Below are 129,551 nucleotides of genomic sequence, written 5' to 3'. Positions count from 1 at the left end.
CCAACGTTATTGGATGGGAAAGTCTGACAGTGTGATAGGATCTGTGAAGCTCTCAGCCGTAACAAGATGCATTTGCAAATAAAACTAGCCCTCTAGTGCACTGCTGTTCAGATAAAATAAAACCAAGGGCCTCCCTCGTGTGTGTTAGTGGGCTGTATCACCCCCACCTCCAAAGAAAAAAATGAATTAGTCTTGTAAATAACAATAATTATAATTTGCGTTCATTAAAAATTGTTCTAATTTTGCTGGTATTGACATAAAAAGAGTAGAGGAATTGTAAAGAATTGGTTACTACAGAAAGGGGAAATCTGTTAACACATTAGAGTCCACTGCTTATGACTGGTTTATATCACAGAATACTTGTTTTTTTTAAATTTTATTTTATGATTTTCAATTTTTTTAATACCTTGAATGATGCATAAAGTACTATCTGATAAAAAAAACTTCAGAGTTTACATTTTTAAATAATATTTAAATTATAATTTTATTGTTTTATTTACAGATGAGTGAATTTTAATAATAAAAAAGTTTTACGTAGATAAAAAAAAATTCCATTCACACTTGATACTATTTGATGTAATGAAACTTTTTATTCAGTTCAGTTATTTATCACACATTTCCAGTTATTCACTTCATTATAAGATACAAATACTTGCGATGGCAGACAGATGTGTACTGACAACGTGGTTGCCAATGGAAGTGCATGCTTTTATCCCCGCTTTGAAAGCTGCACTCTCAGGGAGTCACTCCCAAAGCAGTGCTGAGGTGGAGCAGTGGCTGTGTGACAATTCCTTGCATTGCAGGGCACCAAGTTTTACCAGAGTGGTTCCTTCAAACTGATTGCACGCTGCGACAATGTCTCAATGTCAGTGGCGACTATGTCGAAAAATAGTGCAAGGTGAATAGTTCACGATGCAATGGTTTATTTTTTTGGCAATGACTTTCAGTGTAAAAAAAATTACAAAACTTTCTTAGAACGTCCCTAGTATTTTTAATTAAGAGGTTAAAGAAAAATAGGTATAGAAATATAAAAGTATACGTGTCACAAAAAGGTTTCCTCCCATTTCTGTTTGCTCATAAGCACCTATATCAGCACTTTGACCATGTGCCATTGAACCTAGTGCTATTGACAACACTGCGATAAAATAGTTTATATTTGTCTGCTGCAATAATGAAATGATTTACAGTAGAATCTCATTGCTAAGTACATACTTACACAGACCTCAAGTTTTTGTACTTAGTCCTGAATAAATATAGTTTAAAAAACTAAAGAAACATGCTTTTAAAGATTATCAAACTAAAAAGTAAAAAATAATTTTAAAATTTAATTTATGACAATAGTATATAAGCAATACTAGTATAAATGAGAAAAAAGCTTGAGGCGCTTTGTGCCATATTTTTTGTATATTAAGCGCCCCATGTTTTTTTCTCATTTATACTAGTATTGCTTATATACTATTGTCATAAATTAAATTTTAAAATTATTTTTTACTTTTTAGTTTGATAATCTTTAAAAGCATGTTTCTTTAGTTTTTTAAACTATATTTATTTTTAACTTTTTAGTTTGATATTCTTTAAAAGCATTTTTTTTTAGTTTTTTAAACTATATTTATTTTTAACTTTTTAGTTTGATATTCTTTAAAAGCATGTTTTTTTTTAGTTTTTAAACTATATTTATGTATAATTATCATAGGGAAATGAGTTATCGACACTACCTATTACCATCTGAGATAACTATTTGGAGTTGCAACGTCACAAAGAAATGGTAAAGTCTCTCCGAATCATTTACAGTTAGATGTATGGATATAATCTTAGAATTTACCGAAAAAAAAAAAGTTTTCGGCGTGGCCGGAGGTAGAACCCACGATCGCTGAATCCGAAAGCTGACGTCACAGAAGTCGCGCGCCTTAGACCACTCGGCTAACGAACGTAATGAAATTAGTGGGACATTTTACAGTGATGAGCCACTCACTCTTAGTCGTAAGAGTTACAGACGGACAGACAAACATACAGGTGAAGCTAATATAAAGCATGTAAAAATACATATCATGATTACAAAGAGAATAATCATAAAATAAATAAAAAATTTAATTTTAAGGTACATAATTTGGCAAACATCCGACATCACTTTAGATATTGTTTCTGTATAACTTAAGTAGGGATGGGCGTGTCGATTCTTCGGTGCTTCGATTCCACCAAGTTTCAAAGAATCTTATTGTATTTAGTATGGTACTAAGCACTCTTAATAATTTAGAAGAAAAAAAGTTTTTTCCTGAATTAAAGCGATTCCTGCTATAAAAAAAATACCATATTTTTCGGCCAGAATATTGTCACAATATTAACGTAACTCGCCTTGCACTTCGATTTCAAAATTCGGAAAATTTTGTAATAGTTATCTTATATCACGTTTATATTGGTTGCAGTTTCAGCTTATACAATTACATTATAAAAGTCGTTAGGATCAAATGAAATATTTGTTTTCCAAACTCTAGAATGATAACCATGTTTTAACTTATTTCGTGTTGAATACACAATACGTAAAGAAAGGAAAAGAAACAAATTACGATTACATCATCTCATCTAGCCGAGTCCGCCATACTTTAACGTTGTAAACAGCTAACAGAGCGTAATTTCTTTTGTTTGGAGTTTTAAAATGGTTAAAATTGGGTTAAAACGCATAATATCTCACGGTATTTTTTTTAAATATAATAATATATTTAACTAGTATGTCTGATTAATTAACTTTTTTCATTTGCTTCGCACCTAGATGGTACATTTTGACGTGGCTGAGCACTTACTGCATGAGATGAAACACGAAAGCCTCCATATTATCAAATACTTTATGTTGTAACCTCACTTTTGTTTCTATTTAAAACACACATGGTTTCAATTACTATTTTTCCAGAGATCAGGTCAGTTTATTTCTACTATAGTATAGTACACGTATTTCTGTGATGTATATAACTCGTTTTTGCAGAAACACACGTGAAACGGTGTATTAGAAATAAAAAATCATGTCTGAAGTGTGGAAACATTTTACAATCTACCCGTTGGATGACAAATTTGCAGTATACAATTATTGTAACACGAAAATATCTCGAGGGCCAACAAAGACCACAACCAACCTATTAAAACATTTTTGGACTCAACATAAGTATCTTGCTTTGGGGGACTCCAGTGAAATTCATAATGTACCATAAGATTCTATTTTTGATTTATATACTGTTTTAATATTTCAGTTTGTTTTGTAAATACACCTGAATTCTCATTTCTAGAAATTGATGAAATTATAACCTTGTATTGCTTATGAATTAATTAGCATAATACAAGCAGCTGAGCTCTCATTAGAATTGCATTAAAAACATTGTCTTGATATAGAAGTTTGTTTGGAATCATGGTATATTGTATTTTTCCTTCTTTAAGTTATATAATGATTAGGTACATGGCAATTTTTTTTGGTGGAATCAGAATCTGAACCGAACCTGGAATCAAAGCATTTTTAGAATCGGAATCGAGAAAATATGGAATCGATCCATCTCTAAACTTAAGTATATTTACTTTTAAAAATATCTTATGTAATTTTGTTTATGAGTTAGATCATTTTGTTCAACACAGCATCATTCAATGACATAGAAAGATTTCCTGCCTGATCTCTTCTGGAACCTTTTCATGCTTATAAGATGAATTTGTTCAGTTTTTCTAAGCTTGGAAAGCTGTAGCTGTCACAGGCGGCTCCTCAGTCAGAATCATCATCCGATTCAGCTTTTGATGACTGATCGAATGACTTCACTAATGATGTCACTGTCAATCAACACTGGTGGTGTTTCTATTTCATTATCCACAGAGACATAGTCTGTGAATGAAACAGCATCACACTGCATGGAGGTTGACACTTCTTGCCTACTTCAGGGTCAATGTCATTTCTTTCACATGTTTGTGCAGTAGTGTGGCTTGCATCCTGGTGTGTGATGAAGTTGCAGTAAGTTCGTCAGCATTACAGTTTACAATGCCAGACTTTCTCCAGCAGTTGGCAATAGTTTCTTGTTGAACATTCCACCATCCACCTGTGATCATCTCAATTGCCTGACGAACATTGATGTTGGTGGGCACTTTCAACCTAATGTTGATGAGCAAGCTCTCAACAAGGCTTTTTCGAAAATGTTCCTTAGCATTCTGAATAATGCCTTGATTAAGGGCCTGCAACCGAGATGTGCAGTTCGGTGGCAGAAACATTAGTTTGATATTTTTTAGACGAACATCAACACTGTGTGCTGTGCAGTTGTCTATTAACATAAGAATTTTTCTTCCTTCATTTTTCATATCCTTATTGGTATTCACCAGCCAGTTTGAGAAGAGTTCTTTCGTCATCCATGCACGAGTGTTACTAGCATAATCCGCAGGAAGACAAGAAACTCTCTTGAAGCACCTGGGAGTCTTGTGTTTACCAATGATTAATGGCCTTAATTTTCTTTTTGTTCCTGTGGCATTGCAACAAAATAACACAGACCACCCTTCCTTTGCTTTGCTTTTTTTTTTTCCCCTTCAGTGCATTTTTTGCCTTTGTCTATCATTGTCCTATTTGGCAGAAGCTTGTAAAAAAAAAGGCAGTTTCATCAGCATTAAAATATTGTCTAATAAGTACGACTTAAAAATACTCTCCATCTTTTCTATCTTCCACTGGCTTGCTGCCTCTGTGATTGCATCTTTATCCTCCCCACACACAACCTTCCATGATACACCATGTCGTTCCCGGGAGGGGTGCAATCACCCTGAACTGACTTGGAAGTCTTTGATGTCCATAAGCAATGCAAACTGTTTTGCTTTAGCTTGTAACATTGGGCCAGTTACTGGAACATTTTCTGATCGTACTTCTTTCAACTATTTGTTAAAGGATCTTCCAGACCTTGGTGATCTCCGGAACAAAGCCTTTTGCGTTTTGCGGTTACAACCAAACAGATTCTTCATACATTTTTTCACAGTCTTTAACAATCGTACTTACAGTCTACGCCGCAATGCCAGGTGTCTTCGCAACTGCGACCTCCTTTTTCCCTTTGTCCAGTTCTCCGAGCATTTCCACTTTTTCCTTAAAAAGAACTAAAGCAATTCATGCTTATCTCCAGGATCACTCATTTTTGTAGCGCAAAGACAACAACATGTCTAAAAAACTTAACTTGAAAATAAATTCAAAAACAAAAACAATATCAATAACGGCACGGACTTAAAACAATACATTAGCGTGACACTTTCCTCTGAATAAATACACTTTTCTCTCCAACTTCAGTGTTTCGAAGCATCGAATTTTTTCAAGTCGCGTATTAAGTACGTTAATTAGTGATGGGTGGAACGTTCGAATTTCGAACCGAACCCGAACTTTAGGGTTAGGTTAGGTTCGGATAAAATTTCATAAGAAATGTTCAGTTCGAGTTCAGTTCGAAATACTGACAAAGAGTTCGTATTCGGTTCGAAATTGAACGTAATTAACGAACTTTAAAGCGAACCCACACAAAAAATATCTTGCATCCACAACTCGTATTTGTTTGGTAAAACAGAAGGTGAACTACTGTTGCCAACATCGGTCACATAATGATTACGGTTAAAATCAATTTTTTATCGACAGCTGTAAGCAGGAAAAAAAAAGGCGTCGTCTGTCGCCCTTGCATGCAAAGATTTCATGCGGATGTCATAAGATTCTTTAACACAGCTTGTGTAGTTATTTAGTTGTAATCGTCGGAACATACGTACATTATCTTTCGTTCATCAGTTTCTTTAACTTCGTTGTTTGTTTTGCGTTTTGCTCATGGTTGGTGCATGGTAAATGCTGGAATTAGGAAATCGCTTTGTAAAAGGACTCCGTTTATTTATTGTTCTCAACAGTCCGACATTGAAAACTGTGTTATTTATTTTTTTATTTCCTTAGAAAAATATTGTGTTGTTAAGTTTTCATTGTGTACCTACCGGTAAGTGCATTTTTAAGTGGCTTCCCACTGTAAAATTGTGTTTCTTTATATTAACTAGAGCTGTGCCGATCCGGATCAGCAGGTACCGTAAAACGGGGTGAATTGCAACAGGAGTGTGAATTGCAACAAAACATCGGAGTGTAATAATATCCTTCATGACGAAAAAACATATATCTTATGTGGTTTCTCGAATTCATTTTCATAATATACATAAAACAGGGTACCTAAAAAAATAATTTCCAATATGGCACCCGAATATTCCTTGGCGTGGCATTAACAGAATAAATAAGTAAAAATATATTACTTTTCAAAGAGGAAATAACTTTATCTAGAAAAATATTTTCCTCGTGTTAAGTTATATATTCAATGGTAAAAAATTATTCTTAGTGGTATCTTGTCATGATATTTAACTTAGGGAAACAACGTTGGAGGCTATTTAAATAGTTGAGAATTTTTTTCTGTAAAGTTAATCAAGCTGTCTAAAAGTGGGGTGAATTGCAACAGCTGTTTGTTGTGTGTGTTTGGCTAGAGGTTATGTCACAGGGTATACAATGTTAGTAATTTGATGTGTATTGACATCATAACAATAGTAAATCAGTGTAACTCGTTTCTCTAGTGTAATTATTGTTAAAATGCCGCGCGTTTATATTCGTGATTCATGCAGCAGACAATATAGAAAACATTCACAGGAAGTGTTGCAATGTGCAATGAGTGACATTGAAAAAGGCCTAGTATGCAGTGTCAGGAAAGCTGCTTTGAAATACAACCTTGACCATACAGTGCTTTCGCGATTCATAAAAAAGAAGAAAAAAGGTGAGACTACGACAGATTGGAGGACAACAGGTTTTACCTCCTGAAGTGGAGACCCTTATTGTCGACAGGTTAGTACAGGTGAGCGAGTGGGGTTATCCAATGGATGGCTATGATTTACGAATGATAGTAAAACATTATTTAGACAAAAGTGGTCGTCGTGTGAGCAAGTTTGCAAACAACATGCCTGGGAAAGAATTTGCTAGGTTATTTTTGAAACGACATAAGGGTAGACTTTCAGAGCGCATGTGTCAGAACATCAAACGCAGCAGGGCAGGCGTTTCCTATGATGAATTGAAGCTGTATTTTTCCCATCTTGATATATCACTATGTGATGTTCCACCATCCCACATCATAAATTATGATGAATCTAACCTACAAGATGACCCTGGTAGAAAGAAAATCATCGCAAAACGAGGAATTAAATATCCAGAACGTGTTGTCAATCACAGCAAATCTGCAACATCTGTCATGTTTGCAGCAGCAGGTAATGGTGATGGCCTACCACCCTATGTTGTTTACAAGGCACAACATTTATATGAGTCTTGGACAGTAGGTGGACCAAAAGGAGCACGTTACAACAGAACCATCTCTGGCTGGTTTGATGCCTCTTGCTTTGAGGATTGGGTGTCGGAAATTGCAATAAAATATTGTAACAAATTAGGACCTGGGAAAAAAGTCCTAATAGGGGACAATTTGTCATCACATCTCTCTCTTGACACCATTCAGAAATGTACCGAACATGATATTTCATTTGTCTTTCTTCCAGCCAATTCAACTCACTTGACACAACCTTTAGATGTGGCATGTTTTAGACCACTGAAGATGGCTTGGCGTACAATACTAACAGAATGGAAAAAAGGTCCAGGTAGGAAGGAATCATCAGTTCCAAAAACCACTTTTCCACATCTGTTGAAAACACTGATGTCCAAGATCGAACCTAACCAGAAGAAGAATGTAGTATCAGGCTTCAGGAAATGTGGAATTATTCCGATAGATGCTGAGGCAGTTCTTTCTCGTTTGCCTAACCACAGTCTACATTCTAGAGAAACCAATGGTGCTGTTGTTGATGACGTTGTAGTAAACATATTGCAGTCAATGCGGTACAATGACCTACCAAAACAACGTCAACAAAGGAAAAAAGTTCAAGTCGTGCCAGGTCGAAGTGTCAAAGGAATGGATTTTTGTGGTGATTCGGAAGAAACTGATGATCCCGAGGAGTGTGTTGTGCGTGATATATCAGAACCAATCACTGATAGAATAGAAGAGTTGATATCGGAGTCACCATCCACATCCCTAGAGACATTGGCACAACCTCACGTGATGCGAAATGGCAAGACATTTAAAAATGTTTCTAGTGTACAGATTGATTGTGTGAAAGAAGGAGACTGGTTGCTAGTACAATTTCTTAGCCAGTTTTATATTGGTGTGGTGCAAAAATCACCAGAACAAAAAGATGGCATGTTTCAGGGGAGTTTTTTGAGAGAGAAAAAAGTTCATTCTAAAGATCTCATTGGTGGTGGTCTTTTTGTGTACCCTCTAGTCTTAGATATTTGTGCATTTTCTTTTTCTCAAATTATAGGCAGAGTGAAACCTCCTTCTGTCTTAAGAAGAGGAGTGTTGAAATTTTCAACATCATCAGAAAAGTGGAATCAATAAGATGTGGCTTGAAATCTGTGTTAATTTAGATCACAAAATTTGCAGCTATATATAAATGTAAACAAGTGCAATGCGCATTTATTTTGAAATAATATGTTAACTTGTGTAAATTAGGCCCTAATGTTTTGCTTTTTTTTTTTAATTCTCTTAAGTTTTAATGATGGTAATGACTTGAAAATAATTTAATAAAAATCTATTCATGAATGTACTGTTGCATTTCACCCTTCCAGATGTCTTACTAGCAACATTCATAACAAAAACACTGTTGTTGCAATTCACCCCATTCGGGAGGTGAATTGCAACAGCAAAAAATTTATTAATTTATAATACTAATAATTTTAATTGCCGCATATACATTATAGATTTAGAAACTACCACCCAAGATAAGACTATAAAAATATATATGTTGGCAACATCATTATATACGAATGAACTTTGAGATTACAAAGTTTAAAATTGTTGCTATTCACCCCGTTTTACGGTACCTATATTGCTGATATTTTTGTGTATCTGATCGTATTCAGGATCCACCAAAACGAGAAAAATAATTGCTGATACTGTATTTTTTTGTCCAGATGGTATTTACCACATTTCCATGTCAGGTTTAAAACGTTTCAGGTATCTAATTTAGTTTGTGTACAATACTCGTTTCCATGCAATATTTCGATCCAATTGAAAACGACTTTGATTGGCTTGATATATTTGCATGTTACGAGGGTCGCGACATTGAAATTTATGTTGGCTCACGTAAAATAAATAAATACGTAAGTAAATAAACACAAACAGGTGATTTGTCATTCTGCTCCATTCGGAAATACTTCCCCTACGAAAATAGAATGGATAAGCGAAAAGTCTTGATATTTCTTGGTTGCATGGCAATTATTGTTGGGTGTATTTCATTTATTAGGAAAGTGGGTGCAATAAAGAGCTGCACGACAAAGGGAGCGCAACATTTTCGTACATCAATTATGTGTGCAAAACTTGCATTATTTCAACATAAGGTAAGTATATATGTAGTTGAACGGCCGGTCAGAAAGAAAAGTCTAATAATTCCGAAAATAACTTCATTCTATTCTCTAAAACGTCCTGAATTAAATAAAAATACCGGAGATAAAAAAATTCCAAATAGTTTACAAGAAATCCCAGTTTTCATTTTCCATCACAGTACCTGTGCATTCATGCTATGATAGACATTTTGTGGTTTCAATACAGTGCCAGTAATTTAAGGATGAGTATCTTACGATGCCAAATGTAGTGGAAGCACATGAAATAACCAAAGTTTTCGAAAATATGTTTGGAATACCTAACATAATGGGTGCAATTAGATGGGACACTCATCCCAATTCTACCACCATGTGATGGGTACCATGATAGTGCAAACACCTGAAATAAATCATGGTTTTTTTTTGTGCAGGATGAGACAATGTACTGGATGCACAGAAGAATTTGAAGGATCTACATTAATGGTTTTCCAGGGGAGCAAAAATTCTCACGTAGCCTACTGAAAGACGGACAAGGGAAAGAAATGAACCCAAGCACTTCTTATTTTGATGTTCCAGCTTGCAGTAGTCAAACTGGTGGAAGTAATCAAACACCAATCTGGAATTTTTTCAAAAAGCATGTAATATTGGAAAACATTTCTTGCAATATCTGCAACCAAGTTTTGCAAACTCCAGGCTCAACAACATCAACACTAATATGTCATCTCAGTACAAAACACCCCAGGCATTATGAGAAATACAAGGTAGAAAAAAATAAAGTTAATAATGAAAAGAGTTCTCAGAAAGCAAAGAAAGGAAAAACAGATAAATTCCAAACTAGACTTCAGGATGTTTTCAAAAGTACATTGCCTTCCGACAGTACATGTGCAACAACAATTACTCAAACAATGGCAAAATGATTGCACTTGACTTTCAACCATACTCTATAGTTGAGGATCAAGGATTTCGGTCTTCGCTTTCGGTGTTGGAACTGAAATAAACCCCACCAAAACGAAAGCAGTTTTCAAGTAAGGTTATTCCCGAGATTTACAATACAGTGAGGGACAAGACACTGACGAAACTTTCAGAAGAAAAAAAAAACAACTACTTTGATTTGTTTGACAATTGACCTCTGGACTTCAAAAGCACAAGAATCCTGTCATTGACAATTATTAATGTGCCGAACACATTCACTTTGTGCAACCATACATTGGAATGTGTATATTTTCCTGGAGAGCACACAGGAAAAGCCATTTATGAAAAAGTGAAGTCAGTATGTTCTACTTGGGATATAGACATTGAAATTACCAGTTTTCAGAAAGTTTTCATTGTAACAGACAATGCTAGGAACATTGCAGCTGCATTCAATGGAAAACTGGTGAAACACCTCACGTATTGCTCATACGTTGCATGCAGCTTGTAATAAACGATCCAATTAAAGAGGGTAATATGGAACCTGTGCTCAAAAAATGCAGAGTGCTAGTGGGCCACTACAAACACAGCACAGTTGCACTACAAAGATTGCAAGCATGTCAAGAAAGACTGAAGCTTCCAAAGCATAAATTGAAGCAAATGATTGAAACTCGATGGAACAGTGTGTATCTAATGCTGGAAAGACTACTTGATCCGAAAGATGCCATCTGTATAGACTTTCCCCAGTGTGGGAAAGATGAGATAACTGTCAGAGACTGGCAGGTGATTGAAACTTATGTGGACAGTTTAAAATCCTTTTTATCAGGCAACTACTGAACTTAGTCGAGAATCCGTGCCTACACTTTCAATGGTTTTGCCAATTGTTTTTGGAATAGAGTTCAAGCTGAGAGAAAATTTGGAAACCTCAAGCAAGTGTGACAAATCTTTCACCAAGAGTCTCTTGAATTCCCTGAAGGCAAGATTTCATGCTTTACAAGAAGACTCTGCATACTTGCTGGCCATGATTTTGGATCCCAGGTTTAAAGGTGTTATTTTAGAGGATCATGAACTCGCATACGCTCAAATACTTCTGCAGAAGGAAACTGAACTACTTAAGAGAGGCAGGGAAGAGGTAACAGATGTTCTAGAAGAACCGAAGGCCCAAGACAACTTTGAAGAACCTCAAAAAGGAGTAGTCTGGGAAGCTTTGAGACACGCGTGTCTCAAAAAAAAAAGTTTGAAGACACTTTAAAGAAAGAGGTATGTGTTGTATTTTATCTTCTTTTTTTTCCCAATTGATGTACATGTATGCTTGAAATAATTAGTAATTTCCTACTGCTTCATACAAATTACTTCCTTATTTTCAGATTTCTGAATACCTTGATGAGCCAATCATTGCACCAAATGATGATACAATGTTATGGTGGAGGAAAAACAGCCGTAGGTACTCCAACCTTGCTCCAGTAGCTCAAATGTTCTTGGCAATTTCAGCTACATCTGTCAGCAGTGAGATACTATTGTCCAAGGCTGGGAAAATAGTTACAAATCGCAGTCAGAGCCTTGGACCACGTACAGTTGAAAAGTTTACATTCTTACATGACAACCTGAAAACCAGTGCCAAAAAATAACTCCTCATTCAAGTTTTCTTTGCCATGAGTTGTGGTCATGTGTGGCTGATAAGAGGTATTTTATTTTAGTATTGAAAAAGTGAATGATCAAATGTGCTTGAAGACATATTTTCAACGCTAATGCCTAGTTATTTTTACTGAATGCTGTTGAAAATGATACTTTATGTAGAGTTACTAAATATGTTATTGTTGTTTTTGTGATTATAGTGTTTTGCTTTAGACAAGGATATTGTAATATTTATTATCTATGATATTATGATATTCAGTTGTTTACAGTTTTACTGGATGCTGCTGAAAATGACGGTGCATGCAAGGTTTTTAAATATAGTATTTTGCTTGAGACAACACAGTATTGATGACTTTTATGGAACAAAGTTTGCAGTAATGAATGTTTAAATGTTTAGAAATAGTGTTTTAAACCAAAATAATAAACACATGTATGAAAATTGAAAAGTTTGAATTTTTTTCTTACAGTATTATAAAAGTTGGACATAATTTAATATAATTTCAGTTAGGTTCAGGTTTTTACTAAAAACGTGCAAATACAAACATAAATTTTTGTCCTTTTCACGCTTCTAATATTCCCAGAAAATTATGCACAAAAACCCTGTGTATGAGCACAAAAAAAATAGGAAAAAAAATTATTTCCAAAATTAGTAAAAAGGCAAACTTTTAACTGTGTGAAAATATTAATAGATAGTCTAAATGACTTGTACAATTTAAAAATCGTATTGATCATTTGTAGGCTACTTCTTTGTTTACTTAGTCATTTTCTAGCTTGAATGGTTTTTAATATTTTGTTCATTTTTATTTGAACACCTCCATAACCAACCAACTACTGTATTTCAGAGTTCGGTTCGAGTTCGATGAATTGGACTACAGTCAAACCTATATCATTTTTCAGGAGACCAACAAAAAAATTCAGTAGATGCGGACATTCAATAGATGTGGACTTCACTTTAGATTTTGAAAAAAATATTTCAACCTCAAAATTAGTGTCAGAAATATATCAGTTACTTGTCATTAAAGTTTAATCAATTGAAAAAATAAATAAAAATGGAAGCATATTAATTAATTCAATTTACACTTAAAAAAAACATAGCCTATGCACAATAGACCTACAATTAAATTTCAATTTCAATTTCTTCAATAATCCTAATTCGTTTATCAAGTGTTCTCACCTGTTTACTATGCCGAGACATTTTAATTGCTCTAAAACGTTAACCTCACTTTTGCACTTTTTATTAAGTCAACATTCACGCACATGTAAAGGAAACACCGATCAGAATCAGGAAGTAACATGTGCCATAGATTAGGATAGCATGCCCGAACAATGAAATACCGGCCTACAAAAATGCATTCACGATGCTGCACAGGAATCAAATTTTCAACACCACAGCGGACGCCATATTGGTTTCTTTGTACCTTATAAACAAGACGTCTCAATTCTGAGTCATAATATGGGACATGTTTATTCTTGAAGTGATTTTATATACGTACGGTATAAAATGTTTTGTTTTTTACGTTACCATTTTAGCCGACATGAAAAAGTTTCGTACATACCGTGTTTTCTCGCATAATCGTCACAGATTTAATTCTACAAGTTTGAAAAGTAGAGGTGCAACCATTGTGCGGAAAATTTTTTTTTGTTAGGTAAAGTTATTCATAAAAACAAAACACGTTCATGGAAAGTACGTTTATTTAAAAAAGGCGCAGTATACAAGAGCATGCCAAACAATCTATATTAATAATTCCTTAAACAAAAACCTTTCTTCAACATTAAAAACTCTAACACGAACGCAAGCCACTAGAATCTGACGTGAACTAACGTGTCGTATTACACACTTGCCACGAAAGAATGCGGGCTATCAAATGTAGTTAAATCGGCACCGGACAGAGAGCGCGCGTTGTATACACTCGGCGAGATATCGATATTTGACTACGTGCGCGGGCTCTATACGGGAAGCAACATAACCAAACATGAATGATGCGCTGGCTACATTTTTATAAGCAGAACGCCGCTGTAACGCAGACAATCAGATAAAGGAAATACCGTTTAAAAACGTCTTTAAAAGAAAATTTACACGTCAGACAACTTTATATTTCCGTTTATTAAATAAATAAGTGGTAATGACCGAAATTAAATTTTAGATTACACCTACACTGCGGCGACGCAGACAATCAGATAAAGGAAATAACTTTTAAAAACGTCTTTATAAGAAAATTTACACGCCAAACAACGTCGTATTTTTCCGTTAATTTATTAAGTAAGTGGTATTGACCGAATAAATATTAGATTTCTACTTTAAAATACATCATTTTATACAGAAAAGATACCTACACAAAGCATTTGACATCTACTAGCGAGACCAAAAACAGCATGCGACGTTTACGCGAGAAGTTTTTTTTATCCCAATTTTGACAGCCTAAAATATGGTTGCGGCGATTACGCGCGTGCGACGATTCTGCGATAAAACACGGTAAATACAAGTTGATAGTGTGGCAACGTTTTGTGAAGTCAATTTCACAGAAAAATGGCACCAATGTTAGCCATCTACTGTTTGTTGACCGTTTACTCGTTGCTATTATAAAATGGCTGCAGATTTAAGGTGATTTTTACTACTCCTGTATACTATCGTTACTGTTTTTATGATGGTTTCTTTCTCAGAAATGGTTATTTCTGCTAAACTTTATGGTCAAACGATCATCTATTATAATTTATAGTGACGGGACCACATATTTTGTACGATCAATGTGGACAAAACTATAATTCGAACATCGGTACAAGAGGACTTTTTTAACCTTAGTTGTATGGCAATTTAGCCGCGACCATAGAAAGTATACGATAGACACGGACAATCGATACATGCGAGTTCGATAGATACAGGTTTGACTGTAGTGTTCGGTTCGAATTCAGTTTGTGATGAATGTTAAAGGTTCGGTTCAAGTTCGGATTTGGAGAAACTGTTATTCAATATGTTAGAGTTCGGTTCGAGAGATTAAATTGGGTTCGACCCAGCACTAACGTTAATTTATGGTAGAGCGCAAACGTTTGTTTTGAGGTGTTAGAGGTTATAAATTACGTTGCAGCAGTATGATTAATGTTATAGAACAAAGAGAAATCAATCATTTAGTCGGAAATTTATTTATCCGTTATCATCATTATACTTTATGATACTTAACTGTAACCATTTTGCATTGAAAATATATTATTTTTGGCTGGGATTTAAAAAAAATACCTTAAAGTGAAAACTATCTTAGCGAGGTACATTGTACCGGTATTCTACTGTATGCTTTATTTTTGATAGTTATATGAAACTAAATAATATCTGTGTACAGGAAATATTTCATCACAGGTTTGCCAGCCAGCTTGATTTTGATATTACAATACATAACTACATTGCTTATGATTTCATTAGTTTTTAACACACACAGATGTGTTTATAACTATACATATTGTGATAGTTTTCATGGAAAATCTTTTATATTTAATTTATCTGCAATTAGTTTTGTTGTAAGCTTGAATATATGGAATTTTATTACTTTAAATTTCACTATGAAAACAATACCTTTCAAAAATATTTTACAATATTTTACTATAAAAAGTTGCAAATATATATATATATTTTTTTTTTTTTTTTAGGTTGCAATGACTCCACTGCAAAAGAATTCACTTCAGTATTCATGACTACGTGATTAAATTATATGAACCAACATTTTAAGTTGGTTAATGCAAGTAGAAACAGTTCTCTTCCAAAATTTAAATTGTGCAACAACATACCGTATAAACCCACGTACCACCCTCCCCCGGGTAAGACCCGCACCCTTATTTTTAGAATGCCATGGTGGGAAAAAATGTTTTTATTGCAAATCTGCATGGAAAAAAAAATAATTTAGTCGTGATTTCTTTTCCTTTCAAACAGTAACAAATCGTAAAGAATTACCAAAAAAGTACTATGCTACTTATTACAGCCTCGGCATTTGTGTTAAAAGTGTATAGAAGGCAGGCAACTGCAATGTGGCAACATCGCGCGAGTAGAACGTGGCATCGCCGCGCGCGATCGAGAAAACACGCCGTGTGTGCGCGTGACCTTGCCCAGCTCCCAGCTGTTTACAGTTACAATCTTCCGCGTCCATTATCGTGCGCTGGGCAATGACCTCGTTCAAACAAATAAACGATAAAGCACGAGAGTCCTAGCCAAGCATAATAAAAACTATTTTTATTACAGGCATAATAAAAAACCTTGTGCCTAAATGTGGCATATTCTACAGCTTCCGCAGCTTTAACACATGCCTCTGAAATTCTATTAATTTCTCATCGTAGCTTGTTGGTAAACGCTGGCAGATAGTAGTACGCCGCCTCACAGACAAACCCTTTCTTACCATGAACCTGCGCATCCAGTTCCTACTTGCTTTAAAGTCTTCACCCACACCAAGTTCACAAGCAATTTGCAGCGCCTTTAGCGAACACATTTCCATGCTTACAGCGCACCCGAATTGCCATCTGTCCTGTATGTAGTCGTAGAGTTTTTCCTCTATCTCCGGAAACTTTGCTACCACACCACGGAACGCACGTCTATCGCCACTGGCCAAAAGCAGTTAGTCTTTACTTTTCCTCCAATCCCTCACACATGATTCGTCAACATCATATATTCGCCCAGCAGCACGGTTACAGATTTCTTCCGTTTCACTGATAACGTATTTTTATTTTTTCCACAACTATGAAAGAACACAACTTTTTACGATTCATTACAATACTTGCAGCCAACACACGTGTAAAACCACTGGGTACTTTGCAAATGAGGATAGGACAGTGCGTGGGAGCGCGCGTTTGTAACCGGCGAAGCTGCAGTGTGACAACGCTGTGAGGAGTGTGACCTTGACTGTCTGCCACTTCCTTCCCATCCTTTTACCCCTCCCCCTCTTGTCTGTCGCAGCAACCTCCAGTCGCGCCGGCATTATTTCATCACCGTGCAAAAATGGCCCAAGACCCACGTAACACCCGCACCCTACTTTTTCAAACCTGATTTTTTTTAAAAAGGTGCGGGTGGTACGTGGGTTTATACGGTAATTTGTGTTGTAGTTATGGGAAAATTAGCCTTAAAATCACAAATTGGTGTCATATCTCACAAGACAGCAGTTGAAAAACTTGCTACATGTAATATTATAGATTTTGTTAAGCGCCAGCAATCTGAGTGTAGTTTACCATCTTTAGAAAAACTTTGGACCATAATATCATGCATGAATGCTTTGAATTATTTTAATTTATTTTGTTTTGTTTACTGGACTTCAAACACAATTTTTTGCAAATTCTGAAAATGGCCTTGAATTTCTAAATCAAAAGTTTTCCCACCACCATGAAATTGTGAAAATATTACAAATGTTAAAATATCTGTCAGTCAATGAACTTACAATATTTAATACAATTTGCTAGAGATGGACGAGTTGAGGTTTTTTGGCTTCGAGTCGAGTCGAGCCGAGTTTAGCAATTCATATTTCGAGTCGAGTCGAGTTCGAGTCACAAAATTTTTGAAGAGGTCGAGTCAGTTCGAGTTTCATAATTTTATAATTTTTTGCATCGAATATGATAAATAAAATATTACTACACCCATTAATATAAAAATTGTGTATCCAAGATGCATCTGCATTATTTAAATATTTTAAATGATTAATTAGCAAATCATTATGTTATTTAAATATTTTAAATGATTAATTCAAATCATTGTTATTTAAATATAAAAAACTAAGCTTTATTTCAACTAGATTTCACAGTATCTTTAATGTAGCTATCCTAACCATATCAACCGTCCACAATGTTTTTTTTAAGTATTTATAATGTAGCCTAATTGACCATAGTTATCATGAGTTGTCCAAAATAAACATTCACGGACACACTGCAAACGAAAAATATGGCGGCGTACAAATAAATACCGTTGCCTTGTTTATGATATTTCCTTTTATCAACACCGCCATTTTTATTTACAATGAACAAAAAGAAAACGAAGATGTACGATCGGGAGTTTGGCTCTTTCTTCTGTGAAAATAAGGCTTCCCGAGTTACGTAACTTTTTTTTTCCGATCCACCGGCAGATCCCCACACGAACAAACAGCTCAGGGGATATAGGCCTTGTCACATTGTCACATTCTCAATGTAAATACACTTTCCGCGGCAAGATTATTCGCCCGGAACTTGTTACAACTACAAGAATATCAATATGTTTTTAAATAAATATTTCATGCATTTGATTTGGCGATCAGTAACTGATTGCCAAATAAAAATGCATGAGCGTTGTTATTATTATATTTTATTCAAACAAAAAGAAAGTAATTTTATCCTAAACGTTATTGACACGCAGCGCTGCGTAGCGGAGCACAGCTAAATTTAGTTCCAAAATGCAAGGCTGGCTGGCCTAACACGCAGCCATTTTCACGCATCACGGCTTGGTGTTATTTACTAAATATTACAATATAATTATTTTTTATTTTTAGGTTACGGAAATCTCTTGTTTATACGAGTTATTATAAACAGGCCACGATAAACGTGATGATTATTAATATATGTGCGTTTTGCAACAAATTTTTCTTCAGTGAAAATCCATTGACGTATTTTGTAAACAAATGCGGTACCGTATTTGAAGTAAACACGGGATGAAAAACAAAATGAAAACAGTGCACGCTGTTTTCCAAGCTTTTTTTTAACATAAAATGGTCATGTGACATAATTTTGTCCTATAAACTGTCGCCACTATCGACAAAATTACGTTACGACGTCACGTTCATAAATGAAGGTAGGCCTAGGTTTGGTTGCACTTGTACCTATTATAGCGCCGTAGCACGGTAGCGGGCAAGGTTAGGTTTGCACGGGATTTGTTTTGTTTAAAGGTCATTATCATTTCTTACTGTATTAATGACTAAGCGAAAACGTTAAGACAACCTATAATAAAGTGCTATAATGTCACGATGCTGGTACTTAACTCGAAACGTGTTTCGAGTCTCGAACTTGATAAAATATGTGACTCTGTTTTCGAGTCGAGTCAATCTGACCCAACTCGGCTCGGCTCGACTCGATAAACCAAGACTCGACCCATCTCTACAATTTGCCCAACTAACTTTGCCTTAAAATAAATTTCTTAGGGGTATTTTTATTACTATTAAATTTCCTTATCTCAAACCTCTATCCGAATAGTCGTAACCATTTTACACAATTTCCAATGTACCCAAACATTCATTTAAGTTGCAGGTAATAAAATAGTTATAAAACATTTTATTAGTCACTATTTTTTTCTCTTCTTGATGATAAGGTTTTCAGTAGCACGCACACGCACACTTACCTTAGGAGCTTTGAAACATATTGATGTAAGTCAAGTATTTTACATATTTGAGTTTGCCATACTACGTAACGTTACAGAGGTGATAATGTAGCTAATTCAAAGCCACAAATTTTTGTCTTGCACCACTATGTTCCGCAGCTCCTCACATACTAATAAAGCTAAATCATTTAATTAAAATGCATGTGGATTAACAGTATTTAACATCTAAGAGGACTTCTTTGTAATAGTTGAGACATAAAAATACTTTAGATAAACAAAATATATTTTGATTAATTGAAAACTACATTGTAATACAATATCCATAACGACATACATAATCTCTAATTTAATAACTAACAGTCTTCCATTTCCGTTTGGTTATAAGTTTACAACAACATGTATGCCCAGCATACTTCAAAATACTAGGTTTATGCCCTTTACACACATCTTTTAGTCAAGTGGCATGGTGTACATTCAGTGTGTATGTCAGTGTTCGGAAGTATAGATATCTGGGAATTGGAAGCAGGAAACTTACTTTATTTAAACTTTCTGTTCCAATCCTTTGAAATATATGACGTATGCAATGTTATTCAATGACTTTGAGAGAGGTTCGACCAAGGAGAGGGAGGGAAATTTTAAACAAAAAATAATAATTTGTGAGGAGGGGGAATTGCACACCTGCGAGATACAACAATCATATAATTTTCAGATAAATAAGTAAAAATAAAATCTTTAAAATCATGACAGTTGGAACTAACCCTGCAATATGAATTAAAACTTAAGGAACACGGAAATAAACACTACGAAGGCATGCTGTGTATGATTGAAATGCTGTACAAATACTCAGGACTTCTTGCATTCAGCACACACTTCACAGAAAATGTACAACAAACACATATGTATACAATAATATATATGCATCCTACATAAGGCAAGTAAAGCACTTCAAAGGAATAAGATGTATCTACAGACCCGTATAATACTGTGTTGTATTTGGCCAGCTACTAGCATAAGGACAGCTTTCCCTGCCATGTTACATTTTAAGTTTTTCTTTTTTGCCGATTCCAAGGTTTTTCCAAAATTAAGACACAAGAAGTACGTTTTTAGGCATTTTTCAGCTGTAGAACAACAAAAAAATTCACCTCTAGCAAATGATAACACACAATTAATCAAACAAAATCTTTTAATCAGAAATACTCGCCTGAATCTTAGCAAACTGCAGTTAATGTGTATTGTCTGCCTTGTGTATCTAGTCTGAAAATTAGCACCAGAGGTCTGTCTACATTTACTTCAGTAACCATCACACTGTCAGCAATTTTAGTGAATAACTTAATTTTGTTGTTAGTTTAATAAACAACCAATATGTGATCCGTTACACGTAGGGACAATATTATATGGTAAATTGTGATAAAAGCATGTCAAAACACAACACCAAAATGTAAGTTATATCCTGGAATTAAGTAGCATTTAACCAAAACTTAATTTAAATTATTAAAAAAATAGTAATCTTTTAATGTGTAAATTCATGGAATGTTATTTCAGACAAAAAATTGTACCCATATTAATGGTCTATAAGAAAAATTTAATTTGTTTTATTGAACATCTCTTCCTGAATCGCTTTTAAACCCAATTGCTTGCTTATTTATTTTTATTGTTCTGAATGTATCAGTTTTAGACCAATATATTACAAATTATTTTATCGTAAAATTGCAGCACATAAATTTTACCATTATTTTGGTGGAGTTAAGTTTCACAAAAAATATTTTATAAAAATAAAAACCATAACAATGAAATCCTCCTCTTAAAAACATAAATTGGATCAAAAATAAAACCATATAAACAACAAGTAACAATTGGGAAATGACTACCGCTGGTACCACTTTTCAGACTAGTTACACAAGACATACTATACATTCTGACAATATTTGCAATAAAACACAAAATGCTATGCTTATACAATGGAACATCCACAGAACCTGTCCTATAAAAAATAATGGCCTGAAAATGTGCTAAACCTATGGCTGGTGAGATAACTTCAGATCTTGGCCTTGCCTGGCGTATTATTTTATTTTATGATTTACATTATTAATGTCTTAAGGTAATGCCTAAAGATATTTCACTACAGAGGCTGTGCTATTTAATTTGCTTTCTTTGGCTTGTCACATTTTGCTATCTGGCATGATTTGAGCGCTCTCATGCAGATTTTTTGAGTGGATTTGGGCATTTGTACACTGTTGCGTGATATAAGAAATTTACTCCAAACTGTTACTCTCTGGTGTATTTATCCTTGCCAGAGAGCAGCTTGATAAAACTTGTTCTGAACATCATTGTACTCTATATTAATTTTTGTTATAACTATGAGACAAATCAATTTAGCTCAGAAACTGTTTGTTTAATCAATACGAAACTTTCAAAAGTTTAAGTTGGCATCCTTGTAATGGCTTCTGATCAGCTGTTCGATAAGATTTTGTAAACATAACCTATAAATCAGACCAAGATGTCAAGTCCGATTGTGTATTGAACTGCGGAAGGAGATGGCATGCTGTGATTAGTTTTAGTTGCAGAAAATGTAAAGGTGATGATATCCATGCAAGGATGACAAAAGTGTATGGGAACAATTGTTTAAACCGTTCAAATGTTTAGAAGAGGGTAGAACAATTTAAAAGTGGCCGTGAAAGTATCGATATGAGCAGCTAAGTGACGGACCAGTCGAAGTTTCCACTTCTTCCCTTGAATCTCGCATTGATGTGATGATTCGAGACAACAGACAAATCACCAATGAAATTATAGCTAGAAAAGTGTTGGAACTGTGTTTAACATTATTCAAAATAAACTGTAATACAATAAAAGCAGTGCGATATGGGTGCAGAGACAACTTATGGACACCCACAAAGAAACTATGCTTTAAATCAATAAACAGTTGAAAACTAAATGTTCCACTGAGAAAGAATTTAGAATTGTAACGTGCAATGAGACCTGGATTCAAGACTCTGCCATCTGCTGGTAAGTGATGCTTACACTTCTCTGGGACTCACAAGGCTTTATTTTATGTGATTTTCTTTCTTTAAGACCAACGAACAATCAACAGTCAATATTACACTGATATGCTGGAAAACAAAGTAGAGCTTGCATTTTTCACTAAACATCTGGACTTTTGAAAAAAGGTGCGATTTTGCTTTACAATGCACAGCGCCGTATGCATTCAAAAACTGGGCTGGGAGATTCTTCTACATGCTCCTTACAGTCAATTTTATGCCAAGGGCATAAGCAACTTAACGGAACAAAGAAAAAAAGTGTATATGAGTTTGGGGGGGGGGGGGGGGGGATTGTTGAATAATAGCCAACATTTTGTTTGGATTAAATAAACAGGTTTTTGAGCTACATCAGTTAGACTTATTACTTATTGAATGACCCTCTAATATTGACATTAGCTAAACCAGCATGGCCACGATATATATACCTAGTAAATCAATTTCAGGATATTTTTTTAAAACTTTTAAAAACAATTTCTTAAGTTTTTTTTAATCAAAATGTGATTTTTAAATTTAGATACATAATCATGGGCGTACGCAATACAAAATTTTCTCCACTTTGTGGGGACGTATAAATTTTTAAGTTGGAAAGCTAAAAAACATTTCCAGAGAAGGTATCCATGTGTGACCATTAGGTGAGACATCAAAACACATATTGCAAGTTAGCAAAAGGCTGCTGGTAATTATATACAGTATTCATAACATCCAGCACTACTGCTTCTTTCATGACCAGTTCTTCAGTTACATTACTTTTTTTGTGAATGTTACCGGATGAACAATGCATATAATGCATTTGTTTTTGCTTCTTTTTTTTTTAAACCAGAAACATATGCACGTTGTCTGCTATTGCAAAAAGTAAGTCAGGCTCGTATTCACACTACACCTTTTAATATTAACTAAGCATTTGTATTAGAATCACTCACCAGAGGTTCATTTAAACAGTTTCCTTATCCGATTGGTTTATTACAACTTTGCCTCTATTGTACCAGTTTTAAATACTTCTTCAATAAAATATAGATGGAGAAAAATACAAAACATCAAAAAATGGAAGGCGATGTGGAGACTTTACATTTTCAGGATAACATGTGTGTGGTAAGAACCCAGTTTTTTATGAAAAATTCAACATGGTGTGCGAAACGAGCCTCAAACTCATACAGGACTGTAGGCGCTAGCTTGCTGGTCAGACACGACACGGGACGCCGGGGTCCACAGACGACATTGAGGGCGTCACTCCGGGCTCGTCTTGGCGAGCTGGTAGTCGCTGCGACTACGCTGGAACCTCCGCCGGGCCATCAGGAACACGGTGGCGACAATGCCCACGAGCGCCACCGTCACGCAGCCAATCAGGATGCCCGAGCCTATGCCGGACGCACGCCGGTCGGCCTCCGAGACCCAATCGGTCGCGTTCCCGTCCGGGAGGTTGGCGACGGTGCCGGCCATCCCGCGGTTCCCCGGCCGCGTGGCAGCGTCCTCCCGGGCGTCCAGGTAGTTCTCCAGGGGCTTGAAGTAGCGCAGTAGCGCGGCCGCGTCCACTCGGTCGATGCCGAGGTCCGCTCTCAGGAGCTGAGGCCACTCTGCCGACAGCCCGTCCTTCAGCAGCTGCCTGCAAGCCACGAGCAGCAGTCCGGTGCAGCCTGCCAATCCCTTGCACTCTTCATACATTTCAACACATTTTATTATGCAAGTTATCATTTTTTTAACCATCCCTGGGTTTTACATTTTTGATAACTTTTTTTAGTACATAATACAACTAATTTTCTTTTTTCTTTCAGTATTAATTAATGGCTATGTATACAATTAATATGCAACACAAAGTTTTTATATAGGTTTGATTTTTATGCATAGTATTTTATCATCAGGGTAAATCCATATGAAACTACCCAATGAAAAATCTTATTGCTAACATTATTTTTTATTATAAATTAACAACTGTTTCCATCTATGTATCTAGGAGTACAATTTTGTTTTGCAAATTTGTATCTACCATTTTTGTTACTAAAATAATCCCTTCGACACGGCCTACAGGCAAAGGTAGATTTAGAAGTATCTATTTCTTCTAGAAATATTTTGGAAACATCTATAACTCCTGGAACATTCTAAGAACTTACTGTAGCATACATAACATCCTATATGTTTTCCAATATTAAAAAAAGATCAATTTTACATTTTATATTCCATGCAGCAAAAAAATTTTGAATGTTATTTAACTTATGAATCCAGCATTGAATTTCTTAATGAATTTCATATTATGCCTACTAAGGTAGTTATGCAATTATTTTTTATCTTCAAACACTATTTTTCATCCCTTGTACACCTATCCCTCACTTAGCACGGCTTCAGATTGTGCGAATTCATTCAGCGCGATTTTAATTTTACTGCCCCAGTCTCAAATAGCACGTCTGTAAAATTCAGTTAGCACGAAATTTCGGCAGGCAAAAAAAAAAGTAGACCACGATGCCACGAAGTCTGTTTCAACTTCTGTGAACATGTGCTGTGGGATACATTTAGCCAAACAAGGGGGAAGAGATGCGCGCGCAGATCTGTCTACGCTATTGGCTGTTGTACAAACATCAGCTGTGGCATGTCAAATTTCGGCTATGGAGTGTAAACGACCAAATGTTTTTTTTACGTCCACGCGTATGCCGCCGTTCCGTACCGTGGTCACCTGGCCACAAACCGGGCCGTGAACTCAGTCTAGCCAGTGGCAGGGAATTCACTAAAAAAAATGCAACGTCTGCCCATTCAGCTGCCGGTAACTGTACGTGGTTGATCACTCATAATGCATCGTGTTCAAGTATTTGAGACAAAACTAGAAGTATTACGGTGCGCAGATTGTCATGAAGGCCACGCTTATGTTGGTCGCACTTTAGTTTTAAGCAAGTCAACTGTGCGACAATCGTACGAAATAAGGACTCTTACCAAAAGTTTATATACATAAGTCTGATGCTGTTGGTTGTACTAGCGGGAATATATTTGACATTAGATACAGGAACATAAATGAACAGATGATTCACGTGGAAAAGGTTGTTAAATAAATGTTGCAAAGACAAAAAAATTGGCTTGACAGGATTGGTATGAACCAGGTGGTGATACGCGAATAAGCACTTTAATTTGTGAAAAATTAAATTATAATCATCCGGACAGTAATATCGGCTTCACTGTCAGTAAAGGATAGTTTGGAATTGTACGCGACGTGAGTTGAAGGGCACGCCCGGGCGGGCAGGTCAGCCAGCCGACACGATAAAGTACATAACCACGTATCTCCCATTACGCGGTATCGTATTTGCCATACAAAGTGCGATGGGAGGCATATAAAGATAAATGGTGTGACATATTTATAGTTGAGTGTTATTCAACGCATTTATATTACGTAAAGTATATTCCTGCACAATTTTGGAACACATTAAATAAATTAGCCTTGCTATTTATCATGGAAACTAATACTTCAGAATACGCGATTTCGAATAACACGAGCATTTCTAGGAACAAATTAGTCGTGCTAAGTGAGGGATAGGTGTACTAATTAAGGTAACATAAAGATGGTTATTAATAAATTCTGATGAATTTGATACTAAGGAAGTTATACATTTTTTAAAATTACAATCTCATATTTTATTGTAATAGTTTCATCAAAAATTGAGCCAAAAGATTCAGTTAGTTTAAGAGTTAAAAAATAAATTATAATTGTTTTGATAGTATATTAATTAAAATAGTGAAAATATTTTGTCTTTCTACCCTCATTATTTACACCCCTTGTAATAATGGTTTGTATTATCAAAAATTGTTTAAAACAAAAGTTTTAAATAAAAATTATAATACTTCTTCGTAACCGTCCGTCCACGCAGCATGATTCAGCAAGTTCGCCCGCTTGGTCAAGTGTCGGTACAAAATTTGTGCCAATTCAATTTTGTGCCTACGAAGGGAGTTACGATTTTGTTTGTCCTACAACCCTTGTGGTTTCAACCCCTTGAAGTTATGGTTGGTCATATCAAAAACTTATTCAGACAAAAGATTTTGGTATTACTCGTAAGAGTTATAAAAAGTTTAAACGAATGTCATATTTTCCATATTATGGGAGTTACAGCGGTTTTTCTGTTTTTCAAAAAACTGTCCCCATTTCTGCCATTTTGATCGGATATTGCACATTAATTAACTCAACTCGGATTTTCCACTACTAGATTTAATGTATCAGTTTGGAAGTGATTTGTGAACAATTGAGACAGTTACTGTATCCACAAGATTGTGATACATGTTTATGTATGTATATATGCATACTTTCGAGTTGACAATGATATTGGTTCTATGGACCATGAAACTAAAAACTATTCAAAAATTTCCCAAAGTCGCACCATGGTAACGTCTACAGAAGGTAGTATTTCTTTGCAATCTACTTAATTGTTATGTTTTAAAGAAACAACCTAAAATTTAATTCAAAATGTGTTTTGATTAAATTTTTTTAATGATTTCAAAGCCATTTTTATAGAAGGGATAAAAACACAACTGAAATATTTTTTTCCACCTGTTATAAAGGATTAGTGGAGCCTATAGTTCTGGCAACCATTTTTCAGATGTGAGATGTGACTGCTGCCAAGATGGCCAGAGTCCCAAGTGCAAGGGGGAAAAAAGTAGGTACCAGCCTTGTAAAATACATTACCGAATTTACAGAAGGCATTACATCAATCAACAACACAAAATGACAATAAAATGGAAAAAAAAAAGAATGTTTACCAATCTACCCAGCACAACTACTAAGAAAATAGGTATAGATTTCCAACAATTAAACAGTTGACATTTTGGGTACCGGTACTGCAATCTGTTCTGTCATCAGGTACATTTATTTAAATAGGCCATTGGAGTCTTCCATCTGCGAACTATGGGTTAACGGTAATATGTAAAACACACACAAAATATAACTATTTAAGTGTCACGGGAAAATTATTTAAATAAACCATTTTGAAATTTCAGTGTTCCCGCACTTTTGCTTCAGACTAGTGGTGCACTGATGCGGATACCGATTAATCGTAATCGGCGATTAAGGGTACTTTCCGATTAATCGTCATCTGCGATTATCTTAACGATTACTTTGCCGATTATCTACGTGTTTGATTTAATCTTAAGTGTTAACTAAAAAGGATATTATGTTACCATTTTTTGCGATTCAGATAAATTATGTGGAATGAAGTGAAACGTTTTTAATAATACATACCACATTTCTACAAAGTGTTAAATAAACTCAGCCTGGCGTAATTAATTAGGTTTTTACCGTGTAATGTTTTGTTAGACATTTTAGGACGAAATACGGTAATATTTGTATATATTACAAAATTCATATAACTCCGTCAGATCATGATTATAGATACTTCGTTAAGTTTAATAATTCTCATTGCCTCGAACAATAAAAAATACATTTTTTCCTACACGTTTGTTTACGTTTCGTCTTTAGTTTTGTCTCTTGTTTAGTGGCCTTATACATTACCTACAGCCAGACGTAAAATAGGTTGCACGCAATCGAAATACCACAAGCAATAACAGTGGATTCTATGACAATCAATCTTTTCGAGTAGTAGTAGCGGTTCATAATCGCGGTCCAGATACCTTCTAGAGTTTATCACTGCGTTTTACCAACTTATGCGTATCTTTGGCAACATTATCAGTTGTGTTATTTGTGTGTGATGTGAAAAGTGAAAAAGTATTTATAATTTGATATACGTATTCAGTCAACATAAATAAATTCACATGTGCTAGAATTGGTTTTGTGTCATTTATATATGTAATATTATAGTAAGATGGAGAGTAGGAAGAAAAAAAGTGAAGAGTGGAAACATTTTTCTATAAACCTAAATGAACAAAATAAAAAACATGTTTACATTGTAAAATGGTAATTTCTCGTGGTGGTTGTAGTAGAATGACCAATCAGCAGTGATATACTACTATTAACCTATGGAACCACATCAAGTGAATGCATCCTGATAAATTAGTGGAGAAGTGTACTAATGTAACCACAGATGATTGTGATACAGATGGGGTTCCAAGAAAAGTAATGAAATTGGCTCAGACAAAAACAACACATCATGGAAAAGAAAATACTGTATGATGTGAATGACCCAAGAGCATTAGAACTGACACAGTTAATAGCTGAAATGCTTTGTGAAGATATGCAACCTTATGCAATAGTCGATAATAATGTTAGTTCTTCTCAAAAAAAACTTACCCATTGTAAATTACAGTTATTAGACTGTAGTTCAAGTTGTTTACAATAACAAATATAAATAGAAGTTAATTTAATTTACACTTTCCAATGACTTAATAGTGTATTTTATATATTTTTATACTGTTATTATAACTGTATTCTTGGTTTTACCTAATCTTGTTATTAAATTCACATGGGAATAAAAAATTGTGTGTGCATTATTACACTTAAAAAAAATTGTTCATTATAATTGGTAACTGAATCGGTATCTGCCGATTATTGCTCTCATAATCGGTAATCGAATCGGTAATCGGTAAAGTCATATCGGTGCACCACTACTTCAGACAATTTCTTTTACTTTTTCCTGTTTATCCTGTTCCATATAACTTTTCCCCCCATTATCAGTCTATCCAGCAAGATAACTGATAGAGTGATAGATTAAAGTGCACATTTTGCACCTTTTAAAATTTTTTTATGCTACCAACACAGCCATTCTAAAAATAAAACAAATATATTTATATCTTAGTGTTCAAAATTAATACATGTTTATTTCTTACACTTAATTTATGTTACTGATAAAAGATTTTTAATGGGATAATGGCTCATTATTTTATGAATAAAATAGGTAAAATTACTGATTCTGTTTGCAACCAAGGTACCAAAGATGACAATTCATTCCATGTTTTTTTTTTCTTGTAGCTTTATACATTGTCTTCATGAATAAAAGTAGTCTATATTAAAAAAAATATGACAAAAATATTTCTTAATACTTATTTCACCAATAAGTCTCAGACTGACACATTAACATATTATGTTCTTTTACAATAAATCTTAAGTAATAAGTATATCTAGAACATAAATACTCAGGAATATAAAAATAAAATGCAAATTTTTGTGTGTTTGAAAAAACGGCCAAGGATGTTAATGAAAAAATTTGTTACAAGAGATGCAACGTCAAAAAATGAACTATTATTTTTTTCTATTCATTTAGTTTGTAAATTTTAGTACATAATTTGAGTTAAGTTCTGTCAAATTGCTAATTGATTTCATGTTTTTAGTTTTTTTCAGTGGGTGTCATTGCATGTGGGTGTTATATGTTGTGTTCACATGCTTAGTGATGTTACTTCAGTTTCATCACTGTTCACCAAATAATCTTGCCCCTACTCACCACCCCTCATCATCCCGAACGACCTGTCATCGGGCCATTAAGCTATGATTCATTTGTTCTACGATGTTTTACTTGCTGTCTGATTACTGGTATGATTAATTAATAGAATCCATTGAAACTAGCACAACCTTTAGCTTTATTCGGAAATGGGTACACTCTTCATAAACAGAACACACATTTATTTACTTACTTCAGCTGGTCGCCTTCCTGAATGACCTTCACTAGTGTGGAGCCGTTCACAGTCTTGTTTTCAAACAGCTCCAGCATTTGGAACTGAAGAAACGTGCCAGCAAATTTCCTGCACAATAACAAAATCCACAGGTTACAACTGGATGGGTCAAGGTTTAATTTGCTGAAATGGAAATTATACCTCCCAAGGGTTCTCAAATAAACAGCATAACCTCGTTAAGTCCATTTCACATCCTTCAGCTCATTTAATATGACATGAGGTTGAATAAGGATACATGGTGTAATATCACAGTATTACAGAATACTGAAACTTTGCTGATAAAGTTTGTTTACGTTTTGCATTACCGTCACCTAGCGACATCATAAATGCTCTATTTACACTCTCAGATGTTTGTGTTTTGTTTTTAAACCGTATTTAATGACTCTTGAGAGACGTTAACACAACAAATTTTATTTCAATTATTATTTTACAAACATTTACAGTCGTTAAATTCAGTTTCTTTTTGATTTCTCGGACGGTGCTTTGTGATTGGCTGAGGCTTGCCGGCACATGTAAAAAGCACCTGGCGCCAAGGATGATGGGAAATGGAACGTTTCTGCCTCTTGGTCCAGGGAGACTGCCCGTCAGGAGTTCCTGCCGGCAGGGATAATTTAAAGTGCTATTCGCGTGTGCAGGCACAACTGCGGTATTGTGTTGAACCACGACACTTCCACAAATATCATGTGGTAAAAATTATAGCAAAATCCTATCGCAAACGCCTACAGTGAACTAACCTGTAACTGGTCCAGAGACAGCACCAGATAGGTCATGTTCGAAAGATCCATTGTTGCAAATCCTTGTGATGCCAATGCATTTTAGGCCCTATTGCACTACAGTAACAGTGTGATTTTATTTTCATTACACAGCCATTAATGCAACGTATTAAGTGTAAACTTTGTTTTATGTCCCGTGGCTTTATTATTAATAATATCAACATATATACAAATGCAGACAAATCTGAACATCCAAGACCAGTAGTCCAAAGTGTACTGTTTTGTGTAAAGATTTTGAACTAGTCTAAAGTTATGAAGATACCCTGAAATACGTATTTATTCGAAAACTGCGAGATTTAATGTAAATCAAACGTTTGGTAGCTAACTGTGCCCACCTATTAAGATATTTTTAGATTTTTGCCTATTTTTATTTGTCTTGACCATTTTATTTTCTGAGAGAAATAACATATTCGTCTTGGCATGAGTGAGTGCTTATTACTTTTGAATTAACAGTAATTAAATTCTTATAAATATTTTCCAATAAAATTTTTGGTGTTATTGTGTTCAACACCATTACACAGTCGTAATGTTTTTGTTTTACTATACACAATTTATTGTATTTTTCTTATTACATATCATTATTATTATTATTATTATTATTATTATTATTATTATTATTATTATTATTATTATTATTATTATTATTGTGTTTTTAGATTGATGAAAAGAGGCCATGTTAAAGCCACACATATATAGCAGCCTCCTTTTCAATGGACCCGGCCAAGTCTTTTACTCAGGGCCGTGACATGGCTGTTGTGGCACTAAGCTCAATTTTCCCCACAAGTACAGGATGTCCATAAAAGAATACCCCAGTTTCATTGGTATATTGTAACAGTTTAATTTAGACTATCTACAACAAATTATACATTAAAATGAAGTTTAATTAACCTTGTTTTATTTCCAAGTGTTCATATGTGCACCTTTAGTTATACGACACCCATCCAACCTAAAGTATAAATTCTTCCCACACTTTGGTTAACAAGTCCGGAGTAATGAAAGCAATAGCCTCTTCCATTCTGTGTCAACTCTGGCAAATCATTATGTAGCGGCAGAACGTACACACAATCTTTTACAAAGCCTCAAAGAAAAAAATCACATGGCATTATGTCAGGTGAACATGGAGGCCAGCGAAAAAGATCTGTCATCTCAACCTTTACGACCAATACAATGGTCAGGGACTTCAAGTTCAACCTCTCTCGTTCAAAAAGATTCCAATGGGGAGGGATCCATCCTGTTGCCAAATAAAGTTTACAGGTTCACCCTCTACTAATTGGGATAAGAGCCATTCTTTCAACATAGGTGGTGCTGCCAGCGAGAAAAAGCAGTAATCGCACATGTGCTTATCTTTTATTGTGATCTTAAATGTGTTCCAAAAATTCCCTCGTATTACCATTTCAAAAACATATTGCTTCAATTTAAATTTACTTTGTTTCTCCTAAATATTTGTCGTATTTAAACTTTTCCCTTCTAAGGCTCACTCCCATTTAAACTTTGCCAAGCTGCTGGCAGTCCTTTCCAAGGCTCCCTCAGCACAGGATAACTGTGTCCAGCCGACTCTGCTGCACCTGGTTTTCGTTCCCACAGTCCAGAACATGCTCTGGCGTGTTATCTAGTACCTCCTGATTCGTTCTGTCACGAACTCGCGTTTTGTTCTGTGCTTCGTCAAGCTTCTCAGGGTCGGCTTCCGACCTGAGACTCAGCTGCGGTAGGTGAGTTAGGTCAGGCCTCTCGGCCCAAGTTACACCCCGGCCTGCCACATAGCCTCGGGCCGGAGCCCCGCTTTCCCACTGACTGTGCATTACCCCCCCCCCCCCCCTACACCACCATCCCTGTTCCCAGAAGTGCTCCTACCAAGGTCTTCCTTTTCACAACTATACCGCAAACGGTACCTCTCGGTGGTATCGTGAACTAAAGTTTAAATCTCAATTCCTTCTTTACCCGCCTGAGCGCGGCACATTCACACTTTTTGTGACCTACGTTTCGACCACAAGCCAGTCTACTTCCCCAGCTTCTCGTCTCGGAGCGCCAGTGTCGCCCCTTTGGGCCCCCTTCCCCCGGTTGATGTCTAGGCCCTTAACTGACGGGGTACCAACCAATCAGAGCTCTGGATCCCCCCCCTCTTCTTTACCCCCAGGCACCTTTCAGCATTTTAATGTACTGCGCTTCCCATGATGAGGGAAATCATCCTTCTGTCTCGACCGAACCCAGATCGTGTCCTGGAACTTTGTCTGCAAATTATTTCGCTAGTTAGATTTTGTTTCCAGTGATCTCTCCAGTTGGCTACTTAGTATGTAGTCGCTTTTGACCCGGGAGTGTTCCCGAAATATTGTATTTTCATTGATGATTTTAAGCAGTATTCGGTAGTGCCAGAAGTGCATAGTAGTTTTGCTCGACACCCGCGGTCGTGTCACATTTCCTGCATGGATTAATCTGAGAGTTAAAACCCACGATGGTGAGTAATAATTTACGCCTCATTCCAGTATAGTTAGTCTGACGTTCCCCTTTTGTTTTTATATAGTTGAAAACTTCCAATATCCTAATTTTACACTTCTTCTGTGCAGTGGGTTTAAGTACCACCCTGGTGTCTCGCGAGTACCAAATTCAACTACCGATGCAACCCTTTCTACCAGCAACCCTGCAGCGGGCTTCCTTTTCTTCTCGACCACCATTGTTCACCTTCTTGTCGACATGCGCCAGCCAACAGGACTATGAAATTAGTCTGTAATTATTGTTAAGGAAATTATAGTTTACAACAAAAATTGTAAATGACAGCAGTATCAAAATTGATCTTGTTTAGCATGATTAAATAATCATGTAATTTCAGAAGTAATTTAATATAAGGGTACAAGTGGAGTTGGTATGGTTAAAATTCGAAATTGTATCCTACTTTTGATAGTGTATGTTAACTTCCGTTAGATCCCCGGCCTGGCTAGGATAAGTTGCAACATTTGGTAACTTAACGAGAGAGTAACTTCGTAATCACACGATGTCACTTATGTTCAAATGATGTATAAACAAGTTTAAAGTAAGACTGCATTGTAATAATGGAAATTTCTGTGTAACAAAAAAAAAGGGAGAAATAATTTGATCTAATATATAATCCCATGTCAACAATAAAATGAATATGCTTATAAACTACCACATTAGTCTTTAATATTATTTTTTGCCTTGTCGATCCTCAAACACTCAACCTGTTCTCCAGTGAGTGCTCAAATTCATCTTGTTTCCGTTCCTGTCATCTCTGGGAGATGATATGGTATTAGGGCTCGCTCCCAACTTTTGCTCAGTGCTTCCAAGCTTTTGCATTTAAGTACACATAGAAACATATAAGACATGAGTTGGTCTCAAACCAACATTACAAAGCTTACAGTTGATGGTTGATATGTACTATTATAATTTATACATGGGACATTCTTTTATGAACCTACTGTACAGCTAATCAAGCCTATTGTGTATACACATTCCACATGCCTCAGTCTCGCAGTCCCAGTTTAGTGTGAATATTCTGGTACAAGGATTTTTATTGAGCGCACCTCTTTACAATAAAACCCATATAAAAAATATTTAAATGGCTAAAAAAAAAAAAAAGCCAACTGCATGTAATCAGTACATGGTGTGGACCAAGCCACCTTGTGTGTTGGTCTAGAATTAAGAGTTAAGAGTTCGCCTAAAACAGTGTCAAAATCCATAAAGGAATCAAAATATTAGGTTGCAGGTCCACCCTAGTAGCAGGCTTCAAAGCAATGAATTAAAGTGATGAGGTGCAACAATTGCTTCCAACTCCTAGAGGCCATGACGAAGGACAGACTAAGAAGAGGTGTGTCATGGCCGCAAAGGGAAGCTACCCCCCTCCCCCCTTCTGACTGACAGGTCGTATTAGAATCTGAGCCGAAGGTTAAACAAATTTTACACTTTAAAACATTCACGTAATTTTGAAAAATACACTGGAACCATTTTAACTTTGACTTAATTTATGGTAGTATTTATGAAGTTCTAACAGTATTCCTCTGAACTTAGTATTTGTTTAACCTACGAATACGACCTATTTGAGATACGGGCTAAAACTGAACGTACAATACTACAGGAGATGTGGCACTGACTAACTATGCCTCTCGTATGTGTGTGGAAGTCCGCCACTGCATGGCGGGAGGTTATAAATACGTGGTGGGCCATAGAGGGTGCTGGTGAGAGGAGATGGGGTCATGAAGCGGGGCCAGGCATATCGGGCTTAAAGGAGGGCGTAGCCTCAGTCAACATCAAGTATGTCCATGAAACCTTTTCAAGTACATAATAATATTTTCTTGAAATTAAAATAAACACAAATTTTAACAAAAAAAAACCAACTTCTAAAAAAACTATTTCATAACAAATTAATATGCACTAAAAAGTAAAAAAATAATTAAGTATTCTTCTAAAACTTAATAATCAACTTACTTTTTCTACTCGTCAATTATTACGATAATATAATGTAGTTCCAATTATTTATATTTTTGGACTCGGTATCAGCCCAGGTAGGTACATAGTTATAGGTGAGATGTGCTTGTGTGGCATGCGCGACTTGACGAGGCGAGAGGCGAGAGCGGGCCGCGGCGGGAGGGGAGCTGTCAGGTGGACACGCCAGGCACGTGCCGCGCCAGTCAAGAGAAAGAAGTGATACGTGTCACTTGATTACGAACAGTTTTAGATTCTTTTCTCATTCTATATCTACATCATCCTTCTTACAGTAATTCCTTGTGTTTACTATAGTCTATATTTTCGTATCACCGTTGGCTACAGGGTCAATCCATATGAAGTGGTCCAAAAAAAAAATTATTGGAAGCTTCATCAATTTTAAAAAAATTGATATTTTGAGCCTTGTTAACATTATGTATTGACAATTTAAAACTGACACAGTTAAATTTTATTCTCACTAGTTTGATTATGGCAGCCATTTTTTTGTCATGGGGCGCGACAATTTTTACATTTACAAGGGTTCAGCTACATTGCTATATCTTGGCTCTGGTAGGCCATATCATGATGAAACAAAATCTGAGGGGTTAAGCACATTTTAAGCTACAATTCTGATGACAAACCATTTTTTTAAAATCAATCAATCTTGCCAACTTTAAAGGTTGAACTTGTGCCTTAGAATTGCAAAAATTTGCATTTTCATAAATTTTTTTTAAGAGTGAAGGCAGTATCTGTTGGGCTTCAAAATATTTATGGATGTGCTTATGTAATAGTAGAGTAAATACAAATTATTTGGAGTGTGAGACTTCAATACTTTTTTTTTTACAATTTTGTAAAAACCAGTTTTTTCAGATTTTTGCTTACTTTACGGCTTAATATCTCTGGTGGGCAGTTATCTAAAAATCTTAAATTTACACACAATTAAGTACTCAATGGTACATAACTCCTGCAAAAATTTAGACTTTGAGATTGAACTGGTTCGGAAGTTACAGCCTTGCCAAACTCGTAATTTTTTTTATTTATTTGCATAAATAAAAGCAACCCTAGTAATTTTATATACGTTCTTAATTATTTTATATATATGCTGTAAGTGCTGTACTAAGTCATAAAAAGTATTACACTAAAGTTTGTTGCCAAAACACATGTATACTATGCACAAAAATATTAATTATAAGTCATTCTATATCACATTTTTAAACAGACAAATGATTTACGATTTTAATTTGTACCTTATTTCTTATGTTTGTTAAACAGCATTGAAATTTCTTCAGATAATGATGCTGAAATGTTGTGTGAACGTCCAGTTGCTGTGGATAGCTCTGATGGACTGAGCTTCCTCAACACATTCTTAAGCGGCACCCACACTCTGTCTGCACATGACATCTTAAATGATGTTCTAGGTCCAGCTGGGTTGTAAAATTTTACGTAAATATCATTGTTCACAAAATTAACTTCTTCAATGACTCCTAGCCACCACTGTTCGTCATACACACAGGCGATAATGTCATTGTTCCGAAGATTCATGGGGATGGACTTGGTTGAAACTGGAAGATCCTCATACTCTTCTGATTTGGACGTTGCATAGCATCTCATTATAATCTCGGTGAGAGGAACAAAGCGGTGAAATTTTCGTGTTCCAGGGAGCCGTTGGCAGTTGTCGAACCTAGGTTTCAACTCTTCTTGTCGAGCGGTAATTTCCTCTTCTTTAACATATATATATTTGATACCTTTAATAGTCTGTGTACAGTACATATACATATCTTCAGGGGAAAGAATGTGATCCTTGACTGTTCTTTGAAGACTTGCCTTTGTTACTTCCCTTTTTGTTGTTCCTCCAACACCATCACATGCATTTTTTCCATGTGATGTTGCGAAGAAATTCCACTCAGCACTAAGACCGAAATCATTCTTGTGGTGACAGACATTAATTAAATTTTTCTTATTTTTGTACTGACTTGATGATCCATCTGAGAAGTAAATTATATGTTGAACCGAAGGAACAGTGTCTTTTAAGTGTTTCATAAGATGAGATTGAAATGTATGCACTGTTGTTGTGTTATGGTCCAAATGATCACTGATTACACAAACACATTGGGTTAGAAGTTTATCGTTTTCTTTGTAATAATACACAAAAGGATGAACAGTTGCTTGGCGATTTACCCAGTGGTAGCTCTGAATCTCGTCTTGGATAACAAATGTAAAGTTTTCTGCGAAGTCTGCAAGAACAATGCACTCTGTTTCGTTAAGTTTCTCCTTCTTCTCTCTCAAATGCTGACTTTGAATCTTTGCTATAAAATGATGAGTTTTAAGTGAATCAAGTTTTTCAATAAGGGACAGAAAGAATTCTTCTTTTGGCTGAATAACAGTTATCATTTCAGCTCTATCTGTTGTGGTTCATTGTTGAAAAATTATGTTGTCTGGGATGGCATCACTTTCTTCAAATTCATCAAACAGAGATACTAGGGCTTCACTTCCTGGACATTTAACACATTTGCCCATCATACACTCGTAACTACTCATATCACAAACGAGTATAGCAAGTAGGTCTTTGTAATCTTTCATAAGCTTTGCACCGTCAACCATTAGCTTAACATTCTGATGATAAGTACAAACACAAACATTGTGTGTTCCCGATGATCCGGCTGTGACACACCACTTAGGTCTGAGTTCAATGAATTTTGATCTTCCAATTCTACAGTCTGGATGTTTAGATTTAAATTCCACAAACAATTCATTCAAATTGCAAAGCACCAGCCTCTTCTGCTTTTGACATTTCATGTTATTTATTTTTACAGATAAACAGTCTTTTTTTCCGGGACAAAGACGACTGTATTCATCACTTTCATAGAATTCACGGACTGTAGTAACCACCTCTGATTGAATGCCAAAACCCTTTTTCTTTCCCAACTCTGGTAGAATGCCCTGATCTTTCACTAGGTCTCTTGTCAGTTTTACCAAACGATCAGATACATTGAACTCTTGAGCTATTCTTAGTCGACTCCATGAATTTGGAAGTAAACTAATTATTTTCACTTTCATTTCTTTTCCTGCAACAGCACATTTATCCTTCAGTTTCTTGATTAATTCGTCAAACTCTTCTACAGACTCTTCACTTGCTTCTCTGTTTTCCATCACTTCATCAAAAGATTCCTCAAGATTTATTTTCAAAACATTTGAAACTTTACTGATCTTGTCAGCTATTGCTTGTGGTCTTTTATCTAAACCCAATTTCCTTATTTTAGATGCTGGCGAAACCCCTAATTGAGTACATACATTGTCTACTTTTCCCAACTTTTCAATCTCTGTAATAAAGTCTGAATCACATGTGTCCCCTGTTCCATCATTTGCTGTCACAAATATTTTTTTGTAGCATGTAGGACACAAGGACTTACCAGGGACAAGCAGTAAATTGTAGTTTGTTTTTTTATACATGTGTTCAGGAAGTATTTCCCTAAGTCCTTTTGTGATTGCCTTTTTATGTATTTGTAAAGGATCACTGCAATACCGGCCAAATATATGGTGATATTTAATAAGATACTTAATCTCATGGTACTTACATACAGACTTAACATCACTAGAAACTCTGGTAAATATTAGCTGTTGCTGTTCTAAACTAAACACACAGATTTTCTTCAATTCCTGTTGCACTGAACCATAAACACATTTGTGGCATTGTTCATTTGTTAAATGTCCTATTGATTGAACACTCTTTCTCCATACCGAAAAACAAAAAACCTTCATGGAAACACAAACCACCTTTCCTATACCAGAGCTGCTGGCAGACTAACAGGATGGAACAAATACCAGACCATACTAGAGCAAGTCCGTGCCTGTTAAGACCTGCACACTCCAAACAGTGGTAAACATCTCAGGCATATTTTTTTAATGTTCTTAGTCGGAGAACTCTTTTCAATTGCATAGTAAATGCCAATTTTAGGGTATTAAGATTTTTAAAAATATAATTAGAATTTATTATAGTTTCATTGTTGCAAAAAAAAATGCAATTTTACACAAGTTTGGCAAGGCTGTAACTACCGAACCAGTTGAATCTCAAAGTCTAAATTTTTACAGGAGTTATGTACTATGGAGTACTTAATTGTGTGTAAATTTAAGATTTTTAGATAACTGCCCACCAGAGATATTAAGCCGTAAAGTAAGCAAAAATCTGAAAAAACTGGTTTTTACAAAATTGTAAAAAAAAAAGTATTGAAGTCTCACACTCCAAATAATTTGTATTTACTCTACTATTACATAAGCACATCCATAAATATTTTGAAGCCCAACAGATACTGCCTTCACTCTTAAAAAAATTTATGAAAATGCAAATTTTTGCAATTCTAAGGCACAAGTTCAACCTTTAAAGTTGGCAAGATTGATTGATTTTAAAAAAATGGTTTGTCATCAGAATTGTAGCTTAAAATGTGCTTAACCCCTCAGATTTTGTTTCATCATGATATGGCCTACCAGAGCCAAGATATAGCAATGTAGCTGAACCCTTGTAAATGTAAAAATTGTCGCGCCCCATGACAAAAAAATGGCTGCCATAATCAAACTAGTGAGAATAAAAATTTAACTGTGTCAGTTTTAAACTGTCAATACATAATGTTAACAAGGCTCAAATTATGAATTTTTTTAAAAATAGTCGAGCAACCAGAGCTGGACCACTTGATATGGACTGACCCTACATTATGTCTCAGCATAGTGTCATATTAAAGTTCGTTTGTTGGTTTAATTGGGTATTTTATTTATGTCGTTTCAAGGTCACAGTATATATTGTCGTATAAAAGTAAATTTGTAAATGGGTTTAATTATGTATTGACATTCTGTCACAGTACTCACAGTATATTGTCGTTCGTATAAAAGTTAATTCATAAAAAAAATATTTCTTAAAGTATTCTCATATTATTATTGCTAGGTATATTGTAGTGTTTCCTTGGCTGACACCGACTCCAAAAATAGCAATAATTGTAACTACAATATATTATCGTAATAATTGATGAGTAGAAAAAGTCTGTTGATTATTAAGTTGTAGAAGAATATGCAATTATTTTTTTTTTTTTTACTTTTAAGTGCATATTAATTTGTAATGAAGTAGTTTTTTTTTTTTTTTTTTTAAGTCATTTTTTTTTGTTAGCGTTCCTTCCCCTCCTTTCCCCTCCCCTCTCCTCCTTTCCCCTTCCTCTCCGACTTCCTCTTTCCTACCCCCATCTTCCTCCCTTCCCCGCCGCGCCACCAGCGCACTCTGCCGTGTATTGTTCCCGGCCTATATAACCTCGGCACCCGGGCTATTTGCCGCAGTCTTCCGGTCATTTGACACGAGGACTGTCACTTGGGGTTGGCGTCGCGTTGGTATGTACTCGGCTGTGAAACTTAACGTCTGTAATTTTCAGTAATTAGTATGATTTCTTGTTCTTGCTTGCGCGTCGTGGCCGCGCTTTCTCATTTTCATTTTTGCCATGTTTAGTAATGTTTGTAATTTCTCTTGGACCCTTCAGGTCAGTGCTTAACTGGATTCTTTGCCTTAGTTTCTCTTGCTCACGCCGAGTACTACCTGCCTTAGTTTCTCTTGCTCACGCCGAGTACTACCGGTAGCTTATGTAACAGTGTTTTTCTGCGGCTGTATATGGGCATGCCATGATGGCTTTGGACACTTCTTGTCAAGCCGCGTCGTAACCGTAATCGTAATTTTATGTAATTGTAAATGTAAACTCTTTCTTTCTTTCTCGTTGTTGCCTAGCGGCCAATATGATTGTGCTACGTTAAACGCGTCGTCAGCTTGCCCCATTTATCGCACCATTGTTTTAACCTGTATTCCCGCAGGAATCGAATTGTTATATGCATATTACATGCATTGTATGCATTGTGATTAATAAATTGGATTGCTTGTTATTTCGTATTTTTTGACTTTCTTGTAGCACAGCGAATTTCTGCCGTTGGTCGTACTGGAACGACCCTTTGTTGTTTATGTTGTTTTCAGTTGTAGGTGCGGCTACAGATTTTTTTTTTTTTTTTTTTTTTTTTTTGTAAATCTAAAGTACACTAACTAATTTGTCTGAATATGGGTAGACCTACTAAACTTGCTCCTCATATGAGAAAGTGCCGTTTTTAAATGAAACAAATGACGCCAGGGATAAACGCCTATCTCAACAGAGGAAATCTACCTCGAGGATAATTTCAAAAGAGACTTGTGAAGAGCGCAAAAATAGACTTTCGAAAATGCGGCTTTACATGAAAAAAGTTTTGAACAGGGAAAATATCGAAAAACGTTGTCACCGTCTCGGCTTGATCAACGATCGTCTATCGAATGAGACGGAGGAGCAACCTGCCTACCGACTCAGCGTGATACACAATCGTCTATCCAAAGACACAGAAGAGCAACATGCAAACTGTCTTAGCTTGATCCACGTTACGGTAGGCGACTCAAATATCCGGATAGCCCATAAAAGATTCGGCTGAGTATAGTTAATTTGCTCCTAAGAATTGAAGAGTTCCGTTACTTTGTCATGGCTCCCCTAATCAGAACCTAACCAAACTCTCATCAAAGTACCCTTGAAGTACATCCTTTACAATAAAAAAAAATCATCGAAATCGGTTGGTGTGATATTAAGTTATTTGTCCATTTTTCACGCACATACTTAATGCAAATTTAAGACTTATATGGTTTTCTCATGAATGCCATTGTCAGAACTGGACCAAATTGAAATGGGACCACACGGGAAGCACCAGCTTTCAAATAAAAAGAGAATCATCAAATTCGGTTCACCCAGTCGAAAGTTCTGAGGTAACAAACATAAAAAAAAATACAGGCGAATTGAGAACCTCCTCCTTTTTTGAAGTCGGTTAAACATATAAATGTACTGCTTACTTTTGCGAGCTAACACTGTGTGTTTAATATGCGGTGCTTCTGCATACGTATAATGGCCATTGTGTGCATTAATACATGGTGCAAATAGTTCCAGGCTTGACTTCTTCTACGAAGCAGTGTAACTCAAGATGGCACCTCTGCGAGTTTTTGTTTCGGTGACCCCCTACTGGTCTTTCGATATAATTTCTCGAAACAATGTGTTTAAGATAGATTGTCACTTTTTTGACAAGTGTTTCAATGAATATTTTGACTTGTACAGCTAAATATTCTCATGAAGATAAACAATATAATTATCGATACATGATAAGCTAGTCTGATGTTAAATGGATCAGAGTTCATTTTTAGTTTATTATATCACAATATTTAGCTCTTGAAGTCTTAATTTGGCTGAAAAGCACATAAATTCCACCTAATATGTAACAGCACATACTGTCCAATTTGATAACTCAAAATAAACGACACTAATGGTGTGTAGAGGTCATAAAATCTCCAAACTATAAATAACAGCAGCCTTTTACTAATTTGCAATTCAATATTTGCCACCTCACTTCAGCTTATAATCGTACATTAAATTTTAAATATATAGCAGGAGAACGTCCACTTAGATAAGATAAACAGTATCTCTGAAAAGGTTTTTTTAGCTCTCTTAATTAAACATCTATGTTCTTGAAAATAGAAGATTAATTTGTATTTTATATATAATACATAAACAATGACTCGTGATATAAAAAGTAATATTATTTAATTAACAGTCCAAGAAAACATCCTGAAACTGGTTCAACAGGCATTTATTAAAAATACATTTCAAAGCCAAAGTCAGATATTAAAAGTATTTTGACTTTTTTTCTTCCATTTTTAAAAACAGAAAAAAAAAAACACTAACCCTCATCTACAACAGTTCTGTTTGATTTGAGGAGACGTAACAAAGAGCGCCATAAAAATATTGCATGTAAGAACCTATCTCAGATCTTGTGTAGGGTCAGAAAGAAAATTAAGAAATGGTTTCAAAACACTTGTGTGGGAAAGTTGCCTCCAAGGAGTAATAAAAATAAAATAAACATGAAAAACCTAAATTCTCATTTTACATATTCTGGTTTTGCACACTGTAGTAAAAGTATATAGAAATTGACATAATTTAACCTTTTTACTGTTAATTTTTAAACATAATATTAATTATTGTAAACTGACGTTCACCAGGGATACTCCCTCCCTTAAGCCCGATGTGCCTTTCCCTGGAAACACACACTGCCCGCTAGCAGTGTGTGTGTTTCACTGTGCCGCCACAAGAGGTGTGTGTAGTGCATACCACATAAAACCAGATTAATGTAATTGTTATATCTACTTTAAATTTTAAGCCCCAAGTTTATGCGTTTCAGGTTATTACAATAAGGACAGAGCAGCACCATGCGTCAACATTTCGGAAAGCATTCTCATTTGGAGGGAATAGTTTTCTAACTAAAATACTAAACGTGCGAAGACATAAGTAATATTAATACATTTTAAAAAATCATAATTTAATGAAAGATAGTATAGAGTTTGCTATGTTTCTATCAGCACGTAATTAATCATGACCTAACGGTAATTCGAAAGATTTCTGCGTCCATGACACATCGACCCCTGCCCAGTCTCTTGACCACAGCCCGTAGTAGGAAAGCAAGCACCGCACCTCGAGGACATCAACATTTGTAATTCATAATCTGACAGCATCCGTCCTTTGTAATAAAACTATAAACTTTTTTTTCTTAAATGCCTACTGCGGGTGGCATTATTTAAGTCCGGTTAAGGTATTTTGATGCAAAACAACACTTGTTACTTTCGAGGCCAGTACACGTGGTGACCCGGTCTGCATCTAAGCCAATTAATTGCTGATGGCGTTTTTACCGTTATAATTAGTGGTGCACCGATATGACTTTACCGATTACCGATTCGATTACCGATTATGAGAGCAATAATCGGCAGATACCGATTCAGTTACTGATTATAATGAACAAATTTTTTTTAAGTGTAATAATGCACGCAAAAAATTTTATTCCCATGTGAATTTAATAACAAGATTAGGTAAAATTCAGAATACAGTTATAATAACAGTATAAAAATATATAAAATACACTATTAAGTCATTGCAAAGTGTAAATTAAATTAACTTCTATTTATATTTGTTATTGTAAACAACTTGAACTAGTCTAATAATTGTAATATACAATGAGTAAGTTTTTGTTGCGGAAAACTAGCATTATATCGACTATCACATAAGGTTGCACCAAGAAATTACCGTTTAACAATGTAAACATGTTGCTTTATTTTGTTCACTTGAGTTCATAGAAAAATGTATCCACAATTCACTTTTTTTCTCCCTACTCGCCATCTCACTATAATTATATTAAAAGAACTCAAAACCAATTCTGGCACATGTGATTTTATTTATGTTGACTGAATATATAAAATTATAAATACTTTTTCACTTTTCCACGTCACATACAAATAACACAACAACGGATAATATTACCAAAGACGCCCATAACGAGTTTGTAAAACGCAGTGATAAACTCTAGAAGGTATCGGGACCACGATTTTGAACAGCTACGACTCGAAGAGATCGATTGTCATAGAATCCACTGCAACTGCTTGTGGTATTTTGATTGCGTGCCATCTATTTTACGTCTCTGGCTATAGGTAATGTACAAGGCCACTAAACAAAAGACAGAACAAAAGATGAAACGTAAATAAACGTGTAGGAAAAATGTATTTTTTATTGTTCGAGGCAATGAGATTTATTAAACTTAACGAAATATCTGTAACTATGATATGACGGAGTTAGATGAATTTTGTAATATATACAAATATTACGGTATTTCGTCCTAAAATGTGTAACAAAATATTACACGGTAAAAACCTACTTAATTACGCCGGGACATAGATAATCGGCAAAGTAATCGTTAAGATAATCGCCGATTATTATTAATCGGTAAGTACCCATAATCGCCGATTACGATTCATCGGTATCCGCATCGGTGCACCACTAGTTATAATTGTTTCCGATTTCATTTACCTTGTGTAAATTACATGGTAGTAAAAACCTTCTTTCCACATGCTCGTGAGCACTCCGTCCGCTCGACCACGAGTGTACCTGTCCAGGGACCGAAGCACGTGGGACGCCTAAAGAGCCCACTTGCGACCATCGGCCAGTAATAGTGATGGCGTGCCTGCCGCTCAGAGCGAAGGAGTACTGTGTGTAGTGGGGACACAGGGGAAACCCAGCCCAGCACCCTCTCGGGCCACGTCACGGCCCCGTGGTGGAGTATCTGGCCAGTTCCACATCCACGCGTGGCGCCCAAGTAAGGACGAATATTCGCCCTCGTTGAAGACGTGTATCTCCCGAGACATCAACACGACTAATGTTATCATTATTTTAAAGGCAAAAATTTTTTTGATACAGAAATTTTGAAAGGTGATCATCTGTGAGGTGATTAACACAATAAAACTTGTTGCCAAAAATTCTGTAATTCCATTTCTAAAAAAAAATGGAATACTAATGAAGTTATTATTTATTAATCTAACTTTATTTAACTATACAATAAATAAAAAACCATGATGTAGTCTTTTGCTCATAGAATTTTAAGTACTACTAAAAAATAAACATAAAATTTTCAATATGTCTATTTCTTTAAAATGTTAGCATGATGTGCAACCTGAAGATGACTAAGGTTTTTACAGCATTTTTCCCATTTTTATAGGGGGAAACTTTCCTTCACTATTGCGGTTGAAAAAAAATTTAAATATTTTAAACCCACCCTGATGAGATCTCCGGATGGACAGGATCATTAAGCTAGAGAGAGAATGTGAAACTCACGCTAGATATGGTCTGTTGGTTGTTGTCAGCTCGTCCAGTTCCAAATCCCACTCCGAGTGGTTCTTCGGTGCTCCTACACGGGAGAAGTTCTGCCTGTAAATTATAATACACCATGTTTGATGTGTGAGTGTTCCATGTAGCACAGTCATACACAGGGGCTTAAGAATTTGTCTTGCACATGGTTGTTTGAGTTCCTTGTCACTACCATTATTGACAGATATTCCTGTAAGTTTACCACCACAGCTCTTTGCATATTATGTTTGGTCATAAATTTTCCCACCAGATATTTACAAAACGTTATTTACAAGCTGTTATCATGCAAGTAATCGTAATCGTGAGCACTATGACCTTTTACAGATGTTAATAACAATTTTTTAAAAACTGGTGACAAAAATTGATAGTAAAAATAGATTCAAAACACCTATTGTGATAAAATTTACTAAAATAAATCTAGTAACGACACAAAAATTAAATATCCAGAAAGGTTTAAGTGACAAAAGCCTCAACGTGACTGACAACCAAGATTCAGATGGGCTTCAAACCACTTGGGTACCACTCATGTCAAATGGACATCTAAACCTGCCATACTTTGGTTATACTGGAAGAATCAACATGCATTTCCTGGCATACTGCAGCTAGTAAGGCAGTCATGACTACTTCAACTATTGACAAGTCTGAACGGTTTTTCAGTATGGCTAGTAGGCAAGTACGAATATTCAAATTTTCGAATATGAATAATAAAATATTCATATTTGATTCAACCTCGAATACTAACACTTTGAAATAACGAATATTTGTTTCCATACCTCATGAGTGTCATATACCAATGTTCACTGTTGAGGTAAAGTCATTTGTGCAATATAAATACCCTTTCTGATGTTTTAATGGAACTACATATTCAAAAACATGAATACGCAAAGTTTTAAATATGCAACAAGTATTCAAAGATTTTTCCACTACTGTCTAACTAAATAGTAATGGAAAAATCCCATGAATGAATAAAAAGAAGTCATATTTGCCATTTAAAACTTTTAAACAATATTTTATTTGTATTCATACCGTCCAGAGATTAGGATTTCGTTACACCAAAAAGAAGTAGACTTGATCTCAATAGTTGGGGATTTGTTTTAGTATCAAAATTTGTAAACTATTTTTATTTTATTTTTATGTACACAACCTATTAGTTGTGTAAGCAATCGATAATAATTTTAAATTAAGTTTAAGTAGATAATTATTTTCAGCAACATAACAATTGTATGAATACTAATGACTAGAGTCACGATTATATGGTAATGCGCGATAAAACGAAATAACACCGAAAACCGCTTGAAAACACGAAATAAAACGAAATTGTGCGAAATCCGCGATATGTCACGAAATATCGTCTATCCTGATTATTTACGTTTTTTTTTTTTTTTCCATTCTGTAAGGACAATTCACTATCTTCAGCACAATCAAATATTTCTGACAGTAACTAGCAGCCATATGTATTATATGCGACGGTGATTTATTATAGATTTTAAAATGAATTCTCGGAATTAACGTAATATTTTCTTTAAACGGTAATCTTGTGTACCATAATAATGTAAGATGTTGATAACTATGATACAATGGCCGCCGTTCACTTTCTGTAAATAAAAAAATAACAAACGTCCAAAATATGATTATCTAAGATTACGTTTTTAATCATTAAAATATTACACACTAAAGCGCATTGCTTTTACTGTTTATTTAAAATAAAGTACGTAGGGTACGAAAATAAAATTAATCCTGCTTAACGTAACGATTGTAAATAATAAATAGTACATGTTTATGTCGGTATTAATTTTCACGTGCGTATGTTGGTACTCGGTATGCGTTTGTATTCGCATCTATTCTCCATTGTTTTGATCTTTCCAGCACGGCAAGTTTTTGCGTATTAAGAGGTTAAATTCTTCCTATGTGATTAAAAATTTTTGATAATGCCTAAAACGAAGGTTTTTTGCCAGTGACCGATCGAAAGAATTTTCCAGCGAAGGATTTTATTTCAGTGATAAAATTTTAATGTGCAAATTCTGTAACTGCAGGCTAGACTACGAGAGACGCGATACGCTTGTGAAAAATGTCGCGAGTGAGAAACATAAGCGTTTGAGGTTAAGCGTTAAACGACATCCTTGTCTAAGAGTCTTTAATGCCATTAATTTGCTGTTCAACCCAAGAAATGTGAGTAGGGTTAGCATAGAAGATGCAAACCTACAGAAGTCTCTGCATAACTTGCCTTCTGTTTCCATTCTTCCCATTGATACATTCATACATGGCTATGTTGCTTTCAAAAAAATAATTGAGGATGAACTTTCATTGCCAGAAACAAGCCAAATTGATGTTGCAAAGGTACTTTGCTCCCTTAAAGGGGACTACAGTGAATTTGCTCAAGCCAGTTTAAGGGCAATCTGGTTCCCAACATCAAATGTTGATGCAGAACGTTCATTTTCCAGGTACTCACTGGTAGTTACTGACAGAAGACAACGTCTCACTCCAGAAAATGCGGAAAATTTAACTATGATAGCATTTCAATAAAACAGTCTTAATAGTTACTTTGGAAGTGCTTAATTTTGTAGTGTATGTGATTGTAATTAAGTCGTGAAATTTTTAGTAGTTATTTAAAAGTTTGAATTTATGAATTTGCAAATGAACTTAATTATCTATGAATTTGCAAATGAACTTAATTGTAATTAGATCATGAGGTTTTAGTGTTTACTAATATTTGTTTTAATAAATTTGCATGTCGTACAGAAAAGCAAGAAAATTTTGCCGTGGGTATTTTGAGCAAAAAAATAAAACCGTATAACACCGAAATCTGTATTTCTTTACACCGAAATTTGTCTTAAAATAACACCACAAAATCTTGACTCTACTAATGACTGCACAAGGAGTATATCGATGGTACCACCCTGACCTGTACCGCCCCCAGAGCCCCGCCGCCTCCTGGACCGTGGCGTTGTCCCCGGAGGATAGGAGCTCTAGCCGCCACAGGTCCGCGGCGAGGTGCGCGGGCAGCCGCGGCAGGATGCGCAATGCGACCAGCAGCCTCAGGGGGACCAGGTCGCCCTCCCCCGCGGGCAGGAGCCCCGTCCTCTGGAGGCTGGCGGGCGTGGCCGCAACGAGAGGCAGCAGTCCCACCACCGCCTCGTGGGCCGCTGTGAAATGGAACAAGCCCCGCATCTTAGGCCTAAACACCAATTTTTTAAACTGAGAACACGAAACTGTCACCTTGAAAGCATTATTTTTGTCTAGTAGATAAGTTTAAGAATAATGTGTTATAATTCTATAAAGCAATCCTACTACAAATGAAGAAACCTGAAAATAAAGTTATAACAAATTGAAAAATTGCTCTCCTGATAAGTTACAATTTTTTGACGTGGTGTTCTAAATCTCTGGTATCAATTGGTATCAATCTACAGCTTACAGTAAAACTTTCATTTGACATTTCAACAAAAAAAAATTAACTTACAAGTTGTACTTACCCGACTGATGATTTGGATTCATGAAGGTGTACTGCTGCTGAATGATCACCTGGCGACGGACGGCTCTCATGACGATCTCGTGAGCCTCCATGTACTGTGCCCAAGCTGTGCGGTTGCACGTGATGACTCTGCAAAAATTAAATTTTTTTTGTACTTGCACATGCAGCTGTGTTTGTTAACAAACTATCTCAGAGCTCCCATTCGAATGGCAAAAGCTTGTTACAGTTGGGATAAAATGGAACCAGAACACATTTGGAATCATGCAAGTGTGAATAAACCAAAAAATTTGAGAACAATCAACCTGATGCAACATACTTGCAGAACATGGCCTTTACATTAAACTAAACACTTGTGAATCATACGTAACTTGTTGACTGTCTTGGCCAAATACTACAGACCGCAAGCACAGGTTGGGGATAGAAAAGTTTTGAGTCAATCATTGAACAGCTTATCTGACAAGTGTTTTACCTATTTAACTTTTTTTTGTAAAATTAATAAAATGCTACTATTTTCCCATTTCGTTAATCATCATCTCATCAAGCTACGTTCAGTCCACCGTGAAGTATTTGAACAAAACTTAATCATTTTCCAATACAATTCCCAATAAAGGGTAGTTGTCCCTTTCTTCTCGATGGTTGGTTTCTAAGACGTTAAGACAAGACGGTGCAGGCTGCGATTGCTGGAACTCTACCTGGTCCTGCCCGACGAACAGAACTCCACGGCCCGGGAGTGGCATGTCGCGTTGAACCGGGACTCCTCCCAAAATCCTTTGCCCAGCTCCTCGAAGCCCATGCTCTGGACCAGCTTGTCCGCCAGCTCGTACGACTTCCTCCCGCCCACGTCCTGCAACGCCACCAGAGGCGACCAGTCCATCACTAAGCTCAGAAAAACTCCATAGTTAGGGGCAGAGGTGTAGCCAGGGAGGGAGGGGGGTTTAGGGGTTTAGGGGTTTAGGGGTTTAGGGGTTAACCCCCCCCCCCCCCCAGCACCAAATCTTTAATTAATTTCTTATTCATCACTCAAACAAATTTCATATTAAAATTAATAAAATTTTTACCATTACAATATTTAAATTTAAGTACCAAAAACTGCTAAAAAAAAGCACTATTTCACACCTTAAAATCCAAATTTTTCCGGGGGAGGACCCCCGGACCCCCCGCTTTAATACGGGGGGGGGGGGGGGGGGGGATGCTTCTTAACACCCCCCATACACAAATCCTGGCTACGCCACTGATTAGGAGCAAGATTGTATGTGAACTGCAACGAAGCCAAAATAGCACCGAAAATCATGTCAATACAGCATAAAGCACCAAAATGCCACAAAAAAATAATGAAATCAATCGGCATATTATTCTAAACACAACTCAGATTATAGAAATGTAATATTTTAATATATTAAATTCAATAACTGTAAATCATTCAGCATGGTGTTGGTACCAAAATAGACTGCAATATTTTTTTTTATATCGCAACTGTTATTAGTAACAAATTTTTACTGTATGACATGGAACATTTTACAAACACACATATAATTCCTGATTTTTTTTTTTTTTTCCAAAAAGTTAGAAATGCTTATTACAAATCATTATATTGTAAAAGTGCATCATGTATCAGTCAAAATTACACTGTTTTGGTAAAGTAAGTATTAATGAACAAGTAAATATTTAATGGGTTCAAAATTGTGCTATCTTTATGAATAAACAAAGTTCATAAAAAATAAAAACAATAATACCAAAATATCTTGTTTTCAAAAAGAAACTGGCCAAAAAATAAAATGATAAAATCATGTCTATCTGTAGTTTATGTAAGCCCACATACTGTAAATGAAGACAATAGTGAGATTAGATTGAATAAATTGTTTAGCTCAGTTGTGACCAACTGGCGTGAACAACATTGTTTCATACAGCCCACTGAAACCACCTTTCAACAAGAAATATTATTAGGAATACATACTGTCTTGAATTATTTGCCTTTGCCTTTAGGTACAATACATTTGTCAGCAGACAGTGTTCAGAAGCCTCAATATCCTCAAAGAAACAATGAAAAATAATATTTAAATTTATTTTTTAAAGATCTATCAATTGTTTTGTGCATTTTTTTCCTTAGACTTATAGGTTTTATTTATATTTTGTAAATACAGTTTTTGTAAGAGATTTTTTTTTTTTGCTTGGTCACATTCCACATAATATATTCATTGATTATTTAGCAGAATAATGAAACATTACAACCCTTTCATAAAAAAATGTAATAATCACTCACATGTGTAGGATAACACTCAGATGTGTTTCAAATGATATCTGGCTCTCAAGAAGAGTGAATATGGGCAACACTGGGCTACATAATACATAATTTTAATATCCTATGGTTTAATATTTTTAAAAATTATGTTAGTTTTTCCATAACGAACATCTTACTTGTTCTTTCAAATTTTTCTGCAGGGTGCCATAGACTGCAAAGTCTTCACCCAGCACAACTTCAGCAACGTTGGTCCAGTCGGAGGCGCCCAGCGAGCCTGAAATGTCAAAAAATAAATTATTGCAGAACAATTTGGTTGTTTTAAGTTGCCTTTCAAAGATCACTGAAATAGACCACTGAAATCCAATAAGTCATTTTGTGCCAGGCTGGACATAAAATCTGTGGCTCTTCATCGTGACACCGCAAGTTCGACACTCCATGGGGAAATATAAAGGGATAGTTAACAACTGTGCTGGGTCATTTTCTGCATCATTAAAAGAAGGAGTTTGATGGTTTGTCTGTCTGTATTTCTCGTAGCAAGGAGACGAAAAAGCCTAGATCCATGACATTTGGTATGTAGATTATTCAGGCGCTGTCTGTTTACACCTCAAAGCGATATTTTCAAAATCTGTAATATTTTTTAATTTTATTTTTTGAACAATTTAAGATCAAATTTTCTCAATGATCTCCAAGCACAACAGCTATTACATTGTTAATGCTTTCTTCATTTCCTGACAACAGCTATTGCATTGTTGATGGGGTTTTTTCGCCTTCTGGCAAGGCTTTTGCATTAAAGCTTTCTTCATCTCCAGGCAATTGCTATTATATTGTTGATGCCTCATTCACTTTTGGATCTTAATCAAGTATTTCTGTAACCATATTTGTCACTATACTGATACAGTATTTAAATAAAAGTGAATTTGAAGACTTTAAAAAAAACTGTTGAATCCAAGATGATTTTTTTTTGTTTCTTATATTTATTTTCAAGATTGGATTCACTTTGATTTTGTTCACGCGCAGTATTGCCACCTGGTGAATGAAAAAAATTTATTTTTGCCGGACATTTGTTTGTGTTAACAGTTTATATGTAATGTTTTTGTTAGCTTTTTTAAATTTTTGCATGTTCTAAGTTGATCAATTAAAAAAATCAACAACAATAATAATAAACATCTAAATAAATGTGGACGGCAGCTGGCTGGAGCAGCTATAAACTAGTGTCTTATTTTCTAAAGGGAGCACGACAAACCTTCTGAGGCCACAAGGATGCATGCAAGAACCTGAGCAACTTGTCCTTCCACGACAGGCTGCATCTGTGATTCTAAAACAATCTTTGCAACTACTCACAATGTCATGAAGAATGGCATACATCCTTTAAGATGCACTTTTAAAGTATCCTTTTAGGCTAAAGTGTCGTTTAAGAAAGTATTCTGAAAACGCCATTAAGTTTTCCTTCGTTGAAAAAAATAACGTGTGCAACAGAACTACTACTTTGGTTAAGAATGTGCCTGATGTATCGGCAAGAGATTGGAAGCGGCCAATATTGAATTGGGAACTTGTCTAGAATCCAAAATTTTGCCAATTTTTTTTCATATTTTTATTTTTTTTTTACAGTAACTTACAGTAATCCTCGTCGACAGCAAAGTACATGCTTTTCTTTTACACTGAGTTTCATCTGTTACTTCCAGAAATATGCATTTAATAGAATATTGGTGCACGAAGTGATAATAATGAATTTGACGGCATCACAGGGCAATATATCACATCAAATTTTGAACTTTCATGTGTTGTATGAATTGCTGTATTAACAAAGACTTAGTTGAATTCCTACCATTTTCAGCTCAATTTTGTATGTAACAGGTGGAGAGTGGAGAAGCTCCTAAGATATGAAGTGTGGAGATGTGGTGGACGTCGCTCAGTCGTCGGTGATGTCCTTGACGGGAGCCAGGCGTCTCGAAGAGCAGCCTCCTAGAGAGGCGGGGTGTTGCCGTTAGCTCCTGTGACCAATGAGAGATACCAGTAGCAGGAAACTGGCAGTTTTGACTAGTTGGTCCACGTGTCCTGAGCCCGTAGACACGCGCCTACGCACGTCTCCCGCACGCACGTGGAAAGAATGGCTGATCACGATCATCGTAATATACTACTCTCAGCTCGATAGCGATGTGACCGGTCCTCAACGGTGCCGCTACAACACACTACACACAGCAACAATACATGGAGGAATGTCCAACATACGTGGCACTTGCCTGTAGTCCGAAAGGTAGAGGGTTCGGCCCGCGTCTGTGTCCGATAACGCAACTAAAAATACCCGGAGCCGGTCGCCCTGCACACAGGAAGCCTGCCCACGGGCGCGACAAGTACTGCACAGAGGGGATCAGGTCGCCCGCTCAAAGGTCCCGTCGAGGCACGTTGGGAGCTCTCAAAGAAAAGGTACTTTTAAAAAATGTAACTATTGCCGTTTCATATCAGTGAGTAACCACAGCCTCTGGAGCTCCATGTGACAGCATCAGCCTCCGACGGTGGCCCGAGCTGTGCTGCACGCAAGAAGGGCGGAAGTTACGTCACGAACACAACTGACTTTGAAAAAAAATAGTTTGTTTTAAACATATGCGAAAAAACACATACGCGATTTACACTGTAATATCATCTCCGTCCTCTCTTCCACTTAAAGTGGTTTCGAACAACACGAATACAAATAATACTTGGGGCGTCCACTGACCACAGCATTCTGATGCGGCTTGCCCAGCTTCGATTACTGCGCGGGACAGTGCCACGTCAGAGGTGACTCGTATACTCCAAGGGTCCAGATGTGTGTATCGTCTTCCTGGTTTTGGATTTCCAAGGTTTCTCGAGACTACCTCAGGCAAGTGCTGGGATGGTGCCCTATTTACTGCCCAGTATCTCTGGTATGTGTTGTGGTTTGAAGTCTCCAATGTCGCTGTCCACGAAACAACCGATCAAATGGATGTCAATGTTAAATGTTCAGCAAATAATCAAAGGCAGAATCAAAACAGGTTAACTTTCTGGATCAGCAGTTGGGAATTTATTTACGAACACACGGGTGTTATATGAGTAGCTTACAAGCTTACAACTCACCCAGCAGGTAGGGCGGTATGGCAGAGCTGTTGCCCATGGCGTCTCGGCCGTAGCGCTCCTCCAGCTTGGCGCGCACGTAGCGCTGGAGCTTCAGGTACAGCGGCTCCACCTGCCTCCACAGCGCCCGGGCGTCGTCGTACGAGCCCGGGTACTCGGCGAGCGCCAGCCAGTAGCCCTCCACTCCCGGCGTCTCTGAAAGCGGCCGGTACGTCCATACATCGCTCGCGATACCTCAATGCATGGGTCACGATACCTCAATGCATGGGTCACGATACCTCAATGCATGGGTCACGATACCTCAATACATCGGTCACGATACTTCAATACATCGGTCACGATACTTCAATACATCAGTCACGATACCTCAATACATCAGTCACGATACCTCAATACATCAGTCACGATACGACAATGCATACATCACGATAAGCAGATATTTAGGTCACAATATCTCAATACATCGGTAACGATACGCAGATATTTAGGTCACAATATATCAATACATCGGTAACGATACGCAGATATATTGGTTTAGTATACATAGGTTATGGTTCAACATTCCAAAAAATCGGAAATGTAATATGGTGGGAATATGTTAATCGATTAATAGCAAATTCGGATGATTGTTCCGTAGCATGAATCCAAGTTTATCCCTTGATCCTGATGTTTGATCTTGTATACAATGATTCTATTGTACATCCAAGTTTATCCCTTGATCCTGATGTTTGATCTTGTATACAATGATTCTATTGTACATGAATCTCGCTGTTTTAATTTAGTATGACGAAAAATTTTGGAGGACATAACAAAAATTTCAGACTACAAACAAATTATGTCAGGTATTTGTGGAGTCTTTTTTGTGTTAAACTTACGGTCGTAATTTACTATATATGATACGTTTTTACTATGTCCGGGATCTTTCGACATACCTACTAAATTAAAACAGCTAGCATTATGAACCACAGTATGAATATGTATATACAAGATCATGCCATCAAGATCAAAGGATTAACTGAGATACGTGATACGGAACATTTACCCCAAATCGTGATTTTAACGTGAAAAGGTTTTTAAAAAGGCTTCCATACTACGGTCCCGCCAGAGTTGGCGATGTAACGCTTTTGTTGTCGCCAAAAAATTTAATATATCTCGTGACTCAAGGGTCGTACCTTCTTACTAAGGCCCGTTCTCCAATAACATAGACATGGAGACAGATCACGTAAGCAGAGACTGACCTCCTGGAACATTTCACTATCGCGTCTGCTGCTTCCACAATACAAGGTAACCTAACAAATGACAACCAATGAGATTGCATTTCAAGGTTACGAAACAATAAATAAAAATAAATAAATATTATGCTTCGTGATACTTGCAGAATTTACATACATAATAAAAATAAACGACGAAGTGATAATAGAACACTAGATATTCTTGTACGTGAAACAATTTTTAACGTATTTAGAACAAAAAACCAAAATGGCTACCACCGCAGCCAAATACTCGGCTTCTATTGGTCGCACGGAGCAACGTGAACGGAAGAGCTCAGCATTGCCGAGCTAATCCTGACGGGTCCTTCTCCGTCTGCGTGCTGTTGTAGACACACTGTTCCGTGGGATCCGTTTCCGTGTCATTGTAGAACAAGCCTAACTAAAGTTAGTTATCGAAAAAGCAAACAAGTTTCAAATTATTCCATAATCAAACAAAACACTTAATATAATAGTGTTAAAGTGGTAAAAAAACACGAATACAACAACAATTCATACTGTAAAAAAGGCGAACACTTCCACCTCGCATTGTGCTCCGAAATACGCCGTCACAGAAATATTTAAAGCATATTTAATTTAAGTATAAGCTATTTAATTTTCACCAAATGTTACAGCATGCACACGCATATGTGTTCCGATTGATTCAAAACCACGTCGCTGCCTGTGAACACACACAGCACCAGCGCATTGTTGCGGGCCTCGGTGAGGGCGTGGCGCGGCCTGGCGAATGCTGCACCTCCTAGCCTACTCCTGGATGCACGGGAAGGCGCCTCACCGTTCTCGGTGGCGATGTCTGCCGCGAGCCCGAGCACGGACAGGAAGTCCTGGTGCAGCGGCGCGAACAGCCCGTGCCAGTCCCGCCACAGCTGCGCCAGCTCGCCGGGGTCCCGGTGCTCCGCCAGCCTCGCCTCCACGCCTGCCGGCACACTGCCCTGCTGCACCGACCACGCCAACTGCCTCGTGCACTTTTATTTATATTTTTTTAAAAAATGTTACATGCTTTCGATAAATGCATGTCGGTTTTGAGAACCTTAAAATAAAAAATATATATTTAAATACCAGCATAAATTAAATGCATGAAAATCATGGTTGGTAGTATGCTGTTTTCAATTTCGTAATACTCTTTATTTTTAGTTGATCATCCATAGATCAATAAATATATGGTTCTCCTGAAAACTCTGGCTTCTATGATATCGCAAGAAAAAAAAACTTATTTTTCTCGATTTACGAATTGTAAATTAAAAATAAAGGTTTTTACTGAAAATAATACATACGAACGGTTAATTCAAAACCGAATACCTAACGATTACGAATTCTACTTCATGAATATTTCAGTTACAGACCACGAAAACTCGACCACGGTCATATAGACAGGTCTGGCAACTTCCTATCATTTGTCTCGGCGTATCCCGTCGGCTTAGTGAAGCTCGCGGCGGCCTGAGAACTAACGGCGCTAGTAGTAGTGGAACCCATCATCATTGTATTAAATGAGTTTCGTATAAAATATGATTAAATATATTTCACATATTACTATTTATTTATTCTTTTGAGTGCTTTGTAAATGCCTGATCTGTACCAGCGGATTAAAAAATTTTCCGCATTTGTTAGTTAAGTTGAAGTGGTGAGAGAGAACGCCTCGCTCTTGTATTGCACCTGTTTGTACAGCTTAAAACTGTCAAATTAATTTCGTTTTAATACGTACCTGACGACCCGGTTAAAATAAAATAAAAAGTAAGCTGCAATAACAGGAAGATTTAGAGTTGCAATCTTACTAAGGGGAGGGTAGGAGTCGGGGCTAACCGATTTGGCTTAAACTGTACGAGTAGATGCATGTGGGTGGCCCTTTCAACTCCTAATATATCTTGCCTGAGTGGGCCCTGGGACGCGAGAAAAAACTAGTCACATTTTTTGACGGATAGTTTATCACAATGTCGGCGTGGTGCACTGGTCAGACACATGGCCTGGTAGCCTGCCGGCTCGCGTTCGATACCCACTGAATCACTTTATTTTATTTTTTATTTTTTTTTATTTCTCGCAATATTAAACCATTTATTACATAAATTAAATATGTTTAAACAGTTAAATGTATATATTTAAAATTAATAGATTAAATTTAGTAAAGTTTACTGTAATCTAGTTAATGTATTTTATATTAATGTATTTAAACAGGAATTGTTTAAAATTATACATTTTTCAATTGTATCTACTGTAAAGCATGGTTTGTGATTTTAACTTTTGTCGTTCAATAGCAACATTTAGCAACGTTTTGTTGTTACCGACCCATATTATTCTTTTTTTTTTTTGTTATCTTTCGTGCGTTCAGAGTACATGGCCCATGCAGCTGTTTCAAATCCCCTATACCATTACTATACTTTTTTTTTTCCCTTATAGTTTATAACAGTCTCTACAGTTGTAAACAGCATCTCACCACGTTTTTGCAGTGTCAATTTTTTTTTTAAAAGAAAAATTTAATTTTTCTTCTGATAATAAATAAAAAGCAGAGTACATAATTACTAGAATTTTCGTAAATGTTAATTGGGTGAGGTTTTGAACAAAAGTATGTAATTTAACTGTTTAAAACATATTTAAATTATGTAACCAATAGTTTAATATAGTGAAAAATAAAAAATAAATAATAAAAATGGCACCAGTGGATATGGACCCCAAACAGATTATCAGGCCTTGCGATGACCACTACACGACAGCGCTGACTCGACAAATTATGAAGAGAAAAAAATCTGTCAAACGCTACTTCAAAATATTTAAAATAACTTTTTCACGCTTCCTAGGGCCCACTCAGGCGAGATATTTAAGGAGTTGAAAAGGGCTTCTACTCGCACAGTTTAAGGCCAATTGGTGAGCCCCGACTCAGACCCTCCCCTTGTTAGTTTAAAAAGAATTACTGGATTAAAAATCATGTTTGAAAGAATGACACATGCTTGAATATTAAAATGTACAGCAAACTAATATTCTTGATTTAAATACGGACTTTAACGTTCAAGTTTCTTTGGGATCCGCTTTCTCAATTTTTAACTGACAATTGCGGCGAAATTACAAGTTATTGATATGAATTATATCCCTACAAAGCTCCCAAATAAAATAAATACTAAACTTTTACCCAACGTTTAAAACGAAACAATTAAAAAATACCCACTTTTATAAGAAACTACTACCACTACTATTACACTACCACTACACCACCACTAACACACTACCACCACCACCATCACCACTATTACTACTACTACTACTAACGCCGTTAGTTCGCGGGCCGCCGCGAGCTTCACTAAGCCGACGGAGAATTAAGGTAAGTTGCCAGACCTATCTATATGACCCTACCACGGTTTTTTTTTTTTTTTTTTTCATTCATTCAGTGTTTCACGCTGACTCAGCCACGTTTTCCATTTTCCCTCCTCACAATTTTTTCTCTCGTCCCATCTTCTTGCAAGATAACAGATTCGTTACAATACAAATTGCTTTTTAAGACAATCTGTCGGCCATGTATACGGAGTAGTCATTTCATCTAAGTTAAGTTGCAAAACTGCAAACCTCAAAGCGATTCACAACAATTTCTTCCTCTACACTTTAATAATGTGAATTTAGAAATAAGCAATTACTCATTGCCTTTCCGTGATGGTAACACAACGTACATAATAAACCCTATAAAATGTTTTCCTGTACAATATAAAATTGCACTGTTATTTTCATCCACGTTATGTAAGTAACTCTGCCATTGTCAAAAAAACGCATTTATTTATTTAAACTTTAAAATGATACATTATCGATTGTGGTCATGTAAAAGACTGTAGATATTTTATTGCATTTCAAATAAATACAGTTTTTTGTATATCTTACGTTGAACTAATGATAGTAAAAGTCGTATATGGATTATTAACAGCACACAAATTTTATGATCTAAATACTTACCAGTTATAAGACATTAAGATAATACATAGTATTAAAACTTACTGAACTATCTATTAAAATATTGTCAATTTCCCCGTGATTTCCTTTTTCAATTCCTGGAGTATTCTGCAGGAACCGAGTATATCCGTACACAGTTCAGTTTATCTACACATTTTCAAGAGCGTGACTGCAGTGAACATAGAGGAATATATCACGAAGCACACACACCTGCCAGGTCTAAGGAGCAGTTTTCATTGCAGCTTACTCGGCCGGTCCTCGTGACCTCTTCAACTTGCACTGTCAAGTTGACGATCTGCAAAGAGAAATGAACGATCACCATTCACCATGTCCTCTGCTCGTGCGTCGTGGGTTCGAGTCCAACACCTGGCATCATACCAAGTCAGCTTCCAAGAGGTTGAAAGCCTACGTTACTATTGGTCGGCCCCTAGCCATCTTATAACTTTAAATATTTTGATGCCGCTTCCAACAAAACTTCCGTTTTTTGTTTGCCATTGCATATGAATAAGCTTTGGCTACTTGTTTAACTCAGCACTTGTGAACTGGTGTGGTTATGATAGTGTTAGTCGCCCACATGATATAATACGTAATTTCCTCGCGGCACTTACAGATTAGAACCTGTTAGTAAATATGTGGTTGTAAAGAAGGCCTGTGATATATGATGTATGCCTTGATACGCAAAAAAAATTGGAATAAATTAGTTCAAAGTTCGAATTACTACAAAAAAATGAAAAAATCCAAGTTTTAGGGAAAAAAAATTGTAGGAATTCTAATCCCATACAAATTTGTATATGCACATTTGGGCCTTTAAGTTAAAAACAAACGAGATAGTTTGATAACTACACTTTGCCACTTTTTCCCGCTTAGTTTGAAAAATATTTATCGCACGATAAAAATGTAGAGAATCGAACTAACAATAATTCAAGTCCTTACCATATTTGTTGAAAAGTTGAACATGACCGAGATATTAAGCAAAAACAATTCCCCCTTAAATTCAAAATGGTGGCTAACGCACCGGCCGAATTTAGTCGCCATTTTGAATTTAAACTACCACAAAAAAAAAGTGGTGCAATACAATTTGGGCCTAGAATTTTTGCAGGGTTAAATGCTAACCCGACTGGGCTAATGCTTTAAAAATCTTTAAAGAGATTTAACTGTTCGCGTGTATACTTTGTCTTAATACTCTTTACCTTTAATTTATTATTCATAAATCCAAACAAATTGGATCTTCTCAAAATCCCAGAAACCTGAGGTTTTTCAGGGTTTTGGAAAAAAAATCAATTTTTTTGTTGGTTGATGAATTACAAATCAAAAATGAAGTGTATTAGGCCTATGGCAAAGGCTGCATAAAAATGTTAATCCATAAATGTAAACCCAATGATTTCATAATGCTAGGACTTAATTACAAATCAGTCTGATTTCAAAACCATTAAGTAATATACTTTATTCAAGTGAAACCATCTAAAACAATAGTAATTGTATTCGATATTAAAATTTAAATAATCCGCCAATTCACAAAATTATAAAAGCAAATAATTTAAGCATTTTTCGTAATGCATGTGACATTAAACCGTATCAAACAAACCAAACACACTGAAAACACGATCAAAAATGTAATTAACAGTAATATACCAGCGATTTATTGCAGTTCAATCCATAGGAGAGGCAAACAAAATAAGGGCTTTTCTTTCGCAGCAATTACTAAACTATTATAAGTTCCATTAATCAAATAACCTTCCCACTTCCAATTCCGCTTATCACTTAACTAACAACGGTAGCTGCCGTTGACTGGTTCTTCTTACATTTTGTTTTAAAGCATTTTGATGCGCTCATACTGTATCCTTATCGCTAAATATCACTGTAAACAAAATGGTAGGGAGAGAACTGATATAGAAGTATCGAGATGGTGCAGACGGACTCGCCTGGTCCCTCTGAGGCTCGGGCAGGAGGGCCTCGCCGGCGAAGGAGACGAGTTGCAGCTTGCGCACCACGTCGGGCCGCGTCACGGTGGCGTTCCTGCGGTACTTGGCGGCCGTCTCCGCCAGCAGCGCCATCTGCTCCCGCCACAGCTGCGCCTGTCGACACAAGTCTCCTCACTAGTAGTGGTGGGCAGTGAAATCCATACCTGTTACTTTTTCACCGATATCAAAATTTCACGGGTATACCTGCGACCAGTTTCTACAAGTATCAGTGAAATTCGGTGAAATTGATTACGTACAGTAATACGACCACTAGCTTTTAGTGTCCACATAATCGTTGAATTGAGTTTCTGACGTTTTCAGTCTTAGTACAATAATTTTTTTATGTATATATTTTGAAGTAAAACTGTATGTGGAGTATACGAATTGCATACTTGTAATAATTACAGTAAAAAAAAATCACCGTTCACCGAATGAAAGCCTAGCAGAATATCACGGAAGATAATGAATTCTCATAATTGTTTTAAAATTAATATGTGTTCTTTATATTATTGAACTGAAAGGACAGGGATATAAATATGGAATCAATATTATTTAAAAAAAATTAAAATAATAATTATGTAGTATTTTTCAATTTTAACTCGAAATAAACTCAAAACAAAATGAAAGGTTTCTGTGAAAAACATTGCATGTATTTAATTTCATCATTCACCGAGAGGCAGTGATTTCACTTATCCCCTTTATTTCACCATTTTTCGGTGCGAGGAAGGAGTTTACGATTACGAGCATTACTAGAGAGAGATTTCACCGTTCACCGTTTAATTTCACAGGAACCTAAATTTCACTGGAACCGATTTCACTGATACTCAAAAGTAACAGGTAAGCCCACCACTACTCACTAGCAGTCCTGCCCCGAACGAGGCGCTCGAGCGAGCCTCAGCCGTCCTCCTGGCGAGAAGCGACGGGGAATACAGAACATTGTTTGGTAGTGGACGTGGATATGCTCTCTGATGATTCTGTTGATATGGAGTCAGTTGAGCCAGTAGTTGTGAAGGATGAACCGAGTTCGTCGCGGTGTCGCGATGTGTTTTCTTTCTTTCTTTCTTTCTTCACGAGCGATCGGCAAACTTCCGAACTGTTCGGGTGTGGCTCTCACCCCTGTGAACTGTAGGCTTTCCTGTTCACACTCCCACACGAGCCACCTGACCTCACGGGACCCAGGTCCCAACTTCACCACAGATAAGATAGCAATGATATTCCCATAAACTCTCCCCCCCCCTTCCCCCAAGCAACACGGGCCAAAATCCAACACACAACACACCACAGGCCATGGCGGTCTAAAGTACGCCAGGGCAGTGCTTCCACACGTACCATACATATGGTATTTAAAACAGTACCACCAATTACCAGAAAAAAATATATAGGCTATATTATTTTTGGTGGGGGAAATGGGACTGTTTAAGCTGGGTTTGTAAACCACACAAGGTCGCAACAACGCAATACGCAACCAACGCAAGAAAACAACTTTTGATTATTATGCACGGAAGTCACAAGACGTCACGAACTTACAATTTTAAACTGTAAAACAGTAGTAAACAAATTTCTTCCCTTTGGCTTCATTTGTTTCTTACTGTTTATCATGAATTTATCAATTATTTGAATTAAAAATTGAAGTAAAAACGAGATGTATGGCAAATGCACATAACGTCTGCCTTTTTCAGTTTTCGGAAAACTTCACTTCAAACGCAAGAAATTCAAAGTTGGCCGATGCTTGCGTTGAGTTTATTGCATCTTGCGTCATTAATAACAACGGGTATCTGAATATGTTGTTGAACCTTTTGCATGTTGCGTTCATGCGTCCATTGCGCAGTTGATAAACCCGGCCTACCTTGACACACATACGGAATGAAAAACTTCAGATTAAACAACGCTATTTGAAAACTGCTCAAGACAAACCGAGTGGCGTCTGTTTATAAAAAAAGCATTTAAGAATACGCTGAGGGCGGATTAGTAGTTCTGTTTCCGTATCTCGTTTTTAAAATGAGAGTGAAAATTGCTAAAACGCTTGTTTTTAGAATAATTTCTAGGAATGAAACACCCGGTACAGATTCTTGAAATTACTCACGGGGCTTGCTTTATCTTAATTTCTCCGCCATATAGTGTAACGGTCACCGCTCATATCTCACAGTTGCCTTATGCACGACGAGAAGACTATTCCAAATCTAATCATCCAGAGAAAACAAAGTTTTGCACCCCACCCTCTCCGATTTTTATGAAATTTTTTTTACAGCATCTATGAACAAATATAACAACGCGTGTTTTTTATTTTGGCAAAATTCGCTTTAGTTTTTATTTTATAATTTTTTTAGAAAATGGTGCATTTTAACCAATCTGTTATTTGAGGTGCAAGATGAAAAAGGCACTTTTCAGTAAAAATTTAATTGTGAAGTTATTATTTAATAATAACTAATGAATTTTACAATTCTTACTTGAAATTTCATCAGGGTTCCAAAAATTAGGTTTAAAATAACATTTGACTCATATTAAACCCTGTTTTACTCTTTAAAGTTGGCGCTCTGTAAATCTGTACAGCTATTTCCGTAAATGTTCAAAACTTTTTTCTGGCTGATACAATGAGGCTGAGAAATGTCTCATTTGAAAGAGGATGAAAAGTACTATAATAATATAAAATAAAATTCATGGGTATTTGATGTTATCATTTGATAAAAAGGGAAAAAATTATTATATTGCTGAAAATATGCAGGTTAGCTCTAAATCATTATCAAATCAATAGTTAGAACAATCATATTAATTTTATTTATTTATTATTACACATAACACATAGTTTGTGTACACTTTAAAATTAGTTAACCTTCTTTTACTTGAGATTTACATTTACAGTAAACTCTCGATTATCCATGTAAAAACCCTGGATAATCCTTTTCATGCTAAGAGCCCTCGAATTTGGATTGCACCATATATTTGCCTTCAGTAGAATTCTGAGCACAAGAGAAGTCTTTGTATTTTTTTCTCAGCTATTGGAATGTAAACCTTACAGTACTGCCCCCCCTCCCCTGCTCAGCACATATGCATTTCTCCATCTGCTGGAGAGGCCCCCTTCTCCCTCCTTCCTTGTATTTATTTATTTTTTTTTCCTTGGTGGAAAGTTATTATTTCTTCTCAGTCCCTTGCCAGTTAGTCACATGACCATAGAAAAAAATGTTTGGCAGAAAAGGGGGGGTGGGTTTCCAGTCAGACAGGGGCAGGCTGAAACAAACCAGGCGGCTGTGATGCAGCTTTCAGGCCCCCCCACCCCCCTTGTAATCTTGAGGAACTGTACTCAGCTTTTAAAGATGTACCCTAATGCCAAAATTGGACTATCAAAGTTTTGTGAACTTAGGCCCAAGTGGTGTGTAACAGTTAATAAAAGAGGTGTTCATTCAGTATGTGTTTGTTACATTCATCAAAATCCTGTACTACTTATAAGTCCAATGAATCTGGATAAAATAAAATTGAAGGAATTAACTAAAATGTTAATGTGTGAAGATGTAAAAAGAGAATGCATGTTAAGAATATGTGATAAATGTCCTAATTCTGACAAATTGAATGATTTAGTTAAAACAACACTGGAAGACTATGATGATAAAGACCAAATAATATTCAAGCAATGGACAAATACTGACCGGAGCCAGCTTCAAACAATGGTCCTACCATTGTCTGAGTACATTACACTTTTAAATGAAATACTTGAAACCTTGATACCTCATTCTTATATTTCAAAGCAACAATCTGAATACATAAAAAAAGAGGAAAGAAAATGTATCCCAAAACTAAGTGCTTTGCTTTATGGATTTTTCTGAAAATTATGTATTTATCCTTAAAGATGAGATTCAAAGTTATCATTGGTCCCATGCATCTTGCACACTACATCCAGTAGTAGTTTATTACAGAGACAATGATAGCTCCTCTGTTTCACAGCAATCATTTTTCCTTTTTATCAGATTACATGAAACATGATGTAAACTTTGTTTATGAAGTACAAAGCAGAATTTGCATTTACATGAAAGCAAAACAACCAAAAGTAACAACAGTAGAAGACATCACAGATGGCTGTTCTGCACAATACAAAAAATTCAAGAGATTAGTCAATCTTTGTTTTCATGAAGCAGATTTTAGTCTAAAAGCTTCCTGGACTTTTCATGCCACAAGCCATGGAAAATGTACTTGCGATGGTATAGGTGGCTCAGTTAAACTATCTGTTACAAGAGCCAACCTCCAAAGACCATATAAAGACCAAATTTGCACACCAGAAGAAATGTAAGTTTTGTAGCAAACACTTTTCAAAAATAATATTTCAATTCATTAATATAGATACAGTAGAACCCTGTTATAATGTTTCTGCTTATAATGTTTTCCTGCTTATGTCATATTTTTAAAGTTCCAATATTTCCCCCATAAGGACAAAGTATTTATTTCCTGCATATAACGTTCATAAATATTGTAATTTCCTGCTTATAATGTTTGCTTTCTAACATTCAATAAGTGGGGAAAAAATAATTATTCCAACACTTACGATAAAAAGTTTCCTTTATGTATGTTTATGTTTACAATCACTGCCATACAATACATGAAGTTTGTTAAAATACAATTTTATGCAATATACTGAAGGTACACAATGTTCTTAGTTACGTGTCAGTTGGCACCCTTAGTCAACTCTTCTCTTCCTTGCCATTCCAGTGGGTATTCAGATGCACGTACATAGTCCTACGATATTTAAGTTGCCAACCATTGAGCGAGGGCATAACAAAGTGTTTTCTATTGCTTACAAATATATATTTTTTTCATTCATATGTAGGAATCCCAAAATTAAACATTTTCAGGTGGCGAAGGAGTAGACGTTCTCACTCTTAATGTTGTCGTCATAAATCGTGAGACAATTTTACAAAAAATGTGGCAGTGTATCTTTAAAGACAAACAAAATTTAACCAGGGAACAAGACGAAGTTGAAAAATTGTTGGCTTGTTTCAGAAAATTCATGTATCAAGTATACTATCTTTGGTTTTAACATTAAAGTTGTTTACATAGCTTGGTGAGTCCATTGGTACAAAGCTCGAACATTGTTAAGAGCTAAATTGAGATTTCCTGCTTATAATGTTTTTTTCTTGTGCTCCCTTGAAAAACATTATAACAGGGTTCTACTGTAGTGTAGAAAATGTAGAACCAAAGTTGACTCAGCATTTTAGTGAACATAAAACTGTACCTGACACAAGATCTTTCCATTTTTTCCAACCACTATCTAATACGTACTGTAATAGCAGCAAAACGGATAAGCAGTGACAAATTTTTTTCATCGAGGTATAGTTTATCACAAAAACTAGAACTTCCAAATTTCCAACCAAATACCTACATATGCTGTGTGTATGAAGATAAGTGCTTCATTGTACTCATGTTGGAGCTTGATGATGACAATAAAGATGCTTATATCAATTTTATGCACCCTCACTGGCCATCACAGACATTTTTTTTTGGCCAGAAAACCGAAATGTTGGAAGAGAGGATAAGTGCTGGGTCCCTTTTACAAACATAATTTGCTCCATAGATGTTCCACAATTAAGTGCTCAAGTTGGACGAATGATGTTCAGTCTTTCTAAAAAAAAAAAAAAAAGTGTTTAAAACATTAATGCTGCCTGGCCAAGGAAATATTAAGTTTCATATCAACAAAAAAGGTAAGCCAAAAAATTAAATAACTTTATTAATACCTATAATTTTTAACACACTTTAACTACCTACTCAACACTTGAATGTTACCTAAAAATCCTAAGTGGTATCCTTTACAAAATTAAAACTATATGATTAGTTTCATTAGCCTATTAGAGCGTAAGCGCTATTTGTTATGTGTAATAATAAAATTAATATAATTGTTCTAACCATTGATTTGATAACGATTTACAGCTAATATGAATCTTTTCAGCAATATAATATGTTATTCCCTTTTTATCGAATGATAACATCAAATACCCATGAATTTTGTTTTGTATTATTATAGTACTTTTCATCCTCCTTCAAATGAGACATTTCTCAGCCTCATTGGATCAGCCAGAAAAAAGTTATGAACATTTACGGAAATCGCTGTACAGATGAAAAAAATTACAGAGCGCCAACTTTAAAAAGTGAAAACAGGGTTTAATATGAGTCAAATGTTATTTTAAACCTGATTTTTGGAACCCTGATGAAATTTCAAGTAATAATTGTAAAATTAATTAGTTAGTATTAAATAATAACTTCACAATTAGATATTTCCTGAAAAGTGCCTTTTTCATCTTGCACCTCAAACAACAGATTGGTTAAAATGCACCATTTTCTAAAAAAAAATTATAAAATAAAAACTAAAGTGAATTGTCCAAAATAAAAAATACGCGTTGTTATATTTGTTCATAGGTGCTGTAAAAAAAATTTCAAGAAAATCTGAGGGGGTGGGGTGTAGACCCCTGGATGATTTGAAATTGATTGACCCTGCGCGCCAGTCCACAGCCTTGCGCTTAGAGGCTATACCGCTGGAAGAACCAGCGGGCGTCGCCCCACCAACACCGGCGAGGCGAGTCCTTCACGTCTACAGCGAGGTCGCCATAGACAGGCGCGGTCCAGGGATGCTGGGGAGGACCGACCATGCCTTGAAGCCCTTCAGCGAACAGTTCTGCACTCGCCGGGAGTCCATCTGTCCCTCTCGGGGACTCCGTGGGAAACAGAAATCAAGATGGCTGCGTGACTGCACCAAGTATTGCGATGTGGTTACAAAGTAACACTCATTTATGTACGAGGTTTCACTGATTAAACAGTTTGATTTCGACTCAAACTTGGTATAATCAATTTCATATTACTTAAATATAAGTGCATGGAGTGGTTGTATGACTAATACATCATGGAGGTATTAGTGTAAGGAGTGGTGATTGTCTTAAGTTGAAGTCACTAGTAAGAATTTTTTTTAATGCTAGAAATTTGTTTAATACCTTTAAAATAACTCGCTTAGAAGGATCGAAACAATGTCGTCATGAAAGTTAAGCAAATATGTCAATACAGCGTCAACAAGGAGTTAGTTCACATAACCCAAGAAATGTGTTGCTATCCAGAAGCGGGGTATGTATTCGTAGGGGGTCGTTCTTATTTTCACAAATTATTAACATTGCAAACATTGTATATGTACACCCACTCCATAGCTTCTCACAACATTGGTTCTATGCGACTTATAACTAAGCTTACCACGGCTCTACAACAAGACTAACTTTAGTTATCTTTATGTGATTAAAAAAAAACACAACTCACAGGCACGCACGCTTATCTTACGCTGTTGGACTTTGTTCTTCAAACGTTCAGAATATCACGATTAAGACAACTCATGCATGTGTCACTGAACAGGTGACTACATCACACTCAGTTTTATATATTATTATATAATATATAATATACCTAAACACAAGCAGAACCCTGCAGACGATGTCCTGCAAGATTTTATTTATTTACCTCTATATATATAAAATGGATGGTTTGTATGTAATCTAGAATCTATAAAGCGTTTGAAATTGTATTCCATTTTAAACTCGCCAAATATCAATCACATCACAATCACTAATTGTTATTGAGAATTAATGACAGTAAAAATCACAAAATACTAATTTTCATGGCGATCTATTGAACGGTATAGAAGTTTATGCGCAATAGTGGAATTATTGCTAAATGGATATCGCTGAAATATTCTCCGTGTTCAAATATCTGTGTATAACTTTCATGGCGATCGGTCAAACGGTGTCGGAGTTTATGAACGTCATACATATCTACATACTATACACACACAAACATACGATGTCTGAAAACGACAAACAAATTCCAACTACAGGTTCAGCACAATGAGATCAGTTCAATACATGCTACTTACGGTTTAGAGTGCATCCCAAGGCTGCTCCACGTTTATTAAGTTTAGTTGAAAAAAACATTTTTATAATTGTGAATAGTAGAGAACATTTTTGATGGAATATGAGCGCTTTAATATTGTTTATTTTAACAAATTTCCACAACCACCACAAAACGTTTCGCTGTCGTAAAATAGTTTCTTTGAAGTGATTTGTCAGAAAAATAAGTGGAAAATAAATGCAATTGCAGGTTTAAAGGTATAGTTTCCCAAATATTATTATTAAAAATAATTAGTATATTACCTCATATTTAAATCTAATTCATAAGAATAAATATTACTCACTGTTGAAATACATCATAAAGGAAAACTGTGCGTGTTACTATTTCTTCTGCCATTTTATACTCCCCAAATCTCCGAACGAAATTTTAAATTCATAACAGGTAGCGCAATCTATGCGGAAAATTCAAGTACTGTCTCAACAGCACTCTCTATGCGGCTGGTTGAACAAGGAGGAACGCGAGCGCGCTAATAGCAAATATAAAATTCAATGCACCTATAGCTGACAGTATAGGATACCTATACCTATTTTCTGAAATAAGAGCACGCGCACGTTCTCTGTCTTATTCTTTCGTGCATCTATCACTCTCAGTTCTCTCTTCTTCTTTTTTTTTGCGGGGAACGAATCATCGCACAAAAAATAGAGAACGAAAACGAACCCAGTCATGTGTATAGTATAGTGCACTCTTTATATCTCTTTGGCCAAGTCTGTCTTTTTCGCGTCAGAAACATTTCAATAATGGTTCACGAAAACGTTGCATTAGAATTCGGCCTTGAAATTTTACTCTCATCGCACACAAAGAAGTTTCGCTTCAATCAATCTGGAAACAACTGGGCTTCATCTTAGCCCCCCCCCCCCCCCTCCTCCACCACCATCAATCGTCGGCCCTGGCTATATGGAGTTGTTTACCAACACCGTTGACAGGACTATGGTGACGGAAGAATGCTATTTCGTAGACATGTCTAATACGAGACCAGCTACGTGACACAGACTTCGAGCGGCTACCTCCACGGCGAGGAGACAGTCAATCCTCCTGTCTGCCTGGCTGAGGGTCGCGGTGCTTCGCCCGGGTTAATTACCTCCCAGGGTCGTCCAAGACACGGTCAGGAACTGTTACCGTCAGCTCAGGACAGCAACACGTAGGTTCTGCTCGCGTGAATACCGCCGCGACGCACCACAAGACCACCAACAGGACCACCACCAAGACCACCACCAAGACCACCACACCAAGACCACCACACCAAGACCACCACAACAAGACCACCACAACAAGACCACCACAACAAGACCACCACAACAAGACCACCACAACAAGACCACCACAACAAGACCACCACAACAAGACCACCACAACAAGACCACCACAACAAGACCACCACAACAAGACCACCACAACAAGACCACCACAACAAGACCACCACAACAAGACCACCACAACAAGACCACCACAACAAGACCACCACAACAAGACCACCACAACAAGACCACCACAACAAGACCACCACAACAAGACCACCACAACAAGACCACCACAACAAGACCACCACAACAAGACCACCACAACAGACCACCAACAGACCACAAGACCACCAAGATACCAAGCGACCACATTCAATAAGGCCCTTTCAGCCGTCAAACGTTTGCTTCCAACTACCCCCTATCAAGCTAGTCAAATACTCTAAGAGGACTGTGACGACACCGAAATACGTCACTAGCGAAGATATTTTTGTTTGTCAAGTTAGAAGACTTGGGCGTCCATCAATTACTTTGTATTAACTTTGTATGGTCACCCAAACAGTGGTCATTACATGTACTACTATTGATGTATCACTAAACTTATATACTGCAAATACAATTGTGAAAATAGTAAAGGAAAAATGTGAACAAATGATTCACCACTAGACGTCTAAATAAATAAAATAAGACATAGCTGCTTGTAAAATTAGGGGTTAAAAAGAAATTGGGCCGGGGAAGCGCGTTGTTTATACGAATCCACAATACAAGATACAAACTGTCCCTTTGGATTTTAATTTTTGTAATTAGCCCTCACTGTTTTAAGGCTGGACACCCCTTCCACAGTGTATTCTTCACTCAAGCTCTAACATTCGTTCATTCATTCATTGATCAACCACTATTGTAAATTTATACTTGTAAATAAAAAGAAGCATAATATCTAGTAACAAATTTCCTTATGTTGCAAGCAGTTCTGGTATGTATTTTTTATTATATTAATCGTTTGATTAGCATATAAATTGCGTACACATAACAAAGGTATTTTTTGTCATTAATGTTATTATATATACCTTCTTCTAGCTCTTATACCCTATCTTAAGTGATTTTCGAACATTGCATTGAATTAATTTTATTGACACTACAATTTCTAAGTGTTAAAACTTAGAAAAAAAACATGGTTACAAGTGTTATTATGACATAACCACTGTGTATCGTTTGATTTTTTTAAAGACCATGACAGTGTCTTCACAAATTTTTACAGTTGCTGTCGTTCCCGAAAATTAAATCAATACTAAACGTCAATCACTTCACAGGAGAAACTATTTGTAGCAGCCAGTTACTATTAACGTTCGAAACTCCAATAAATTACATAATATGTTCTAACGAAACAAAATTTTTAAAATAAAACAATATAAAATAGATATGACCAAAAAAACAGCTGAAACCAAGATGGCTTCTTTAGATTCCCATCTCTCACTTGACAGTTAGTTCTATCATTGCGTATTGACATAGTATTTCGGTCTCATTGTTTTATATGTAACATCTTAGCTCTCGGTATGCGGCATATGGTAGAAGAAATTTCGTGAATAGAACGGAAATGTGTAACCACGGTGCTGTCATCTGTGGCGGAAGGCGCGAACCAAACTTCACAAAGCCAAAGGGAAACTTTATAGACTTTATAGTAAGGACTATTTAGTTTAGTATTTTTTTTCAGGTCTTTTTCGCTTCTATCGGAGCCGTTCCATTATATAGTTTAAAATGCTAGTTTGCTAGTCAAATGATTCAATAGTTGACGTAGATGCTCCGGCAACGAATTCTAGCGGCAGGTGCGGAAACTACGTGAGATTTGGTTCAGAAATGTACTTTAAAAACATCATTTCCGTATATTTATCAGGCTTGACATTATTTTAAAGAATTCCAAGTTAAATTTGATGTCTGAGTTTCGAATTAAAAGTTTATTCGCAACATGAGAACACATGAATATGCTCGTTACTGAGGTTAGATGTTTACACATCACTGGCGAGTACTGAAAGTCTCTATCAGTTTCATCTTCGTTCACTGTTTCACTTGCCGCGAATATTTTCATCCTCTCCTAGCGACGCGCGGCCTTGTGTTTCTTTCCACTTAGCGGCCCGGGTCGTGATTGCGAGAACCTGGTGACCTTGACCAAGGTCAGCATTCGTGCGTGCCTCGCGCTGGTTAACCAACAATGTTTACTGTGAAGATGCTGTTAATTCCCTAGCTAAGAAAAATAATCAAATATTTTATAAGGTGTACATTATGCACCAAACATACTACAGCCAGCAATGAATACTGGTTTATTTTTATCGAAATGTTTGAAAGCAATTACGTTTTAATCATAATTTAGCGTTCAATCGGTAAAAACACTGAGCGTGAACACGTGTCAAAAAATTGCACAGATAAATTTAGTAAACTTTAAATACAGCCGAATTGTAATAATGTCTTCATCAAAGTACCCAGTCTAACCATCGTTTGAAAACAAAATTCCGTCGCGAAGGAAGTATAAGATATTTCAAATGGAAAAGTCTTATCGCACCCGCGATGTGGTCGCACTGAGGTAACGAATGTGTTCGGACGTGATTGACGTCCGTCGCGCCTTGCACGAGACTGAAGCCGCGAGTGCTGCGTCAAGGAGCTGTAAGGCCCGTTGCACAACGGCACGGCGACGGATCTCCCGGAACATCCACTACCGCGTCTGCTGCTTCTGCAATGCACGGGAACGTAACAAATGGCAACCAACGAGATTGCACTTCAAGGTTACGAAACGTTAATTTTTAAAAATGTATTATGCTTTGAGATCATAGCACGGGCGGAATTTGTATATGTATAACCAAAAAACCACATAGTAATAGTAGAACACTAGATATTCTTGTACTTTAAACATTTTTTACGTATTTAAAACATAAATAAACACGGCTACCACAGCAGCCAAGTACCCGGCTTCTATTTGTCGCACGGAGCAACGTAAACGGAAGAAATCAGCATTGCCGAGCTATTCCATACGGGACGTCTCCGTCTGCGTGCCATTGTAAAAACTGTGTTCCGGGAGATCCGTTTTCGTTTACGTGATCCGTCTCAATTTACATTTCATTGTAGAACGGGCCTATACAGTAATAATGCAGTTCGAGATGTATGGTATGCGTTGTGTAACTTGTCCCAAACCGGCTTACAGTGTGAGGCGTAAGGCGTGGGTGTACATTTGGAGTAAGATATTTTGATTAGTAAATATATAATAAACAAAGTCGTTCAATGCTTTACCTGTGGTATGCGTATCTTTGTGCCACTGTTGTTCTGCCAACGTGGTTCCTAAACAACTTCAAGTGTCCGCTTAGGAATTCGTAAACTATCACGTGTTTCTTTGCCAGTGACATTTCGTAAACAGGTAAGAGTGGAACTATTTTTGAGAACTGTCAAATTTGGGACAAGTTACGTAATACAGACTTAAAATGTATCCATATTTTTCCGCGTGCTTTAGCAAATATTTGTCCGTTGTTAGAACAATATTCTAGTAAAATTACGGAATAATTACAGATGCTCAGTTACCTAGCCTGGTGCCACATGAAACTGAGCTTGGTTTATTAAGTCAAAACATTAAGTTGTAAAAGTGTGAATGTTCGCTTGACTGCCCGTCAACAAGAGATAGATGCCTCATCCTGAACAGAGAGAACCGCTATTCCCAACGTCCTTCACGTCGGTCAAAGCAGCAGAAAACGCAAAGACGTGCGCAGAATTCCGCGAATATCGTCTCGCGCCGGCAGACATCAGACAGACAAGCGTCTCTTGCCACTGCTTACAGACATACACAGTAGGATCTTCTTACGAAGCTCCTGCCTCACTTTAAAATAAATACTACATAATATGAAATATATATATATAAGATACTGTTTTATAACCAAGACATTGTAATTCCCTGTGTTTTAGAGTTTTGAGGGAACATTTTCCAATCCCTAATATTTTCCTGCCCCCCCCCCCCCCCCCAAGAAGAGTCCAAAGCTTACGCCTGTAGTTTATCGAGCAATACAATAAATAATACCTACTGCTACGAGGCAGCTAGCACCGAGGCTGGCCAGTCTGCAGGAGGGGCGCGATGCAGGTAGCTCCCGTCCCTCCTCTATCCTAAAGACTCTAATTTTATTATTTATTTATATTTTGTGTAATCCGGTGGCATGCATGTAATGACAGATTTCTAAAGTATTTTTATTAAAGTTGTTATTGTTACTTGCTATGGCTATTAAAAGTTTACAATATATATTCATAATAGCTTTGCTACTATAAATTTTCATTTTGGCACGCCACAGAGGATTGGTTCGTCCTCCGATGTTCACGAATTGAAATATATATAGTTGTATACTGCCACAAACAAGTCAGCCATATTGACGACTTCGGTTCGGCGGTAGCGAAGACGGGTTCTCCCGCCTGTGGACCTCACTGTGGTATTCTCAAATACTGAAGACAAGCCACAGGCAGCTCGACACTCATGATAACAGTTCGTCAATTCCCAAGCTTTTGTGCAGAGGCTACAATCACAGGCCACAAGTATGAACGGCTTGTCGTTAGTATTTGAGAATACCACGACACGTACCGCAGGCAGGAAACCCGACAACGCCCACGCCTACCAACACTTCTGCAGTGCGCATTTGAGAATTAAGCCCCAGCGAGCGAAACGGATAGCCCACAGTTCACAGTGATAAAAGCCACAACTACAACACGATAAGTTCCGAAGTTTACCTAAATGAAAGGTTAAGTACGGTATTGTCATAAATAACAGTTATTTTTTTCCGGGAGGGTAGGTTAGTTTGGATTAGATTATCATAACTAAAATAAAAGGTTGGTTAGGTAAAGTTAGCGTTATTTAACGCCGTAGAAAAATATGATGTTTTCTCGAGAGTTTTCGTCAAACTTCGGAGAACTACGCCAATGTTCGGGCGTGGCTCTGATATCTGTGAAATGTAGACTTTCCGAGCGAGACGGGGCAACACAGCATCGTGACCACAGATTGATGGATCCAGCAGTGTGGCGCGCGGTGCGTGAGTAGTGAGATGAAGTGTGTTCAGGGACAGCAGTGTGCGGGCAGAGCCTTAACTATAGAGGGAGTCACCTTTAAACCGCGCTCTAGTGAACAGTCATAGTAGATTAGTAGGTTGTACGGACAGACTATATGATTCAACAGATGAGGAGTAAATTATATTAGTGCAGACGAATTTAGTTAACTGAACTATCCTTCCGACCCCTGCTACCCCAACACGTAACAATGTGTTACTGCTTTCGTTGAGTCCGTTGTCAAAAACTCAAAGCACACCATAAAATGAATATAAGAAGTTGTACGTTATTTCACAACTTGTTACCAATAATTTCATTTCAGTGACTAATGATTTTTATAATTGATATAGTTCTAATACCTGCACGGATTAAATCAGATTTTCCTAGTACAGTCAATTGTCATCGTCACGCGGAACTTTAATAGCGATTCTTTATCAACAAATTTGTAATCTTTATATCGTACTGCATTGTAATCTCGTTATCGATTTTATCTTAACAAGGTCGTTAAAGGGTCAGGCGTTTCAAAGAAACGTAAAGAGCACCAAACTGATTATTTCAACAGAGTTATTTATAGGTACCACTGAAAAGAAAATCGGTAATTCCCATATAAACGTTTATTTACTTAACACTTTTGCTATGTATTTTTAACTGTCTAATTTTACACAAATATACATAGAACAAATCGTATTACAGGCCTCCATTTTGTTACATTAATTTAGTTACATCTTACAATAACTAAAATGTTAAATTGCATTTTTTTATGTATATGTGAAAATAGAAAAAAAAAAAAGTTAAATGAATAAATATCCGAATTATATTTTTACATTGTAGATTTTTATACAGTGTTTATTAAACTACGCAACGAACACCCGCGTAACACGGGACTAACGCAAGAAAACCACGGTCGTTTATATTACTTCAAATATGTAAGGCAGAAACGCAAGACGAAACGCAAGAAATTGGCAGAGGCTTGCATTGCGTTTCTGCATCTTGTGTAGTTTATAAATTGCTAGTTGAAAAAAATCTTTATTTATTTATTTTGTGTCTTGCGTTCATTGTGTAGTTCATACCTCAATAATAAAGTAAATTTACAGCGACCAAGTATTCGCAAAAATATTTACACTTATTGACAAAATATCATATATACACGAGTTTACTGTCTACATAACACCAATTTAATAAGTGCAATTGAAGTGTTTAGTCATTAATATGTACCGGTAAAATTAAATATATATCTTAAGGTTCACATCATGCATTAGTAGTCTTAATCTTAAGGAAGCAGTAAAATTTTTCACATTTATGATGGTACTTAAATACTGGCATTCATGGTTAATTATACATGCATTGCATTTGAAAATCAACATACCAAGGAGTAAACAATCGCCAACAGATGTGGCAAAATTTACCAAAACATAGCAATTGTACATTTAACAGTACTTTTACTTAAACACAGTTTAAAAAAACACTAATTTGGTGTTGTAAAAATATAATGACATCAGTTTAACTGCTGCAACATAACATTACGTGTAATATAACATTTTTGGACAGTACAAGGAAACAGATCTTAAGCAAGCTTTATGTTTTTAATGCCTACCAGCTGCGGTAATTGCAAATAACTGAACCCTTATCATTTTATATTTCCAAATCATATATTTCTATAAAATATGTTAATTAGTTTATTTCATACCTATGGTATTAAATAGTAATTAAATATACGTCTAATATTTTTGCTCGGTGGCTAGAGCTTCTGGCCCGTGGAATATACTTGTCCTACTTGAAAATAATGCGAAATATTTTTCCATACCTAACCACGCCAATAAACAAAACCGTTTTAGCCTTTTTCACTATCAAAAAAAATGTGCGTGGAATCTACGCGCGAAAGAAGTGAAACTTCTAGAGATAAATTAGTTTTTTTTTTTAAATCGAACAAGAGATAAAAATTGAGAATATTCAGGATACGAGTATGATTTAAAAAAAAGCGGAGGCGTTGACAAGCCCAAGAAGCTTTACGAGAATTCCGTAGCATCACTGCTGCGTCATTTCTAGCTCTCCCCTTCAGGCCGTTACAACTAGCATATAGCATACTACGCCTCGCACCTACCCCCTCCCCTCATTTTTTGCCGTCATCCCACTCGACCGCTAGTGCATGCGTTAGAGTGGCGTCGCCGCTGACGCATTCTCCTCCTCTCCCGGTTCCCCCACCACGAACCTCACTATTCCCCTCATGCGATCGGAATTTTCGTAACGCTCGAAAATTGTTGCCCCCTCAACAAAGATTACAAACTAAACTTGTGCTTGCCAAGTGCAACGGCTCTTATACGCTATTCGTAATCAGGCGTAGGCCTATGTCTTCAGTGGTTTAAATATGGCGCGTTAAAGCTCGGAGGTCTGCTAGCCCTATGTCTGCGCTTACCCCGACAATTTTCATTTATTCTCTCTCAAATATATTTGGACCGATAACCTAATAAATGTTTTAAATCCTGCCCCACTATTAAAATTTATTTTTGGTTCGAGCAATCTCAAACTGTTTAATTTAATCTCAATTTTGAAACTAAACATTGTTTGATGGAAGTTTTGAATTTATTATATTTTATTATTTTTTAATTTTTTAAACATGTGTAAATTTAAATCTTAATATTCGTTGCATGATGAAAAAAAAAATCATTTATGCACATCATTTTTTGCGCATACAACAATCATATTTGCATTGTGTTAGTTATTTAATTTTTATAACCTCTTTAATGGCCAATGTGATGTCACTTCCGTTTTCGCCAGGCACGATTTTAATTGGCCGATTGCATCCCACATATTTTAGAACCAGTCTTATAAGCAATAATATTTGATGGACACTCAAGTCATCAAACTTGTCGAACAAACGTGACGTTTTCGGTGACGTCATAACCCTCCGAGCTTAGTTGACCCAGCACACTGGAAGGTGTCGGAAGCAGTCGAGTGGCTGAACCCGGGGACAAACGGCGCTTCCCGCGGAGCAGAGCGCTCGAGCGGTCACGTGTCCGTGTCGGCGAGGCAACATGGCCGGCGCGTGACGTGAGGCCGGAGGCGTGTGCCTCCGGGAAGCAGCGAGGCCGGCGGCGATAGGGCGGGCGTTGCGCCGGGTTCATAACCTACACTGCCCAAGACGCAAAAAAAGCTCACACGCTGCATTTTAGAATACCTACCTGTTTGTTAACACCGAAAGGCGCAACGCAAATATTGTTTAACTTACAATTTTCTTGCGTTTTCGTCGGCCATGTTGGAAGAGAAGTGTTCCGAAAACTTTTACAGATGCAACCATTATTTCCGTAGAAGTCTACGATGTTCATTTTATTATAAGCATGACTATTTGTTAAATTTCGCACAGTGGAATAAAATACTTTTAAAACATATACTGATTTTTTTCCGCTGTAAATTCATTATTATTCAATGCAAATTGATTACAATTCGATTTGCTTACACGATTTTTTGTTTATTTAATTAATGTTCGTCGTGAAATACAAATAACTAAGTTTTTGGGTTAGGTTATTAAATATTGTCTTTCTTTAGTTGGGTCATTGTTTTGTTTATTTCATTCGTCAAAAGTAGATTACTTTCGAATTTAGTTAGATTTTATTACGTCATTATTATTTGTTGTACATTTAGATATATATTTAGGTACCTTGTGTACTTATATACTTAAATAATTAAATAAGCTATTTGCAGTGAAATACTGCAAATAGCTCATTAAAGTATTTATTCGTATGTGTCTTATTTGTAAAATAATTAGCCTAAATAATTATAAATGCTCCCCAAAAACACTATTCCACGCAGACGAAGTCGCGGGCACAGCTAGTAAAGTAATATAATGTGGACATATTTTATTATTTAGTCAGATACATAAGAACTATTAATGGAAAATCTACGTCCAGTTCGTTAATGGGCTTATCCGTGCAAATGGGTCAAAATAAAGGTTTTTGAAAAACAGAAAAATCGCTCTGACTACCATAATATGGAAAATTTTACATCCGTTTGAAAGTATTGTAACTCGTAGGAGTATTCTCAAAAAAAAAATTTCTGGACAACGTTTTGACATCACCAACCATAAGTGCAAGGAGTTAAAAAAAAAAAAGTTGGCTAACGACTGCAGTATCATCTCGTCTAGTCTGATCCAGTCGCGCCCTGTCACGTCCCCGTGCTGTTGACTGGGACCCCTACTAGCCCCCCACCCCCCGTGTCAGACAACACCTCCACCCTCAATGTCCGACTGGGCTGCTCACTTCTATGCTGAACACCGCTAGCTTCCAAACCTTCAAGCTGGGTGCACAATTGAAAAAAAAATAACAGTAACAGTAGTGCACTAGATTTGACCGCCATGTTTTCAAACTTAACTGATTCACAATAGCACACAGGATAGTCGTGTGCATAGGAGGTAAATGAACGTATTTTATTTCTGTTACGGAAGCATGGCGCAACAGCTAATGAGAGTAGAGTAGGAAGCCATTTTGGCGGGACTACATAACTGTTTATACTTATCAATCTAATTGTGGCAAGAAATTGTCAAGATATTACAATGCTCAGGTGTAGTCCCTGCTTTAAAAATTCATTAATGCTATTACTGGTAAGTCACTAGCAAAAATTGTAAATTAAATGTGTCGTGCTTAGAATGGTTAACTAAAATGTAATATACCCCTTATTTATTTATTATATGATGAAAAACTGTGTCCACAAATTGCTGGTCAGATGTCACGGGATAAACATTTGGTAGTTATAGTTACTAAACAGTGCCAACAGCTGTCTGATACATCGGGAAATTTCATTGGCACCAGTCGTATGCACAAGTAGTGCGGATGGCGCTATGCACTCGCTTTTGTTTTTTTTAATTGTGAACCCAGCCTACGGCTCTTGCCTCACACGTCATCTTGATTTTTTTTTTCTCGTTATCTCGTCGTGACTATTATTTAAGGGTTATTTCTAAAATTTTAACTCGGTACCTCCCTTGCACTAGCTGTTCTACCACAAATATTTCCAATGAATATTCACGTAAGTGTACTATCATGGCTGCAAAAATGTGCACAAGTGTTGATTATTACTAAGCCTTGTGCGCATCTTTATACGCACGATATAGCTGTATGTATGTAAGTAAGCTCTGGGCTAAGAGATGGAAGATAAATCAGTCAGGCCGGACTTTACAATGACAGAAGAATGTATAAGCAGTACATGCATAACTCACTGATGTCGAATGCGATGTCTTAATCCGCAGCACAATGGCCGTCTACCATTATGATTTTTCTTTCCACGGTGTTAATGCACGACGCGACGTAACGTTGAGCTGATTTTAGACACGCTTTATCTTTCGCTCTCCGTCTGCAATGCTAATGCGCGACGCGCAGAGCCTTTGTTTTCGAACGAGCAAAATAAAAACAAAGCTGCCAATCGACTGGACAATGGGACATCCTAACAAGTGTCAACGGTATGACTGAAGAGAAAACTAAAGCCGGCGCAGAGGCAAAGTAAGAATTTGTCTCTTTCATTAACCTGCAAAGTTTTTGCTTCGATTTTACTTCCTTACTCTACGAACGGCCCTAAGATTCACAAACTCCCGATCAGTACGAAACACGTCCGAAGTTCGCCGCTCGCTCATGCAGCTGTGCAGTAGTAATTTTATTTTAATCTAGTGTTTCAGTACTCGCCAGTGATGTGTGAACAGTTAACATCGGTAACAAGCAAAATTCAAGTGACCTCATTTTGCAAATAAACATGTAATACGAAACTCGGACAGGAAATTTAACGTAGAATGCTTCAGAATTAATGTCGAGCGAGATAAATATATGAAAAGTACATATAAACTTTAAGAAAAACTGCAAAACTTTTTCCCCTTCTTAAAACCCAATTATAATTCTGTCATGTGTTTTGGAGATTAACTTCTTTAGGTGAGTTGAGGGTGAAATTTGAGTAGGCACCAGAAATGCCATGAAATAAGCGTGTATCACACAACGGAAATTTAACAGGTTGAAATTCAAATGCGCATGCACGCAGAAACTGCTATAACCACGAGCCGAAGTCGTCAAGATGGCAGATCCGCGTTTGGCAACATGCATCCGTATATATTAACTTTCGCGAACATCGGGGAATGTACTAAGCGTATTTGTGTGCCAAACTAAACTTTATGGTATTGAAAATATAGCGAATACATTTTGTAAACTTGAATAGTCATAACAAGATATAATCGGAATATTTTAAATATCTATAATTTATTAGCCAGAAAATTTTGTTGGTACAAGAATGGTTTAAAAGATATTTCACATTTTGTTGGTTCTCTAAAGCAGGGTTTCCCAATCTTTTTCAGTCCGCGGCGCACATACATGTTTACTATTTTGTCTCGGCGCCCTAACCTATTTGGCTCGTCGAAATAGATAGGTACAATGATACTAGTTAGGTAGATAAGCACAAAAATTAAAATATCCACATTATGAATCTGAACTGAATATTTATATTTATAAGAATATAAAACTTACACAAAAACATTAAAGGGAGACTTAAGAAAAACAAAAATAAAATACAATAGCTACCTAGCTAGACAATGTGATGGGTGAGCTCTACTTGCCGTCCCGCCCGTGACATGCGGACTAGGGGAAGGTAGGGGACAGTGTTGCGGAGGGAAGGGTCCGTCTGACCTTGGGTAGTTCACATTTTTACCGGGACCACAGTTGTCTCGGGCGTGTAGTAGATCAGTATCGGCGAGTGCGCAAGTAAGCGAAGCACTACGCGAGCGCTAGAAATTAAATTGTTTATTTTGTACCCGCGAACACTTAGTTGAGGTTTCGGAGAATGGTAAAGAGAATCGCTTCACGGCGCCCTTATAAAGGTTGAACTTGTTAATTTCATATAACAAGATGATGAACAAAATTAATGTAGCATATTTATAATTTCACTTCACTACACATTTTATTTCTCTATGAACCAAAAATTAGTAATTTGTATTTATATCTTTGAATGTAATACTTCCTTGCTCAAGTAATGATATTTGTTTAACGAATAAGAATGGTGTTTTTTCACAGTTCATATGTAATATTATATGACGAATATTTGTAAAACAATCTGGTATTGGTGGAAAAGATTTAACAAAAATTATTGCTAGCTAATAAAAGTTTTGTTTGGAAGGAATGGAGAAAACGAAAGGGAATTGATATAGGAACTTCGAATAGGAAAGACATGAAATTTTATGACTGCAGAAATTGAACTTATAACCGGTGAAATATTTTGAAGAATTATAAGAAATGATAGTAAATAGGAATAATATTAATGATTTGAAGAGAGTTGTTGACATAAAGAAGAATTATTATTTATAAGATGATTTGAGTACTACAAGGCGATACCCGGAAGAAGACTACGAGTATAAACTACGAAGATTGAAATCATATTAAGGCGTTCCCAGGACGAAGAAAGAAGTATTTATAATATTCAACTGTACGAGAACATACTTAAACGACGAGAGGCGTTCCCAGGACGAAGACGATTAACGATAGGCGTTCCCAGGACGAAGACGATCAACGATAGGCGTTCCCAGGACGAAGATGGTCATCTAGAGGCGTTTCCAGGACGAAGTTTGGAAACAACGAAAGGCGTTCCCAGGACGAAGACGACTCATTAATACTAGGCGTTCCCAGGACGAAGGTACAAGACAGCGAATGGGCGTGCCAAGGATGAAGATGCAGCAGATTCATTGCTGAGGTCCTGGCTGAAAGAAGACAACCTAGTAACGCATAGTTCGTTATCACGGAACTATAATAACAGGTCGGTTATATAATGATGAATGAATGTCACCACATTTACTAGCTTGCAAAACTGACACTCGGGAATATTTAATATCACTTGAAATCCCTTACTAAATCTTTTCACACTACCAGATTGCTAAAGTTAGGAACAACTTGAGTTAAAGTTCACAAAATCGTTGTATACAAGCTGATCCAAGGTTTTACGAATTTTTCCACGACATACCCAACTCTACCCCTGAATAGTCCGGACAACAATAAAATAAATTTTAATTAATGGTGTGTATTAAAAATTAATTAAAATAGAAGTAATTGTAATGATTATTCATTATTACAACTTCGTAGAAGTTGTTGGCGCCCACAAATTAAACTAAATGATTCGTTCTTTTGTTCTTATCATATAAATACACCAGAACGAGTCTAAGTACTTTCGAGTCTTATAAAGTCAAATATATTTATTATAAATAATAAAGAATTTGATAGCTAAGGCCCGTTTACCCTTCTTAACTTTCTGCGGCGCACCAGGGCGCCGCGGCGCACACTTTGGGAACCCCTGCTCTAAAGCATTAAGAAAGCGGCGCTATCATTTTTTTAAAATATTTTTCTAACTAAAAAATGCAGTCCAATAGATGCATTAAAACAAAATTAACCTGAAACATTTTAAAACACACGTTATAACATATATATAACATCCATAATATTTATTATTTGTTTCTTAAACGACAGAAATTAGTCTGTAAATACTTCCTACAAACAAATATTAAACTTACTGAGCTGATTTATCAGTAAACATTTCGCCATAGATTCCTTTATTCAACATGTCGTCGAATAAATTAATATAAGATTTAATTATAAATTTTTGTCACATGCCCACCAACAGCCGAGGTTTTAACGGTGAGCACGACACATACCAACAAGGACACAATGGTCACTGCAGAGACAAGCACAAGGGTCAGATGGGCAAAACGTATTTTCATATTTGGGATTAACAAACAACATACAATAACTGTAATATATGCGTGTAACTTAATATTAAAGTTTATTTATATGAAAATAGTAAATAATTATATATGTAAAAACGTTATTTTTTTTTTGTTTCCTGTTGAAGATATACAGTACTTCGTTAACGTTCATTTTTGACACAGTGTTTTGATGGATATGCATTAAAGCCACTCCATTCAAACTATATTCTGTCATTCTGCTCCGAATACATGTTTTTAATCGGCGCAAGGTGGAGAAAGATCGTTTGGCAGTGCTAGCAGTCACAGGAAACATGCACAACAGTTGACACAGAATTCGAATATTCGGCAGCGCACATGCCGTTTCGTAGGCATCTGCAGCAGACTTTGGAATAATATTTTCTCTCATCTGCTTGCCAATTGTTAGATCTCCCTTCAAAGCTAAACAACAAGGTGGGTCACATCACAAACATGAAAACGTCTCAATATTGTTGCGAGCGCACTGGGGAGCAAGGCCGCGACACGTACCAGGTACCAGAGCGGGCCTTCCAGCGACCCCGCACGGCCACTGACGTCACACGCGCATACCTTTGGGGATTAGGGCGGCCTGGCCTCGCTCCCCCCTTCCTCGGCACTGTCATAATGGCCCGGGATTTCTGTGGGCCACAGCGCGGTGTGACGTGACTCCGACGCGTTTCTGGATGCTTCGAACCTCGGATCGACTCGGACACGCGACACGTCACAACCACTCCAGTCTATTACAGAAAGACGGCCAACTGGTATAAAAGTGGTGACGCCGGCTTCCGCGAGAATTCCGAAGGTGGTTGAGTGAAGTGCGAGTTCAACGAAGAGAGCGAAGAGAGCGAAGTGAGCGAAGAGAGCGAAGTGAGCGAAGTGAGCGAAGTGAGCGAAGTGAGCGAAGTGAGCGAAGAGAGCGAAGTGAGCGAAGAGAGCGAAGTGAGCGAAGAGAGCGAAGAGAGCGAAGAGAGCGAAGTGAGCGAAGAGAGCGAAGAGAGCGAAGTGAGCGAAGAGAGCGAAGAGAGCGAAGAGAGCGAAGAGAGCGAAGAGAGCGAAGTGAGCGAAGAGAGCGAAGTGAGCGAAGTGAGCGAATAGAGCGAAGAGAGCGAAGTGAGCGAAGAGAGCGAAGTGAGCGAAGTGAGCGAAGTGAGCGAAGTGAGCGAAGTGAGCGAAGAGAGCGAAGAGAGCGAAGAGAGCGAAGAGAGCGAAGTGAGCGAATAGAGCGAAGTGAGCGAAGAGAGCGAAGTGAGCGAAGAGAGCGAAGAGAGCGAAGTGAGCGAAGTGAGCGAAGTGAGCGAAGTGAGCGAAGTGAGCGAAGTGAGCGAAGTGAGCGAAGTGAGCGAAGTGAGCGAAGTGAGCGAAGAGAGCGAAGAGAGCGAAGAGAGCGAAGTGAGCGAAGAGAGCGAAGTGAGCGAAGAGAGCGAAGTGAGCGAAGAGAGCGAAGTGAGCGAAGTGAGCGAATAGAGCGAATAGAGCGAAGTGAGCGAAGTGAGCCCCCACCCCCTTCCCCCCGCCGTGAACGGCACAGCCGCAGAGCCTGTGCGACTGAATAAATAATTGACAAATAATCAAGTAAAAGGAATGCATATATATTGTAAAACGGTAATACTCTTAAATGGACCGAGTCTGAATATTCGACATATTTGTTTTAAGGCTGGTGATTCTGTGGACTGTGATTTCTGTACCAATTTAGTTGCGAGGGCCTCATCCATATTGAACAGTTTTTTTTTTATGCTTGCATGCTAGTTTCACGTTGCCTCTGCAGACTGGCTGTGGTCGTATTGAAAAAATGAATTGGCGTAAATATACCAAATTCAATGGTTTGTAATGATCGAGATAGAGGCAGCGTGGTTCCTAAAATATCAGGATTATTACCAAGCTTACGAGAAATTCCTACAACATGATAGCTTAGAGGAACGAAAATGTAGGTGTAACACTTCTGACTCCTTCATTCCGGGAACGTCCATTAATTACGTGATCCAATTTTGGCGATTTTTCGACCACCCCTCCCCCTTGGTGAGATGCGAGATTTGGCTCAATTACCTACCCCTCCCCATCAACCAAAAGTGATATTTTTCAAAATGTAAATAATGTAAAGTGTAAATAAGTTAATCTGTGCTTAATGCGTTGGATTTATTTTAAAAAAATAATAATTTGCTTAGTTATTTTTATGTAAGACTATTTAATACTTGTATTTAAGACAGAACGTAGTCTATAATCACAGTGAGAAAACCGAATAAAATACTTCAATGGGAACTACTAAAATTCGTAAAAGAATATTCATTATAGTTCAGTCGAACTGACTGGGGACTCATGTGTGATCTTACGAGTGACTTTGTGGCATTCGCATAACTGCGATAAATATTACTGTGTAGTATTTAGCCATATTTTAGTGGAGAAACATTTAGCCATAGCCATTTTTCTTAAGACATGGCAAGACGTCCAAAAAACTCATGTCTTTGCACCCCAACTGGTATCTCACTTTTTTCTTTCTTTTTTTAAATAATTTATTTTTCCTTTGGCACATGAGCTTGCATTTCTCCTCTGAGGAGATGTATTCATTGAGCTGACTCACGAAAGAAAGTTGCTACACTTGAGCTAACCACTACGGCATTTCTTATGCTGGGTTCGGTGCATGCAGCACTGAGAGTGTGGTTTGCACAATGAGTAAAAAAGACTAAGGTTGAATGTTGGATATGCATGCCTGAACACCTTTTATTTTACCACTCATAATGGCTCCTCCGTCATATACTTGAACCCGGCACAAGTTAAGGTTTCCCAACGCCTTCAAAATATGCTGAGCAATTTTTTACCAGTAATTTTAACAACTTCGACAAACATAAGAAATTCATCTCGTATTTCATTCGTATCTACATCGAAACAACGAATATAAAAGGTCAGTTGCTCACAAACAGAAACATATGTAGTCATATTAGTTATAATAGTAAACATTTGGCCTTTTTAATTTTGTTTCCCATTTTGAATTTTATTTTCTCCAGCATCGATTGGGAACTTCAACAACGCTCTGAAGTTGCCATCGCCATAGAAATTCCTAATTTTAAAATACAGTCATCCCTGTGACCTCTTAATGGTAATTTTGGAATAGGTTTTTTACGATTCTATTCAATAGTTTTCATTTACTGAGATCTCATTTGTACAACAACGTCCATTGAATTTCCCACCATTACCATCAACAAATTTTGAGATGATATCATGTTCACTTGGTGATATTTCGTGCTCTCGCGGTGTTTGATCGTTTTAATGGCTTTTTTTATTAGTTTTCAGGAGTCCCAATACCAACTTTCCCTGCTTCACATCATTTGTATCTGCCTCACGCGATCAAAACGAATGCACATTTTGCTCAATCCGCGCCACTAGCGATTTTGCTGTATTCTAGCCATTCATGTCCCTTTAACCAGCTCATTAGAAGAGACCCCCCCCCCCCCCCCCCCCCAACCCCATTCATCAGTACCAGTGGGAACTTACATAGCCTGTCTTAGGTTGCCAAGTATTTTTCAACTGCTGGTATCTTTCTTCACCTGCAAGAATTTAACTGTCCTGCTGGTTGATAAGTAGTTTATCTTAAGAAAATAAAAAAAATGAAAGACCAAATTAATTACCAAAAACCAGACTAAGTTTATATATTTATAAATTCCCTAAATAAATACATGCAAAAATTGTTTTAATGGCCATAAAAATATGAATTTTAGAACTTCATATTTTTTAACAAGAGGACGGAATAATGTCGAACGCGTTGCCAATCGTTTTAACAGGGCGTCGCGATACCTACGTATGCCGCGTTCCTGCAACATGTAACTAGTGGAGGCTGACACTGATGATGGATGTGTTGGCATTGACGCAGTCGCCGCAAGCGAAGATGGATGCACATGAGAACCACCACATTCAATCCCTTTTCCAGTCTTTGCAACTGCATCGTCGGTTTTTTTTTTATTTTAGTAAATAAATACGCACTTGAGCACTTTTGTATTTTTCTGTCTTTGTCACTCATTATAGATAATATAATATCACTCGTTACTAACTTAACGCGTGGTTAACACTACAATTAAATAACTCGGCCGGACAACCTACCGTGACTGACTGCGCGGAAGTCGACCTCTCTCCCTCGTCCTTGTACAGTCGTCCAACTGCTATGCGCGCGACTAAGCTTATTCATCTATTTCAATGGACGACTTCAAATACGCGCCCTCCGACGTCCCCGTGTCACGTGAAACACGAGGAGAGAGGAGGAACTGTGGGAAACTAAGCAGTCGCTTCGCAAACCTAATGCTGCGTATGGCCGCAAGGAAGCATGTAATACGTTTCCGTTCAAGCTTTTAAATAATATTGTTTCGCCCCTCATTGTAAGAATTCATGTTTTACGCCTGAACTGGCATCTCAACCCTTAAAAAAAAACTGAAGTTCTAAATAATGACAAAGTTTGCGGGGAAGATCGCTCAAGTACAATCCTCAGCGCACGTGCGGTGTTCTGAACACTTCCTCGCTGCGAATTACAGAAAAGTTTATTGCGGCGTTAAATTTTTTATGAAGAACAACGTACTTTCTGGTAACTCTGTTAATTTATTTTGACAATTGGCGGATTTCGCGATGATTTTATTTTCTCAAAATAAGTAGGTATGTGCTGTGATGGAGGCTCCAAACTACATAATACACCAAACGAACGTAATTATAGCGGGACCATATTAAAAACTTATTGTCTATTTTTAAGCGTCTGGAGGGGACACGTGCCCCAGTGCCCCAACCCCCTAAATCCGCCTATTCTCCCACGCGTCGGCACCAAGAGCAGGCAAGCACTAATACCTCAGGAGAATCCGCTACAGGTAGGCACATCCGCGATCGGCCGACACATGCAAGGCGAGAGCGCCACATGCCTGCAGTGACCAAAACAAAACAGCACAAGTACAAACATGTATAACTGAACACAAAGTATAAAAATACACAGACAGAAAATAAACACAATAACAGTATAAAAATACAACAAAAAGACAAAAAAAACAAAACAAGAATCAACACAATGTCTCTACCCTAGCGGCGGATAAAACCGGCAACTCCAATCCCTACGGTTAGGCCGGGTTGGGAAATCAGAGCGGCCTCCAAGTGAAATAACAACAATGTGTACATTCAAGCACGTATGATAAGGAATGTATCAAGACTTATTTATATAATAATAAACAGAGAACTAAAAATTTTACTTATAAAAGGCAATACGAGCAAAACAATATCTACTTATAAAATATATACAAATCAAGAAAAAATATAAGGATAGATAAAATAAAAGAGTTTTTGCATCATATAACTTGATGAATATAATCATAAGTTATCAGGGGGTAGGAGGAACCATTATTAAACATTTATTTCACAAGTTTGCTTGATTAGATTTCAAGTTTATATTATGTACATAAGGTAAACAATCGACAATGTTATCAAGAACATATTGACAAATATGTAGGCTACCAATATGTTGTGTCTCTACAATATAATGTAAGCTGCGCTATCTCTATATTTAAATGTTATCTAAGGGTTATCAAAATTGTAAAGCCAACTTTTTAACATTTTTTAAGTTATTTATTTTTATGACTTAATTGTAACAAAGTATTAAAAGATTATTAAAAAGTTTTATTTTCAATACACATACACTATGCGGTGTAAATTCTGCGATGTTCGCGAAAGCAATATATACGGTTTTATCACGTGGGTCCACCATATTTTCGAGATTTCTGAGACTCCCACAGGTGGCAGCAACGTGTTTACACATTTCCGTTCCAGTCGACTTCAGTTCCATTCACGAAATTACTCCCACCATATGCCGCATACCGTGAACTACGATGTTTAGACATAAAAAAATTGCGAGATTTAATATATTATCACGATATTATAGTGTGTTTTGCATATCGCTAATTTAACCTCACAAACCTTTTAGTTTTAGTTACGTTCACATAGACGAATAATTTTGGGAAGAATAGTATTTGTTACTATGGGCGAAGGGACAGCAGCCCGCCCATAGAGTGACTCCCTGTCGCGCGATGACACACAGTCCGTGGAGGCCACGCGAGACCTGACGTGGCGACAGGAAGTGGACGCAGTGCGTACTCGCGTCCCGCCAGTGTTGCCAGTGTTGCCAGATCGGCAAGGAACAGCGGGTAAGGCACGACGCACTTAGTCCAAATACACTAGAAACTAATACCGGACCACTTCAAGATGTTTCTGTGAAAACCTGGCGTTGTTGTCACGTCTGTCCGACAGATGGCAGACGGTATGCCCAGTATGAACAAGATATGTGTTTAATACATATGGTACCAATAGTTGGCAGACACAGAAATTTTTTCGGTAAAGGGGGGGAAAAAAGGGGGGGGGGGGATTTTAGAAAATAGAAAAAAAATTAAATTTTGAACATCTGTATTCGAAAACTATTGACACGAGCACACTGGCACGTGGGCCTACAGTAGTAGACATACGAGACGTGGATTCTCACACAGTAACATACTGTCTTCACTGATATTTTGCCAATTTTCATAACTTCAGATGGAGGGGAATCTATCCCCCTGTGCCCACCATTGGGTACCGATATTATAACAACGAAAATATTCTCTCTTATAATACTTTATTTTTAACTATACAGATTTATCGAGAGAAATACACCTCCCGTGATTCAAATTTCTTAAAAAGAAATTTAACTGTAGGAGAACTTACGATTCGAGGATTTATTCTTAATTAAGTCTGTGAAGGCGTCGGAGGGTGTGCGATTGTAGACACAGCGCCCAGATCACTGTCTTCCTCCCACCATAATGCCGCGGCAGTGAACGGCCTCCTTGCAATGCACGGTCTCTCGCCACGCGCCTCGCTAAGTAGTTTTGGTGCCGCGGGGTCAGCAAGAGTTCACAGGGTGAGTTCAGCAAGCTCCAGGGATGGTTGTCCTCGGAGCGATGTCAGGCCAGCAACTAGCAGTCACGCAGAGATAATGTATTGTCACTGAGAGACTAGCGGCGGCGGGTACTCGCGACCAGAGGTCCTGTGTTCGAGTCTCTGACGGAGTAGCGGCACCCGGAGACCCGACCATGCACTGGGCAGAACAGTGTTGAGCTAATACATAGTATAAAACAAAGTCGCTTCCCGCTGTCTGTCCGTCCCTATGTATGCTTAGATCTTTGAAACTACGCAACGGATTTTGATGCGGTGTTTTTTAATAGATATAGTGATTCAAGATGAATGTTTATATGTATGAAACATGCATAATATAGTAGAGAAACAATGATAATTTTAGAGGTTACTAATGTGATGTCGTAAATAAACACATTTTTTGCGCTTACATTGCAAACGCTGGCTGAACCCTACAAGATAGATCAAAATAATTACTACAGTATTGTACACCTTAAAAAGGTCTACAAAAAAAGTCCACGGTGGTATATGTCTATCTCTTAGGGATAACCCACAATAACCATTTTTTATCCTTTACGTTTTACGAGAAATAATGGCTTATTTACGAAGCGATTTTAAGCAATACAGCATTAATCCTAACCCAATTAAGTACCTTAAATACATTGTGCATTTAATATAGATAAAATTGGCCCTGTACAGCATGTAATTAAAATGAACATTTTCGAAGATATTACAGATTTAAAATGCAGGGACATAGCAGTTGCGGCAGTACCGGCCGGGGGGCCGGCGGCGCGTGCCAATATTGCAATGACCATTAATAAATCGCAGGGTCAAACTTTCAACGTTGCAGGCTTAGATTTGAGCGTTGAGTGTTTTTCACATGGCAAATTATACGTCGCTCTTTCAAGAATAACCTCTAAAGAAAACATGTTTGTATTGTCTAATGACAAAAAAGCTGTGAACGTTGTATATAGACATTCTGTAGTATATTTAGTATCAGCATTGCACCCGTGCGAAGTCGGGGCGGGTCGCTAGTTACTTAATATGTTCAAGTGCTACAATCTCTAACTCACAGCCCAATCCAGTCCCAAACCCCTCCTCAGCCAATCACCAACTCCTACCTTATCCCTTTCCTTTCGGAGGAAACACTGGTGGTGTCGTAACAAAGAATGGCCTCCCTTACATTTGGTGCCGTTACATAACCATGTTTCACGTTGGATAATAAATAAATGAACAATTTACCTATACGACATTTTATAGCTACAACTCTTGCCGCTAGGTTATTGTTTACTCTCTTCCCCGTGCTGTTAGTATACAGCTGTTCGGTATTAGTCTCTAGTGTATTTGCTTAGTCTTCCATAACCCGGTCATCTTCCAACCCAACACTTAGTTTAAGTTAGGTTAAGGAAAGAATCGATTCAGGGTATTTGAAATGCTGATTTGCAACAATTTTTTTTTACTAGAGTCTATTTTCGAACTATCGGGTTCTTTAAGGTACTTTCGTAAAAAATCTGGAATACTGTGTTAAGTAAGTATTCATCTGGATGGCACGAACCATTTGATTGGCATGGGAAGGAGTCAACATTTTGTTTTAAGTAATAACGATCCAAATCCACTTTTTTCTCTAATCTCAATCTTGAATTCTATTCTTAAACGAGTACCTCAAACAAAGAGTCGGAAATAAAATACAGAGATGGAAAATCTATCAGGTTCATCAGTTGGCAAAATCTGACAAAAGGGGTATAGTTGGGGAATGTTTTTGAAGAATTTACTTTCTTTAATATTTCCGCAAGATAAAAAATGTTTAGTACCTAAAACTTTTGTTTGGAAGGTATTTTCATTAACACCAAACATTTGCTCAAGGGGTGCAAAAAAATAGGTGTTGGAGCACAGGAAAAAATCTTAAATCATTTACTAATAACAGTATCAAATCTGTTGAAGTAATGGTAAACATTCTAAATGGTTTATAAAACTTTCTTTAAACAACTTTTGATTAGACAAACCCGTAGGTACTGCTAATAGTGAAATTTTTTACAATTGACTTTAGCCCTTTTTGTTTCAACGTACATAAATAGGAACTTTGAAATTTTACTGCGCCTATTTGCCGAGTCATATACAAATATGTACCTATAGTGTAGTGGTTTTCCTGAAGTTAACTTAACTACAGCTTAGCAATTGGTTATTAAAACAAATAATAGCTGTATACAGAATTAAGTTAGAAGTTTAATAGCTTTAACGTAACTCGCTAGGAATAATCGTAAAAAATGCCGCCATTAAGTAAAATTGTTAATCAAAGATGTTAACAACACATCAGCAAAAAATTAGCGTGAAACTTTATTATACCACAAAAAAAATTGTGTTGTACAGATGGAAAATGATGGTGGGGAATAGTTCTGATTTCGACAAATTACACACTAACATGGCAATGATGGCACACACAAACTTCCTAACTTCTTACCACTATGGAGACGAGTGTTAAATATGCATATATAGCCTACATTACATATACATTATATATAAACATATAAGATCACCTATAGATCGTCTCACACTTAGATTGTAGTACACGGCTCATGGCGTGCGATGTTGCCAGATCTCTAACACGTTACGAAGAAGTTCAGGGGGGTGTATTCCTTTGGAGTTCAAGTTCACGAGAAGCATTTGAATAATTTTAGTATTTTATAATGTTTTAGACCTATACCTACTATCAAACTCATAAATCTGTAATAAATAGCCTCTTTTTTTTTATATTTAAAACAAGTAATTATTCACCCACTTTCATTGATACAAATTCATACAAAAAATTTAATGTTTATTTGATAAATACAAAAATATCTAATACCTTAAACTTAAAATACGTATTGCATTCGGAATCTAAAAGTGGAAATTCGCCCTTTCTTTAAAGGGGAGTGGTATCAGAAGCGGTATCGTTTCATCGGAGGCAGCGATATCTCTTAACTTCACTAAACACCAGATAATCTGGGCGTCGCAAACATCTCGCCGAGATAAGATAAACAACTGAGACGCTGCTTCGTGATTGTTTGGATGCTTGTTGCTCGTGGTACGGAGGCGCAGGCATTCTCGCGGGTCATTTAACTGCCTACTCTCGCGTGCTTTCGAAACGTTTCTATTGCGTCACGATTAGGGTATTCGGAACCGTAACCGATTTTCAGAACTGGGAATTTCGGTACTAGGTTTTTTTTTTTAATAGTGCAGCAGTCGGTGATTGAAGAAGTAATAGTTAGTTTCGAACGATTAAACAAATTTTCGTGATCAAAAGTAAAAAAGATAAACATGTGTTTATAGGTATCTACTAACATGAACAAATCACATTATTCTCAGTCTCACTCTCAATGTTCAACTTTGGAGGGAAAAAAAAAACACTTAAATAAATATTTTAACGCATGCAAAATCACAGAGTTATTAACATAAATCACATTTCTTCTTTTCATAACAAAATAAAAGAAAAAACTGGTCGTTATACAAATAACACTGGCGCCACACGCAGGCACACCGACTGGCGACAGGAGCGGCAGCCTCACTCCCCTCACCACGCCCGCAGCTGCGGACCTCGTCAGAGAGTTACATGAGAGTAACCTAGCGCGCAATGTCGAGTCCCGAAACTACCGAAAGAACCAGGAATCAATTTTAAATTCGCGGTTCTTTTACTACATCAAGAACACCGAGAAATCTCGGTACTTTCGGGCCGGGATTTCCCGGTTCTGAACCCTAGTCACGATTGCGTCAGACGCCCCGGGGTAGCCTAGACCAGTAACAAACCCGCAGCCAACGGGGCGTTCAAATCATAAGCGTGGATTTCATAAAATGGTTAGAAATAATAAAAAAAATTCTACTTCCGAAATAATAAAACATACATTATGTACATATAAAAGTCAAAGTTCGTCTCGGATTTGAATTCTTGCTTAACTTTTTTTTTTTTTTTTAGTAAATATCATGAAAAACTCTACAAAAATCTTGTGTTCAAACAAAATAAAATTCTAATGGCTCCCTATAAATCTCAAGTTTAACTGTGTCCGAATTAAAGTACACAACTGTGTACTTGCGATCTTTTATACTTCACATATGCACTTGAATCCGGAAGTGTTTAATGTTTGGTCTCTTCACACGGGTTATTATATATATATATATATATTAACAAATTTATTTTATTGGACAATCATTGTTTAAATAGCTGAAGTTAGTCATTATTAATACTTAATTAGTGTCACGCGTTTACGGCCATTTACTTCATGAGTCTACCTTTGGTTCGTAGTTACAGCCTGTATGTATTGTTACGAACGCAAGCAGGGCTGCGGCGCGCGCAGGTTCGGAGCTGGCTGGTGGCCCCGCACGGCCACTGACGTCACGTGGCCGCCGCTGACGTGAGACATGACGCGTGCGCCTGGCGGATTACAAGGGTCGTCTCTTCCCCCCTCCACCCACCCGCTACCCGCGCGGTTTCCTGCCTCGGCGCCCTTACCGGCACCTGGCAGCTTTTGGGAATCCTACGCGAGCTGCCGATGCCCTTCTCGACGCTTCGGGCGTCGGGTCGGCGAGGGATAACGCGACTGGCCCCAGCCGCGCTCGTCACTTCTAGAAGTGGTGCCTGGGCCTATATAAGCCCGGGACGCCGGCCTCCGCGACAGTCTGGGCGAGAGAGTTTCTCGGCGATAGTTGGGTGGTGAGAATTGCGCCAGAGGTGCGGCCCAGCGAGGTGTGCGGTGTGTAAAAACCGAGTGACTGGGGAATAAACATTTTTAAGTGTAATTGATTACTAGGCATTTTAAGAAAGATTATTTGTTAGCGATGTAAATATTAGTAATCAATAAAACTGTAGTAAAAACTTTAATTGTGCTATCTTTTTACGAACCCAGTAATTTTCCCACAAAGATCATATTTAATAATCGTAACAGTATGTGCATTTATGTATTTGTTGAAACTTCATTAGGAACATGTTCACTTTTATATTCAATTTATTAATACCAGTAAAATATATAGTTAAATGGTATTACGAATCTTTCAATTACTTAAATTATATTAAATATGACCTACAAATCATTTTTTTCTTCAAAATGGGGACGTTTCGTCCACTCGAAGTACGCGAGAAGTACGCAGATTCGTTTACTTGCACGCTTGCATACTTCACTTCCAGTTCGGACAGCCTTTTTGATGTCACTCCCTGGGACAAGTAAGTATAAGTATGTACTTCAGGCCAATTCGGACACGACCTCGGTGGAAGCATCGGCGTGCTTTGTGCGACTTCGGAGCCGAAGCAAGATGGCTGCGCCCACTACGTGCGCTTTGTATGGATCCCATGGCTAAGGTATTTATAAATATTTAAAATAAAAAAAAAACAGCTAGTCAGGTAATTCAAAACTAAAATGGCTTCTCTAGTAGTAATCAGCCATTGTACAAATCTCCAAGAATCTGGAAAACAAAGTAATATTAAATCTAGTATGCTTAAGCATACAGGCTGTATCCACAATCACGGGCCTAGATCTGGGAGCCCTCCTACGCCTGCAAGATCGTGACTGTGAAACGGAGTTGATGAACATAAAATGTTAAAACTATGTTTTATAAATAACTTTCGGTGTAGTATAAAGATGTCTTTACATTGCAGATATGCTAAAATATGGGCAGTGTACAACATACAAGCACCCTATCAAGAGATCACTTGTGTCGGTTAAGTCCCAAGCGCAAAACTCTCGGACCACCTGCATATCGTGCGCGGTAACGGCTTTAACGATAAACACAATCATTTCCGGACCTACACAGTTAAGAATGTTCACCTTAAAATAAGTACACTATTTTAAAATTATCCTGGGGATGTTCGCTATTTTTTGTAATAACTGCATCAGTTATAACATAGGCTACATCCTTTCAGCAAGATCATGTGCTTTGAACTTAGGCTACATCTGTTCAGCAAGATCACGTGCTTTGTATTATCATATTGATCAAATGTTTAATCAAAGAACACTGGATGAATGTAAGGTAAGATTTGTTATCCGTGTTTTATAATTTGTAAAAAAAATTTAGTCTATAACAATAAAATTTGAATACTTTACTAAGTCAAAATTTGATGTAAAATTATGCTACTCTTCCTTGCTGCAACTATTTCTTAAGGCGGCATGGTATCTAAACCAGAGCTAAATGCATTAATTAAAAACTGAAGGTTACTTGAAGCCAAAACTTCTGCCTCGGTAATTTCGAACATTTAATTGCTGCGGAAGAAACAACGCTCGAGAATTGTCATTTTGGGACGTCTGCTAATAAAGTTGGCAAATAACATTATGTATGATTGTTGTTTTGCAGTTTTTCAATGTTGTCTTCCAAAAACCTATAACGTCCAACTGACGCTTAAAGCATTTATTTATCTACCATGCCCCCTTAAGCATCTACTAAACTTCTCATTTTTATTTACTCATGATCCCATCGATTCTCCACCTTGAAATTTGGCACAAATCTAACCAGTATATGTAGGAATACAATTTTTTTTTAACAAAATTCTAAAATGGTGTTTTTTAGAAATTCAATATTAAAAAGTTTGAAAACAATTAAAAATATTTTTTTTCTCTGAAGTTGGCCATGTTACATATCAAATTGAAGCCCATTCAATGACCTTTAAAATGAGCTGTCTAACAGCCTTCTAGCACCATTGGTTGGAAACCAACTAGTATTTGAGTGATCCAAAACATTGCTAAAATTGGCTATTTTTGCAATTTTCAAAAATTTATACAAAAAACTACTTGAAAAAAAAATTAGAAAAAATAGATTTATCATGTATTTAGTTGATATTACCAATATACAAAAAAAAAATGAAAATCTAAGGTGTAGAGGTTAAGGCCTCTGGTTGATTTCATATGGAATGACCCTCACTATAAACATCTTGAGTATGAACACTCAACTTCCTGCCACGTGCTTGCTCGCCCTGTTTTAAACGGAACACAAGACTAGGTAGTCTTTTTAATTCAGCGTAGGCCTACTTTCTACGGAGATCGTAACTTAGATCTACAAATAAACCTTCCTTTGTTTCAGGTACATTTTCCTTTGAAATGTTCGTAGGCCAAATTTACTGCAATTTCTAACACTGGCTTTTTCCAAAAAAAACTTACTTTCTTTGGGACACTAACCTGAACGATTCTTGGAAAAAAATGGCAACCATCATTATTGACTTTCCGAATAGTATCCTTATGCAAACTTTAAAAGTAGTTTCATGCATGTTCGTAACCTTCGAAGCGTTATATTTCAGTAAAATGTAATGACGCGGGATTGCTTAGCTGATGCTTTTGGCATTTTGTTTATCTATTACTACCAAATGAATAACGTGTGGAAATAGAGAGTTGTCTGAAAATATCTTTCTTTGTTTATACAACAGGTGGTATTGGCGTCTAATAAATTTGTGGAGGCCTGGCCAATGTTAGAAATGACAATAACTATGGGATTTTCAAACAAGAATTCACCTCAAATAAAAGAAATAAACGAAGAGTTCTAAGTAATTTCTGATAAATGGTTCTTTACAGAAAAAAACGCCGTATTTCGACTTCCGCGTTTTGTTTATTCTTTATAAACAGTAAACATACGTGGAAGCAATAGGGGTGTTTTTACAGTAGCCTTAACCAGGTTTTAAATGTCTTGTTTAAATACCAATATTATTCTTGTGGATTCACGTTAAAACTAAATGAACTTAGTACCCGCAAAAATTACAAAGATAACGATAAATTTACGAAGATCCCTGCATATTTGAAACCAGCGTACTTAGTAAATTTTAGGTGAAAATTTTAAACAGTGTTCTTTCACGGCTTAGGATAAGACTGCATCGGTACGGGACACACACGCCTGCTGTCCGGAAACAGCAACTGCACGTATGTTCGGCGACACCTGCCTCTGCATATCCCGTGCATGTGTGTTTGAGATACACTCTGTACATATTCTCTCCGCGTGCCGGGATACCAACCTCTCGGAAATGTGAATGTTGCTCGCGCGCGGCGAACCCGGCGCGCTGGTGTTTACTCGATAAAAGGGAAACAATGTTAAACACGGAAGGGGCCTGTCTCGACACAGAACTCCACTCCGGCCTGAGTACAGCGGGCGTAGGGCGTACTTCCCCACGCACTTCGAAATTTATTTCAGATTAAAAATTCCTTGCCCCAAACTGCAAACTGAAGTTGCACCGTTACATTTGATAGCGCCGGTGAGTATCCACACACGTTTAAAAATTATACGGGAAAAATTGCAACGTTCAAACGAAGAAAGCGCGTCAAGTTATCCAAGCGTTCTTCGCAGATCCATGCAACTGGATGGAGATTACCTCTTCAGAAATCTGTGTTCCGGTGTCAACAGGGTGAGCATAGCGTGGAACGAAGGGTGTTTTTGCTGGATAATTTAAGTTTTTAAAAGATTTTGTTCACACTTCGACATGATTCTAGTGAGTTTATTTTCAATACAAAAATCTGTAATTGTTCCTTATTGCGTATCCAGTTCATATCAATCATAAATGATAGATATAGCCTTTCCAAGGCGGGGCTGAAAAGAATTTAAACGGCGTGGATTGCCCGCGATACATTTACGTTTCTGCTAAGATGTTACACATCAAAAATGTGTAATGTTACGAAAGTGTATGTGGCAGCAGTGTCTCCACCGATGCAGATGTAATTTTACACCTATGTATGTTGATGATCTGAACTCATGTGCTCAAGTAAAAATACTATCAAAAGCGTAAAAGTGAGATTGCTATGATATTGTTATATATGGGATAAATATGTCAGAACTGTAATTTTCATAATTCAGAGAGATTTTTAATTTTATCACTTTAATTATTTAAGTAAACATTTCTAATAATTTGAATGACTTAGCGGAGTATCAAACCCAAGATCTTATGGTTGTCAGTTTTGCGTCAAAACCTCACGTCCATCGTGCACACTAATAACGCATTGCGTTGTGGGAACAACACGTTCGTAACCTAATGTAAATTAAATAAGGTTTTGTCAGTATAGATTGCAAAATACTTTTTGCAAGTTTCTTGGCAGTTGTAAATTTACTATGACGAATAGTTCGCGCTTTTACAGTGTAATTGTGCAAGTATTTAATGTGCTTGGATAAAATTATATATAATAACATCTGCAACCTCGAAAATAAATTTTTCTTTAAATGAAAAGAAAAATTACAATGCTAGTGTTAAAATCACGCCATAATTTTGATGGCTGTAATGTAGTGAATTTTTAGTCGTTCTTTGCAATTGGAATTGTGAATGATTGAAAAAAGACTTTCCATGCCCAATAACTAATAAAGTTAACCATTTAAATAACCAGTTGCTCAATCGGAACCGTAATTGCCATAACTTATATTGAAAAATAACAATTCCGTTCATTCCTAGCTGCTAGGTTTACGATTCAGGCAGCGAATTCTTGCGGCGGGCGCAGTATGCGTGTGATTCGCATCCAGAAATGTTGGTATTTGAAAAGCGAATATTTTATTTATCGGTTTATTTAAAACGCTCGGCATTATTTTTAATAATTCTACGTTAGATTTCGTGTCCGAGGTTAGATGTTTTCATATCACTGGCGAGTACTGAAAGTCTTGCTCACATATGTTTTTTACTGTGATGGTTGACGTAGGTTTACATGTTTAGCTCTGAGATATTATCACAGTGTACGGTATTGCCTACCTCAACTTTCTTCAACACATCCTCCAAGAGCAGTTAGGAGATGTATCACTACAGCTGCGAGGAACAATGCGCTGTGCAACAGCGACTCAGCGACACATACCTGGACGATGAGCGAGGCGTAGTGGTGCTGGACTTCCTACGAGGCCATGCTAGGGCCCCTTCCTACAATGACACGGAGATGGATCACGTGAACGGAGACGGATCTCACGTATTTAGAACATAAACAAACATGGCTACCACCGCAGCCAAGTACTCGGCATCTACTGGTCGCACGGAGCAACGTGAACGGAAGAGCTCAGCATTGACGAGCTAATCCTTACGGGTCCGTCTCCATCTGCGTGCTGTTGCAGAAACTCTGTTCCGTGAGATCCGTCTCAGTTTCAGTGTCACTGTAGAACGGGCCTTAACGCCACCACTACCTGACACTGGTTGAGGCGGTTTTGGAATACAACAACGCATAACGCGGGCTTTCAAACTTCTCTACGATGTCCCACAAAAGTTCACAAGAGGGAGTGACAATATTATTCGCCACCAGGGGGATACATTCCCTCCTCCCTGAAGTTATGAAAAAAATATACGAGGTCTCGGTGAAGGCAGCAGTATGTTAATTTGGGTTATGCAAGGTGAGCTTTGGCGACAACTGGAATAACAAACCACAAAGGCAGTGATCCATGTTGAGAATGATAATGTAACTGTCCGAACTCCCTGTTGTTGACGAAAGTTTCTGAATACATTTTTCTTTATCAAATCCCTTCCAGAAATAAATTCCATGTCCGCGTCTGTTCACCACTGTAAATCTGGGGGCACAATTAATTGAAAAAAAATAACAGTAACAGAAACAGTCAGTCGTGTGCACAATATTTGACCGCCATGTTATCAAACCTACTGATTCACAATAGCAAACAAGATAGTCGTGTGCAAGGAAGACAGGTCATGTGCATAGGAGGGAAATGAATATAATGTTACGAACGGGAGAGACCGGACCACGATGCCAGGTTCGGAGCTGGCTGGCGGCCCCGCATGGTCACTGACGTCATGCGCCATCCATTGACGTAAGACATGCCACGCGTGCCTGCCCGGATTACATGGGTCGACGCTACCCCCCTTCCTCCTCTACGCTCCCCGCGCGGCGCCCTGCCTCGCGCGAGCTGCCGATGCCCTTCTCGACGCTTCGGGCGTCAATTTGGCACAGGATGACGAGACTGGCCCCACCCGCGCTCGTCAATTCTAGAAGGGCGCCAGGGTCTATATAAGCCTGGACGCTGGCCTCCGTGACAGTGACTCGGCGAAGGGAGTGCGACGGCGGCGACGGAGTGCGACGAGATTTCGGCGACGGAGGTCCACGAGGAGTGCTGCGGCGAGAGTTGCGCGAGGGGTGCGGCCCAGCGAGGTGTGCGGTGTGCAAGGACTTGAGATACTGAGTGCGAGTAATTCATTAGTAGGCATTTTAAGTAAGATTATGTATTAGTGTTGTAAATATGAGCAGTCAATAAAACTGTGCAAAAAATAAATAATTGGGCTATCCCTATACGAACCCAGTTCTTCCTACTCAACAATTATTAAAATCGTAACAATATTTTATTTATGTTACGGATGCATGGCGCAACAACCAACGAGAGTAGAGTAGGAAGACAATTTTGACGGACTAGAGAACTGTTTATATTCAACAATCATACTGTGGCAAGAAATTGTCAAGAGATGACAATGCTCAGTGTAGTTCCTGCTTTAAAAATTCATTTATGCTATTACTTTTAAGTCAATAGCAAAAATTGTAAATTTAAAAAAAAAAATGTGTTGTGGTTAGTATCATTACATAAAAATTTTTATATAACCCTTATTTATACGTTGAAAAACTGTGCTCACAAATTGCTGATCAGATGTCACGGGATAATCATTTGGAAGTCAATACAGTTACTTACTAACACTGCCAACAGATGTCGGATACATCGCAAAACTTCATTGGCTGAAATTAACAATAAAGGCCCCTCACATACGATCAGTCCAGCTCCCATTTCTTACTGCTCGGCCCAAACTTACAGTTTGACTTAAATTAATGCCCTATGCACACACGATCAGTCTTGTGGTTGCTGTTGCTTTTGGATGTATCGTTTCTTCGTACAATGTGGAAGAAGGTTTGGGTGTTGCAGTTGCAGGTGCACTTGAAGTTAGAAAAAAGAGAAAAAATAGCAAATCAACCAAAGAACACAGACACAGATGTCTGCTACGACACTCAGCTGTTGGACTGACAGTTTGGACTGGCGAGACGCTGTTTCCACACACGGCAGTGGGCTCGAGTCCATCAGTTCCGAGTGATCAGTTCACCGTACACACAACTGTACAGACCAAGAGATAATGGGAAATAAATCGGCCATTGGTTACAGCTGAGGAACCATCCCACTATACCGAGATTATAATCCAGAGAGGACGATACAGTGGCTATTTCCAACCCCCTCTTTAAGCATAAGTGCATCTTTAAGAATGCAAGCCACTCTTATTTGTCTTCCGAATAGTTGTAGAGGGCGCTATGTTCGATACGCGAGTAAAATACTGCCAGCTGCATCTCAAGTGTTTGATTCTCGGCTATTTTCTAAAACGTCGCTGACTTCTAGAATGGGCATATAAACAAAAACGTTATGTTTTCGCGCAGAATTGTGCTGTACTTCTGCGTTTGCTCTTTATGAAATTTAATTGCTGTCAGTATTGTGCTTTAAATTGTAAAGTCGACGGAAAAGTTAATTAAAAGATTACGAAAATATACATGTTAAGGAATAAATCGATGGAATAATATGTACGGCAAGATATGCAGGACAATGCCTGGGATTTGATTTCAAGTATTTTGTTTCGTCCTCACAAGCAAATGTTTCATCAAATTATGAAATTCTTCAAATTCTTATTTATATATTAATTATATATTATATATTTATATATTAAATTCATGAAGATATTTCTATTTACGTTTACAAACTGTAAGAGCCAGCATATTATTATCATCGTCGCAATCATCTCTCGAATCCCACGGATTGCGTCTCTCCGACATCGCTAACTAGAGTATCCTGTCTGGCCACCTGGCGCAGTGAACATAGCGAACATCGCGAACACAGCGAAAATACGAAGCTTTCTGTGTGGAATCAGCTTAAAAGTTCTGCATCAGGTATCCAAGTCTATCTCTTGATTCTGATGGCATATTACTGTATACATTGATCATGTGGTACATGATGCTTGCTGTTTTAATTTACTACATCGAAAGATCCTGGACATAAATTGCGCTGTAACAATGAATTATGATCGTATTATCAGACCAAATAGAAATAAAAAAAAAAACATTTTTTTTTTTACTTGCTGCCTTTGTTTTGTGATAATTTTGTTATGCCAGGATCGTTCTACGTACTAAACTAAAACAGCAAGCATCATGTACCAGAAAAGTATTATATAGTACTGTCAAATGTTTACACTTGAACGTGCAAATATCGAAAATTGTTTTAAAACAGTGTAAAAAAATTTGAAAATGCACAAAATTAATGCTGAAAGTATTACTTTGCATATTCACTGGTTTCTGACAGCGTCACGGCTAGTTTTTCACTGAATGCAGCCTTGAGGCTAAAGTATTCTTTGGTTGAGTCTACGTCGGAAGACACTTCCTTACTGCCCGGAAACAGTGATGCCAACTCCTACAGAGTTCAAACTTCAAATCCCCCTAGATGTCGATTAAAAAACCCTAATGTTTTCATTGTACACCCTGTTTGAGAGGTAATTTCAAATATAATATTAAAATACACTCAAGTAGTATAAAACAGCTGTTGAATTTATGTGGGTTCATTTTACATATTTACACACATTAATTTATGAACTAATAATATTAATCATAATAACAATGAAATAAAACGATTTTTAATTCTTAATTTTCTTAAATTAGCTTTTTAAACTTTTCTTCGCATAATTTTTTCATAAATTATTTTTTGCTTTTTGTACTTTTCTTTTGTTAACTTTTCTTTTAAAGTTAAACGAGAAATAATTGAAATTAAAAACAAATTGCTTCAATGTCTAGTTTTTTGTGACATAATGTTAACTTAATACTTTAAATATAATCGGGATGTTTTTAAATACTTCGTCGAAGGCATCGGCCAGGCTGCAGGGGCGTAGCCAGGGGAGGGGGGGTTTAGGGGTTCAACCCCCCCCCCCCCCCCTAGCACAAATCTTTAATTTCTTATTCATCACTCAAACAAATTTCATATTAAAATTAATAAAAATTTTACCATTACAATATTTAAATTTAAGTAACGAAAACTGCTAAAATGGCACTATTTTACACCTTAAAATCCAAATTTTCCCGGGGGAGGACCCCCGGACCCCCCGCTTTAATACGGGGGGGCCATGCTTCTTAACACCCCCCATACACAAATCCTGGCTACGCCACTGCCTGGTTGTCCGCACTGCGTTTTGCTGTTGCTGATATTTTTGAAATCGTACGTGTTTACGTTAAATGATGATCATACCGGCTAAAAGGAATAAATTGTACGCAAAGTGAACCTCGCCATCATTATGCTTTGTAACACTTCGAGACATCGTTGATTCCGTAATTTATTTTTTATCACGTTTTAAGTCGAAAAAGCGCGTTTGACTTTTGCGGTTTGAAATTTGAAGTGTGTGAAGAGCCATTGAAAATTTGGGGATATTTCTAAAACGTCTGTGTCCAGCAGAATCGCAATCTTCGAAGACGTCTCAATAAAATTCAACAGAATTATTTACTTCTGGCCACGATTTGTTTTGTAATTGATTCCACTCTAATACTTATCGCCGTACAAATGATATCGATGGAATTTTGTCGAAACGTTCGCTAAACTTGGCTTAACTTACTATAACGCGATTTTTGGATAAAGATTGGCCTTCAAAAAAAATTCTTAAATAATTTACCCGCTAAAAAAATACCCCTAAAGATACCCCCTAAATAAATGACCCCATAACACTCCTCCCCCCCTTTTGTATATCTTGGTTCCCCCTTAATTTGGGGGAGAAACCCCTAAGTTGGCATTACTGCCCGGTATAACAACAGTGGTCTCTGCCGCCACTCACAGGTGGTGACGCAAGGGAATTCTCCACGTGACCACATGACCGGCTGCAAGACTGCACAAGCGTGTTCCTCACCTGTCGGAGCAGCGCCTCGCGCCCGCCGCCCTCAACGTAGTACTGGAACCGCGCAGCCGCCATCTTCTCGCACTGGTCGTCGCACTCTATCTCGTCCCACTCGATCAGCGTGGCCAGCTCGGCGTCCGGGTCGTCGCCGACCACGTCCCCTTGGTCGCCGGCCGTCGCCAGCGTCGCGCACGTCAGCACCAACACCCACCACGATGCGCACGCCATGGTCGCTCGCTCAACACTGGGCCCAACCGTCAAACACGTCTCCGTCTCCGTATTGTCCTTCTGGGTCGCCACCAGAGCGCAGCTGGTTCCGCCGGTCGCCGCCAGAGCGCAACTGGTTCCGTCGGCCGCCGCCCGAGCGTGCTGCCTGCGGGAAGCCTACGTTTCATTGACTCCCGGTCAATCCATGAACATTCGCGCAACTTCACGGTTAAAAAAAAACACCAGTTATTGATATAATCAGAGGTGCCCCCCCCCCTAAACACTACGTTTCCCCCCCCCCCCAACCTAATGATGCGCACCCCCCCCCCCCCCGAAAATTTTTATGCTATTTTCTCAATTATTTACTCAATTATTTTATAATATTATACTTTTTTAGTATTATATTCTATAACATTTTGCTTTAATTAAAACTGATTTTCTAATAATAATTTTGGTCATATCAGGTAATATTTCCATCCTGAACCGACAGATGCCAAACTGCTTTTGTTGAGGAAAGTGCGGGGTTGTCAATTTGATTTACAAGATCCCTTTCAATTATTAAAGCACCAGAAACGTATTTTCACATTAGAAGCTATAATTATGTAAATAATATATACATTTTTCTCGTCTTTTAACCCCCCCCCCCCCCCTGAAATTTTAATGACGCAGTCTGCGTCGTTACCCCTCCTTGTGGGCACCCCTGATATAATATACATATTCAAGGTTTTATAGTGTTTTAAAGTGGTATTGTCATAACTTAGAAATACACACCTTAGAATCTCACAATAAAGAATTTTTATTGTTATTCCTGTTCTAAGTTATGTAGTTTTTACTTGTGATAGTTCTAAAATAAGAGGTTCGGCATTGTTTCCATGTCACGTGTTTTTTAAGCTATGTAAGTTCTAAATTGTGTTTTTCTAAGTTGTAAAAGTTATAGGTTATTATTTTCTAAGTTACGATGTTTCTAAGTTTTTGGTAAGTTTCTAAGTTATGGCAGTCTACATTGTGATCGTTATATTTTGGGTGTTTTAAGTCATGATGTTTCTTAGTTATATGATGCGGCTTCGTGTTTTGAAGTGAAACTTATTTGCTGAGGGACTGCAGGGGCGTAGCCAGGGGGGGGTTTTAGGGGTTCAAACCCCCCCCTTAGCCCTAAATCTTTAATTAAATTTCTTATTCATCACTCAAACAAATTTCATATTAAAAATTAATAAAATTTTTACCATTACAATATTTAAATTTAAGTACCGAAAACTACTAAAATAGCACTATTTTACACCTTAAAATCAAAATTTTCCCGGGGGAGGACCCCCGGACCCCCCGCTTTAATACGGGGGTGGGGGGGGCATGTTTCTTAACACCCCCCATACACAAATCCTGGCTACGCCACTGTGAGGGAGTAACAATTTTCGAACATTACGAAAAAATCCGATCGCATGAGGGGAAATAGCTATGTATGTTTTGGGGGAACCGGGCGAGGAGGGGGATAGTTATATACATGGTTGGTGGGAGAATATATAGAGAAGACGGTAGGGAAAGGTAGAAATGACGCAGCATACTTGCGCTCTACGCTGTTGCTTTCTTGCTCTCTTGCGCTTTGCGCTCTCGCGCACTTCTGCACTTGTGCACTTTCATGTGCGCAGTTGTTTCTTGGGGGTGGACGTCGTGCTATCCCCACTCCGGGGCCGTTGGCGGGTTCGGTGGTCGCTGGAACAGCCTTGAGCGCAGGGCCGTTTTATGAGAATTGGAGGCCTGGGGCAACAATATTCCGAGGTCCCCCTTTTTTTATTATAGTGATAATTTTCAGGTATGAAAAACTCATATTTTTGCATGTATGTATGTAATAACTAACATAAAAAAGGACAAGAAGTACCATAATGAAATGCAGCATCTATACACAGAAATATGAAACATATTTATGCAGAGAAAACAAAATAATGTATAACAACAAATTTTCTAGTTGAAATGGAGTAATATTTTATAGCCAACACCCACCCCCAATATTTCTCTGCTTCATTTACGAAAGTCTTAAATCGTTCTCAAATATTTACACAATTTTATGAGTTGCAGATCCCGACCAATCAAAATTACATATTTATTAACTCACTTTGCAATAAACTTCTTCCTTGCCTTTTTAGCAGCAAACAAGTTAATGAGTCCATCAAATAAAATGCTGTTCACAAGATCATGTTCTGTAGAAATCACCGCTAACGAGTTTAATCTCTCTTGTGACATGGTAGATCGGAATTGATTCTTCAGAACTGACAGTTTTGAAAATGATCTTTCACTTTCACAGTTTGTGATTGGTAGTGTCAAATACAAGCGCAGTGCTATTGCTACATTTTGAAATACATCAATTATATCACTGTTATATAAGTGCTGCAAAACCTTTTGTGGAGTGATGATGTAACGCTGTCTTTAACTTGTTGCTCTCTGAGAAATTATGATAAGTGTAATAATTAATTTGTAATAACAGGCTGCAGATCCTTTCTGTATTTTCTGACGAACTCAGTAGCACTAGATTTGAGTTCATCTTCACTTGCTGTAGTTAAGTTACAAAGAACCCCAAATGTTGAGGCAATATCTTTGTAGGAAGCAGCTCTCTTCTCCAGTTCCATGCGGAGCTTATCAGCAATGCATAGAAATGTGGAAATTCTGAAATTCTCGCGGGATGTTACAACAGTTGAAAGTTCGTCTTTTCCATCCAAAAACTTTTTATTTTTGGATGATCTAGTATCTACAAAAGTTTGTAACACATGGTTGCTTAGTTGTGTTGCTTTAACTTCAATTTCATAAAAATTATTTCGCAAATCGGAAACAAAATCTTTCAAAGAATTCATCAGTTGATGACCAGTTATGACATCGAGTCCAGGCTTCTGTAGATGCTTGGTTACTGCACCGAATCTTCCATAATGTCGTACCAAAATACGGCCATAAAAGCAAATTCTAAATATTGCATTTTCTTCATGAGGGAGTTCACTTCCATCCTCGTGACTTGCGTTTCATTTTTGTCGTTGAACATATCATTAAATACACAGAAAATATCATCATAATGAATGACGAGAGTTTTCAATGCATCTTCTCTGCATGACTACCTTGTTTCCGACAAGCTCTTGACATTTATTTTTGGCTTTCCGCACCATATTTCCTGTGCTTTCCGAAATAACTCCTTCAAGAACTGACCACCTGTGAGTGGAAGCAGCGAAAAATGAGTACAACTTTTCTATAAACAGAAACAGTTTTGTTGCATGAATACATTCACCAACGCTGTTTTTTCCTACTAAGTTTACTGAATGTGCTGCACATGGAACATACAGCACAGAGCTGTTTATTGATTTAATGTGCGCTTGTAGGCACTCATATTTTCCTGACATGTTGGCTGCATTATCATAGCTCTGACCTCGGCAATCCTGGATATCAATGGTGTCGTCTTTTAGAGTACAGGTTACAACTTCACTTAAATTTCTTCCTGTGTGGATGTAAATTGGAATGGAACACAAAAACCTTTCCAAAATGTTACCGTTAAGGCAGTATCTAAACACAAAAGATAACTTATCTGTATGGGAAACATCAGGTGTAGAATCAACTATCAGTGAATAATATTTGGCCTGTCTAATCTCATTTAGCATGTGTTTCCGAAGTTTGTTGGCCATTAGCTCAATGAATTCTTCACATATATCAGAAGAAAGATACGATACATGACCTTTTCCTTTGTTCCCATGTATCCTTAAATGTTCCTGTAAAAAAGGATCAAACTGAGCAAGGAGTTCCGAAATTCCTAGGTAATTACCATTACGAGGTGATCCAAGCATCTGATTATCACCACGAAAAGGAAGACCACGACTGCACAAAAATTTTACAACTGCCACCACTCTAACAAGAACATTCTTCCAGTAATTTGTCTCAGTCACTTGTGCATCTAAATGTGATGTAATTGACATTTTCTTATTTTTTTTAAACCCATTTTAAAGAACATGCTTTGTGTTCAATACTGTTTTCATGCTCCCTCAATTTTTCTTCTGTTTTCTTCCAATTAGAAAAACCATTTACAAATTTTGATAGTTTACAATTACTGAAAAGTTTTCACGCAAAGCAAAACACATTTCCCCTACATTTAGAGTACAATAACCATTTTCTCTCCTGTCACTCCATTTTCAAGAACTCTCACAAATGCAGATGATGTTAGTTTACGAGTACATTTTGGATATTGCCTAGCAAAAGTTGTGTAGTCTCCATCATTATTACTAAAAAAGTCCGGCCCCTTATCAACACAATAACTAATCATTTCGTCAGTGATATTGCCAGGCCATGCCGTAGGATCTTGCTGGATTTCTTCTATTAACACTGCACTATCAAACTCTACACTTCTTTCAGTCCTAAAACAGTTTCTAGAAGTTATGGGAATTTCTGGAGTTGTGTTAATGAGATTACAATTTATTATTTTAGTTACTTCTGTGTTTTCTTTAACTTTATCAGAGCTTGAAAGTGGTAAAGTCAAAGGCAACTTACCATCACAATCACATGGTTCTAGTGTTTGAGGAGGTTCATGGACCGGCGTCGATGTCGGTGACTTACTCAGTAGTTATAAATAAAACCATACAAGTTACAGCATGGTGTGGTTTTATTGTGGAATCATTCTTTACAAAACTAAATAAATAGGTATCTAAATTTAAAGACAAGTTATTATTAAGTCAGATATAAAATGGGAATTAACTTTAAATAATGATATATTTTTTGGATAAAATTTGAGGCCCCCTTGAATGTGAGGCCCGGAGCAAATGCCCCTTTTGCCCCCCCCCCCCCCTTTTAGACGCGGCCCTGCTTGAGCGGGCTCCGCGTGGTGGCGTGAGGCTCAGGTTGAATTTGCCATGCTGCAGGGATATGTGGGTCGCGCCGGTATAGTCGCCGCACGGTAAGTTCGTACTTTTGGGAAGAACTGTTGAAAAATGGAACTAAGAATATTTGGTTCACTATTGTGCAATTTGTTTGACAAATAAATAAACAAAATAGGACGACATAATTTATCAAGCTATTACGTTTCCGTACGTGTGTATTAATACTGAAATAATTTGTATTTGTTAATTTTATATGTAAGTTTTTAAACACGCGTGGCAACGATATTTATCGGTATGTTGGCTACACACTTGAAGAAATAGTTCCTTAGTATGTAATTTTGAACAGCTGAAATAACGATAAATATTGCTTAAAATGTTTCACATATGTTTATTTCCAGATCCTGGAGTAATATTGTTTAATATATACGAAAGTTAAGTTATTTTGTTTACAGATGACGTTGCAAGCTGTTGCGGATGAATCACCTACGTAACTGTGGCTGTGTTCCAAATAGGTAAAAATGCGTGCTCACGTACTCGCTCTCGGAAGTGACGTCACGAGAGAGTTGTTCCATATAGTCGAGTGCGAGCACGAGAACGAGTGCGCATATCGAGTGCGTTTGAATGCTTGCTCGTTGCGTACTCTCGTAACCATTGTTTGTTTACGTTTACGTCTGGTCTATTGATCTAAAACAATGGCAAATGAACAATGCACGTTTCATTTTAAGTACCTGTTCGTAATTAAACAATACGCGATGTCTTCATGTGATCTGTAGACGTGGAACAAATATGCAACAAAGATTAACAAGTATGATACCGGTAATAGCACGTAAATTGACCCGGAGGTACAGGTTAGGATAGTTAATTTTAACATGATGAAAAATAAGCATATACATACATGCATTTAGGTGATTGATAAACCAACGTACATGTCTCAATGAAGCTGTTAGCATTGTACATTGTTGTAGGAAACCTCATACACATGGGTGTGTTTACTTCGGAGTATGGTTGTGTTCCAAATGGCGAGCACGCATGGAGCATGCACTTTGCACGCAAGGAATTGTGGGTGTGAGTATGAGCACGAGTGCAAGTGCAAGTCCAAGTGCGAGTGCAGATTATTTGGAACACGGCCTGTGTGTCGGCCCGAGCCATGTTGAACGCTTGTTTGCTCAAAACGACTTCTGATTTTCCGAAAACATCCAGTGTATTTGTGTACTAATTAATTTTCTAATTTTAAAGGGTTGTCTTAATTGTAACTTGCAGTGAACTATTGCTTTTACAGTGTTACTTTGTGTTAGTTATTACGGTTTGTTATGTTATTAAAATGAATGCAAATAAGGAGACAACCGGTCATCAGAGACAGCAAAATATTATCAACGTGGCACGAAGAGTTAGGATGTTAATGAATACAGGTCAACTGGAACAGGGTGATGTCACAGAAATGACAGCATTTCATCTAGATCTGGGCGTCACGACCGTGAAAAAGTGAGTGACTAATTAACACGTTATGAAAGTATGTGCGTGAAAACGTTCCGTTAGGTTGGGGCGTGTTTGTAAAATAGTGTAAAAGTACCTTCCTCGCAGTTTTCTTGTTTTGAATGTCGGGCAAATTACAAACAGACACGTTCTTATATTTTCGGTTATATATTAAGTAATGTCCCACAAGCAAAACATATTAAATGTAAGGGCATGTACACAGATACTAACCTAACATAACCTATCCTCAACCAACATAATGTAACCTAAACCAACCCAAATGAGGTTTATTTACATGAAATTAGGTTTGGTAAATTTTGGTTAGGTTAGGAAACATAATTGTCAATAATTAGAATGCATTTTAAAAAACTTGAGTAGAAATTCAACTCTACGTAGGTTGTCATGACTTTTTGTTAACACATGTAACCATAAAAAGATACAGCATTTGAATATATGCTCAGGGTAAATGTGCTAATGTATGCTTTTTAATTACAGGTGTTCTGGATAACGTGTTTAGTGATATGTAATTTCTCTGCTGTGTTTATATGTGATTCTTAAACATTAGTTTCATTACAGGATATAACATAGTATTGATCGTAGTGATAATTTATTGCTGAGTTTCGATTTATTTAATATATTTATTTTATTACAGATTCTTAAGTTAAGTTTTTTATGGCAACAATTTCTTTTCTGCATTGTACATACTTAAGTGATATAGTTTTTATATGAGACAAACCACATAGACACATAAAAATACACACTTAAAGAAATGTTTAATGTATAACTTAGAATTTGAATTTAAAATTTATTCTGCTTGATAGAAAATAATGCCTCTAATTACAAAACACATGTTGGTTAGCCATAACCTTTAACCGATACTTGACTCGGTTCGTAGTGCCAGAAAAGTGTTACTAACTTGTTATTTTCTATTCACAAATGACCTCTCGATGTAATGGCAGTGATGTGCCTGGCACTCACGGCTTTAGGAAACTAAAAGTTTACGTAGCTACCTCATACTGAATAATTTCTTAAAGTTAAATTCTTCATAAATGATACTGACATAATTTTCATTCTTTCAACCATAGCACTTTGTGATATAGTAATCTCGAAGCAGCAAAATTTCTTTAGTAAAACTTAACATCAATTTTTATAGATATTATGTGAAGACACAGCACCAAACTGGGTTTAAACTCTAAACTATAAAAATTTGCTTAGATTTTTTTATATTTAATATTTGAATTATTAAACATGGTGTTATGACATTTTCTACAGACATTTAACCAATTATAAAAATTGCAGTGTAATTTTATTATCCATTAATTACATCCCTATTTGACAGTTACCCAACCAAAACATTGCCATGTGGTAGTCACATGGTTTTCCACATGGCAATGTTATTGTTGATATTTGGCCGAAGGATACATAGTCACCTTGAAAATAGATCCCAGCTTGAAGCAGAGCTTCCTAAAAGTATGAACTTACCGTGCGGCGACTATAGGGACCCGCCAGTGCCTGTCGCCACCCCGACTTTAGGGAGTGTTTGGGCAGAGGGTAACAGAAAGGGGTTTGAGCTTATTATTATGAATCGTGATGCATTGTAATAAAATTTCTGTTAATTTGTATTTTATGACTTAAAATTAAGGATTTTTATGAGATATTATAAATGCAAGGTGGTGTTCGTTTGTAGTCTAAAACAATATTATGTTAACCTAATTGTTTCAAAATATATAACCATCTTTGGCTCATCAAAGTGTGATATTAATTTGCATAAATGCCCATATAATTAAATACACACAAATTGACTTTATTTTATGTGGTAACTACAAACTCCGCAATTGCGCAAATAGAAATATACCATTAACTAGTGCCTTCAAGATCAACTGATACATTCAAACACACGTGGTTACACAAAAATTAACATAAATGTTGGTATTTAAATATAAGCATTTACCAAGTTCTCCCGATTTCTTTACATTTTGGCGCTACGCATTATTTAAATCTATGCAAACTATTTATTTTAAATATACGCATTAAAGAGGTATATTCAAAACAAACTAACTTTGAAAGAGCGCAGTTATAAAAAAAAACGACCACCAACCTGACGTTGAAACATTTGTTGATTCCCACCTTTATTGAAGTGGTTTCCTCAAAACTAAAATGTTGTACGAGTCAAAATAATTATATTAAGAAATTAAAATCACAGTGTGTTCACAAGTAACATTGATAACAATTATTTATAATTCAGCTCTGAATGTGAATGACATTCTGATGTTGGTAAAGACGGAATCCTTGGTGTAGGCCTACAATAAGCTCATCTAGGCCTTATCTGTTGGCAGGCCCCTGGACTTGTCCGTGTTCCGCGTGCTCTTGGTCCCGCCAAGACGCCTTGAGACCTGTTCCATCGACCTCTGCGTGCCAGAGGCGGCTCTAGCGGGTGGGCAGTTCCTCAAAGCAAACCCGTCCACCAGACCCCATCGAGCCCGGCCAGTGGGCACACGTGAGGCAGCACCACCTGTCGGCAGGTGCCCGCGATTTTTGCGCTGGGCAATCCCGTAAGTGGTCGGAGCCGCGGCAAGTCCCCTCTTCCTACGCAGCGCGCACTCCAAGCGGACGACCAGCCAAGGTACACAGGGACGACCGCCAGGGGAGAACCTCTGACACCAGCGGGTGCGAACCCCGGCACTTCCGCTGCGGAGCCCGCCGTCTAGCCCCCCACTCGCCCCGCCTGTGAATGCAGAGAGGGACGAGTGTGCCACCGAACTTCCGAGTCGGCTCTGTCGAGTCCAAGGGACACAACTCTCGCCCCACCTGCCCTGGCAGAGCCGGACGAGAGCGGACACAGCACGCCCGATCATCAGCCCGTTCCAGGAGATGCCAGGAAGGGAACCACTCGTTCGGCAGCCAGACGACGAGTAACCCGACCCAGAGGAGCCCTGTTTACCACTGGACATTATTTTAAGCAACGCCACATTATCTGTGTCAATGGAGGAGTCGGACTTGGTGGCAGAGTCTGAGGGGAGGAACCCCCGGCCCCGACCCGGAGAAGTTGCCTGGGCCGCCAGGAATCAGGGATGGCGAAGAGAGGTGAGTCGCCGGAGGGCGACTGGCCAGGGGAACCTGTAGGGAATGGGCCCCGAGACGCTGCTGGTCCACTCATACCACCGCCCAATGACACAGCCCCAGACAGCACGGCCACTCCCACACTAGTCCGTCCGACATGGACGCGCAGGGCCCAAACATACCTGCACGATTATCAATAAGACAACCCCATGTCGCCACCTGACGACACGCCGGTGATGACTGCGGTCACGCCTCCTACAGCACCAGGTCACCTAAGGGAAGACGAGTGGGGATACACACAGGGGCAACTCCCGAACTCAGGTCCAAGGTGTAGCGTGACTGTATTCTTGCCCTGCTTCGTGTGGTCACACCACACGAGTCCGCTCTACGCAAGCCCGGAGCCCGCGCTCCTGATTAGCGACCCTGTGCCACGACCTAGTGTTCCGCTCCAGTGTGTGTGAGGGAGGCGTAGATACACATAACGTCCTCGTTGGAGAGAAGGGAGGGGGGGGGCATTTGACGCCAATCGCCGGTGCTCCTCTGTCGCACAGGCCGTTATGCCACATTGATGCCTACCCTTTAGCATGTGAGTGCCACAAACATGCCCCCGGGGCAGTCTGGTGCAATGTAGTGCAGCGAGGAGAACGACCCCGAGGTCGATGTGTCCTTTGCCGTCCGCTGTACCAGGTGGATATCAATCCGCTAAATGTAGTTCCCACACTTTGCTATGATTTTCTTTAATTGTTAATTATTAATTAAAATCTCATCAGCACTTACTTGTCTTCCTTAATTAGAGAATATTCACTGTGCGACCAGGTCACAAAACTCTGCCCAATTCGTTCCCGCGCTCTGAGTGCTTCGCGCGGGAAACGCGGCCTCCTGTTCCAATCGTCGCTTGCCCGGCTCAGAGGCCGGATGCCTGACTTAGTTGCAGTATTGTCAGTACATTCTAATCCTGTTTCATCGGCCCCGTGAGTAGGTGTATTTGGTTCATATGGTGGCAGGGGAGGGGGGAGGGGGAGCCGGGGAGCCACGGAGGCCATTTTGGATTACGTCACTTCCGGAGGCCATCTTGGATTACGTCACTCCCGGCGGCCATCTTGGATTACGTCACTTCCGGCGGCCATCTTGGATTATGTCACTTCTGGCGGCCATATTTGATTACGTCACTTCCGGTGATCTTTTTGTTTTATCCGCCATTTTGTTTTCTAGAACATTCCGACATTTAGAGTTTCATCCGCCATCTTGAAAATCCTTATTTATTATCCGATTTTAATGGAAAAAAATTATTAAAAAAATTATTAATCAAAATTTTAAAATAAAATTTAAAAAAATATATTATTTAATATAATTTTAATTAAAAACCTACGCATCAAACACCCCACACCTCTAAATTACGAATACACCATCTAGTACCCCACTCCTCTGTTACAATGACATAATCATCGAACAACCCACTCATTCCTGTTACAATTTTTCGGTACACCACATTCTTTAAAATAAATTTATCAAAATAAAAAATATATACCATCGTTGTCTGCGGAGGCAGCCATCTTATTTAGTGGAGACCGCCATCTTGATTTCATCTAATGTACGTCGTCATCAGGTGTAGGTTTATAAAGTACGTTAGTGTATATAAGGCCGAGTTTCAACTCTCTACCAACATTTTTATGAACCTTATAAGCCAAAATCCACAAAAATCCAGTCATTTTTGTTGTAACCATAAATTTTTCATAAAGTCTTATCATTTATAGGTTTTAACTAAAATATATGTTATCAATGCTGTCGTTGTGGATGCGATAGTTAAAGTAATGATAATTTTAAAAACATTTATCGCTCCATCTTAGCGGACCAGAAATTTTTCAGAGTCCTAACTCACAAGTAATATTCTCTTCTCATGTTTGCGTACTCGTGTTTTAAAAGCTGCATGGAAGCAGATATTTTTAATGTCTGCGTATAATTACATTTTACCATTCTCTAAGACATTTATAAGTATTAGTACCTTGGATGATATAGGTATTATGTTAAAATAATAAACAATTTGACGAAAGCACATTCATAGAAAAGGACGCACAATCGGAAGCACAATCAACAAAAAAGGAAGCACATTTGGAAGCACAAACAACAAAATGGAAGCACAATCGAACATTTTATGTTTCAACTTAATGTCTGATCACTATAGTGTATATGATGCAGTTACAACACTCACCTCAGCCATTACCTAATGCCACTACGAGTTGCACTTCATATCAAATGAAAATAGTATTTTTTTAGTCGTGGCAAGAAGTCGAAGTAAATAAAATATCAAAAAAATATTTAACACTATTTAATAAAAAAAACACACTATCCTTCGCACCATCTTCTCCCCCTTGTTAACAGAATAGGTACCGTTCAGAAGGCGTTACCGACCCTCTTCACAACACCCCGCTCCGCAGTACTTTCCATACTAGCATCAAATACTTTGCCCACATAACTATACAAGCACCACACAGCTCCAAAGTCGATAATTGAGGAATAAGCGCCTAATATTCCCCCTTCACAGCAGCAATATCCTCCACAGTCAGAGTGGAGGTGTTCACAGGTACATCTGCGATGTCTTCCCTGGACTCTTCGTCTTCATCCATCGCAAGAGCTTCTTCCCGTCCGCTAGCCTCCTGACAGCACGCATAGAACTTATCCTCAACAATCTTCTCATAGGTGGCCCGACACATCTTACTAGCTCTGTTGATAACTACGAATGATAAATCCTAAGGCTGCAATTGTTCAACTGTCCCCACCCCTCTACCATTTCTATTGCAGTCCTGTTCGTGCGTGCCAAGAACACACTTCACTGACTCACGGCCTTTGACGTCAGCAGACCTACCCCCTCCCCCCTCACCCTGAACCATCCACACCCCAAATAGCTGCGTCATTTAGACCTGTCGCCACGCGTCCCCAGCCTCCTAATACCATTTTAAGCACCTTCGACGAACATTCCGACCTCTGGTAACTAGTGAAAAGTTTCAAACAACACATGAATAAATACATTTTTTATTTATTTTAGACTTGCATTTATTAATATAAAAATTTACAACATTTCAAAATATTAAAATTTATATGGCATCAGTAGATTTTATCCAACTGATTTTCACATTTATCGAATCCTAGCCACTTCACAAACAAGGCATCATCTTTCTAATCTATCAATTTTTCTATTTAATAATCGCTTGGGAACTTGGTAGGCTGAATTTATTCCCCATAGAATCCGCCACGTATCACCGAACCTCGTAAATCTTCCAAGTAGTAACATCACGGAATATTTATGTCAACCATTTATAAATACATACAAAATATTCAATTTTAGCTCTAAGTTTTATCACGCCTAGTTTATTTGCATCAAAATAAACAGTTTCCAGGAGTGAGTTATCTTTTACATTAACAGGCATCATGCCAGTTTTTCTGTATTTTCTGTAACTTATAAATTCACATGTAACTCCCTTTTGCTGCGAATTCCCTTCACATAACTTCCTTTAGAGCAGGAATAAATTAATCATCCACCCATCCTTAATCTCGGTGAACATAGTTGAATTATTTATTTCGAACAAGGCTAGAAGACTTCTTGGCTACAAAGCTACAAGCTACAAGGTTCCAATCGGCTACGAGTCTACAATACTACCAGGCTACAAGACCATGAGGCTACAAGGATACATCAAACACATAGAAAAAAATCTGGGTATAAAAATACCATCTCAGCAAATTTAAAGCCTACTGTAGAGAAGAAATATCCCTGAAATATGTATTTTATGCTTCCTACAAGACCAAGAGGTTTTGAACCATTACATATTCAGCCCTGGCTACAGGCTTGACATCACACATTCAATGAAACGGGCACACATTTGGATAAAACATTCAACTCAGTAGGATACGATATCTAGGATACATTAACTAAAATACTAAAGGAAACGATAGGATCCAGCTCAAGCCGGCTACAATGCCTCCAACCACATTTGGCACCAAATGATTTTAGTTACAATGTAGCAGCACGTACCCGACACAATTGACGGAAAGACGTTATTATGACTCTCCATTTTGTTAGTCATTTATTACGAATTTTACATCTTTAAGTTAGAAGTTGTACTACGAGAACCCAACCTCGGCTAGAAATTAGATTACAATAAATAAAACAAACTTTTTTATCCAATTTTGTTTTTCACTTTTATACACATGCAGACAAAACAAGTTATTATTCTATGTAGCATGCATTTCTTATTTCACAAAGTATAGACCATATTTGTTTGGTATTGGGTAAATTTTCTTCATTTTTGCGAGGCAAGTAGAAGTCTTAACCTATCTACCAATAGGTTAGAATATTTCCATGTGGCATAATAAATATCTTCGGCTTCTAACATCTTACGTAAATTTTCATTACTAATACTTTTAAGACCTCTAAAGTTCCGTTTTTAATACCAGCCTCAAAGCCATTAAAATAGTAATCACCCCACTGACCATCATAAGCCTAATCTGAATAATTTAGTTTAATAAGTCGTTTCCATAATTTTGGTCTCAACACTTTATCACAGTATTCGATCTTGTGAACTTCAAGTTCTTAATCATAGACTTAGTTCTTGTAAGCTTCAGGTGAATCATAGCAGTCTTCGACATTTTCAGCTTTAAGCTGTTCTAAAGTGCTCTCAATTTCATGGAGGCGACTAGAACTTGGTGTAATTTTTTTTAATTACCCATGAAAATACTACTTTCTTCGTGAACTTTTAATTCCAAATAATTAACAAGACCTGGGATAGTATTATTAGAATCATCATCTTCACATTTCTCGTGATCATTATAGTCGTCTAATATTTTGCTACCATTTCACTTCCTTGCTTTTATAGACACACAATTCTTAACATTAACCAGCCTTGTTTAACCAGACCTCAAGGGGGGAGAGAATCATGTTACAAACGAGTGTTTCTCGGCTGTACTTAGCCTATTTAACGAATGAGTAATGTATATTTTTATTCAAGTACCACCTGATTAAAATGCGGAAATTTCTTATTTGGTGTCAGAAATTCACAATACAAACGGATATCTCTCAATATATTCCAAGACCAATACAAAAAATAAAACTCAATAAAAGATATATGACTCAAGAAAATCTGGAAACACATTCCATTAAATTAATTTATTAACTCAGAATCATTCCTCTAAAGAATACAGATGTGTTTTTTACTAATGTGAACACACATTTAAACACTAATACTCTTATTTCAAACACAATTCATCATATTTCAAACACATCTCAGTATATTTCAAACAATTATCCACACAATTCACAAAAACCGCATATTTCAAGACCAAGAACAGAAGTTTGAAAGATGTTCTTTTCTCTTCTAGAGCGAATCGTGATGTTACAATCATCTGGTTTTCGTCGATGCTATAGATGTTTATGCAGGCACGAGTATTCTGTTTCTCTAACAGAGGTATCTGGCGAAGTGGATTGGGAAACTCGTTGTTAGTGAAGTTGAACTTCCCCTCCAAGTCATTGTAGCACTGATTAACATGCTCAGATGCTCACCCGCATTTAACTTGACCAGAATTGCACACTTAAAACATATGTGCTCATCAAAGTATTTACAGATTGACCACCGCATATTTTTCTTATTTCGATGTAGGAGCTAGCTCGAAGTGGATCAAGCTTGTTAATGTGTAGTTGTAGTCGCCAGACAAGAACCATCCGGACCCCTTTCATAATTAGTATTCTTCCTCTTTACATATCTTAAAGATGTATTCAGTAATGACATCCTCCACTTCACGAACTGCAAAGAGTGGAACATTCGTGGTTTTGAAGGCCCTCTTGTCTTCACACGTACCCATTGGCTTTTCACAATTGCACTCAAGCACGATGTAATACTTGAGTGGACCATCCTCTTCAATTTCCTCTAGAAGTTGGCTTATTAGTTTAACCTAGATAGAGTCCAAGTATGTACATGTGTCCTTGACAGAACTGGTATTATTTTCTACCACACAAGTCTTCAAGTTACCCCATATTCCCACTTCTGCAATGATGAAGTCGTGGATATTGGCCAAAACCCGCCTCTGTCACCAGCAATGTTCGGCTGGTGCTTGGCTTAGGTATGACTACAGGCTTAAGCGCGGCCATTCTCTGTTTCTTAGTTGATAGTGGATCAGGACCCTTGCACACTTTGGTACGTGCTTTCAACTTGCCAGCCCTGGCGAACACTTTAGCATAGTTCCCACACGAACACATTTTATGGCTAGGTTTGAGACCGCAAGCCGTATTCTCATGATGTGTGACATGGCTGGAGTTTTCGAAGGTTTTGAAGCAGAAGCTACACCAGGTGACTGAAGTCGTGAGGGCAGCACCAGTACATGTTGTAAGATATTACCGCAATTTATCACTGCGAGCAACCATCTTTCCACACAGATGACACTGCTTGAGGTCATGCTGCTGGTTGTCAGCACACTGACGTTCATAACGGTAGCAGTTATTAGCTGCAGTATAGGTATCAGGGCAGAAACGTAATTTCTGCATGGTTGATGTCATCACAACAATCGGTAGTCTGTGCTCAATGCACGGAACACACGAAGGAAGCCCGACATACGGAGAACTATAACAGAAGTCTTAAGAAAACAATGTAGCTACCCATTACATGAAAATGTTTGCATACATAACTTCAAACCTACAAACTACAGCTTCACAAACCAATCCTTAAGTTAGCAATACCTTACCCCGAAAAAAATCTAAAAAATCACTAAAATGTTAAAGTACTGTAACTGACAAGTTACACAGAAGTAGTCAAAAAATATTCAAAGTCCTGGTAACTGGTAACTTTTACAAATTTTTAAGTACAGAGAAGCATTTAGCTGAAAAATATTCAAAGTCCACACAACCCCCTCTCCACACAAATGTTTAAGTACAGAGAAGCATTTAGCTGAAAATATTCAAAGCCCTATATAGTTACATTTTCAAACAAAATATTAAGTACACAGAAGCATTTAGCTCAAAAATATTCAAAGTCCACACAACTCCCTCTCCACACAAATGTTCAAGTACAGAGAAGCATTAAACTGAAAAATATTCAAAAGCCCGCACAGCTACATTTTCACACAATAGTTTTAAGTACACAGAAGAAGCTAGCAGAAAAAAATGTTCAAAGTTCTGATAGCTAACAAAATTACTTAAAAGATCATATAGATAGCTATCTAAAAAAGGGAAAAAATGAATACACAGCCTCAAATCCACTCATTTACACGAAATCCAAAAAATTAACCAACAAACTACAACTAATCATACTACCCCTCAATATAACAAAGAAGCCCCTTCCTTGAAACCAACCAAACATAAAAATTGTTACAATTTTAGCACAAAACGTAGCTCATGTGCAGGTTTTCATAACTCCTGAGTTTCGGTAGGTATGTGATGTGTGCAGGGGTATGGGGTAAAAACATGTAGCAACCATGCAACAAGTATGATTAACCTCTATAGCTTTGACCAAGTACAACCACTTTTGGCTTTGCCAATTAGAAATGAGGTCGCGAGGTACTTTCACAATCATGACTCATCTCTCAAAAATGTCTGAGAGCCTGAGCTATACACAACAGTCTCAAGCAATTCACAGCATCGTGGACCCATGAGTCCGTCAGCACACAACCATTATCTACACACACAGTTAAACTTCTACATGACAATACTTGACATGGTAAATGTTATAGTTGTGAAAGGAAATAGTTAGAAAAATTGAAATCCAATACTTTTTTGGATTCAGAACATACACATACATGTGTGAAACTAAGCATGGGACTTGAGCGAAAACACTAGTTGCTCACGAAACATTTTGTGTAAATAACTTCATACCTACAAACCCACTTTAAATCCATAATTCATAGTGATAAATTATCAAACCAACCCACAACACCATCAAATTAATCCGCACATTAGCATATTGCAGCTACCCCCACCACCCTTTGAATTCAATCTAACATAAAAATCACTCAAATACCACCAATGTAAAAATTACAAGTCGAAAAATTATGCATGAGTTCAAGTATGGAGGTGATCTCATCCATATCAGTATAGGCTCCTACACAAAAAGAAACAATTAAATGTATCACCCCGGCCACCAAATCATTTAGACCATCCCAAGACACATATAATATCTCTTATGCTGCCATTATTCTGAAAATCACAAGATTCTTTGTTTTTAACACCAGCTACATAGTCATTATCCTCATCATCATCTCTGATATCATCGACACAGCCATCATCATGATCAACATACTCATCCAGATTACTGTCATATTTCGCTATCTTAGGCGTCGAAGCTTCTTCTTTGTATTGAAACATTCTTTATAAGTGTCCATCAATTCTCCAAGTTCGAAGGCTCCGGAGAAATGGGCTGAAACATATTCTCACTATTCACAATAATGATACTTCCACCATCTTCGGTCTTCCTTAAACCTTCAACATCCTTAATTTCAAGTTCTTTGTCGAGATCAGAAGAGCTACGAACATTCATCCCAAGGAATAACATTCATCAGTGAGCATAACTTTACAAGTCTTACAATGTCTTTTTAAGCTCTCTCTTAGAACAAAATACCTGTCACACCGATCAAAACTTAACATTTTATATTGTTGGTTTTTGACATCATTCCTTCTCAATGTAAAACCCCTGTCACAATAACACCAGTGACCTTTCCATGACGTTAATAACATCGATCGAGAATCCATATTAGTTTCTACGACAAATGTCAGAAGCAACCTGAAAGTTAAACGCAAACACTAAACTTAAATAGAACATTAAAATAAACTATCAGCGAGAGTTAATTCCGAATTTTAAATAATACATGGTTAAGTAGTTCCGCTTCTCACCAACATATTTTGCAACATGCCGATTTAAAGTAATTAATTATTTATTTCTAATGAAGTAAACCTTATACAAAGTACATAATATTAGTTAAGTAAACATAAATGTTACCCACATATGACTACAAATGTAGTCAATTCGGCAGCAAATGTAACCAATTTTCTCCATCTGTCTACAAATGTAACCCTGCAGCCTATGTATTCCGATCTTCAACCCACTTCGTTTCAGAGTATGATGGGTGCATTCATACTGTTTATAAAGCTATGTTATTATGTAGCATGCAGGATGTATACTTGGTGTTCGCAAGAGAAGTAAGGATTCGATAGGTCTCAAGGGAAAGAAAATCAAATTTGTGTTGTCCTCGTAACAAGCTACATTTTGCTTATATGTAACAAAATAGTGAATTTTAATCAAAAGTCATCGTTATTTTCATTTTGTTTAAACTAACTGAAATTCTCAGCACATAACAAGTCACATGTAGAAATAATCTGACTATGGTGGATTATTACCACAGAATTCACTGAAAAATGCTATGTGAGAATCAATTTTATTTCTAAATAAGGTCACATTCGCCAGTTCTAAGAGTGAACATTATGGAGGATGTATACTTGGTGTTCGCAAGAGAAGTAAGGATTCGATAGGTATCAAGAGAAAATCATCAAATAATTGTCAGGTAAAAAAGCATAAGCACACGAAAAAAAAAATTCTGACACAGTAAAGTTGAAGCAAACTTAGAAATCCATCGAAATTTCACGTGAAAAAATAGGAGCACTCAGAGAAAACCATCAGGGAGAAGATGTTGTTTATAAACATCATATATTATCAATTTTTTTTTAAAAAATTCCAATTTAATCCTGCTTAAGCAACATGAGAGTTCTAGCACAAGTCAACTTGTGAACTCTTTTCTTAAGCAACATGAGAGTTCTAGCACAAGTAAACTTGTGAACTCTTTGCTTAAGCAACATTAGAGTTCTAGCACAAGTCAACTTGTGAACTCTTTGCTTAAGCAACATGAGAGTTCTGGCACAAGTCATCATGTGAACTCTTTGTTTAAGCAACATGAGAGTTCTAGCACAAGTCAGCTTGTGAACTCTTTGCTTAAGCAGGATTAAATTGGAATTTTTTAAAAAAAAATTGATAATATATGATGTTTATAAACGACATCTTCTCCCTGATGGTTTTCTCTGAGTGCTCCTATTTTTTCACGTGAAATTTCGATGGATTTCTAAGTTTGCTTCAACTTTACTGTGTCAGAATTTTTTTTTTCGTGTGCTTATGCTTTTTTACCTGACAATTATTTGATGATTTTCTCTTGATACCTATCGAATCCTTACTTCTCTTGCGAACACCAAGTATACATCCTCCATAATGTTCACTCTTAGAACTGGCGAATGTGACCTTATTTAGAAATAAAATTGATTCTCACATAGCATTTTTCAGTGAATTCTGTGGTAATAATCCACCATAGTCAGATTATTTCTACATGTGACTTGTTATGTGCTGAGAATTTCAGTTAGTTTAAACAAAATGAAAATAACGATGACTTTTGATTAAAATTCACTATTTTGTTACATATAAGCAAAATGTAGCTTGTTACGAGGACAACACAAATTTGATTTTCTTTACCTTGAGACCTATCGAATCCTTACTTCTCTTGCGAACACCAAGTATACATCCTGCATGCTACATAATAACATAGCTTTATAAACAGTATGAATGCACCCATCATACTCTGAAACGAAGTGGGTTGAAGATCGGAATACATAGGCTGCAGGGTTACATTTGTAGACAGATGGAGAAAATTGGTTACATTTGCTGCCGAATTGACTACATTTGTAGTCATATGTGGGTAACATTTATGTTTACTTAACTAATATTATGTACTTTGTATAAGGTTTACTTCATTAGAAATAAATAATTAATTACTTTAAATCGGCATGTTGCAAAATATGTTGGTGAGAAGCGGAACTACTTAACCATGTATTATTTAAAATTCGGAATTAACTCTCGCTGATAGTTTATTTTAATGTTCTATTTAAGTTTAGTGTTTGCGTTTAACTTTCAGGTTGCTTCTGACATTTGTCGTAGAAACTAATATGGATTCTCGATCGATGTTATTAACGTCATGGAAAGGTCACTGGTGTTATTGTGACAGGGGTTTTACATTGAGAAGGAATGATGTCAAAAACCAACAATATAAAATGTTAAGTTTTGATCGGTGTGACAGGTATTTTGTTCTAAGAGAGAGCTTAAAAAGACATTGTAAGACTTGTAAAGTTATGCTCACTGATGAATGTTATTCCTTGGGATGAATGTTCGTAGCTCTTCTGATCTCGACAAAGAACTTGAAATTAAGGATGTTGAAGGTTTAAGGAAGACCGAAGATGGTGGAAGTATCATTATTGTGAATAGTGAGAATATGTTTCAGCCCATTTCTCCGGAGCCTTCGAACTTGGAGAATTGATGGACACTTATAAAGAATGTTTCAATACAAAGAAGAAGCTTCGACGCCTAAGATAGCGAAATATGACAGTAATCTGGATGAGTATGTTGATCATGATGATGGCTGTGTCGATGATATCAGAGATGATGATGAGGATAATGACTATGTAGCTGGTGTTAAAAACAAAGAATCTTGTGATTTTCAGAATAATGGCAGCATAAGAGATATTATATGTGTCTTGGGATGGTCTAAATGATTTGGTGGCCGGGGTGATACATTTAATTGTTTCTTTTTGTGTAGGAGCCTATACTGATATGGATGAGATCACCTCCATACTTGAACTCATGCATAATTTTTCGACTTGTAATTTTTACATTGGTGGTATTTGAGTGATTTTTATGTTAGATTGAATTCAAAGGGTGGTGGGGGTAGCTGCAATATGCTAATGTGCGGATTAATTTGATGGTGTTGTGGGTTGGTTTGATAATTTATCACTATGAATTATGGATTTAAAGTGGGTTTGTAGGTATGAAGTTATTTACACAAAATGTTTCGTGAGCAACTAGTGTTTTCGCTCAAGTCCCATGCTTAGTTTCACACATGTATGTGTATGTTCTGAATCCAAAAAAGTATTGGATTTCAATTTTTCTAACTATTTCCTTTCACAACTATAACATTTACCATGTCAAGTATTGTCATGTAGAAGTTTAACTGTGTGTGTAGATAATGGTTGTGTGCTGACGGACTCATGGGTCCACGATGCTGTGAATTGCTTGAGACTGTTGTGTATAGCTCAGGCTCTCAGACATTTTTGAGAGATGAGTCATGATTGTGAAAGTACCTCGCGACCTCATTTCTAATTGGCAAAGCCAAAAGTGGTTGTACTTGGTCAAAGCTATAGAGGTTAATCATACTTGTTGCATGGTTGCTACATGTTTTTACCCCATACCCCTGCACACATCACATACCTACCGAAACTCAGGAGTTATGAAAACCTGCACATGAGCTACGTTTTGTGCTAAAATTGTAACAATTTTTATGTTTGGTTGGTTTCAAGGAAGGGGCTTCTTTGTTATATTGAGGGGTAGTATGATTAGTTGTAGTTTGTTGGTTAATTTTTTGGATTTCGTGTAAATGAGTGGATTTGAGGCTGTGTATTCATTTTTTCCCTTTTTTAGATAGCTATCTATATGATCTTTTAAGTAATTTTGTTAGCTATCAGAACTTTGAACATTTTTTTCTGCTAGCTTCTTCTGTGTACTTAAAACTATTGTGTGAAAATGTAGCTGTGCGGGCTTTTGAATATTTTTCAGTTTAATGCTTCTCTGTACTTGAACATTTGTGTGGAGAGGGAGTTGTGTGGACTTTGAATATTTTTGAGCTAAATGCTTCTGTGTACTTAATATTTTGTTTGAAAATGTAACTATATAGGGCTTTGAATATTTTCAGCTAAATGCTTCTCTGTACTTAAACATTTGTGTGGAGAGGGGGTTGTGTGGACTTTGAATATTTTTCAGCTAAATGCTTCTCTGTACTTAAAAATTTGTAAAAGTTACCAGTTACCAGGACTTTGAATATTTTTTGACTACTTCTGTGTAACTTGTCAGTTACAGTACTTTAACATTTTAGTGATTTTTTAGATTTTTTTCGGGGTAAGGTATTGCTAACTTAAGGATTGGTTTGTGAAGCTGTAGTTTGTAGGTTTGAAGTTATGTATGCAAACATTTTCATGTAATGGGTAGCTACATTGTTTTCTTAAGACTTCTGTTATAGTTCTCCGTATGTCGGGCTTCCTTCGTGTGTTCCGTGCATTGAGCACAGACTACCGATTGTTGTGATGACATCAACCATGCAGAAATTACGTTTCTGCCCTGATACCTATACTGCAGCTAATAACTGCTACCGTTATGAACGTCAGTGTGCTGACAACCAGCAGCATGACCTCAAGCAGTGTCATCTGTGTGGAAAGATGGTTGCTCGCAGTGATAAATTGCGGTAATATCTTACAACATGTACTGGTGCTGCCCTCGCGACTTCAGTCACCTGGTGTAGCTTCTGCTTCAAAACCTTCGAAAACTCCAGCCATGTCACACATCATGAGAATACGGCTTGCGGTCTCAAACCTAGCCATAAAATGTGTTCGTGTGGGAACTATGCTAAAGTGTTCGCCAGGGCTGGCAAGTTGAAAGCACGTACCAAAGTGTGCAAGGGTCCTGATCCACTATCAACTAAGAAACAGAGAATGGCCGC

General features: G+C 37.3%; 1 protein-coding gene across 3 annotated transcripts; it reads right to left on the bottom strand.

Annotated features, from left to right (window-relative positions):
• Positions 1-19,521: 19,521 nt before the first annotated feature.
• Positions 19,522-106,720, bottom strand: LOC134527682 (angiotensin-converting enzyme-like). 3 transcript variants are annotated; one of them, XM_063360585.1, is made up of 12 exons: positions 106,435-106,720; positions 61,755-61,907; positions 60,043-60,127; positions 56,684-56,824; positions 54,644-54,835; positions 51,730-51,827; positions 50,007-50,158; positions 49,316-49,443; positions 48,748-48,988; positions 45,813-45,905; positions 29,837-29,944; positions 19,522-23,891 (listed from the first exon to the last, which is right to left on the bottom strand). In XM_063360585.1, exons 1-12 carry the CDS (start codon positions 106,648-106,650, stop codon positions 23,516-23,518), a joined length of 1,983 nt encoding a protein of 660 aa, XP_063216655.1. In that variant the 5' UTR covers positions 106,651-106,720; the 3' UTR covers positions 19,522-23,515. The 3 variants fall into 3 exon arrangements, with proteins under 3 accessions (XP_063216655.1, XP_063216656.1, XP_063216657.1); XM_063360586.1 differs by lacking the exon at positions 106,435-106,720 and adding an exon at positions 101,393-101,455; XM_063360587.1 differs by lacking the exon at positions 106,435-106,720 and adding an exon at positions 101,293-101,370.
• Positions 106,721-129,551: the final 22,831 nt, after the last annotated feature.

This window comes from Bacillus rossius, chromosome 1 (assembly GCF_032445375.1).
Source record: "Bacillus rossius redtenbacheri isolate Brsri chromosome 1, Brsri_v3, whole genome shotgun sequence".
Lineage (NCBI taxonomy): Eukaryota > Metazoa > Arthropoda > Insecta > Phasmatodea > Bacillidae > Bacillus > Bacillus rossius.
Note: the sequence above shows the minus strand (reverse complement) of the source record. Positions and strands in the feature narration are given on the sequence as shown.

Excerpts from the sequence above, each read along its gene's own strand:
- LOC134527682 (XM_063360585.1), bottom strand. The coding sequence starts at position 106,650 with ATGGCGTGCGCATCGTGGTGGGTGTTGGTGCTGACGTGCGCGACGCTG. Across the intron at positions 54,836-56,683 it reads AGACATCGCCACCGAGAACG|AGACGCCGGGAGTGGAGGGC; the intron begins GTGAGGCGCCTT and ends GGCCGCTTTCAG. Across the intron at positions 51,828-54,643 it reads CATACCGCCCTACCTGCTGG|GCTCGCTGGGCGCCTCCGAC; the intron begins GTGAGTTGTAAG and ends TTGACATTTCAG.